Raw genomic sequence first — 144179 nt, forward strand, 5'->3', positions numbered from 1 at the left:
AGGTGAATCAAAGTATAATGGTATTCACTCTGTTCAGGTGCCTGTCCAAATCATCGTCTTTAAGATAGATGTCATCGACATTAGATAATGCCTCATCATCATACATTTGTAGTAACTCTGTTACTCTGGCTGAAAATAACCCTGAACTATTCTTGAATCCCTGGGGGAGACGACAGAAGTGACGCTGTGTCCCCATAATTGAGAAAGCGGTCAAGTTCCTGCTTTCAGGTGCAATGTTTTGACAGAAGAAACCGTTAGAAATATCTAATGGAGCTTTATCATTTTTGCGCACGATGTTATTCATCGGGGCTGTTCTGTGTGCATTTTGTACTGCAAAGGTTTTGTAACAAGAGTTTAAATGTCTGTAGTCTAAAACTATATGTATTGTCTGGATTGGAGACAGCAAACAAAGGATTGTTAATGGACGAGGTTCATGTTTCAATCACCCCTTGGTATTCAAGTTGATCTAAGATCTACCTGACCTGTTTTTTAGCTTCTTGCTTTACTGAATACTGCCTCTGTGCAGTTGGTTGCGTTTTTAACTGGATTTTATTTTATGGTGAGGGGAATCCTCATCCCATCCTACATGATTTTTATATAAAGCTGGAGCCTGGGTCACTGCCCATTTTCTGGCATAGGTGTATTTTTACTGAATCGGAATATGATTGGAGAAGGCTGGCATAATGATGTCTTCGCCATCCGGCACTCCCTGACAAATTTTGGTGGCCAGTCTTTTTCAGCTAGAAGAATGTCATATCCCTTAGAGAGCTTTTCTCAAAAATTGGTGCTCTTATTTTCCTAGTTATGTCCCCTTCCATTCGGAGTGTTACTTCATATAACTTATGGGGTACACTAACCCTGGTATCAGCTGTTTCAACTTGAATGTACTCATTCAAGTCCACTGTCTCCAGATGATCCTTCAAGATCTTGTGAGCGATGGTGACCTCTGCTGCGCTGTCCAGCATTGTTTTCGCCCACTCCCCGTTCTTGTGTTGTGTCCTCAAGATCCTCGGCATGTCTGATTTTTAGACCTGCTACCTTCTTTTTGGTGAATTGGATTTTCTTATTTTTTGGACCGTGTTGATCATCTTTGGACTTCACGCGTTCTTCATTGTGTTCTGACCATCCTCTTTTTTCCGATTTCTGTGAGGAAGTCTGAAAGGTGCGAGAGGAACATGTATCAGTATCTTGATATCTATCAGGTTTTCTCAAATTATCCCTATTCCTGAGGTTATACCTCTTTTCAGAGGGCTCCATTTGAGGAGACCTACCTCTGGATTGAGAACGCTTCTCATTAGAAGTTTGTTTAGTATTTTCCCACTTCTTTTTAGGAGTAGTTAGAGTATTTTTAATAAAGACCTTTTCAGGATTTTCTGTTAGTTGGGGCTAAACTGGTTTCCCACCAAACAATCTCCACCTAGTTCTTCATAGGATTTTTCTATTATTCTGGCCAGCTCATATAGTTGCTCAGTTACATCAAGTTCTTTTAATTTTTGGCGGATCGCCACAGATGCTGCTTCACCTTTAATATTAGCTAATATTATAGCTGAGACCTGTTTGAAATCTTTCAGTAATTTCATACCCAGATTTAAAGCAGGCTCTGCCCCGTATTCATTTTGAATCTGTTTCAGGACGACTGGTATCACCGCCATAGACGGGACACCATGTGTTTTTGTGTAGATTGCAGCAAAGACTGTACCCCAAGTGTCGCAGTCCTCAAGGTGCGGTGCGATCCCCATTGGTAAACAGATTGTTAAAATTCTGTGTATCTTATGAGGTGTACTGTCAGGATATACTGCCTCGATTTGAGTTACTTTTTTTAGCTGTCCAGACTGGAATTTGCTCCCTTTTTGCGGGTAATTTACCAATGACTGATTATATAGTCTGTGGTGTAATTTTATTTGTGTTCCCCTGGTGAGGGGTTTGTTGTGGAATCCTTATAGAAGGTTGGACTGTTAGAGTTCGTATGACATATTGAACTAATTGTCTATGTATTTTTATTAGTTGTTTTAGTTGAACTAATAGTTTTTCACTTGACATTTCTTCAATGTCAGGATGAAGTGTATAGCTGGCTAGTACCGGCCATGTTGCTCCTGTTCTACTTAGTGGACCGAGCCTGGTAATGTGAATTTGATGTTGTAGGGCACCTTTAAACTAGAGCTGATGCTCTTGGTAAGTTAGTGGGATTTCAATGTCCTCGAAAGGAACGTATTCCGTTGGATTATCCTCTACTTTGTAGAAGTGAAACACATGTGTTACTGGATTTGCTTCAGGGAAGACAATCCATGAATAGAATACCTCTGTCTGCTGATATTCGTGTGCCTCTATGACAAAAATTACCCTACCACCTCTTGATGATAGGCCATTCGTTCTAAGCTTTATAGTGATGGTTTTCCATAAGTTTTCCTGGATGATTATGGCATCGGGTCATTTTGTTGGAAACCTGTAACGTCTAAACCCAGTTGGGCTGCTGCAGCTCCACCGGTCTCGTTTTCAGTCATTTTGTTGACTGAAAGTTTGCAGAGCAAGTTTCATAGAAACAAAGATAAGGTGCACAATATTTTGGAACACTGTATTCTTCAACGTTGAACAAACCAAAAACTAATACATAGGAATTTTGTCCTACTCAGTAATGGCAGATCTTTTATGCTTTTACCCACTCCAGACGTCTATTGGAGTATTTTACCGGAAAAAGGGGTCTCTGTGAAAAGCACGACTGAGTTACTCTAGTATCTAGCGTTAAATTAGTGCCTTACCAAATGTTGGGCGCCATGTATTGTAGTTCCTATATTCCGAATAGGCTCTGCGCATTGAAATAATATATCCTATAGATTTGACATAGGACTTAGGTCGACTAGGTCTCTATCGAATATATTAGACTTAATTGTGAGTGCCAGCTAGCTCAGAGGTCACTAGAAACTTTCTCGAATAAATAAGAAGGGATTCGTTTCTGACAACCGCATCAACATGACAACTTTGTTTCCCCAAGAATAAAACTGATCTCCAGAGTCAAGGAAACTATAGATAGATATTTTACTCAGTCAATTGTGCATGCTTCGTTTCATCAGAGGTGCAGAGAAATAGAGAGACTGGCTTTTCTAATAAAAGGGTTTATTGAACAGTCTTCTTTCTCAGACAGGTAAAATAAACTGCTACAATCGTAATACTGGTTGCAAAGTATAATGCGTACAGTAAGAAGAGTATTCTATGGTTCCTAGACCATAGATAAATACATACATAAATAACAAAGTCTAAAAAGTACTTAACTGGTGCTTCTAAAATACGCCTACCCCAAATGTACCTAACCTAAGTCTAGTACGAGGGAAGAAGTAAGTGAGGTGTAGCATAGGTTTAGTCTGTTTTTTCCAAGAATTTAACCAAGAGTTCTCTTAGGGTCTAATCAGCTCCGTACCTTGGTTTTAGAATGAAGGAGGTCAGGTATCTCTGTCTCGGGACTCGATTTCCCAATACCCCGCGAGGGGAGCGTGGAAACACTAGAGCTGGATTCTCAGTGAGAGAAAGGACAGCTTCTCTGTCAGTGTGTCAGCTGGAGGGTCGGCTTCCTTCGGCACTTGCTGTAGCGAGCTGCGTCTGACAAGTAGATAGTCCAGCTGAGCTGAAACACTGTGTGCTTGCTAGGGCAAATGTAGGCTTATTTATACCTTGAAAGTGCCTAGTTTGACGTAAAGTCGGAAATAATAACGTCACCGAAGAACCCCAAGGAAATGGTAGTTATTTGAAAACGCCATGATTTCTAGGACAAATCAATATTCAAGTAAGGGGATGTCCCTGACTGCTGAAGCCGATATTTCCAAGAAATCGTTGTGGCTTTGTGGAACTAGTGGAAGAAGCCATGCCTATATTTGGACTGGATGGGTTATGTCTAAATATGGGTATGATAGAATCTGAGTGAGTATCTGAATGTATTTTTTTGTAATTGTATTTGGCGATGTTCATTGATTCATCGCGACTTTGAACTGGGCCATGCTGAGGGTTGTAATGCATTCACGAATATTGTACATAGGAAAAAAACATTTTTGGATGTGCTTTACACATAAGGGGTCCCACAAACACCATTATACGACACCCATAGGGTCAGGGTACCAATATCCTGACCTCTTATACGTCTTTTGATCTTTAGTTTCAACACCGGGGACTGTGTCCAATTACTTAAAATTAGCGAAGAGAAGGAGTCAGGTCCTAAGCGGGACTGAGGGGGGCTGGACCGTAATATAATGAGGAAAAAATAGAAAATGCCCACACCTCATAGAATGAACAGTGATTCAAAGAAGCCAACACGTGTAACTAAATGACACATGTGAAGGTACATTTATTTATACCTACTACTCGTAGTTTTTATATTTTTCAGCAAATTGTTTTTTGAAAAGCAGAAAAAAGGTAAACCCACACAATCAACACAGTGATTATACAAATACATACAATTATACACAATTATAAACAACAACAATTTATGAAAAACGTAAGTACACAGAACGAAAATATAGACACATTTAGTAATTCATGGTTAAACATCAATGCCTGTTTTAAAACCACCAAAGCGAAGTGAAAGGGCAAGAGCTTGCACAATGTTCATTAGCATAGGCACATTTAATGTATTTCTGCGCTCTTGCAAAGTGCCGACGCGTTTCAGGTTCGAGCAAAACGTGTTCGAACCCTCATCAGGGCTTTGTGAGTTGTCTGTGTAAAAAAGAAAAATGAAACAATATTGAAAGCCAACACTCACATGAATCGATTTAATTCATGAGGTTGTGAAAAAGGGGTACCTGTGGTTATCAGGCTCCTATGAACTGATCGGTGGACAGGGGGCGGCACCTCAAAGGTTTAATTCTAAAATGAATAGAGCATGTGTTGTTTTAAGCGTTTCATAAAATTACATTCTCATTTTACAACAAAAACGGGGGGGGGGGAATATTTTGGATGAAAGCCTACCTCTATGTGCACCGTCCGGCGCCTCTTAGAGGGTGGAGATCGAGGTTGTATGTCTTTGGGTCCTGTCAGAAACAGAGGCTAGTATTGTCAAATCAACCTCACTAGGACAAGTTTTACATTATTTTGAAGAAAGGGGGAGCCCCATACCTTGCGTTTTTTGTTCGATGGAGAAAAGGGGGTTTCTCTCTGGGATGATTATCGGTGTATTTCTCCTACCTGGAAAATTAAAGTGAACGTCACAACGGCTAAAAATTGCAAACATTCATGGGCAAAGTGGAATACGGGTGGACAGGAGCCTACCTGGGTTAGCTGCGTGAGCCGTGGCTGCCCACGAATCATAAACGGAGTGTTTCAATTTACCTCCGCGCGCTGTGAAGGGAGGCAGAGGCACAAGTAAATTCAGGATCCGAGGGCGGTCGGATTTGGAGTGCATACAAGCCCCGTGAGGGAGCGGATTCTTACCTGTCCTCGGACAGTGAGTGTTCAAAATGCGAGGCTTCCAAACGAATGCCTGGCGTTACGTGAGGCCATTTTAGATACACTAAATAAAGAGTGATCGGCGTGTCATTGAATTCTGGGATATGTAGTCCCAAATAGCAAGCTCAACGCGCCGAGTAAAGTAAATCCAATTTTACACTCGTGGGGGAAAGAAGTTATGAAGGACGGGGGTCACACCTAATGGGAAGGCGGGAAAAAGCCATTATTTTGGGGCTCATTGCGGCTGAAAAAAGAGGTCCACCTTATGTAGGCAAAAGAGAGAACGCAAGGCAGAGGGGGGCAGAAGGCTATTCAGAATTGAGCTATTGTCGGAAACGTCAGTTAAATTCTTGATAATTCAGACATGCTGTTAAGACCTGTAAGTGTGCTATTGAATTTGAGAATCAGGTATGCTTCCTTTTGAAGTAGTACCTTGTCGATGTCTGCCGGGCGCTGTGTTGTACCAATTGTAAATAGTACTGACCATTTGAATTCCAGTTCTGTGTGAGATTTATCAATAAAGTGTTCGACCATGGGGGCCGTGAGGACTTTTTTTCTAATCCTGGACCTGTGCTGGCTGATGCGGAGATTGACTGTTCATTCTATGAGGTGTGGGCATTTTCTATTTTTTCCTCACGGGGCTTGTATGCACTCCAAATCCGACCGCCCTCGGTTCCTGAATTCACTTGCGCCTCTGTCTCCCTTCACAGCGCGCCGCGCACACGGAGGTAAATTGAAACACTCCGTTTATGATTCCTGGGCGGCCACGACTCACACAGCTAACCCAGGTAGGCTCCTGTCCACCCGTATTCCACTTTGCCCATGAATGTTTGCAATTTTTAGCCGTTGTGACGTTCACTTTAATTTTCCAGGTAGGAGAAATACACCGATAATCATCCCAGAGAGAAACCCCCTTTTCTCCATCGAACAAAAAACGCAAGGTATGGGGCTCCCCCTTTCTTCAAAATAATGTAAAACTTGTCCTAGTGAGGTTGATTTGACAATACTAGCCTCTGTTTCTGACAGGACCCAAAGACATACAACCTCGATCTCCACCCTCTAAGAGGCGCCGGACGGTGCACATAGAGGTAGGCTTTCATCCAAAATATTCCCCCCCCCGTTTTTGTTGTAAAATGAGAATGTAATTTTATGAAACACTTAAAACAACACATGCTCTATTCATTTTAGAATTAAACCTTTGAGGTGCCGCCCCCTGTCCACCGATCAGTTCATAGGAGCCTGATAACCACAGGTACCCCTTTTTCACAACCTCATGAATTAAATCGATTCATGTGAGTGTTGGCTTTCAATATTGTTTCATTTTTCTTTTTTACACAGACAACTCACAAAGCCCTGATGAGGGTTCGAACACGTTTTGCTCGAACCTGAAACGCGTCGGCACTTTGCAAGAGCGCAGAAATACATTAAATGTGCCTATGCTAATGAACATTGTGCAAGCTCTTGCCCTTTCACTTCGCTTTGGTGGTTTTAAAACAGGCATTGATGTTTAACCATGAATTACTAAATGTGTCAATATTTTCGTTCTGTGTACTTACGTTTTTCATGAATTGTTGTTGTTTATAATTGTGTATAATTGTATGTATTTGTATAATCACTGTGTTGATTGTGTGGGTTTACCTTTTTTCTGCTTTTCAAAAAACAATTTGCTGACAAATATAAAAACTACGAGTAGTAGGTATAAATAAATGTACCTTCACATGTGTCATTTAGTTACACGTGTTGGCTTCTTTGAAACACTGTTCATTCTATGAGGTGTGGGCATTTTCTATTTTTCCCTCAATTACTTAAAATGGCAGCCGCAACTTTCTGATCAGGTTGCAGACCGCCGACCACAGCATTCCCGTTGGCACGCGCAAAATAGTTGCAAATTATCATGCCTGTCAAGTATCACGCATCAGGTGTGACGCTCACGCATTTCAGTGTGGTGTTCCGCAACACCGCACTGAAATGCATTGTCACGCATAATGCCACACTCTGAAACTCTGGCTATGCAGGGTGCCAGCATGCGCCACGGGCGGTTACACCTGTGCGCCGGCTCTCAGTACTGCTGCTCCGAGACGTGCTGCCACTGCCAGCAGCTGCTGGGGCTCTGTCATTTAATAGTTAATGCTCTCACCTCGAGGGGCTGAGAAGGACTGTTACAATGTTTCAATTGTTCTGCCCAAACGCCGCCGCACGGCTTTTACACTAATTAGACGTCAGGGGCGGGCCTGCGTTCAGTGGTTGCTACTACTTGCTGTGCACACCCTGGGGTCCCGGGATACCATAGTGCCGCCTCATGTCCGGAGGAAAAGGAACACGTTAAGGTAGGTCGGAAGCGGCGGGAGATTTGCACCCACCAGGATCGGGCCGCAGTAAGTGACTGGACTCACGGCAATGGCATGGCACGGACTCCTATGTGGTGAGGGGCTGATGTGGCACCTCCCCTGGCTGTCAGAGGCCTCCGGGTGCGTGGGTGGGCGGCTTACTTTGTTGCTTGATCACAGCGGAGCCCGACAGCTGCGAAAATACAAACACCCTCCCACTGTATCAGAACCACAATAAAAAATAGAGAGAAAAGCAATAACCCCTGCAAGTATCGGGAAAAGGCTATTCGTGGAGACATCGGATGAAAACTGCTCGGGATCGCCTTGAAAGACTGGGTCTGACCAATCAGGCCGATGATGGGGAGACAGGGCAGCAAGAGTGGGATGACAGCCAAGTCATACAGTGCTGGATCGGCGCTGGGCTCGGGTCACACTGTCCACACTGTCCGTGTCACCTGAATGCTCTTCTGTCGCGCCTGCTGCCTGCTCGCCGCTTCCTGCCTGCCCTCCTGCTGCCTTTTATGGACATGTTTTCCGCCTCCTCTGACCGGTATTGGGTGCATGAGGCCACGGCATCTGGGAGGCCGGGGCCGAAGGAGAGAGTTTAGAGGCACAACAGTGTAGGAGGAACAAGTAGCGATCCATTGGTCACCGCTCTGTTGCGCTGCTGCATAAGTTAGCCCCTGGCACACATTGCACATAATTGAAACATAATTTAAAAAAAATAATACTTGCCCTCCAACACACTGATCAAAATGAGGTTGGGACCTAGGCATCAAGCCTACGTCCGTGTCCTGTATGCTGGGCCGGGTTCATGTCGTACTGTCCCCCAGATTTCCTATCTACCGAAGCACCAGACACGGCTGCCTGGTGATCCAGTTTGTAAGCTTTCATTACCTAGGGATTTACATCACCTGAGAGCCAGACCTGGTTTCGACCCTCAACCTTAGCCTCCTTCCCCGGGTCATTCAAGCAGACCTAAACAGATGGACCAAATCACCGTTCGCCGCTTAATGTGCTTGGCAGAGTGGTTTTGTACAATGAGGGTCCTTCTGCGCCTCCTGTATGTCCTCCAGAATTTCCTTTTCCCTGTACACAGCCCGTTGTTTACTGCATTGACGTCCAGAGCGCAGAAATTCCTTTGGGACAATTAACCCCCAAGGATCTCCTTCAATAAATGTGTCCATTCTACATACGAGTGGGTTCTGACCATGGCCAACATCTGCCTCTACTATTGGTCAGCACATACCATTGTAGTGAAGGTCTGGGGCTGTTGTCTTGTCATCCTTCTTGGGTACCAGTACTAATCACTTGAGGGTATTCTCGTCAGACTACAGGGTGCCGGTGCGTATTTTGCCACTTGTGGTAAATTTAAATTACCTATACTTAATTTATGCGGTAAAGTTCAATAAGAATAACTCAGTCAAAAATAAGAGGCAGAGTCCGTGGCATCTGAGTTTATGAAGGTTTTATTCCTTAAAAAGGAATTGGTTCGAACCAGGTATCATGTTCCATCACCACAAGGGTTCAGGAAGGGAATGGACATGGACATGCACATTCCCTTCCTGAACCCTTGTGGTGATGGAACATGATACCTGGTTCGAACCACTTCCTTTTTAAGGAATAAAACCTTCATAAACTCAGATGCCACGGACTCTGCCTCTTATTTTTGACTGAGTTATTCTTATTGAACTTTACCGCATAAATTAAGTATAGGTAATTTAAATTTACCACATAATTGGCGCCCGAACAGGGACCCCTCCGCCACCTTATGCGCCGGCGGTGCGTTGCAGGCCTAGCCCCCTGCCACAGCCGGACGGACAACTACGCGTACCCGCAGGATTTCCTGTATCTCCCTCAGGCCAACGGAGGTGACTGAGGCTGCGATCGACACCCAGACGAGGCGGTGAGGAGTGCGGAGGATCCCGACCAGAGCCTAGCTGAGAGAGCAAAGTCCGAGGTATTCAGAGGCCCACCAGTTCCGAAGTTCCGAAATACCTACGTCACGAGTCGAGTCGAGTCCAGTCCGGTCCAGTCCAGTGTCGAGTTTCCGAGGCCTTCTGTTTCGTGCTTCCCGGTGAGTACCGTTGCTGGGGACGCATCTAGACGGGTGCATTAGTTTGTGCCCGGTCAAGACGGGTTTGGGTACACAGACCCGGTCTGCACTGTTTAGCGGTGTATCTGTACTGTTTAGCAGTATATCGAGTATGCAGGTAGCTAGTTTTATTCTAGTTATTATTGTTCGTTTTTCAAAATGTTTAAATGTGTTTTAATGTCGTGGTATGAGTGATTGTTCGATCTACATTATCGCGTTTATTGTGTTAGTTGTGTCCAAGTCCAAGTAAGTATCAAGTACCAAGTAGTACGGCTGAAACATGCCGCTATTTTCCAAACTGAAACAGATAGGAACTAGAAAACGGATACTCGAGGAAGCTGTTCCCATTCCACCCAGGGACACTCCAGGGTATTTTATGTACCACAAACACGGCTTAGATGCTGTATTATATCTCGACTTGTGGGTGGATTACACCAAAGATCTAGCAGAGAATCAGAGATGGCCTGCTACAGGGACATGGGATGCCGAGTGTATCATGAGAGTAGAAGAAGCATTATGGAAAAAGAAAGCCAGACAGTCACAGAAAGATGCCATTGAACTATTGCGTAAAGAATCACACAGACGGACAGAGAAAGCACTCAGAAAAACAGAAAAACATAGAGAGGATTCAGACAAAGCCCGAGAAAACGTATTAGTTGAAGAGGGGATACGAGTAAAAGCAGAACAAGTAGACTGACAACGAAACACTCTTGTGAATGGTATGTATCCTCTTCTGGCCGAGGGTTTACCTAAGGCCACTCCGGAAATACCGAAGGATCTGCCCCCTCCATTGGTTCCGACTAAATTACGTCACAAGACCTCAGCAGATATTTTCCTTTCTTCCTATCTAGACGATGTAGCTCCCTCCTATACTTCTGCACCTGCTCATGTACCCGTACCACCTGCTCCTGCTGACATCTCCCTACCCCTACAGCATCAGCTCCCAGGTCCGCAACTGCAGATTCCTCCAGGTCCGCTGCCCGCACCTGCTCCTGTTGTTCCCCCCGGTATTCAACAACTGCATCCATCAAATCCTTTTGGGACTAGCGTGGCCCAGGACCCAACCCAGCTACAGCAAGTACAGTCAGGTTATGCTCAAGCCTCCAGTTCAGGAGGTGCTACGGGAGGTTATCAAACACCCCCACAGATACACCGAATTACGATGAGAGATTTAGCAAAGGCACGGACACCGAAAGGCGTTCCGGCCGAACTACTTAGAAGAGAGCTTACAGACTGCAGATATGACCCAGTGCCTGGTACGTCAGGCCCCATGTTACTAGCGTCCCTACGTTTGAGACGCGTTACAGACTATTTAATGTTACTACCAGGAATGCCAGAACATCTAGACAAATTGTACGATTTTATTAGAACAGGAGAAGGTCCGGAGTCTGTTGCTGAAGTCATGTCACGTCAGAAAGTTGAGACTAAAGGTTTGATAATGCGATTTCTGGTTAATTGCTTAATAAGAGAACACGATCAGGCAGGTTTTCCGCAAAGTGAGATGGATAGACTGATTAGATGGAGCCAGAATATGTCGGAGGGTAAACATGATAAGGAAAACCAAGTACATCATATGGTTAGAAAGGTCCGTAAAGAAATAATAGAAATACATGCCCAGCGAGCACCTGACGAAGATCTTGAATTAGACGATCCAACTTCCTCGCAAGAGGAGGAGGAAACAGAGGATCTAGCAGAAACTTCGCGACAGTCAGACAAAGGGACAATAGCATATGTAGGTAAGGGAAAATACCTTAAGAAAAGAATACGTCCAGAAAGCAAAAGACTTTTTCTCTCTGCTATATCAAATCCGAAATCTCCTGAACATATGTTTCAGGCTACCGATAAAATACTTCAAGAACGAATGGGGTACCATGTACTCGATTCCATGGATGAACAAGAATTGGCCAGGTCAGCAGTACAATGGGCTGACAATTCTGATAAATGTAGTGATGACGCCTTAGCGCAGACCTTTTTGAACCTTTCCCCTGATGAACAGAAATTAGCTGGAATATACATGATTCAGCATCTCATTACGTTGTTCAAAGGCCAACATTCTGATCCAGGTCCCCTACCTGATATTTTAATAGAGCTACTCTCGAATAGATGGAGAGGTCTAGGTACCGACTTAATTAAAGTAATTCTAGAACATCGACACAGGTATAGTGCTTTTCTGAATACACAGTTTGTTCCAGCTCCACCCGTAGAAAGAAAAATGTATTACATAGACAGACAGAATCCCTTGCGAGAAGTGCATCCAGTCAGGAATGATGATAATACCTTTAGACGTGTGTTTGTGTACACGCCCATAACAAAAATGGAACTGTTAGAAATGAAGAAACTAGTGCCTAGCCATGACAAAGACCCTGCAGGTTTTCACCGTGAAATAAAAGACATGTTACTCATGGGTGATTACACCTATCCCGACATCATGAAAATATTAAAAGTATTATTGCCTCCCGGTATTTACGAGAAACTGAAAGAAAAAGAATGGGAGGTGGGAGAGCAAAAGATTGATTGGGCTGCATTAGAAAACGAAGAAAATACTCGAACCCCAGGCCTAGGGCTTGGGGACAAAACTAAAGCATTACCAGGATTGTTAGTACAAGTATTGCCACGTTTGTTAGCAACGAAAAAGGAAGACTGGGATGCAATCTCAGCCTGCAAACAGAAACCCGATGAAGACACTAGTGATTTTTATTCCCGATTTGAGAAATGTTTTGTTATTAATAGTGGCCTGAAAGCAAGTAGCGAGTCATATCCACACCTTTTTGTATCCAAATTGGTCGAAAATTCTCTGCCCCAAGTCAAGAATCGTGTACTGAAAGTTGAGAGCACCTGGCAAGCAAACACGCCTTCACAAATGTTACAAATGTTACAGTACCACCAGAACAGAATTAGAGAAGAACATGATCACGAACAAAGACGTATGAAAGACACGAAAATGAAAATGTTAGTTGCTCAGTCAGTTCCAGCTGACGGTCAGAAAAAGGGCATGACACAGTCCAACAATTCAGCAGCCCCTGTTAAAGGGACATGCAACTATTGTAAACAGTCAGGTCACTATATAAACGATTGTGCAGTTTTGAAACATAATATAGCTACAGGTAAAACTAAAGAAAGACCGCGTCCTCCTAGACAGGACCAGGCCCAACAACAAGTATCACAGAATATCCAGCCTATGCAAGCTTCACAACAGACAGTACAGACCGTAGCAGTACCACAGCCACAGCCCATTGCCGCAACACAACATGCAACGCAACAGATGTACCAGTATGCACAAACAGATTATCCCGATTATCAGCGATACACATGAAACAGCCTAGAGAGGGAAGTTGGCTTGCCTCTTATCGAGGTTCCTGTAGATCAAGAGGGTCCTTATGTACATAGCCAAGTGTTAGGAAAAGATAGAAAGTTTTTGATTGATACAGGGGCAAGCAGAACAACGATAAGTCATGACGAGGTTCCAGGGGCACCCCTCTCAGGCTCCCAGAATGTTTCCCTTGGATTTTCAGGCAAACCTATTGTAAATGAAGTATCGAAACCAGTACCTCTTTTAGTTGGTCCATTGTCTCGCACTACAGATTTGTTATTAACGAAATCATGTCCAGAAAACTTGTTAGGTATCAAGACACTGAAAGCTCTAGGAGCTGTTATTTGCTGTTCTCCGGAAGGAGTAAGATTGTTCTTACGTGACTTTAAGGGTCACTATGTGTTGAGAGATATTGATCCCAGATTACAGAATGTTCCTGCACATTTATGGGCACAAGGCCCCACTGATGTAGGTTGTATGCACATTACACCATATCGAGTCACACTCAGGCCAGGAGTAGTCTTACCACGAATCCGACAATACAAGTTACCTCCAGATGCTGTAGCGGCTTTACTGAAAATCATTGACGAGCTCATTGCACAAGGAGTGGTTGTAGAAACCGACTCGAATCTATGTAACTCCCCCATCATTCCAATTCTTAAACGTACTGATCCAAATGCACCCCCAGTTTATCGATTAGTTATCGATTTGCGCGAATTGAATAAATGCATTGTACCACAGTATCCCGTGGTCCCAGACATCTCGTCTTTATTGCCTGCCATTGATTCCGAAGCAACGTTCTTTACTGTAATTGATCTGAAGAACGCCTTCTTTAGTGTCCCAATTGATACAGAAAGCCAATATCTTTTCGGATTCTGTTTAAATGGTCGAAGCTTCAAATTTGCACGCGCACCTCAAGGATTCACAGAAAGCCCCAGCATCTATAGCCAAGCACTGAAAAGACAACTAGACAGTATACACATGCCTGACAACACTGCCCTGTTACAGTATGTCGATGATCTACTGATCACCGCCCGCAGCGAACCTGAATGTGAGCAAGCGTCACTGACGGTTTTGCATTTCCTGGCTGACAAGGGACACAAGGTGTCCCCTTCGAAGCTGCAATTCTGTGTTCAGCAAGTGGTTTACCTTGGGCACTTGCTGTCCAAAGGGGGGAGACAGCTAACACCTGATCGCATCCAGTTAATTGTAAACATGTCACAGCCCAAGACACAAAAGGAGGTACGAGCCTTTATAGGCCTCACTTCTTACTGTAGACAATGGATCCCTCAGTATGCATTTCTAGCGAAACCACTCATACAGTTGACAACCCAGGAGGCAGCGACATCGACTGCCCTCCCTTGGACTCAGGAACACACACAAGCTTTTGACGACTTAAAGAAAGCCTTATGTCAAGCACCAGTTTTAGCGACACCATGTTACAGCAAGCCTTTTACACTTTTTGTCACAGAACGTGAAGGTACCGCATTGTCAGTACTCACTCAGGATCAAGCCGGTTCACACAAACCGTGTGCTTATTTTTCTAGTACATTGGATCCAGTAGCCCAGGCGCTGCCTGCGTGCTTGAAATCAGTAGCAGCAACAGCTCTAGCAATCAGACAAAGTCATTCCATAGTGTTAGGACACCAATTGACAGTACAAGTTCCACACTCCGTGGAAGTTCTTTTAAACCGAACACAGACTCAACACTTGACTATAGCAAGACTGACAGGTTATGAATTGACATTGTTTCAGCCACACATAGAAATCAGACGTTGCAACACATTGAACCCTGCTACACTTTTGCCATTAAGTGAGACAGACCCATTGGCACATGATTGTATTGAAGTCATTACCATCACGACGAAACCCAGACAAGACTTGACAGACACCGCATTACCAGATCCAGACCTGACACTTTATGTGGATGGTTCATGCATGAGAACAAATACAGGGGAATTAGTGGCCGCCTACGCAGTCACGACAGAAACTGAAGTCATAGAAACAAATTGTATAGACACCCTGTCAGCTCAAGCAACAGAGCTCATCGCTCTGACTCAAGCCTGTATTCAAGCAAAGAATAAGAGAGTTAACATATACACAGATTCACGTTATGCATTCGGAGTCGTACACGACTTCGGTGTCCTCTGGCGAGAGAGAGGTTTCTTGACCTCTCACGGAGCCAAAATTCAGCACGGTCCCCTCATTCAAACTCTGTTAGATGCAATACATCTGCCTACAGCAATATCCATCATGAAGTGCAAGGCACATACAAAAGTCACAGATACAATTTCCCAGGGTAACGACCTGGCAGACCGAACAGCGAAGCATACAGCTCAGACTCAGACTCACGCAACTGATCTGACAAAGACAATAGTCCAGACACCGATACATTGTATGACAGTTAAGGATCCCGCCCTAGATGTAATTGATATACAGACACATGCTACACCAGACGAAATCAAGAAATGGATTGAACTAGGAGGGGTCCAGACAGAACAGGGATGGATGACGAAGGGAAAATTTACATGGTTTCTCCCTGACTCTATGGTTCAAGTTATCATTAATACAGTACACAGTCCTGCACATTTAGGAGAAAAAGCCATGTTAGACAGTATTCAAAATCTCTGGTTCAATAAACATTTACGAGCAGCAGCCAAACAGAAAGTGCGTACTTGCATGATCTGTTGTCAGTTCAACCCAGGTAAAAGCATTCCCGTAGAGCAAGGTGGATTTCATCCTCCCGATCACCCTTTTGAAGTCCTCCAGATGGATTATATCCAGATGGAACGTTGTCGAGGATTCAAATATGTCCTCGAAGTTGTATGTGCACTCTCCCGTTGGACAGAAGCATATCCAGTCCCAGATTACACTGCTCCGACCACTGCTAAGCAGCTGGTTCGTGAATTCTTCCCCAGATATGGTTTGCCCCGCATCGTATACTCAGATAACGGTCAGCCATTCTCGTCCGAGCTCATGAAGCAGGTATCTCTCCTGCTCGGCTATCAATGGAAATTCCACTGTGTCCGACACCCCGAGGCAGCAGGTCTCGTGGAACGTCATAATCAGACTCTGAAAATTCGTCTTGCCAAGATCTGTAGAGAGAAAGGTGTCGACTGGATAGTAGCTTTACCAGTTGCACTCTTTTACATGAGAATGGTTGCACACTCCAGAACAGGGCTATCCCCGTACGAGGTGGTCTTTGGTAGGCCACCAAATATGTGGGGGACGCCTCTGCCTCGCAAAATCACTGATGTTGACTGTAACATGCTGACAGATTACCTTGCTTCCTTGATGTCTGCACTACAATCATGTCGTTCACAGGTTGCTGCAGCCTTTCCCGACAACACCGAGGTGAAGCCGCATGAGGTTGTTCCGGGGGATCTCGTCTTCGTAAGGAACTTTGACAGGAGAAGTCCGCTGGAGCCCCGTTGGCAAGCACCGAAGCTAGTACTTTTGACCACAAGGACAGCGATTAAAGTCGAGGGCCGCAAGGGCTGGCTTCACTCGAGTCATATTAAGAAATACCATGGACTGCCGCCAGATCTAGACTCCCAGCCCTGCCCTTCTCCACAGACTGACTCAAAACTCCCCCTGGTCGAGAAAACTTCTTCTCAAGAATATAAATTAAAATTGAGGTCTAGCAAGTCAGACAGTTTAATTGTTTAAGTCCTCCCCTAGGTGAATCGGTTAGACGAGTTTCTGACATGTATCCCCTAGACCCCAACAGAGAGAGAGATAGACAGAAACAGCTCAAGAAACGTGAATATTGTAAATCTCTTCGCAGTCACTGTATTGTGACTCTATTGATTATGTTTTTTCTGAGTCTTTTGATTATTGCTGCAAGTGTACTGTTACATGTATATTACCCTATTTTCAAGCGTGCACATTCTTCCTTAAATGTCACTGCCGAGCACTCTTTCAGTGAACTGCCCCCGCATGAGTTATCTTACCGACTTGCGCTGCGCAACAACACATTCATTAGTATGTTACATCATTCCCATCAGACCAGCAATGCTACCAATTGTTGGATATGTGGCCGACTCCCTCCCTATCAGAAATATAAGGGAGTTCTGCCCCTCTTCCCGTACCCGTTTACACACAATGGTTCCTGTGGTGCATGGTTTAGTTTAATTAATTCCTTAGATTCTGATTCCATAGTTTACCAGGGCAATTGGGTATGGGGAAATCTGAACACAGTTCTGCATAAAGTATGTTTCCCTGACAAGGAGGGTCTTCCCAAAAGGACAGGAACTGATCTAGAAAATGAAGTATATGGATTAGGTAACTTTACACTTAACCTCATGATTCTGAATGTTGAATCCGAAACAGAACCAGTCTTGCCCGCTATGTCCGTACTACCAGTCAAAGGTGAATTATGTGTCAGAAAGAATGGTTCAGTACACCTGGGTCATAGTAAATGTACTACTGTGATCGAATTTAGTGATAAGGGCAAGTCTACATTTAAAGCTTCCCGTCATTCCTACTTCATTTGTGGTCATACCGCATATATACGCTTACCTCTAGATTGGGATGGCACCTGTTACATTGCATTCCTTCTGCCACCTGTTTTCCTAGCCCCTCCTGGTTACCATAGGGACACCCATCTAGTACACAATAGACCACAGAGAGATCTCCTGATTGTCGACTACACTGAAACGGAATGGGAACAATACACAGACTTCAATAAAGGTTTCTTTCCCTACTTAGGTGCTGTCTTTAATAGTAAACTGATACGAAAATTAACCAGAACCCTTGAAGCAGTAGTGAATGAAACTACTTCCGCCCTAGGCAACTTAACGGAGGAGCAGTCTGCTATGCGGATTGTTGTTCTTCAAAATCGTCTTGTCCTTGACGTCATCCTGGCCGATAGGGGCGGAGCTTGTAGAGTCATCGGATCGAGCTGCTGTGTTTTCATTCCAGAAAACGCGCCATCAGTATACAGAGCCATAACCCGTCTTCACAAAATTGCAAGTCAGATACACCAGAATCCAGGCACCTGGACTTGGTCCGGTTGGTTCTGGAGCGTGTTATCAGCCTGGGGATGGAAGGTCCTATCCTTCCTCGGAATAGCCCTTCTCATAGTGTTCAGTTGTTGCCTATGTCTACAATGTGGGCCAGCAATTTGCGGCTTGTGCGCCACATCCTGTATTCCTCATTCAAGTCCACATTCAAAACGCCGTAAGAAGAAAGAAGAGCAAATGATGTTACATGAACAGATTGATAGATTAATGAGGATTGATATCTCATGAAGGGTCCGTAGGGGACAAGGAGGGAATGAGGTAATATGAATTTTATGGTCAATTGTGTCCCCTATCGTAGACCCCAACGGCTCCATGTACGTGCTTCAAGTACATGTATGTTCCCTCCACAACCAGCTATGAAGACGCAAATACATTTGCGTCCAACGTTAACATGTCCTCTTTCAGATCCACCATGAATGGGTCGGATATTCGGTTCCTAAGTGTACCTTGCCAACGTCTTTACATGGTGCACTTTCATGTTTTACTAGCTCTGGTGAGTTAGGCCCTGATTCCTGCCATTGAGCCCTTTCTGCCTCCTGTTTCTGAAAACTACAGTCTGCTGCTTCCTGACCTCTGCCTTACTCCCTGTGTGGCGAGCGGTGCCTGGCTCGACCTGCTTGCCTGCCAAGACTGTATTCAGCCTTCAAGTTATCTGCTCCGCTCCTCGAAAATACATTCCTGTCTAGTAGTTTAGGAAAACATCCTTCCCAGCTGCAGAGCAAAGGGCCCGGCCTTTCTGTCTCCATGCAAGTAATTCATAGCTCCTGTTACCATGGTAGGCCCATGGCCCCCTTGCTTTACACATAGACACGTAGTCGCATATGCACGCACTAGCAGTCAGTATAGAATAGCCTCTGCCCGAGAGACCTTTCCTTCTAGATAATACAGTTCCTCAAACACAAGATATTAGATGTGATTTGGGATTAGGTTGTTCTGACACCCCAGACTTCTGTCTCCTCATGTAGGGCTAAATGTCAAGTCCCCTTCACCCTCCAGTTCCACGTCAATCGCACGTCATGCTGCTGCGCGCGCATCTCTGCCATGTATTTCTGCTGACACTGCAGGATTCATCTATGGATCCACCTACCTGTGATACGTTTCAAGTGACGTTGTCTAGCACACACCTCCGTGCACGCCCTCATGCACGCCTTCTGTTACGTACATGTGTTCTTATCTCGTTTCTCTCAGCTGTTACGCCTTCTGCATTCAACACTACTGTATGCATTGACTATATATATGATATCCTGTTAATAAAGCATTGTACATGTCCATGTCCATTCCCTTCCTGAACCCTTGTGATGATGGAACATGATACCTGGTTCGAACCAATTCCTTTTTAAGGAATAAAACCTTCATAAACTCAGATGCCACGGACTCTGCCTCTTATTTTTGACTGAGTTATTCTTATTGAACTTTACCGCATAAATTAAGTATAGGTAATTTAAATTTACCACACACTAGGGCTCTCTCTCTGCTCTATTTGTTGCTTCCAGGAAATATTTTTGTATTTAACTGTGCATGTGTCAGCATAACACAAGTCTAGAAGGTACATGCACCAAGTTTTATTCACTTTGGATGTAGGTTAAATGTTCATCTGTGAATATGCTTCAAATTTCTGTATGACACATCTTTGTTAAAGTCTATAGTGACCAAATGAAAAGTTCAGGTCCGTTAATATTTTGATAAATGTATCTTCGTGGAATCAATAATTCAAACAATTCAAAAATAATTCAACAAGACTGTGTATTATCTATAGTTTAAGTGCTTTGGCACTCAGGTGTGCTTAAGGTTTCCACCTTACACCGGTACGTTTTCTGGCTGGTATACTACTTTAGCACCTCGTGGACAGGAGGTGAACGCCCTGAGCACCCTCACACAGTATTACTGAACTACTTGAATCTACCATTTTCTACACCTGGAGTGCAGCGGACCTCCATTTGCTTAGCATAACACAGAACTCATAAGTACACAGAAATGTAATAAAATACTGCTACTGAAAAACCTGTTTAATATCATGGCAATACATTCGTTTACAGTACAGTCAGGTTACAGGAGGGAGCACTAGGTTAGTGTGCTTCCATTTCTGGTGCCCTGCAGCAGTTTCAGGAAGTTCATGGAGTTTATTGTTGCTCAAATGGCTGTCATTTCTGATATTTACAAGTTTCCCTCGTCTTCATTGCATGATTTTTGCTCGCGAGAAAGTGTCACTCATAGTCGATGAAATGTCACTCATAATTTCACTGAATTTATAAAAATGTCACACATTGCAATCTGAAACCTTGGCAGCTATGAATTATTCACGCACCTGGATATACAAATTTGATTTTCTTTTCATATCTCAAAAACTACCGAACGGATTTACACCAAAGAACAAAAAGGGCACTTTCTGGACCAAAATCCTCCTTTGAGCCACATTTGGTGTAATTCGTCCAGCAGTTTGGGTTGTAGCCGAGTTCAAAATCTCAATGGGAATCAATATGGGGAACACACTTTTTTTAACACACTTTTTTTCGGCTTGATTGACGGTTCACCTCAAAACTTTCCATGCACAACAAGATCCAACTTGGCACTTTTTTTTAGGAAAAGTTTGTGAAGATTTGTCAAATGGTACAAACGATATAGGCAAGTCAAAAAATATTTTCCCTATGGGAACTACGTCTTAACTGCAACTACCTACTGGCGACTGCCAGTAGGCAAAAATAAAAAATAAAAAAAATAAAAATATATATATATATATATATACATATATATATATATATATATATATATATATATATATATTTTTTCGAGCAATTCAAAGAAACACCGCACTCTTCTCAGATTTTGTCAAGCTTCTTTATTCCATCTTGGAAAGAACTTCCTCACCTACGCGTTTCGAACAGACTACTGTTCTTGATCACGGTAGTAACAAGTCCGTTTTTACTTTTCAGTGGGATGGGTAGTTTTAGGTTGAAAAACCAATGTCAGGTAACTTTTCCCAGGTTGCAAGCCATATGTTAGATGACAGTATAATGGTATCACTATTATACTGTCATCTAACTCATGGCTTGCAACTTGGGAAAAGTTACCTGACATTGGTTTTTCAACAGTAGTCTGTTCGAAACGCGTAGGTGAGGAAGTTCTTTCCAAGATGGAATAAAGAAGCTTGACAAAATCCGAGAAGAGTGCGGTGTTTCTTTGAATTGCTCGAAAAGTTACGAGTCTTGTCCTTGACTCGTCACTGGCACCAGCTGATCAGCCGATCCTCCTCCAGCAAGGGACATTTGTTTTGACAATATATATATATATATATATATATATATATATATATATATATATATATATATATATATATATATATATATATATATATATATATATATATACATATATTCACAGAAAAAAACATAGGTTTTACACACGTTATAGTTAGGAAGTAGCATTTGAAAAACCTATGAAATTCACTGAAAAAACCATAGGTTTGACACCAGTTATAGTTAGCTGGAAATTTTACTGACATAAAACCAATGAAATTCCACGTTATAGTTAGTTGGACTCACTATAACTTGCGCGTGCAATGCACTGCTGATGACGTCACATATTACATCACTCATGACATGGTCAGTGACATCACTCATGACATCACTGATGACACCATCCTTGTGACATAGTGACAGACCTCCTTTCACTGTAATGTAATCCTTGAAACACATTCAAAAATAGAAACTGAAATTTAAAAAAAAATGCAGATACCCATATCAGTTACAACAAGTAATTCCACCATCTATATACACATCCACTCATACATATACTCACTCATCATATGAAATGATACACCTATACATCCTGTTACACACCGACAATCATTGAAAAGTTACTCACAGACATACTCACATGTGCAAATAAACTATTGAACATCCATTTATTTGAATATAGAGTTATACACACACTTCCACCTTACTTCTATTGAAAATTACACATATTTATTCTCTTAAACAATCACTTATAGAAACACATACTTATTTAAACAGGAACTCTTTCAATCTCTTACTCTCACATATACTCACTTATATACATCAATATTCACATATACTAGATTAAAACATATGTCGTTACTGATAAAGACACTAGTGAGACAGTCATTCACTCACTAACAAACACATATACACACTCATCCACCCATACAGTCCTGCACATATGCTGTCTTCAAAACACATACAAACAGAGAGTCAGTCACTCATGCATCTATGTGCTAAGTAATACCCCCACCAAACCATATAGACACTCATACTGATACTAAGAGAAACATCTAATAACCCATATACATACGCATGTAGCTACTTACCAACACATGTAGCCACTTATACACAAAATGAAACACTAATATATATATTTAAATATTTAAACATTACTCACTAATATTTATTTTTCAGAAAGACACATATTCACTGGATGGTGTCATCAGTGATGTCATGAGTGATGTCACTGACCATGTCATGAGTGATGTAATATGTGACGTCATCAGCAGTGCATTGCACGCGCAAGTTATAGTGAGTCCAACTAACTATAACGTGGAATTTCATTGGTTTTATGTCAGTAAAATTTCCAGCTAACTATAACTGGTGTCAAACCTATGGTTTTTTCAGTGAATTTCATAGGTTTTTCAAATGCTACTTCCTAACTATAACGTGTGTAAAACCTATGGTTTTTTCTGTGAATTTCATTGGTTTTTAAAATGCTAATTCAGAAAAATGTCGCGTATGCAACCTATACTTTTGGCAATAAAGTTCTGGCAATATTTTTTTCGAAAACAAGCCGTTTTCTTCACTGTTCAAGTTCCATAGAGACTCCTTGTAAAGCAATACGGAATTCAAAAGTCTGTACCTTGCCTTTTTTTAAACACATTAAAATTTGTCTGTAAATAAAAATAGCCTTACTAAACTTTCGTGCGCGACCCGGTGTGCGCACTCTCGGCAACAGTTGTCAATAAAATGGATATCGCATTTCCAGGCTTTCGTGCGCGACCGAGTGCGCGCACAGGCCTATATATTTCGTAAAAACGTTGCGATTTGAACTTATTGAAATTCTTCATACACCCCTCAAAGAACTTATAGTACGTCAAAGAGACTGTACCTAGACTTCTTTTTTATTCTTATGAAACTTTTCAGTAAATGGAGCCGAATGTCTTTTTAAACTTTCGTGCGTTACCGGATGTACACACCTTGGTATTTTTTTTAGAAATATAAAACGTTTCATACTTTAACAATTGTGCGCTTAAATCCAGCTCAGAAGATATACAAAATCATGATGGTAGTTGGTTCAACCCGGACCGTTTATTAGAGGTAGATCGTCCGACTCCACCGGAAGACACCCCTAATAAAAAGGACATATATATAAAATGCGGACTAGCCGCTGTATCGTGCTAGCAAACTATAACATATAAATCGTTAGAAAAAACAAAAGGAATCGAGCAAAATCAGTAGGCCACTGATGAGATCTTTTTTTGACCTCGCTAAAATAGAAAAATTAGGAACAACACCTCATGAGAAATATGAAACTAGTGAGAGAAACCGAGCTCGACGCCATGATGGCTGCAAGACAGCTCGGCTCCGCCGTCCACCCCACCCAAAATAACGACAAATATTATAAAGATACACAACACACCAGCAAAGTAACAGGGTAAAACGTTTTATTAAATAACTATTTACATGGCAGCCTACTGCAACATGAAAACAACACTTTCAATTGGTTCTTAATAGTTTCAATTCTGGAATTTACACGCAGCACTCCACCCACTTCCCTCACTATCTTTTCTACTCTCAAGAGACAACAACGTCCTACATCTTTTGGAAGACTTTGGTGAAATGGCTACCGTATTTCATTCATCTTCCGAATCTGATCAAAATGATCGACTACCTTTAATAAAAAAAATAAATCTTTCATCTGGCAATTTTTCACTTATCCTGAAGATCAAAAGAAAGTGAATGCACCAAAAGTAACCTGCACGATATGTGACTTGGTTCTCTTAAGAAGAAATCCAGCAAAAAAATATTTATTTTCCATACATACTATGGTGCGGCATGTCAAACAAGTGCACCCTCTGCAATTTGCAGAGGCAACGACAAGAGCCCTGGCCACGCTATTACCATTAGAGGTGGCCAGCACATCTTCTGATCGACGACCTGTATCTCCATGCAGTGCAGAGATGGACTTCAGATATTTAACTATATATGGTCTATAACCTATGGTTTTTTCAGTGTTTTTCTTTGTTTTTTAATAGCAAATATCAAAAGCTTTTTTGGGGAAAATGACTACAATTAGGTATACATAAGCGGCGTTCATTTATGTTCACCACAGCCATTGTTAAAAGTAAAGTGAAAGTCGCGAAACAGTGGCCACGCCATCTAGTCCCTTTTAGGCCCCATCATGCATGTAAGTAACAGCCATTTTCTGTGTCATGGCCTCTCTGCCCACTGCCAATAGCCTATGATTCTTCAAAATTGGTTCTCTTTGGGTCATTCTCTGTTCACAAATAAGCATAAAGTCGCAATACTCTATTTAGTTTTTGCAGATAGTGAAGGATAGGTAGTGCACACTTTTGTCCCCTTTGTAACCCGTCATGCCTATCTCTGCCCCGTTTGTTGCTAGTTGGTTCAACCCGGACCGTTTATTAGAGGTAGATCGTCCGACTCCACCGGAGGACCCCCCTAATAAAAAGGACATATATATCAAATGTGGACTATCCGCTGTATCGTGCTAGCAAACTATAACATATAAATCGTTAGAAAAAACATGAATCTAGAGAGAGGAACCGAGCTCGACGCCATGATGGCTGCAAGACAGCTCGGCTCCGCCACCCACCCCGCCCAAAATAACGACAAACACGATGCAAATATTATAAATATATACAACACACCAGCAAAGTAACAGGATAAAACGTTGTATTAAATAACTATTTACATGGAACCTACTGCAACATGAAAACAACACTTCTAATTGCTTCTTAGTAGTTTCAATTCTGAAATTGAACACCCAGTACATCCAGAGGTCATGTCCGACAAGTTGTGTGGGGGGATACCTTGCTAATGCCGCCACCCCCACCACCTTCTGTAGGAAGGACTCTGGATATCCCTGCCTTGCACAAATGTCATAAGTTCTGGATGTTGAGAGCCATACTTCAGGGTCCGACAAGTTGTGTGGGGGGATGCCTTGCTAATGCCGCCACCCCCACCACCTTCTGTAGGAAGGACTCTGGATATACTTGGTCCCTGAGAGGCTTCGATGTCCCTGCCTTGCACAAATGTCATAAGTTCTGAATGTTGAGTCCCATACTTCAGGGTCTAAGAAACGCGGACTCGGAGGGGGCGCTTGGCTCCTGCCCCCTCCCCAAGTCTTGTTCCCCTGGTATGGCCTGAGATCGCCCACGACATAGGCGGCCGGCTCCCGGGGTCAGGCGGACCTTCTTGCCTTTTGATGCCTCTTCCATTCTGGACCTTGTCCCACAATCCGTTTGACCTGAAGACATGTCCTGCGGTGCCATGGTCCAACCATCACATTTACACCGTCTCACCCGCCATCCGGCTGAATTGCACCCACTCTTCCGATACAGCGACAGGCGGCTGCCACGGAGCTCAGGAAATGGCGGTCGGCTCCACAGACTTGGGCCTGGCCTGCAAGGATGGCTCTGGGCAACCCTGGAACTCGGACGCTTGACTGCTAGGGCATGAGCCCCATTCCCAAAAGCGTCCCGTCAGCCTTGAAGATTCTACAAGAGTCACCGAGGCCCCCGACTCCTGCAGACTTCCGGTGGGGAGCGACTGCCATGATTGCTCGCGGAATGGCCACGACGTAGCCACGGGGTGCTCTCATGCTGACGCCAGCTTCAGTCTGAAACATCCAGAAACACTGTAGACTACCAATTCGATCAGTTCCGGTGGAGCCCCAACGACGTATCGCGTTCTTGCGTAATCCGTCATATGACGCGCCGCGTTAGCGCACCCGGAAGTGCTCCGGTGCGCGAGGCGCGAAGCACAGCTTCCCGGAAGCAATGCGGAGCGCGTAACGTAAGCAATTACATTTCAGTTGGTTCTCCCTCACAATATTTTCAATGTCACATAAAACTCACCCATCACCCACTGCCATCTCTGGCTGTTTCCATGGTAACACCTCATTCTGCACCTGGCTGAAGGCACAGGTCAAAAGTTCATATCTCAACGTTCTACAGCAAAGTAACAACACTGTTTTCCCTCCAGAAACACCTGCCAATCCACAGCTCTGTTACATGTCTTTTTTTTTCACACCCAATAGTACTTTTCGTTTAACATAAACATTAACATGCAACGTACTGTTCAATCTCCACTTCTTACAATCAACCAATCATTTTTATTTTTTAAACCACACCCAGCCTCTTCCTTTTTCTTTATTTAGAATTTCAACTTCTAACTACCATTCCACTTCCAGAACCGATCGGAGGACGACTACAAATCCCTTGAAAATGAAGGTCTGGCTAATAGGACACAGTTATATTCACTGGAGTGAAAAATATGCAGTAAGCAGACGAATTTGCAACCTCAGCTTACCAAATGTACACATAACATGGATTTCCAAAAGAGGATTGAAATGTCACCAATTGATTCCATTGGTGAAAACTTTTATGCATCTCCCAGAACCAGACCTTATAATTGTGCACTGTGGTGGAAACGATCTAGGCACAATCACTGGGGTAGGTCTGGAAATGCTTCTAAAAGACACCTTTCGACAATTGATGACACTTTTTCCTCGATCTGCCTTGGTATATTCCAATATATGCCAAAGACAGAAATGGAATTGGTCCAATCAACATTGTGCACAATTTGAGAAAGCAAGGAGACATGTAAATAAATCTGTTTCTGCGTTCCTCAGAGATTCTAGCATGGGTTCTATTTACCACAACAACTTGCGATACCACATGCAAGACGTCTATAGGAGAGACGGTGTTCATTTCACGAATGAGGGAAACAGAATCTTCCTCTGCAACATCAGGCTCTGCATCGGTACTTACTTATAAATGCAGAAAACACTCAATTAACACAATGGCTCTTTTCAGAGCCACCTTATATCTAAGCACTCAAACTTCTGATTTATCTCCATTTTCACACTCTTGTAAAAAGGTGTGCGCAACCGAGTGCGCGCACCACGCAACTTTAAAAAAAAAATATATATATATATTTTCGCCTTTAAGGGCCTTACTGCACACCCTGAGAAAACCTACGCAGCAAAACAATCTCTACCTTCTCCCCTTTCCATATTCCAACGCTTTGAAATCAACAATATATTTACTCGCAATGACAAAATGGCGGTCAACACTTCCTGATTTCCTTCGAATCGAACGTTAACAGACGTCACGCAACAAAATTCCGCTCGCGCGCGCAGCCGTTTGGGTGCGCGCACGTGTGCGCGCGTATAGATATATAATTGACTTTAACTTTAATTTCCTCAGCAACTACTGAACGGATTTACACCATTCCAAAAAAAGCGTAATCTGCGAGCCGGACTGTACAGTTTTGCCTAATTTCTTATAAATCCATTCACCCGTTCGACCTGTAGCCGAGTCTAAAGGTCCTATGGAAAATAACATGGAGAAAACACGTTTTGGGACCCCCCTTTTATCTCAGCCCCCACTTGACCAATCCCCCCCAAACTTTTAGGGAAGGAGCGCAGCGGACCGAGCCATCTTCTTTGAGAAATTCGCTAAGATTCTTCAACCAGGGCCAAAGTTATTCCAAATAGAATGTTGAGGATTTCCTATGGAAACTAGGTCCTAACTATAACTACCTACTGGCGACCGCCAGTAGGTAATATATATATATATATATATATATATATATATATATATATATATATATATATATATATATATATATATATATATATATATATATAAATATATACATATATATATATATATATATATATATTCCAAATAATAAAAACACGTCCACCACCTTTCAGTAGCATGAGATCCAGCCCACCAGCTAGTCCATTAGTAACGATTTTTTAATACTGGCCCTGGCACAGCAAACAGCATGACACATTTCGTCATCATCATATGCTCACATGTGGGTGGTCACAATATAGAACCTCCAATCCTGGGAACAAACTCATTATATGCGAATTTTCCAACAACTTGATACACTGTTTAATCAGTTCAATTTCGATCTTGCTTGCATCCATATTATTTTAGTCACTGTTCATTAGTTCATCATTAAAGTGAACCACGTTACCTACAATGCACTGTTATTATTGTCAACCATGGCCTTACAACATCACTCGTAGTTTTCTTATACTGTTACCTTCGGTGCAAGCACTTAACTTAATACTTCCTTCATTATTGCAGTCTCCAAGGTCACACCACCACCACATTTGAAAGGCGTTGAATGTGTTTTTATTTGGAATATTTTGGGACTGACGCTCCCCACAGGCCCCCACCCAAGAGGATGGGCGTCCCAGTGCGGCATTTGCTTTTGCAATCAGTAACAGTATGGGATGCCCACCGGCTGGGGTTTGCATATGGATGGAATATTTCTTGGAAGGGCAAAACAACCCGCCTACCATGACAGAAAGTTGTTCGAACAGCCAGAGTTTCTGAGGGGAGCTTTTCCCTTACACGTCAGGACCTGTAATAACAAGGAATGACACAGCACGAAGGAACATCCCTACACATTTGTTCCCTTGTATTACCTCTCATTGTTTGGCAACATTCTACTATGTATGTCTCTGATTTTTGCTCCTGATTGCAAGAATTCCCTTTAGATCTTCTATTGGATGTCCTGTCTTGGCTCTTTCCCCCTGCTCTGATGTCAGGAAGAGTGTGGTTCCTTGCTGATCTACTTCTGCATTAATCTTAATAACCAAGAGCTTCAAGAAGACATGAAGACTTTTTATTTGCTTTTGTGTGTTCTTTTGGCACTTTTCTCCATACTGGGACTTTCTGAAGGAGTCACTTGACATATTTTTCATGTACAATTAAGTGCAGGAAGGCATTGTTGCTACTGGGAGGAGTTACCCTTTCCTCGGCCAATCAAGATTGAAACGTGATACACCTTCGTAGCATCCTGTACATTGGTATGATAGAGCGTGCAGGTCGCCCGACTCTTTATTTTATCAGATTTCACGCACTTGGGCCCATGACGTGTTTATGACATTATTTTTATGAATCGGGCGAGTTTACACACCACCATCAGTAATTCTATGTATTTTCTTACCACTATTACCAGAATACCTGACTTACCACAGGCACCTATTTTCCTGACGGATCAGGAGCTAGCCGTGGACAGGAGATAAAAATAACCAAAATACTTTATGCATTTAATAGCACTTTATACCTTTTATAATGACCACAGACACCTGAAGGGTTTTAAATATTTTATATAGTAAGTTTAAAATCAGAATGCCATGAGGATAAAACTAATACAGATTAGAATATCAATAATCAGGATTAAAACGATAATGTAACTATGAATAAGAGCAAGCACCATTGAGTGCGAGTGAAAAACTACAGGGTAAGGGTAACAGGGAACATGCTATTCAGTTTTCAGGCTTATACTAAGGTAGGTGAGTTTAAAACATATTAGTCAGTGAATTGCTAAAGTCCTACAAGTGATTCAAACTGATCTTAGTCTAAATGCTGATTTAAGCATAGATTCTAAACACAAGTAAAATTAGATCACACTAATTAAGTAAACAGTTTCAATAATGTTCTACAGGTAGGGGAAAAATGGAACATAGCTAACAAACAGTTTTGCATATAAGTCTTTTGGAGATGACAGAGAGAATACCATGGGCAAGGATGCTTTATTAAAAAGAGAAGAAGGAAGGAGAATAGATAGACGGACACCCACAATTATATTTACCTAGGACGGGAATGAGGACTAACCCTGGCCACAGGTCAGTTTGCGAAAGGCGAGGACAAGGACCCTCAAGGATTTGGGATGTCAGTAGGCGAGCAGGTACAGCTCATGGACAGTCGGGACAGGATACCTCTCAGGATTTGGATCAGGACTGGGCTCACCAAAGGGCACGACCTACACCTGCAGCTTCGGATGCAACGCCTGCGCTACTCCCTCTCTGCACGGAATCTGCCAATAACCCAGATTGGGTTCTCAAATCTCCCAGCAAAGTGCTTCGCCAGCACTTAAGACTATTCCACCCCTTGGAGTTTGTGGAATTTACGGACAGAGTGCTCCGCAGCTCTCTGTATCAATCACCTATAGAGTTCGTAGGGTCGGTGACAGGTCAGCTACTCGGACAAGTCGGACAATTTCTCTAGCTAAAACTAGGCTAGTTATACCATTTTCGGGTCCCTAGACCACCCACAAATGTTGCAAGTGACAGGATCCCCAACTTGGGATTGGTCAGGAGAGGTGGTTAGGTCATTGTCACCACCTAAAATTCTGGGTTCCCATAGTTAATATTCAAATTTTGTACCCACCCCTTACATTCCAGTTCCCATGGCCTGAGAAAGGTGTAAAACAATAGAACACACATAAACTATATACAATTGTATCAGTTTTAGGTCAGCCGAAATCTTCTCCCGGTACAAGTAAGTCTTTCCCAGGCGCATCTCAGCTTCAGAAGCCAGCTGGCTTGGTTTTGCTTCTGCGCGGTGCGGGTTTTCCCTCATCACGTGATTAGGGTGACATGGGTTTCAAAGATGGGGCGGCTCCCCACTCCCACGCCCACAGATACGCGGTACATGAAAAGTAAGCGAAAACAAATTAGAAACACAGAAAAAATTGAATACACTGTACACCATGATTAGCTACACTGCACCCCTTACTTTATAATATCTATAGCATTAGGGTTTTAGGCAGAAATAGACAGTTGAGCAAAAGCGGCAGTAGCAGGCGGAGAGCATGTTAAAGACAAAGCGGCCATTTTAGCAATACTGCGCATGAGCGAAAAATCCCTCCAGAACTACGAGTGCGTCACATCACATGGGTATGACCAGCGCATGCGCAGAAAGGATCTCTGCGAAGCAGCGATTCTGTAGTATGCAAGCCTCATTAGGATTAATAGACACATAGGCAAGCATCTCTGGGACACCCGCGTGCAGTGTGAAAGTGCAATTTTAATGACAAACAGGTTGATTAATGACATTATAGGTTAAATGAGGTTCTTGAGTGTGAGCAAGTCGCTTTACGTGCGAATCCTTGCTCCATCAATCCCCTCTTTGATGATATTTACTATCATTAGTATTAATGGAAACAGATGCCAACTTCAATTCTCATCCATCTCAATCTCCACAAATTTGTTGTTAATTCTTTTCCCTGCATCCTTATTAGGATGGAAATTCTTGGCCTTTTTGTATATTTGGTTTCTCAACTCTTCTAATTCCAGTTCATCAACATTCCGTTTCACTCCTCTCTTATTTACCGGATACTTCTTTCTGCATTTTTGACATTTGCAGCAAATTATTATAATCAGCACAATCAAACTTATTCCAGCTATTGGCATCAGTATTTTTCCAACAAGACTCCTACCTATGTTAGAAAACCAACTACCTACAGAAGAGAGACCATCAGTTAGTCTCTTCCAGGCACTATCAACCTCCAGTGGTTTGAGTTCTTTTTCCAAATTAGTTATGTTTTTCACATATTTCTTAATTTCTACGCTCTTATCAGGAATATAAGTGCAACAATGTTGCGCGTTCAGCATCCTGCAGACTCCGCCCTCTTTTGCCAATAAGGTATCACGAGCAAGTCGAATCTGTAAAACCATTGATCTGATCGCAACCATTTCAGTATTGACCAGCAGGAATCCAGCAGCAGTGTCAGTTGATAACCGATCCACTACTGTAGACAATTTGCAAATTCGGTGAGTATTCAGAACCACTCCCACTCAAGGTATCAGTGCACTAAATATATCACCTATAATTTCTCCTCTTTCTCGTCTACTACGTACTAAACCATTAGTATTTTCATTGCTTCCAGCGGCGTTGTTCACATGGTATATTTTCGGGAAAACAATGCCAAAATAGCAGCTTCCATACCAGTGATCTGGCAATTTGAAATAAGCCTTGTTTCCACATATATAATAAATTCCGGGAAACACAGGTTCTGACCCATTTTTGAAACCCCAACCTCCAATTACCTTGTAATTGTGTTCGCATTCACTGGAACCGATGAATACATTGTTATAATAGCTAGTCTTTTGTCTATGAAGACAGAGTTTCCCTTTTCGTTCGAAGTCCAGCAACAGTGCAGGATTAGCTTCACCATTTGAGGTGTTTTCCATGTTTTCAGCCCATTTAGGAGTTTTCTGTTTCTTATCGTTTTCCTTTCTCTGGAAACTCTCCCTTCTGCCATTTTTAAAAACATTTTCTCTTGTTCACGTAGTGAACAAGTCAAATTATCTCTATGTGCTTCATTTAAATCTATGTCACCTATAGTCAGAAAGTATTCTCCCATATAACGAGTCACGTCACTTTTGGTATGTACAATGTTCAGGTTCTCCGAATAGGAAGTTCAGAAAAGATTAGTCAGAGTTTGAATAGTAGTACTGTAAGGTGCTTCTATAAAATAAGCTTGCTAATATACTACAGGAAATTCCATAGGTCAGGGTTAGATGGTGATAGGTCACACCTTCAGCTATAGAAGTAGGTAGTTTCATGCAGACATAGCAATCTTCTATTTCCATGGCTTCTACATAGTGCACTAAAAGATTTGCAAATACATTTAAATGCGTTCTGTTTTTGATTCTGTGATAATGTAGTCCTCCCTCATATGATGCATCTAAGTCAGGTCTAGTTTGTGTCATGCTAACTGCATTCTCACGTCTTTACATTTCGTGGTGTTTCTTCGGTTTGTACAACTTCTGTGTCTGGCGTCACTTGTCTAGTAGGGTACAGGTTAGTATCTTTACTTATCATAAAAGGTATAAAGACTGTTAGTCCTATCCATACTATTAGTACTATTGCTATGCTACATAAGCATATTTTACAGCATGTTTAACAACAGTTCCCTCTAGGTCTTCCATTCACATATGAATCAGACATTTTGGCTCACAAGAAGCTTTCCAACCTCTCTTTGTAACTTTACACAAGAGGCTTACGCAGTTTCACTTTCAGGTTGGGTCTTCTTCTTCGGAACCCTGATCAGTAATTGATTCTTTGTCGCTTTTATCACTTATTTCGAGATCATCAATTTCTTCCAACACCAAGTAAGTCCATTCAGGACTCCGATAATTTTTGTTTTGTCTTTTTATTCTGGTACTGCGTCTGTTTGGCAGAGTTCCTGTTTTCTGTCTTTCACTGGCAGCCCTTTTTCGGTCTTCTAATTTCTCTTCTACTGTCTTTAATCTTAGTTTCAGTCTTTTTATGTATCTGGGTTCACTTTTCTTCTTGAGCCTTTTAGCTGTTATTGTAGTTTGGCTCTCCTCACGAGCCCTTTTATTTTAGTTCAGTTGTGGCACTATTATTCCGATGATATCTTTTTCCCTTCCTGTCTGACTAGTCCCAGGTCTTTCTTCAGTTTCATCTGCCTGGTTTCTAAGCTGGCCTTGTTCAGGTATATTTTGGATTTGTCTTTGATTTTCAACTGTTTCAGGTTCTGTCTCCTGAACACGTTCGTCTATTTCTATCTGTTCCTGTTCATGCACTTCGAACCCTTGATTTTCTTCCGCATGAACTTCAGCCCTAATTATTATCTGTCCCTTTTCAGTTTCTGGAGTCTTTGGAGGAGTGTCGATGTCTTGGTCTGTCCCTACTTGACCTATTTCCTGATCAGGTCTGATGTGATTCTCGATAACCTGATCGTATCCTTCTATTCCTGTCTCATCCTCACTATCCCACTCTCTATCTAAGTAGGAATACTTTCTGGTTCTTATTAGATCAAGAATCAGATCGTCTGCGGGGAACCATTCGTCTTGACTGGTGCTCGGTAGTATGACATCAGCTAGGTCCGGACCCTCATCTGGAGACTCCTCAGCTGCACCACCTTCAGCTTCAGTCGTTTCTTCTCCGGTTACCCGCTTAGTATGGCTGGCATGGATCCACTTGGGCACGCCTGCACACTTCACTGCAGTTGTAGTGACAAGGATCACCTGTCTCGGTTTTCCCCACTTTGGTCCGAGGCAACTCTTCCGGGTGTGTTTCTTCAACACAACCCAATCACCAGGTTTCAGTTTATGAGCTGGAGTTGTTGGCCAGGCGACGGCGTCCTCCCCAATCTAGTGAGAGATAGAACGCACTTGGTCACCCAGCTGCCTGCAGTATTCTAGTACCAAATCATCAGAAATACTTAGCAGTTTGTGTCCAGGTACCCATGCCTGTCGCATCACTCTTCCCATTAGTATCTCATGGGGACTCAGGCCTGTCTTTCGGTCTGGTATGCTTCTCAATCCCATCAGGACAAGGGGCAAGGCTTCTATCCAGTTCAATCTTGTAGAGTTACACATTTCTGCCAATCTTGATTTAATAGTGCCATTCACCTGTTCGACTACTCCAGAAGCCTCTGGATGATATGCACAGTGCAGTTTTGGGGTAATCTTGAATGCCTTATAGAGTTCTGATAAGATTTCGTTGGCAAAATGCCCACCTCTGTCTGTTTCAATTGTCTCTGGAAAACCATACATAGGTATTAGCTCCCTTAGTAACAATTTGGCTACAGTAATAGCATCATTTTTCTTTGCTGGGTAGGCCTCCACCCACCTTGAGAATAGGCAGACTATAACTAGGACATACCTATATCCTTTGCACATGGGCAACTGAATAAAGTCAGCCTATAGTCTGATAAAGGGACCTTCTGCCTTTCCAATCGTACTCTGGTCCACTACTGTACTTTTTCCTGGGTTAAACTGCTGACAAACCAAGCACCTCTGGCAAAGTGTCTCCGCAATGTTTCTGAACTTTGAATTGTACCACACTTCTTGGAAAACACGGCACATTGCATCCCTCCCTATGTGTGTGTCTCCATGTATTAATCTGGCCATTGGAGCAACCATACTGTCTGGTAATACAGGCATACCCTTCCCACAAACAATAACCCCATCCCTATCCCTAGGTTGACATCCTTCTGTCTCCCATCTTTCCTTTTCTTCCTCTTCTGCTGCTTGCTGCAACTCTTTCAGTTCCCTCCAGGTAGATACATTCTCAAACACCATAAGTTGGCAGCTGTTTCCGCCTCCCCATAATTTGACTTTTAGGGACATTTTGTATCGGGCACAATATTGGGCAATTTGGTCAGCATATCGATTTCCGGCTGTCACATCGTCATTGCCAGATTTGTGAGCAGCACACTTGACCACCGCCAATTCTTTGGGCAACTGGATTCCTTCCAGTAAGTTCTGTACCACTTTTCCATTTCTGATAGGGGTACCTGAGGAAGTCATGAATTCTCTTTGCAACCATAACTGGCCGAAGTCATGCACAACCCCGTAACCATATTGACTGTCAGTGTATATGGTTACCCTCTTATTTTTCCCTTGTTTACAAGCTCTTGCCAATGCAATTAATTCAGCTACTTGGGAAGATTTTATTTCACTTAAGTAGGATGCCTCTAGGGTCGTTTCCAGAGTGACTATGGCATAGGCAGCACTCAGACCTCCATCTTCATGTCTTAAACAGGAGCCATCCACAAACATCACAAGGTCTTCTACAGGTAAGGCTGTTTCTTTTATGTCAGGACGTGGTTTAGTGCTAAATTCAGTTAAGTCAATGCAGTTATGTTCCATATCACCCCAATTTCTGCACTTTGGGTGTTTGGTAACAAGGTTGCTGGGTTCAGAATATTACATCGGGAAATTATCACATTTTCAGCACCTATAAGAATTCTCTCATACTTAGTCAACCGACTGGGTGTGAGATATTGAGTCTTTGTTCGGGTCAGTAGAATCACAACTGAATGTGGAACATATACTGTTACAGGATGTCCCATAACAATGTTTTCACTTTGTTCTAGACTAATGCATGTTGCAGCTACTGCTTTCAGGCATCCAGGTAATCCAGCAGCCACCGGATCTAGAGTAGCCGAAAAGTAGGCCACTGGATGTCTAGTCAGACCATGTTCTTGTGTTAGAACTGAGAGTGCACAATTGTCTCGTGTATCACAAAACAATTCAAAGTTCTTGGAATAATCAGGCATTCCCAATGCAGGAGCCGAACACAGACAATTTCTTAATTTTATCCAGGCTGTCATGCTTTCGTCATCCCAGGTAACTGGATCTTGTACTCCTTTCTTGGTCATTTTTATCAATGGTTTGGCTAGGACAGCTAATCCCACAATCCACTATCTGCAGTACCCTACGACTCCCAGGAACATTCTGACTTCTTTCTGGGTTCTAGGTAACTCCATATCTCGAATTATTCTAATTCTTTCTGAAGTGACCCTTCGGATACCTTTCTCTATCTGGTGCCCCAGATATTTCACTGAGTTCTTACAGAACTGCAATTTGTCAGGTGATACTTTATGTCCTCCCTTGCCTAGATGATTCAATAAGGCAATGGTATCAGTAACACAGTCGTTTCGACTTTTAGACGCCACCAGAAGGTCGTCTATGTACTGGACCAATACTGATTCTTTTGGCAGAATTAGGGATTCAAGACATCTTTTTAAAATCTGATTGAAAATCGAAGGACTTTCTGCGTACCCTTGAGGGACACGATTCCAGACATAAACATGACTGTCGAATTCAAATGAGAAAAGAAATTTGCTGTCTGGATGTAATGGGATGGAAAAGAATGCGTGACATAAGTCAATAACGGTAAACCATTCCGCTTTCCATGGGATCTGGTACAAAATTACTGCAGGGTTCGGCACAATAGGACAGCAAGGTACAACAATCTGGTTTACCTTTCGCAGGTCCTGCACTACCCTGTACTTTCCGCTAGGCTTTTTAATTCCAACTGCTCATTACTTCCTGTATTATGTTTGCCTCTAGCAACCTTTTTACTTCAACTGCAACTCCGGCTTTCACTTCTGCACTCATTTTATACTGTCTGGTTTTCGGGTAAACAGCATTTGCTTTAATGGCTATTTTAACTGGGTCCACATTTGCCATTAATCCCACATCTCTCCCGGTGAAATCCCACACATCTGGTATCACTTTTTGTTGGAGCTCTTCAGGCAAGTCCTGTATTGTCAGTGTCTTAATTTCTGTGTCGGGCCTCAGTAACATCAATTTGTACAGGCCATCTTCATCTGGGGTCTGAATTTCGACGCCCTTTGGTGTGCAAAAGATGGTACAGTTCATTTTGCACAACAAATCACGTCCCAGTAGATTCACTGGACTAGAGTCACAGACAACAAATATGTGCATTTCTTTGAAGTTCCCTATAGAAATCTCCATTGGTTCAGTTACTGGAGTACTTATTATCTGATTTGACACGCCCACTACTTGGATGGCTTCTCCCGAGAGGGGTAGGTTTGGAACGTCTACTGTTCTCACAGTAGAATGGGTAGCACCAGTGTCCATAGAAAGGTGACATCATTTCCTTCAACCTTTCCTTCAATGTATGGCCCTGTATGGTCTACTGGTAAGGAGGCGCCAAGCACGCACTCCTCGTCCTCCCCCCTCAGGCCCGGTCAGTATGGTTCATCACAGAGGAATGTATCATTTAACAGGAATTGCGAAGTTGCTGCATTTCTCTCATCTCCTCCTTCCCATACCTCGATCCCCTAATTTTGCTGAGCCTGATTCTTGTAATTAGGTCTAGGAGCTCGAGGCAACGGATGCTGTTTTACCTGTTGCTGGTTCTTTCGTGGCCCCTCTTTCTGCACCTGTGGATTTAAACCATTTATGGGGGCATTACCAGCCTGCAAATGTGGACACTCGTCTCTCCAGTGCCCTATCTGACCGCACCCGTGGCAGGGAAACTTTTTCTTAGCCTCTTCTTTACTCATTTTTACCCGAGGTTTTCCCCCTCCCCCAGAGGTAGTATTTTGAGTATTATTATTCATTTTATTTAACTGTTTCTCTTGTTGTTCAGCCAATTTTACTTGTGCCCACATAACCTGTTCCTTCAGGGCTTTTCTTTTGTTTTCCAACTCATCCTCACAGTACTTGGCGTACTTAAGGACCTCATCTATGGGTTTGCCCTGCCAACATATATTATTGTCCCTGATCCACTGGGATATTTCAGGCCTCAAACCCAACACGAATCGATAAATGAAATGGTTCATATCCTTCATTTCAATATTATCGATTCCACTGTAAGTTTTGAATACATGTAGCAGTCGTTCATAGTAGGAATGCACTGTTTCATCACGATTTTGGGTAGTTTTATCTATTCGGGTCCAATCAGTTTCTTTTGCTGGTACTTTCTCTTTTAGGTATTGTATGACTTTATCATACTTTCTCATTACATCTGGCGAGGGTGCTCCGGTTCTGGAGTCTCTCTCATATTCCTCACTGGGCCAATCAACTACAATCTTGCATTCTGTCCATAAGTCTACAGGAACTACAATGTCAAAGAACCCATCCAGGTCCTTCAGGAGACATTTTTGAACCTTCACAAATCGCTCAACCTGCCTATACCACTCTACAGGTTTCTCTCTCAATTTTGGGAAGTCATTGGTAAAAGACACAATATCCTGTCGGGACCATGGGACATGTACATATTTCCCACCCGGTACTTCTCTCATGGGATACAGATTTTCTGCCTGGCCCACTTCTTTTAGAACATATTCAGAAGTCTTTGGTTTGGCCTTACTGTCTTCCTTTTTCTTGGCCCACCTGGCTTTCCACTTGTCTAGGTCTCCCCATTTCTGTGTTATGTTCAGCAATTCCCTTATCTGTATTTTCTTTCCTGACACATTCATATTCTCTAAATCCTTGTCGGAAAATTCTGTTCTGTAGGGTTTCTGTAGTACCTTGGATCGACTAACATCTATTCCCATACTTGCGGCTGTGTCCATTAATTTTTCATGGAACACTCTAGTGTTCCGGGTAAGGCTTTTGCATAGGAACAGCAACTATTCTTCATCAAAGGTATTCAACCTGTCTAAACCTACATTCCCAGCCGTCAGTTCCTCCAGCTCTATCCTTAGCTTGTATATATCTAATGGTTTCGGCTGAGGGGTTTCTTTTTCTAATTCTCGGGACCATCGTTCTATTTCTTCCAGAGTCACTACGGTGGCACTCCGGGTACCTGAAGCTGTTTCTATCAAGACCTCCTTTGCCTTAGTCTGGTTTCCTGACCGTGGCACACTGTTTCCAGGTTCCCTTATGGGCAGATCCATCAGGGAGATCACAGACTCACATTCGCTTGTCTGATCATCAACTATGAGCGGCTCTTTTCTAGGCGGTGCTACAATAGGCGTAATAACTGGAGTTCTTGGACTAGCCTGTCTATTCCCATAAAGGGGAACAACTGGACCAATAGTGACTGGAATTGTCAATGCTTCAGGACTGGGGTTTATCTGAGCTATGGTCTGAATTAGTTCATTTCGCTGTTTGATCAATGCTTACTTTTCTCGTTCGTGCAAAACCCTTTCCATAGAGTTGTCATGCATTACTTGGGGTACTAATGGAGGGTATATACTCGGGGCAGTTGGGATCGCCAGACTCGGTCTGTCATCACCAAAGGGTCGGTAATTTGGGACCGCTGTGCCAGGTCTACAAAATACATCGCTATCACTGATTTTGCTACCGGTACAAGCTACATCATTCTCACTGGCCCTTCTATTTTTTTTTCTGATTTTTCGAGCTTAGGGGCCCAGACTCTTCAGCATAAGGAGGTGGATTTTTCATTAATAAATCTTCCAGGTATTCATCCTCTGAATCCCCCATGGCCATTAAATGTCGGAGTTTCTCTGTCCTCTTTCCTCCCTCTTTTTCAGTTACCCCAAACATTGGAAACAGTCCCTCAACCATCATATTCTGTCTCCACTGTTTCATCTTTTTCTCCTTTGTTTCCCACTGCAACTTTGGATATCACTTACTTACTCCCTTATCCATTCGGGGTCTGTCTCTCTCTAGAGCCTCAATCTCCCATTCCTCTAAAGCTTCATATTGCGTTAATCTGGGTCGGCGGTGTAGTTCATTCATTCGGGTCCTCAAGTTAAACAGGATTCTACCATTGAAGGTACCATCGAGGGGAAATGCTAAGACTCCGTCATCTTCGGTATACTTTACCCAATTTTCCAACCATACACAGGTATGATACCCTTTGTCAAACATCATAAATGATGCGGGAGTATTAGGTGGTGGAATGATTACACCTCCTCTAGTTCTAATGGGTTTGTCTTTCTTGAAATAGTTCTTAATCTTTTCGGCAAATGACATTTTTCTCTTGCTCCGTACATATTGTGAGGTCTACCTCTTAGCATCTGCTCCTTATGAAAACCTAGATTTTTCGGATCAGGTAAAAATTCAGGATACCACATACTCCTCTCCAAACTGTCTTCAAGCTCGGATTGATTAATTTTGTTTACTAAGGTGCTTCCAATGCTAGCGCGTCTTTCAATTCACAGCAACAAATCAGCACAGAGGTTGCAAATACTCTTGACCAATGGGTGCGCGCCCCCTTCGCGAGACACGGTCTCACGCTTTGGCACTCACCCCTCCCTTACAATTCTAGCTTCGCTACACACCCGCTGGCTCAACCAATACCAGCGCGGCACGGAGTGACGTCAGTGCAGCCTTGCGACCGACTCCCTCCTTCACAAGGTAACGGAAACTTTGAATTTTTCTTGAAGTGCAAGTGCTCAGTTTAGTTAACAACGTATAACAGCCACTGTGCTTGAGGGTTTTAAACAGGAAAAGGGTTTTTCTCTTACTGCAAGTAAACCACTTCTGTCTACTTTTCATTCACTACGGATAGATCTCTCTTGCCTATCCTATCACACAAGCATTAGAGAACCTGCTACTTCTTAGACTCATCCACTTTTTCCGGGATATATACTAAGTCATAAGTTTCACCAGCGGACTCCTCTGCTGTCACTCAAGCTCCGAAGAACCTATTACTCCTTCCGCATGTGACCCTTACTAGGTGATATCACAACGGGAGTTTCAACAGTGGACTCGTAGCTATCATTCATTCAATAATTCATTCAGGAAAATCCTAATTAGCGCTTCCAGTTCTGCCTAACCATGCACTAATCTCCCTCCCAGCCAGTGACCGCACAGCCAAGTGGATTCTACTCACCACTTGCTATTTTATTTCCCCAGGGATTCCATACACCATATAACACTTACTCACAATTTTTGTTAGTCACATGTAATAATATAGCAGCAATTCATAAATCTTATTTCAAACCTTTATAACATTTAAATGCAATAAAAACTTTTTTTAGCAGCAATAAAATTTTAGCAGCACATTTTATTTTTCACCGTTCATCAGAAACTATCTTATCTACCTATCTTAACTAGTCCTAACCATCCTCTGCTACCGGAAAATTACTGATAGAGCGCACAGGTCGCCCGACTCTTTATTTTATCAGATTTCACGCACTTGGGCCCATGACGTGTTTATGACATTATTTTTATGAATCGGGCGAGTTTACACACCACCATCAGTAATTCTATGTATTTTCTTACCACTATTACCAGAATACCTGACTTACCACAGGCACCTATTTTCCTGACGGATCAGAAGCGAGCAGCGGACAGGAGATAAAAATAACCAAAATACTTTATGCATTAAATAGCACTTTATACCTTTTATAATGACCACAGACACCTGAAGGGTTTTAAAGTTTTTATATAGTAAGTTTAAAATCAGAATGCCATGAGGATAAAACTAATACAGATTAGAATATCAATAATCAGGATTATAACGATAATGTAACTATGAATAAGAGCAAGCACCATTGAGTGCGAGTGAAAAAACTACAGGGTAAGGGTAACAGGGAACATGCTATTCAGTTTTCAGGCTTATACTAAGGTAGGTGAGTTTTAAACATATTAGTCAGTGAATTGCTAAAGTCCTACAAGTGATTCAAACTGATCTTAGATAAGCATGGGCGAATTTTGCGAATCTGGCGTTCGCGAATTTTGTGAATTTACGAACTCGCAATCCGCAAAATCCGCGAATTCTCGCGAATTTGCGGATTTTTTTTTGTGTTCGCAGGGATTTCTGCCAGTTCGCGAGGGTTTTGTACTAGTTCGCAATTGCGAACTTACATGTCGGCTCGCAACGGTCGCGATTATGCTGTTTCTACGTCTGGTTCATCATCACAGGTTCCCAGCACCCTCTGTTTCACCCCTGCCACCCTCTGTTTCACCCATGCCACCCTCTGGTACATCAATGCCACCCTCTGGTTCATCATCACTGTAGATTATGGGGGGAAAAAGCAGGCACACCTGCCCTGCTTCAACTGACATGAATTAATTTGGGGTTGATTTATTAATGTATCACTGCTTTAACATTCCAGTCTGACACCTGCTTCCTTATCTGTAATTTGCTTTCTGTTGCAGTGCAATTTTTTTTCCCAGCACCTTTGTGGCCTACTTGTAGCTATTCTATGAGTCTGTGAGGGTCAGAGCAGGGTCATACAATTGTTGCAACTAGCAACTGAACTCTGGAGGGGCCCCAGTCAGGAAGCACTACAGGGAATGGTTACTAATGATGAGTTGAACTTTTGCACCTGCTGAATGCTTTCACTTTTGCAAAACTCGTTTTTCTGCAGAACAGCATTACAGCAACTGTAATGCCCCAAACAAGCTTACTTGTGAAAGTTGATTTCTAATCCAAAAGTGATCCAAAGAAAGTCAAAAGGCCTCAAATCCAAAAAAGTGCAGGCAAATGTCAACCTGAGGAGTTATTCTGATAAAAATCATCATTTTCAGAAGGTCTATGCTGCTTTCTAGTGGATTTCTTGTGCAGAATTGCAATTTTTGTAATTTCGCGAGTGCGAGATTGTTGCTGCCCGCCGTACCTACATGTTCGCAATTGCGAACTTACACCGCACGCCGCAAAACTGTATCACCAAGAAAAAAAAATCCGCTGCGTGCGAATTTGAGGATTTTCGGTAAATTCGCGAGCGTTCGCGGATTGCGAATTTACCGAAAATCCGCAAAATCCGCGAGCGGAACGGATTTTCCGCCCATGCTTAATCTAAGTCTAAATGCTGATTTAAGCATAGATTCTAAACACAAGTAAAATTAGATCACACTAATTAAGTAAACAGTTTCAATAATGTCCTACAGGTAGGGGAAAAATGGAACATAGCTAACAAACAGTTTTGCATATGAGTCTTTTGGAGATGACAGAGAGAATACCATAGGCAAGGATGCTTTATTAAAAAGAGAAGAAGAAAGGAGAATAGATAGACGGACACCCACAATTATATTTACCTAGGACGGGAATGAGGACTAACCCTGGCCACAGGTCAGTTTGGGAAAGGCGAGGACAAGGATCCTCAAGGATTTGCGATGTCAGTAGGCGAGCAGGTACAGCTCATGGACAGTCGGGACAGGATACCCCTCAGGATTTGGATCAGGACTGGGCTCACCAAAGGGCACGACCAACACCTGCAGCTTCGGATGCAACGCCTGCGCTACTCCCTCTCTGCACGGAATCTGCCAATAACCCCGATTGGGTTCTCGAATCTCCCAGCAAAGTGCTTCGCCAGCACTTAAGACTATTCCACCCCTAGAGTTTGTGGAATTTACGGACAGAGTGCTCCGCAGCTCTCTGTATCAATCACCTATAGAGATCAGGGGGTCGGTGACAGGTCAGCTGCTCGGACAAGTCGGACAATTTCTCTAGCTAAAACTAGGCTAGTTATACCATTTTCGGGTCCCTAGACCACCCACAAATGTTGCAAGTGACAGGATCCTCAACTTGGGATTGGTCAGGAGAGGTGGTTAGGTCATTGTCACCACCTAAAATTCTGGGTTCCCATAGTTAATATTCAAATTTCGTACCCACCCCTTACATTCCAGTTCCCATGGCCTGAGAAAGGTGTAAAACAATAGAACACACATAAACTATATACAATTGTATCAGTTTTAGGTCAGCCGAAATCTTCACCCGGTACAAGTAAGACTTTCCCAGGCGCATCTCAGCTTCAGAAGCCATCTGGCTTGGTTTTGCTTCTGCGCGGTGCGGGTTTTCCCTCATCACGTGATTAGGGTGACGTGGGTTTCAAAGATGGAGCGACTCCCCACTCCCAGGCCCACAGATACGCGGTACATGAAAAGTAAGCGAAAACAAATTAGAAACACAGAAAAAATGAATACACTGTACACCATGATTAGCTACACGGCACCCCTTACTTTATAATATCTATAGCATTAGGGTTTTAGGCAGAAATAGACAGTTGAGCAAAAGCGGCAGTAGCAGGCGGAGAGCATGTTAAAGACAAAGCGGCCATTTTAGCAATACTGCGCATGAGCGAAAAATCCCTCCAGAACTACGAGTGCGTCACATCACATGGGTATGGCCAACGCATGCGCAGACTGGATCTCTGCGAAGCAGCGATTCTGTAGTATGCAAGCCTCATTAGGATTAATAGACACATAGGCAAGCATCTCTGGGACACCCGCGTGTGGTGTGAAAGTGCAATATTAATGACAAACAGGTTGATTAATGACATTATAGGTTAAACGAGGTTCTTGAATGTGAGCAAGTCGCTTTACGTGCGAATCCTTGCTCCATCAGGTACATGTTAGTTTTATTTTCATAGTTCCTCAGTTTTGGAATATATGTCTTTCTTCCAACCTGAAAAGTGGTAGATAGGTTTGGAGGGAAGCTTCTTAAGCTGGAGTACAATTCCCTTGCATATTGCATCTCAGGCATGTCACAGGGAGATTACCGAACTTCAGGTTTCTGTGTTATAATCAGAGCCACTGAAATTATGCATTTGAGTGGCTGTGTCATTTTTCGCAAAATTACAGATTTGCCGTTTGACACATAATCAATATTCTGCCGCATAATCTGCAGATTTTAACAAACAAAAAATGTCTACCTCAAGTGGTTCAAAGTTACTAATACCGCAGTTTCACTTGTTGCTGCACAGTGATAGGCCCTTCGCAAAGGTTCACTGGTCACCTTTCTTTTACATAATGCTATGTTCGCGTGCTAAGTTAATTATATTTATAAAGAGTGCATTCACAATAGGTTTCCTGGCACTATGAAGGGCGCAGAAGAATGTAGGTGTCAGTCCAAAGAGTTTGGAATGCTTGTATGAACAGCCAAGTTGTAAGATTTGTCAAAATGTCTAGAAATCAGTTTCATGGAACATATAGTCAGACATGCAATTCCAAGCTGATGTAGCTTTGACCATGACACCGCATCCTCCAGATTGTCTCTTCCGGAACCTAGAAACAACAAGGAAACTGGAATGGACGAATCTTAGATTTTTTCTTTCTGATTATAAATTGAGGGGCAGTTCCATGTAAGGTTATGAATAAAGATGATGCATTGTTTAAAAGGGAGTCACTGAAGCTTTTCCAGCAAGGCGGTGGCATGCGTGTTTCTTGGAAGCTGGTATATTAACATTTCTGCCTCATTTTGAATGACTTGAAGCCTCTGTAGTATTGTGTTGGGCAACCCTAATTTGGTCGAGTTTGTGTAGTCTAATCCATTGATGATAACAGCCATCTCAATCATTCATCGTGCTTCCAAGGGTAACATTTCAGCTATTTTTCAGAGAATTTCCAGAGTGAATGTACATATGGATATCACTGATGCTATCTGTTGTTTCATTGTCAGATTAGTGCTTATTAGAACTTCCCAATTTTAGCCAAGGATTTTGCCTACAAATATTAGTCCCATTCTGTAGGTCAATATGACTGATTCCAGAAGTTAGTTTTATTATTAAGAATATCTATGTCTGTCTTGTCCATATTCAACTTTAAATGACTATAAAGCATCCGTTCTGCAATGTTGCGCATGGTACCTTGGAATTTCACTTGGGATGCCAATGTTCCATCCAAGCAAAGTAGCAACTGTGTATCATATGCATAGCTGTAGAGTCTAAAACGTCCAGATGCCAATTCCGGATTAATAGCTTGGCATAAATATTAAAGAATTGAGGTCGAATTTAATGATGATCATTGAGGGACTCTACAATCTATGAATTTTGCCTCTGCCATGAAATTTGCAAGATGTACCACATCAGTGTGGTGCATCATAAACAATTGAACCCAGTTCAGTGCGGAGCCTCAAATTCCTGCCTCCTCCACATGGTCAATTGGAGTCTTGTGGTCGATCGTGTTGAAGGCAGCAGACAAATCCAATAGTACAGCTATGGAGATTGGTCCCTGGTCATCATCTACGCACCGGATGACTGTCTTTGTACTATGTGTAGGTCAGAAACCTGCCTGAAAAGGTTTACATATTGAACGTTTGAAGTTGTTTGCAAATCTCTTGTACCACATGTACCTCCAGAATTTTTGCAGGATAAGGATGCAAAGAGTAATTCTTCAACACAATAGGATCTTCTCCTTGTTGCTTCATTAAAGGAATCACCACAAAATACTTGAATGTTTTTGGCACAATGCCTTGATCGAGGGACTTATTAAGAAGGCTGTGCAGAGATATATTAGCAGCTGCATTTAAAGAATGTACAATGGGTGGGGAGGGGAGGGATTTGTCTAGTTTTGAGTCAAATATAAACTTTATCAAAAGTTCACAAAGTCGATCTTCATTGATCTCGTATAAGGAGGACAAAGCTACAGGATTTCTCTCTTTTTTGTCTCCTTGATTGTCTGTGGTGTTATTTTTAATTTTGTGCAATGAAGAAATTGTTAAGATCATAGCAAAGTTCCTGAGAAGAGGTAGGCTAACTGTAATTCTTTTTGGGGGATTTACGTTCTATTAAGATGTTAAATATTTCAGTTTTGTTGTTGGTATCGTTGATTTTATCTGAATAATATGTAAATTTGTCTGAGTTAGTTTATTTTTGTGTTGTCTGCTAGGCCATTTTTAAATTGGGTTTTACTTTCCTCATTATAGTTTCTATGCCGTTGTTGCTCAGGTCACCTTAACACCAGTCATGCTTCCTTAAGCCTCCATGAAAACCAGGGAGCGAGATTAATTCAGTTCATCACCCAATGTTTCCTCCATGGGGTGTGTAGGTCACATACCTGTGTTAAACATTGAGTGAATTCCTGCTCTAAAGGGATTACTGCTTCTCTCATGTCAGCGGCGGTGTACTGGGGTGTAAACATAATTTCCACAATGTTAGTTTACATATTAATTTCACTTCGCTTTTATATGCTGCCTTTTTACGGAACTCAATCAGATAATGATCTGTCCAGACGCATGAGATTATGTTTGTTTCAATTATTCTTAGAGATTTAGGAATAAGCCAAGAGTAAACCAAGAGAAATGTACACCTAGCTCAGGAGAGAGGCACAAAGATTCACAGGAAAAACTTTGTGAAGCAGATTCTCAAGAGCTACAGTCCTAATAGTTTATACAATTAAATTATGAGAGGAATTGGACAGGTGTTAATGCAAGCTGGACCACAATCAACTCTTATGATTGTCCTTGGTTGAATTTATATTAAAAGATCAATTATATCAAAAGCTTTTTTTCTTCTTTCTGCTTGTTCCATCTTATTCAATTCGCACCGGTGGCCATTTTTAATTTAACGTTCCTAAATGGCCAATAGTCACATTAAAACAGTTAATTACAATAAAATAATACAGATGATTAAGAGTGTAAATACAAACAAGCATTAGCAAAGCCATTAGGCCTGACTTTATTATGGTGCATTCACATGTAGCAACATACATAAAGCGTTGCACACATAACACTACAAGCACCATGTGGTCACAAACAACATACATGTAGGCATGAATACACAACAAATTCAAGTACATAACACATACAAGTAACTAAATGGTACTCATTTTATCAACCTTGAAATGATGAAAGGCTGAGTGGACTGGCCGTGTTTTGGTTCTGTGACCACTGGGGCAAAAAACACAGGTCCTTGCAGTGGATGCACAGAACCCAGTGAGCCACCAGACTCGGCTCAAAAAACCGTATATTTGTGTATATAGGTTAGTGAGTAGACAGGGAGAGGGAGAGGAAAGTGAAGCGCTAAAGTAGATTAACAAGTATTTGCATTGCAAACTGGTCTTTCATTTGTGAGATTTAGAGTATTGGCGTTCTACATGACAGTCTTTTACCTAATAAAGGAATGAAAGCGGAAAGAATATGGAAACAGAAAGGATGCCAGAGAAAGGAGGAAAATGAAATGGAGTAGGAATCACGGAGACATACATTTTTTTTAGAACAGCGTGTAAAAGCCCATTTATAGATAGAGAACCAGCAACAAGTTGCAGCTGCTGAGCCCGTCTGAGAGTAAAAAAAAAAGAAATACAAAAAACTGTAGGAAGAGGGGGCAATGGAGAAGATGGGGGGTTGATGGAGCACGTATACACGGCTTCCAAGCAACGGCTTTGAGCACGGTAGCTATAACGGATGGACTAAATGTTTTTAACGCAATATGTGGGCGCTGTGTATGAATCATAAATATGAAAGCCTTAGTCGATTCAGCAGGAAATCACTTTCTTTATAAATTTGGTCATCCCAAATACTTCAGGAAATTAAACTAAAGACCTTGAGAGCAGCTGCAAAAACCTGGTATGGTGTAAGAACAACCTTAAAAATCCCTTATTACAGCAAGTTTGCACCAATCTGGGACTCCCCAGGAACACGTGAATGTCTAAAGGACAGATTAGTGACCCCTTTGAGAGAAGGAAACATCAATAACTGAGGACAGCTAATAGAAAATAACAGAATCATAGACTGGGAGATCCTTAATGAAAAGCGTGACCCAGGGTGTGCTAGCAAGATTCAAATATTACCAACTCAATAGTTGGTTAAGAGACAAAAATAAGATGTACAAGGGGATGATAACATTGAGCAAAAGCTGTTAAGCATAAATTCTTTTAAAAAGGAAATATCATTTTGGTACTGGGCCCTTATACAAGCTGATGAAACCGAATACAAAGCTCTGAATGAAATCTGGGGGAAATCCTTGCCAGAACTAGATATCCTTCATTATTGGCAAATATCAATGTCTACTTGTTTGCACATGGTAAACCCGCTCCCTTGAGGAAAAAAACACTTGTTCACTGCACATAGATCATACTTGACACCTAAAAGGCTGACTAAGATCAACAGTAATAAGGTAAAATGTTGCCCCAAATGCGGCGATGAAAGAGCAGATGATCTGCACATGTTCCGGTATTGTACACAGTTGGAGGAATTCTGGGGACAAACGGGTAAGACTCTATCCGAGATGTTGGAACAGCCTGTAGAGGTAAGTGTGGAAGCAGTTAATTTTGGGATTAATCAACACAACTCAAATTACCCTAAAATGAATAAAGACCAGGAAAATATTCTCTTCATATTAATATTGCTAACCAGAAGAGAGATATGTATCAAATGGGTGAAAGATGTACCACCAACCCAAATGAATGGTTGACTTCCATACAAAGGGTGTACAAGTTAGACAAAAAAGGGAAAAAGAGCAATAGGTTTAAATTCTGCAATATTTGTGAACGTTATAATCAAATGAATGACAATATGTCCAACGATTAAGGCAATGGCAACAAAGATTTCAAGCTGGGCCTTGAACTGAGTAGTCATAATGACTAGCTCCCCCAAACCACCAATCTTGTGCCTGGAAGCGGACAAAAAGGGACCCTGACGGACAAGGTTAGGTAGAGTCTCCATGCATAAATAAATGGATTCGCCTTATTGGGAACAGATGGGTTGAGGGGCCTCGGCTCCTCCAACTCCTAAAACTTTGCTGGATGAGGCAAAAAAAAAAAAAGATTTTTAGGAGAAACTACCTTCGAGCACATTCCCTCACCTTCCCCCTACAGCACGATCCACACGTTTTGCTTCATGGCTCCGGTTTGCTCCCCAATCCCAGCACACCAGGAGCTGAACTCCTACTTTGCCGCAATCCCGAGAGAGGCAGGAGGAGTCATATCTGGCATGGGTGGCTGGCAACCGGCAACACCGTCTAAGCTCCACCAAAGCAATACAGGACAACAAGTGGTGACATAAAAGGAGGGCTATGCTGAATGCCTACATGCCATTTCCGTAGCAACAGGATTCACAGCGGCCATACTAGAAAGATATATATTTTTTTATTACAACAATGTGTGGTCGAACAGAAAGCAAAACTCTTGGACACATTTTGGTGAAACTTGCCTATTTTATAATGTATTTGTTGCTTCCAATTTACAGCTTGACAGTAGTAAGAATTGTTCTAGCAATTAAATAATACTCAGGAAACATAGAATTTGTAATATATTGTTAGCACATATTGATTCTAGCTGATTAGATTTCCCTTTGTGAATGTTTCTGACTCCTATCGAAATATCAACATTCTGAGTCTTCTAAAACATTACAAATTGAAATAAGGAGAGCTGAGGTATTACTCGCCAGGCTTGGTGTTTATCATACAAGTGTGTCCTGAGTTTTTATTGCATAATCTGCTCGGGTTTAGGCGTTACGTGCGCAGCTGCATATTCAATGTGTGCCCTCGTGACAGTATTGATTGACAAAGTGAATCCTGCTGAAGGACGCAACTCTGAACATGTGACAGCTAGCGGGTCCTCTGGTGCCATCCCTTTCTTTGAGGCTGACCAAAGGAAACCATTAGTGAAATCGCCATAGGGTGGAACGGACACAGAAAGAAGGGACCAACACTGACAAACATCAATAGTAAGCCAGCCTTTAGGATTGCCACAGATAATAACCAATGGCAACAGGTGGGTGTGCGAAAAGCCCACAATAGAGAATACAACAGGTCAAAACTCGACATAAAATGCAGTCTCCTCATGTCTGCAGTGGAAGGATACAAATCCTCTAATCAGAATTAGGGGGTCATTAGGATCGCGGACGGACTTGAGTCCGTCCGCGACCCCAGAGCATGAGGGAACGTCCGCATGGGCTGCGGCGTTCCCTCTGTGCAGATTAGGATGTGACCGCCAGGGTGGCGGTCACATCCTCTATTTTTAACATTGCTGCGGGTGGAGCTTCAAGCTGCACCCACAGCAATGTTAAAAATGCATGCACAGCATTTGCGTGCACAAAGCGGCAGGCACCGCGCGGTGCCTGCTGCATTGTGCACGCAAATGCAGGGGGGTACCATAGGTATCCCCCCATGTGCACCCCCCACCCCCCACTACACCTAGGGGGCCCGCAACGGGCCCCTGCAGTGCAGTTACACATGCTTTTCCACGGCGGAAAAGCCGCCGCGGAAAAGCATGTTCCCAAGCACATCCTAATCTGGCTGACGGTGTCTAAGAGACACCTTCACCATTTTAGTGCTTTTCCGCCGCGGTTGTAAGCCAGCCGCGGCGGAAAAGCTGCGGACCTAAACCATGACCCACCAGCCATCCTAATGTGGCGGTGGGTCCTGGTGGGTCCGCAGAGGATTTTCCGCATCCTCCGGGCCGGCGGTGGCTTCCGCCGGCCCGGAGGATGCGGAAAATCCTCCATCCTAATGACCCCCTTAATGTGAAGAAGTTAATCTCAATGGGCATAATAAACACTTGAGGGAAAAGACATTTAACATAGGTCAAGGAACTGAGATGGACAAGAAAGCCATCCATGTGAGTTTGTGATATTTATACATATCTCATTTTCTCCCCTTCAACTCTTGTCGTCCGGTGGCAAGAACCACACGTTAAGGTGCAAATTGTTCAGAGTGGCTACGACCATGACTGGCTCACATCGCTGACAACATTCCCAGGTCCATTTGTGATGTGCTGCTCCAGCTCAATTTGTTTCCTTTCAATTCTGGTACTTGTACATCTGTTTCATAATGGAATAAACAAAACGACAATGCCCAGAATTCAAAGAGAAAACTGGACTGGAGCATCACATCACACATGGACCTGGGAAACTTGGCAGGACTGGGTTCGGGTTAACGTATTCTTAAGATTACTTTGAACAAAATCCATAAAGCCCTTCCAGAAGAAAAAAAATGATTTCAAGGAAAACTGCAAATCAATCAATAGTGAATATAAAAGAATATGCTGAAGTAGAAATCTGTAAATAACAAACAGGAAGGCATGGCGCAGCTCTGTGGGGTGTTTGTTTGCTCCGTAGCCTCAGTATGCAACATTGCAAAGTTTACACAGATCCAAGTTAAATGGTCATTGTCCAGAGTGTGGGTGATATGCTGTTTCCAAATAATGTATCAGTACCAAATGTACATTGTTATCACCTGTAGGATAATTCGTTTTGGTTGCTAAGAATTAAAATATAAGTTAAGCAATAAAGTGCAGACGGCTGAAGAGAATGTGGCTGTACTTTATGTTACGCTACATTGATTTTGCAATTGTTTTTTAATAATCTACCTGTTACAGAGGTGACCATCAAATGACTAAACTACCTTGCTGTGCTTGAGGTACTAATCCCGTAGTGCAGTGGAACCCGGGGATCCTCCCCACTAAATCATTATTGTAATGCGGAGACACCCAGTGTATCATTACTGGTATTTTTTTATAATTTAAACTGCAAACATTACAAAAAAAATACAGAAAGAAGTATTCATTAACTAATACTCAAATAATGACGTTTTTGGTTTAATTTACAAACAAATATAAAATAGCTCAACATTTTAATTTTACTGGGAAGGTTGGAGCTTTTCTAAACTCATTGATGCGGCTCATCATCCATACAATATGCTGTTTGATGCACTTGCACTGCTCCCACGAATCAATCTGCGGATACTAACTTATTTTTTGAGCCTCCGATTTCAAATTCCGTCTCATTTACAGAATGTTTTATATTTTTCTTCTTTATTTATACACAGTTTATTAATCTGTTAATATTATTTCATTTTCTAATCAGTCACTGACCCCCTGAGTATGCTTCGGGGACCCGCAGGGGTCCCCTGAACGCAGGTTAAGAACCTTAGTAGTTAGAATGCTTGTTTTTTCTGTACTAATATTTTTGTAATTATAAGTGCCTTGGGGATTATGCAATACTTTAATATGCTCATAAATAAGCAGACTAAAGTAAATATTTGTGTCTGTGTTTTTAGTTTCTGTTGTAATTCTCAGTCACAGGTGTCACAGACTTTATGCACCCTGCTCTCCTAAATCTTTCTTGCCCGTTGCAATTTCACATTCTTATTTTTATTTCTGCAGCACTCAGAGCAAGCTAATCAGTGGTAAGCTGCAGTACTTTTCAAACGTCAAATCAATAAATAGGGTACTCCAACGTTTCAAGGAGGAGCCATTCAAGCAAGACGTAGAAAGGTGATCTACTACCATAACCACTGGTTGAGGCTGGGTAGGGAGGGATGGCAGTCCTACAGGAGTAAACATAATGGCCACTGGTCATCTGTAAAATCTGTAAAAATAAACTTTAACAGAGGGTCCAAAGGGAATTGAGATTACAGACCCTCTAGTATCCTATCCCCCAATCCAACTGTACTAAGAATCTGTAAAGTCTGTATAGTATTTACATATTGCATTTATCTCTGCTTATTGTGTGTAATACATCTGGAATCCTATGTTTCTAATGTTCCAAGTGGGAGAGTCTTTGTGTTTGTATGTTCTAAGAAAGACAGTTGATCAGGACCTGGCATAAGACGCACTTGTTTATGACAGTCTGCCAAATGGCAGACATGAGAGCAAAGACTCTTGGCATCAGAACCCTGTGATCTTCACAAGTTCACCCAATGTCCTCCACAATGAAAAATAAGGAGATGCCAAAACCTGCTAGTCCCCGGTGTGGAATTAAGTAATTTAGATTTATGGTGAAAGTAGTAGGGTCAGACATATTCCTGCTTCATGCTAACCCAATGCTACCAACATGTTAATCCTCAATCTCATGACAAGCATTACAGAGAACTATTGAAAAGATTGCTCAGCTCTGAAAAGTTCACATTTTTGTATCAGGTTGAATGTGTACTAGCCTATGATTTCAATGTGTGCATATGCATAGATCTTTTCTTTCGGCTTTGTCGCATGAGCTCCATTGGAGCCCTACATATGAAAACATATACATTTATGTTGTGTATCTCTCTGCCTTAGCTTTTATGCTCACAGGGTGCTTGGGGGGCTCTTGTAACCCGGTCATGTTATTCACAGATATTTTTATTTTTATTAGTAAACATTTGGCATGCAAGCCGATTTCTTTCACAACCGGATGCGTTTTTGGTGGGAAGTACTTGCGTTTGACCAGAGTCAGAGCAGAGAGGACAGAAAGGGTATCACACAAGAACCCCAGGTACCAAAGTAAGTTGAAGAATTCTTTGGAAAAGGGGGAACTGGATCAAAAGCAGCTAAGCATTTGAATCACTGATCAGATCAGAGCTAAAACACTTCAAAATGATGATATGCAGAGTCTGATTGTGTTTATTGACTGTTAGGGCCTCATTTATAAGGTTTTGGCGTAGGGCAGCACTGCAAGGAATCTTGCTGCACTGCCCCACACCAAAACAAAAGGCCAGGAATTTGCTTTATCTATGTGATATTGTGTATTCCTGCCCTTTTACCCAGCACTGACGCACAATGGGCTGCCATGCGCCAATGCAGTCACCCTTGCACTATGGTGCAAGGGTGCCTGCGTTGTGGGCTGATTGATTTTGTGAAGGACGGGACACCTTCCTGCACAAAGCCAATCAGTTTAGGTGAAATACACTTTCGAAAAAGGAAAAACTGAGGAGAAATGAGAACATTTCTCCTCATTGCACCTCTCTAATGCCACCCATGCGTTATGATTACTCGTCAATCTGGGAATGCTTCAGATTTCATGAGTGTTGGTGGGAACACCCACAGCAACACACATGGAACGCCCCTTTCACAGAGTGTTCTGCATGAAAGGGACACATATTTACAAGGCCATGAAAAGCCACATAAAGTGGCTTTACGTGGCCTTTTAAATATGCCGGGGAACACATTGCGCCACTGGAACATAAAAAAGTGACGTTTCAGTGCTGTGGAAACTGTAAAGAAACTTGGAAGGTGGCATCCTTGCAGATGATGATGAGGCACATCAGGGAAGCCCCCGGATTAGGAGATTAGAGGTGTGAATGAAATCCATAGTACAGAGCAGAAGGATCTAGAAAAGGGCAAGAAGTTAGGAAGGTACAAATAAGTGTCTAGAGCCCCAACACACATTCTAGCAAATTAATGCGCAAATGAAAGAGGGTCTCTGACACATCCACACAGGGAAGCACAACATTTGAAACCAAGATGGCTAACGTCAAGGTTACAAGATACTTTCTTACCTCTAGTCACATTAATACATGGGAAAAAACAGTTTCTTCCACCTCACGATTTTACCCTTCCACCCTCGACCTCCTGGGGATGTGCTATGGAACAAGGCTCGCAGACATGCTAAAGACTTCCTGGTAGTAAATTAGGGTGTAATCAGAGAAATATGGGCTAATAAATCTACACAGGAGCAAGCCCTGGCTAAAGGGACTCCCACTTATGTGATCGTATACCACCAACATGGCAAAAGCACGTGCTGGTATTTAAAATAGTGGGATGGACTCATTCGCGATGATGAGAAGTACTCGTTCCCAATGGATGTTACCTTTGATCCAGAGAGCTTGTTAAATCTCAGAAAAGATTAGGAGCACCCAAAAGTAAAGCAGATGCTGACCAATGGGCAGTCAACCTAAACTGACACAAAAAAGTCAAGAAAGACAAACTAGAGTCTCAGATGTAGGGCATGAAAGAAAGCAGCGAGAGACTCAAAAACAAATGACCCATTTGAAATATGTGTAGGGCTAGTAACCCTGCTATTCCACCTCCTTCCTACTTTTTTCTCTGATCTTGTCTGAAAGGTCAGAGCCATTAGAAGATGAGGGGAAGGACTTGTTAGATGTCTTGAGCTTCCTCAGGCTGGTGGCTGATTCTGGGAGTGAACCCATAGTGTCAAATTGAAAGAAAGCTGCACTGGTGGGTCAACATGCTGTAGGAGTACCAGCAAATGATGCACAGATGGGCGCCATGAACCAAGCAAACCGCATAGTGTTGGGTGGCGAAACACTAGAGTGTGGTGGAATGTGCGCAAGGTGAAAAGCAAACTCTATGACTTCACATAGAGTTGAGGAAGTCCTGACGGTTTTTGAGTGCTATCAATTTAATTGGGCAGTTAGTTAGAAATCGTTTGGCATAAAGGAACTGGCCTCAACAGGCACCTGATGATGCAACTGCTTTTGTTGCTGTGAGGGTGGCGTTCACGAATACCATTATGGAGGTATGCTCAATCAAAACTGGGTAGAGAAAGATTTCTAATTTTAAACTAAATAAATGTTAATCTACTGTTGATTAGCTTGATCACTAGAAAGATGTGTTTGAATATTACTCTGGTATTACTGGGGTTTCTGAGAATGCTCAGGAAACTGCTGATCCTTCTTTTGTTCAAGGTCAGCTCCCCAAAGTACAGGAACAGCTCCACGCCATTTGTACTGCATGGCATGCCAAAGATCTAGCTGAGCTAGTATGTAGTGGTAATCAACCTGACATTATAACAAAGGAGAAGGAATTACATATATCTAGGTTGATGTGGTAATAAATGCAATAATTTCAACAAAACATTGAAAAAGAAGGAGTAAAAAGACATGGGGGGGATCAAGTGAGAGGTGTAGGCAAGAGAGAGGAAGAGTGGATGAAACCAGGGAAGGAGCCAAGGAAATTCTGCCCCACCCGATTGGTGTTTATGTTTCAGTTGTGGCAATATAGTCACTGAAGATGGGATTGTTTCAATATAACTCACCTCTTAAACTGACCTTTCAGAGTTTACGCTAGTCTTTTAAAATTCATAACATACCTTTTAGCATGGCCGAGAGATAGACCAAAATGGTTGATATGAACCATTAATTGGAATGCCTCATTGATACCAGCGCTATCCAATCTGCCATAAACCGCTGAATTCCCCTTATTACCGCTCTTGGGTTTGTCTCCAGAACCCTAGGTCCTATCACAGATCAACTTGCCTTTCTGTAGAGTCCCACCTCTCCTTTGAACCTATTGGGAAGAGACTTCTTGTGCAAATTGAACTGTGCGTCTACTCTACCAGTGATGGTGAATTTTTGAATGCTACAAAAATATAATGAAAATAAAGTTCTAGCTGTCTAGTATGAAAGTGAGGATGTTGAATGTAAAAATGAGGTACTGAAATCTATCTCTGACATGCATGATACAGTGTCTTCTACTTAATGGCCTGAACATGAAAAATAATGCTGGCTGTGTACTGTCTGCAGAGCCTGTAAAGATGAATGTAAATATTCTCCAGGAACTGTTTCACCTCAAAAGCAGAAGCAGAATTCAGACCTGTTATTAACACCTTCCCTAAACAAGAAGTGCAAGTGCCTACTGTAAGTGTGTGTATTGCCCACCTTTCACTGATCAAAAAGCCTTGTAAATATGTACAGATTTGTGCAAGTCCTACAAGCTATTAATGTTGTGTTGAGAACTAGTTTTCTTGTTGTTCCTAATCCTGCAACCACATTGTCCTGTATTCCACGCACTGCCAAATCGTTTGCACTATTAGATCTTGTTCATGTTTCCTCTCTATTCCTATACTTCCTAAGGGTCAGTACCTTTTCGAATTCTCATTCTTGGGTGGCCAGCTAATCAGGTGTAGACTGTCTCAAGAGTTTCCTGAATCACAATCTACCTTCTGTCAAGCTCTCAAGAAAGCTCGGGACACCTTCATCTTCCCAAGATGTTCTACTTTTCTTTAAAATGTAAATTGTTTGTTGGTGACCTCTGACTCCTTGGACCAATACAAAACTTATTTCCTGCATCTCTTTAACAGGTGAGCTAAGAAAAGGCACCAAGGTTCCTAAAGAAAAATTACGAATCTGTCTTCCCATGTCATGTTACCCATTTACATCTCAGTCGGGAAGAGGCATCTCTCTGCAGACCACATTGAAGCTATTTGTAGTTTACACCGATCAGTCTCCATCTTTCAGTTGCATACTTTGTTGAGAATAGTAGGTTACCACAGGCAGCGGGCATTGGTATATGCTACTACTGTTACATCTTCCCATGGTTATGCATAGAATGATACTCCAGCGCTTTTCCATTGGACCAAGGAGGCAGAGCAGGTTTAGGTGTCTTTGAAATCAACTATCATCTGCCCCTGCATTGGGGCTACTTGATTATAACAAACCCCTCACTGTTTACTGTCACAATAAATATGGGTTTGCTACAGAGGTGCTGGTGCAAAATCAAGGCAAAATCAAGGAGATTACAAGAAACAAGTTGCTCACCACTCTGCTACCCTTGATACGGTCGTGACAAGCTTTGTGCCTTGTTCATAATCTGTGGTTACCGACGCCTATCTCGTAGTAGCCTCTGAAAACGTTGCCCTTGTCTTTTCCTCAAGCTGTAGTTGCCCTTTTGCTCACCACTCAAACCCAGAATGTGTCCATAGCAAGACTATCACAGTAGAACAGCGTTTGTTGTCGCCTTCTCACATTGCCCTGGTTTGAGGTCCTTTCTTAAACTGCACCTCATTTCTTTCCATTACCATGGACAGTGAGCCCTAGGACTCCAGCTCATTGATGGCCACGTATATCAAATGTGCATTGTATGAAGTTACTGAACATGTTGCTCTTGCTGAGTTTGCATTATTGCTACTCAAATGATCAGTACCCTATTTATTGATTCATTGTCATATGTTTGCCAGATGCGCTTAAGCTTTATGAAGTTGCAATTGTAAAGTGTGTCACACTTCAGTCCTCTCAAGGGGAAGCATTTTTAGAAAACGCTTTTGCTGATGTTGTTGTCAGAAAGACTGCCTGGGTGGACTCCAAATTCTGTAGGCACTTTATATATGTCTCAGGCTGTCGACGTCTTACTGTAAAAAATTGTCAGAATTGCGCTTCTGAGCTGGAGGAACAAGCTTAAATAAAACAGATCCCAATGGAGTGTGTCGCGACAGCACTAGGAATGTGATTGACACAAAATTCCTCCTCCCCAACCTCGCCCTCAGAGCCGGTCCTAGGCCTTCTGAGGCCCCGGGCGAAAGGGAAGATGTGAGGCCCCTCTAAGTGCCTTACTGCCTGCGCGAGTGCGCGCAGCACTTTTTCTGCATTTCATATCGGGCCCCCTGCTCTGCGGTCTACTCTGCGGGGCCGGCGGCGGGGCCCCCTGAGCGCGAGGCCCTGGGTATCTGGCCATACCGCCCATGCCTAGGACCGGCCATGCTCGCCCTACTATGCCACAGCGCTGTTAACAACAGCAGGGATTGTATGATCCATTCAATGAGTGCCTATTTCTTGGCACCCTTCTGGCATCCAACAATGGTCCCACTCCTGTGCCATCTGCCAAGCCCTCAAAGCTGGGCAAAGCTGGGCAAAGCTTTTATGTGTCGGTTTTGTCGCATGAACTCCAGTGGAGCCTTTTGTACGAAGTGAGACATTTGTGTTCTGTGTTTGTGTGCTTAAGATTTAAGGCTCAGGGGGTGCATGATGATCCCATTGTCTTTCAGTTCTGTGATTCACAGATTATTTTCTTTTTGCTATTAACAACATTACGACTTTTAATCCTCACATTTCTAGGGGTGCAATTATTTGCCTGCACTGACTTTAGTCAATTAGAAAATAGCAATTAACTATAACAGCCTCTACAGATGAAGCTCTCTGCAAGGAGAAGTAATAGAGGCACCACTTAGGTTGTCGAGTGAGAAGAGAGTCAGAACTTGCTTAATTTAAATGCAAATATCAATTTTGTATTGATAATACTGGTTATTAGGTGCTGCACCATCTACAAGGCATTATGTACTAACACATCACTCAACCACCCACCTAAATTACCATATTAGGTATCCATGACAACATCCACACAGTGCTACATTTCTGCTATATTTTCTAAGTATTATTTTCAGTTTCTTTGAAAGAATATTCACCAAATAATGGGGTCTATCAGAACATTCAATTCCTACATTATACTCTCCTTCCCTCTGTCTCTAAAGATTTCCCACACAAGGTATGTGAATGAATTTCATAATTGTATAGATTTCGCATTCCTCTTCACCCTGGAAAATGATAGTAGCTCACCGTGTGGTGCATGCTGAAGAGTACATTTCAATATATATTAGCATAAAAACAAGAATAGAAAAAAAAAGGGTAGAAGTAAATCTAGCATCAACGACAATTCTCTTTACAAAGCTGTGCAAAAGATACTCTGTGCAGGCTTGCAGCGCTTTTATAGAAAATCTGGATTAAGCAAATGTCAGAGTGAGACAATTTATTTAAGAATTCAGACCCACAAATTAGAATTATACCAATGGTAGTTTGGAACATTTGCAGTGATATCAAATAGGACAGAATGTGAGGGCGTGGGGATAAGCAAAGGCTCTAACAAAATATATTACCTAGAAGGAGCAGACACAGTTTTTTCATGTGTTTCACGTTATTGAATGCATCCTATGTCAAATTTGGCACCACAAATAACTATGTAGTAACATGTCTATTAAATTACTCAAGAAGTCCATGTTTATGTGGTCTTCAAAACATATCACATGTTATTTTACAATTACAATCACTAATATATCAGAAGCTGCAATTTAGTTTGGATATTGATTTTTGTCCATTTAATCCTCTTTCTGATTAGCTGAGTGATATTTGTAAGTGAGGGCTAAATCACAATCTGCAAAAAGCAATATATAGCAAAGCAGTCTTACAGTGAGACAGACGTCTCTCACAATTTAGAAGCTGTAGATTGTGTTGTTTGAGATAGTGCAATTTTAGTATAATCTACACTCTACATGCAATATATTTACTGTTGAAAGTGTTTTATGGCTTCTAATAAATCAGCAAAAGGAATAACTTAAATCACAGGTGGAAAGCAAGACATCGGTTGAGTAGCACCTGTGTCAAGTTGTTTGTTAAACCCCTTCTATTCCTGAATTGAATACATCGTTTTTGTAACAAATGTTATTACATCAGTTGGAAGTGAATGTTTTAGAGTAGTAATGTTTGCGATGCCATTTGTCATTAAATGTTATATCAGTTTGTTTCATTCAAGTAAAATTGAGTTTTTCCTCGTTAGATGAATGACTAGAACTGTGACCCTATCACAGCATAAATTACTCAATCGAATGGAAATTTTGGCATTTGTACATGGAAATGGCATTTACAAAGTATTGCATATAGTTTTGTCATAAACAAATCATCAATATGGATCTTACAAGCAAAGCATCCATATTCATCACATTTGGAAAGCACAGATAGTCATTGGTAGGGAGAATGCAAATATATCCAAACATGTCTGCCAACACATCACTAATAACAAACCTTAATATGGCAAGACAAGGCAGACTAGTATAACACAATATTCAGATAAGTCAAACTGGTTTTGAAGATGGTCTTCCATGTGTTTTCTTACATACCTAAACAGGATGGCAAAACTACAGGCAGATCCAGTTTCACATGTTAAAATGTAGTTTTCACCTGTTTCAGAAAGACCAGCAGCAAGGAAAAAGGATGATATTTTTTAATGCCAATCTTAACCTGCATTCTATAATCTATACAGGTTCTCAACTTTACGTTAACCTTATATTAAATAAAAGTGAGACTGTGGGAAATCTGGAATGGCATGTAAAGCTTTTAGCCACATTTTTTTTTTGTAGATAAAAGCTGCAACATGTAATAGAACATCAAGTATTTAATAAACTGATTGGGAGGGTCAATGGAAGAGTATCAGCCTCCTTTTATTCAAAGATGTTTACACTCTTTGGCAATTATCTGGTAACTTGATAGTGAATGTTAATCACATCAACACTTGTGCCTCCCATTTGTTTATTCTGTTTAAGAATATTTCTTGGAAAAAGGTGAGCCTATTAGTACTGGGTTCCGAACCAGTAGTGCATGGCATAGGCAGTCACAAAATTACAACACATTTCCAGGAAAATGAAGTGTAATTATATCTTGAGCTAGTTGACCATTTCAACAAACCTTAAGGATTTGACGTAGCCAGTGCTGGAATAGAGGTGCATTCTTCTGGATTGCAGATCCGGCATTTATTCTTGGTCTGGAACTGAGATCTTGGGCTGATGGCAGCAAATTGGCCCGCCATTTTCCTTCTGTAATGTGTCAACAAATGAACGTGTGCCACAAATGCACAATGACTGTGCCTTACTGTGAGAACAACTGCCTGATGGCGGATGGAGAGTGATAATCTAATTGTATTTGTTGAAGGGATAATCTGGCTGGAAAGAAGTATAGATCAAAAACAGCACAACTGAAACATAAAACATGGGTATCACAAACAGCCAGCCATCTAGAGAGACAAAGACACTGTTCACAAGTTTCTTAGCTTTGAAAGGGATTTTAACTTGTTAAATTTGTAGATCTATATAAGCTATGGAGCACTATGCATGATGTGCAAAAACACCAAGAATGTCTTTCTGAGTGTCTAAACTACATTAAAAAGAATGTAGCACACACTGCAAACTGAATTCCTTGGCACTTAGAATTAAATGTTTATTGCTACATATTAGAACCCATTTTATCACCCTTATAATAATGAAAGATTGAGTTAAATCATGCATAAGGTGGTGACCAAACATGATCTCAGGCAATATGCTGCAACATAACGGGTGTGATATTGTTCAGAACATATAAGTCCAGATTTACTAAGATTTCACACAATGCAGCTTGGCACAAAACTTTTCAGAGTTTTATTTTGTGAAAGGAAAATACAATGTAGTACCATTTAAATAAAGATTGACTCCAGCTCTGGCACACAGTCTCCCCTGCACGATGCACAGCTTTGCACTATGGCACAGAGTTGAGTGTGTGCTGTCTTGCCTAGTATTTGTATTGGAGGCATGCCCTTCCAGTAAAAACCCCTTTGTGTAGACAAACTCCAGATGCTTCAACCGATGTCTACTGCTCCATGTTGTTTGCATCAGCTTCCAGTTGGTGTTAGTTTTTGATGCAAAGACAAGCCTGCCTCAACTTGCATCACCAGGTAGGCAAGACAGCATTAAGTATGCAATAGCAGTAGTGACAATCACCTCAAAATCTAGAACACACATAGTTGATCGGGGTGGGAATGCAGGTGCTTGTTTCAGTGACAAATATGTAGTAGGCTATTTCACTACCAGAGTGCATTTCTTCTCAGTTCCCAGTGACCAGAGGGCTTAACACCAACGGGGAGGCACCTATGTGGGACCTCGCTCTACATGAACCGCATTCTGTCCTGGGGTCTCACATACTCGCTGCAGTGCCAAGTAATGTACCACCGGGCCCCAAACGTCCTTAGGGCATGATTTACTAAAGATGAGTTCCCAGTAGCAGTAGCGGCTGATGTTGTGGAAGGGTGGCGGGTGGACCGGAAGGGATGGGGGTGACAAAATAATAAATATTTTTTTTAACTTACCTGCAGCCATCTGCATCACACTCTTCTGCTCCATTCCTCCGCAGGTACAGGCTCCCAGACTCCACTGCGGCAATCCTGAGTGAGACTGGGAACCTGTGACTGCTGTCTTCAACTCTGCAATGCAACTCTGGTTGGAGACAGCCTCAGTGTGCATGACGGTTTGGCCGGACTGTATCAGTCGACCATACCTTCATGCAACCGCGGCCTGTGCAGGTAAGAGCGGTGGGGCCCGATGGGGGAGGGGGGGGGGGATTTCGACAGACGATGATGAGGATAAATGTATTAAATGAATAATTTTCCCTAGTCATCGTCTGTCGAAATCTTCCCCCACTGTGCCCCACCCCTCTTACCTGCTGTGGCTGCCATCATGCACACTGACAACAGTGGCCACCACTCCTCCTGCACCCTGTCATCTCCCATGGCCCGACCCAAAGTCTCATCAGAAAAGGAAATGTAAAACAATATTAAAATGTGTTTATTATCATTTTATTTTTTCTGTCTTGCCATTTTGAGGCCTCATGCTGGGAGGGGGCGACTCTCCTCCGTCATAGTGGAGGAGCCGCCACTGCCCAGTAATGTTCAAGCTCGTAGATGGCAATATGCAATGTCCCTGAGTCAGTCTTGCATTTGAAGTGGCGTCCCCCATTCCCAATGCATCACCATCTTGCATATCGTTAGTAAAATATATCCTTCTTAAACTCAGAATTTGTTTTTCATTCCCAACTCAGCAGCATTGGAGGAGTTATTAGTAAAGTTTTAATGTTCAAAAACAAATAAGTCTCAATGAGATTTGGTGGCATAGGTGAAGTACTTTTTGTGCTCTCGTTTTTTTGGCACCAGAGTGACTAGAGCCCTCTTGAGTGAGTTCATGAAGGACACACCACCCACCACCAGGTGGCTCCTTTCTGCCTTTGCCTAGGAATGGCTTGGTTACGAGTTATACTTTTTTTTTATCAACTAGCATATGATTTATTTATTTATTTATTTAGTGTACTTGTAGAGCGCGGTCCTGTCACCCAGAGGGCATCCTGGCGCTTTGATCTTCAGGCGGTTGCACCTTTCACTGCTCAAGCAATTTTAGGAAAGAGATGCGTTTTTAACGCTTTCCTGAACGGCAAGTAATCCCTGTGGTTTCTCAAAGAGAGAGGCAGGGAGTTCCAGAGTTTGGCCGCTGCAACACTGAATGAGCGGCCACCCATCCTAACTCTCCGAAACCTCGGGACTACAAGTAACTGTGCTGAAGAGGAGCGAAGGGGCCGCGATGCAGAGTACCAAGCAAACATATTCTGCAAAGGTACTGGGCCCTGTTGGTGTACTGCCTTAAACACCAGGCACGCGGCTCTGTACAGCACTCGCAGATGTACCGGGAGCCAATGTAGGTCTCTTAGAGCTAGAGTGGAAGAGCTAGACCTAGGGCGGGAAAGAGCCAACTTGGCGGCCATATTCTGCACCCGTTGTAACTTCCCCAGCAGATTTTTTGGGGCCTCCAGAAGTAGCGCATTGCAATAGTCTAGACGACTTAGTATGGTACCGCGAACTACTTCTGGCCTGGCCTGGGGGGGGAGATGGGGCAGAACTTTACGCAACATGCGTAACAGCATCATGCACGTAGAAGTGGTTTTATTGATGTACATGTCAAGCTGTAAGTTTGGGCCGAAGATCACCCCCAAGTTACGAGCTGATTCCGCCGCCGACACTGGCTCAGAAAAAGTATAAGGCCAAAAGTTATCTGGGAGTGCCCTCGGGATCCGATCTATGGAACAATAGAGCACCTCCGTCTTTGAGCTGTTGAACTGTGAAGAGTTGGCCCGTAGCCAGTCCGCTGTGGCTGCCATACAGCTGTGGAATGTCTCCAGCGGGACAGCATTTTTTCCTTCCAAGGAAAAGACCAGCTGGGTGTCGTCGGCGTAGTTAAAAACCGAGACACCAAAAGATTTTATGAGCTGGACCAAGGGGCGAAGGTACAAATTAAAAAGTATAGGGCTGATGGCCGAGCCCTGTGGGACCCCCTGACCTACTTTCCTTGGTTCAGAAGAAAATGGAGGAAGCAAGACCAATTGTTGCCGGCTGCCAAGATAGGATATCAGCCAGTCTCTTGCGCCCTCTGTGACCCCACACTCCTCTAGTCTCCTGATAAGGGTCCGATGGCAAACCGTATCGAACGCGGCCGACATGCCGAGCAGCACTAAAAAGGCTGCCCGACCACTGTCGACACGCGAACGAAGATTGTCCAATACCGTTACCAGTGCGGACTCCGTCCCGTGCCCGGGGCGGAAGCCAAACTGTGCCTCATCGAATGACCCGATGTTCTCCAGGAAGCCTGAGAGTGAACGGGTCACCCATTTTTCCATGATCTTAATAGGAAACGGGAGCAGAGAGATTGGCCTGTAGTTGGAAAGGCAGGCAGGGTCCAACGTTGGTTTCTTGAGCAGAGGTGATACTACTGCTAGCTTCCAGCACTCGGGGATAGATGCCAGCTCCAAGGACTGGAGACAGATGGAGTACAGAGGCTAAAAAAGTTCCGCGTGGAAGACCTTCCAGAATTTAGGAGGCAGTGGGTCGAGCGGAGAGCCCGACGACACCGTATGTGCCAGGCTGCAGAATTCCTCAAAGGAGGGGCAGCGAAAAAGTCTCAGTTGGGGTCGACTGGAAAAAGTATACGGAGCTCCCAAACCAAGGACTGGGTCGATCTGCTGGGGTCGACTGGGTGGCCCGACCGGAGCTCCCAGACTGGGGCCAGAGGCATCCGTCTGGGGTCGACTGGGCGGGTCAGCCGGAGCTCCCAGGTCGAGAGTTACCGATGTGAGGACTGCAACCGTCGGCTGGGGTCGATTGGATGACCCGTTCGGAGCTCCCAAGCCAGGGCTAAGGCCAGCTGGCCGGGGTCGACTGAGCGGGCTAGCCAGAGCTCCCAGGCCGCGAGCAGGGGGCAAAGGATTTTTTAAACCCTCTAAGATCTTTGCAGTCTTCTCCTCAAAAGCACTCGCCAGGGAATCGCACAAGGCCTGCGATGCAACGACCGTGTTGGCCACACACACTGGGTGGGACAAGTCCCTGACAATTTTGAACAGGGCTTGAGATTTATTAGGCGCCTGAATCAAGGTGGATTCCAAAAAAGCCGCCTTAGCCAGCTTGATCTGCGCTTTGTAGCCATGCAGTGCGATGCTACTTTGATGTAGAAACTCACAGAGTGGTGTGTTCTACAGCCATGTCCGCCAAAACCTAAGGAGATTAACTGTTTTTTGTGGTTCGAAAATCAGCCAGCGTATGGCTCTGCACTGTGGCTGATAGTCAGAAACAAGCATTTGCAAAGCTAATAGGGCTCGCCTATGGAAGACCTATTGGCTTTGCTAATGTGTTTTAGCGATGTTGAACACCAGCGTGTCTGCTGTTCAGAATGGCTGATAGTTAGTGGCATCGAGGAGAGTGGTGTGAAGTGTCGTGGTGTAGAATGGCATAAAGTGGAGTAGAATGTTGCAGAGTGGAGCAGCATAGAGTGTTGTGTAATGGAGTGGCACAGAATGGAGTTGCATACAGTGGCATACAGTTGAGTGGTGTGGAGTAGAGTGGACTGGTGTTGAGTGCAATCACGTAGAGTGTTGCAGAGTAAAGTGGCGTAGAGTGCAGCAGCATAGAATTCAGCGGTGTACAATGAGTCGTCTTAAAATGCAGTAGTGTAGATCAGTGTGTTGCATAGAAGAATGCAGTGGCTTTGAGTGCGGTGGCTTGGAGTGGAGTAGAGTAAAGTAGAGTGGTGTAGAGTGAAGTGATGTAGAGTTCAGCAATGCAGAATAGAGTGGCATAGAGTGCAGTGGTGTAGAGTGATGCAGAGTAGAGTGCTGTAGAGTGCTGTGGCATAGAGTGGAGTGATGCAAAGTAGAGTGATGCTGGGTACAGTGCAGTTGCATAGAGTAATGGCATAAAGTGGTGTAAAGCACAGTGGCATAGAGTGCAGTGGTGCAGAGTAGATTAGAGTGGGGTACATTGGATTAACGTAGAATGCAGGGGTATAAATTGAAGTGGTACAGAGTAGAGTGCAGTGGTGTAGAGTTCAGGCTTGCAGAGTGGCATAGAGTGGAGTGGTGTAAAGTGAAATTGTGCAGAGTAGAGTGGAGTGGTGTAGAGTAGAGTGGCATAGAACATATAGCCATAGAGTATAGTGGTCATATTAGAGTAGAGAGGCATATAGTGAAGTGGCATGTATAGCAGTGGCATATAGGGGAGTGGTGTAGTGTGCAGTGGCATAGAGTGGAGTGCTGTAGAGTGCATCTGTGTTGAGTGCAGTAGTGCAGATGGGAGTGGCATAGAGTTCAGTGACGGAGAGTGCAGTGTTGGAGAGTGGAGTGTAATAGAGTGCAGTTGAGTAGAGTGACATAGAGTGCGTGGCGTATAGAGCAGTGACGTAGACTACACTGGTGCAGAGTAGAGTGCATTGGCATAGTGGACTACATTGGCATAGAGTGCAGTGGTTTAGAGTAGAGTGGTTTATAGTTCAATGGCACAGAGTGTAGCAGCGTAGAGTGCAGTGGAGTAGAGTAGATTGTTTTTGAGTAGAGGAAGTTCTATAAAGTGGAGTGGTGCAGTGTACAGTGCAGTGGCATATAGTAAAGGTGTAAAGAGGTGTAGAGTGGAGTGGCATAGAGTGCAGTTGGTAGAGTGGAGTGTGCATGGTGAGATAGCACATCTTCATTACACACAGCACATTTTCAATTGAAATAATCATTGCATTTGCACAGACATACAGTTTTACTAATACACCTATACAGAGCACAAACAATGACGTGTGGATAGAGCATCACCAAGGGTATTGATTTTTGATCATATTAAAGTACTTATTTACAGTACACTTCAGACTTGGCAAAAAATGTGCACCCTTTGTGCTTTGCTAAATCTGAGATATTCAGAAATACTTTTACAGTTCATGTAAAAGTTGTTGTGTGCTAGAAAAAAACCCTTTCCTCTACCCCCAGTATTCAGCTACATTGTCACATAAATACTCTCACTTTGAAGTTGAGAAAGAAAAGTAAACATCAAGATACCTCCAAAGACAGAGCCTGAAATGTGATGTCTGTCTTTAAATGCACAGCAAATGTGACAAGATAAGAACAAGATTTACAGGCCTGTTTACAGAAAGGAGCACTCCTGGAAAAATACAAGGTGAGGTAGAGTGAAAAAGGCTCTGCTCCTTGGGAGGGACAAACTGAACCTGGACAGCCTAAAACAATTAAAGCCAGAAAATAGAAAGCAAGAAAATGTGAGTTACAAACCACAAAGCCAATGGTAAGTAACTGGTGGAATGCATTCTCAGGGAAGGTTTCTGAATGTCCCTGAGATGTCTTTAGTAAACCAGAAAGATGTACTCTGATAGGATTCGACCTAAAAATCTGATGTTTTTAGTGTGTCCGGCACTTTGTAGTCATGAAGCAATGCTTCCATAGAGCAAATATGGCGTTGCAGTGTTGCTTAATAGTTAAAAAACGACTTTTCCATCAACTAACATTTGGTGCTGCTGCTCTGTATATAGTCTTGAAGTGGCCATTTTTGAAGTGAAAGTATGGTTCTGCTGTGCTGTTCAACAGCTTTTGTGCTTTTGTTTTTTAGAAGAATGCACATGGCGGATTTGATTTGGCCGTAGACTAAAACTACGAACAAGTATGGTGTGGATGATTTAAATAAATAAAAGCGCTATTGTGTGATCTGCATAGGATCAGGGGCATACACTCCCTTCTTTCTCTGGGGCTCACAGTCATGGTTACTGAGCCTAATCCGTTGTTTGGGACTCTCTTGACTTGAAAAGGTTCTATATGTTTCCACTGTTTATGTAGTCTGTGATAAACTGTGAACACAGGATAGATTGAGAATGACAAGCCTAGAGTTTAGTATCGATGTTGGTCATATTTCAAGCTATAAAGCTACAAGGCCAACAGTCAAATGGTTTGTGAATGTTATCAGAACTCCAATCTGTCTCTTTCTCTCATCCACTACACTCTGTTCCATGCAGTCTTTAATGTACTGCCTTCACCCACACATTCATTCACTGCATTCTATCCAATCACAAACTTCTTTCAACCTTTCTTTATTCACACAGCATCCATTTGCAAATGTCAAATCATTCTTCCATCTTTTTAATGCATTCATTCATTATCATATAATCTGTTTTTTGGTGTATTCAGTGGGTGTTCAGTTACTTAGTAGTTAACTAAGTTCATCCTCTCGTCTTCTCTTTGCAAATTTTGAAGTGAACAATGGCTTGAACTACATTGGAGTGGCATAGCCAATGTGTCCTGGGCCCTAGTGTAAAAAAGCAAAAAGGCCCCCAGGCCGCTGTTTGCACTGTGAGATACATAAGTAATCCTGGTTCAGGCAGCCCCTCAAGCATCTGAGCCCTTTTGCCACTACTCCTGCTGCACCAATGGAACCTACGCCCCTGACATATCAGTGGACTTAAGGCGAATGATGCTGCCAGTCTCCCAGAAGCTTTTGAGTCAAACCCCGAAAATTACAACATAGCTCTCGTCAGCACTTCCTGCAACTACAGGTCCTGAGAATGGTCAGTGTACAAGTAGGTCAGTGCTTCTTGTGGCAGCATTGCGTAGACATATTTAGGTCTTGCTTTAGATAGCATGTGGGCTGTTTCGAAAGAGGCATGTTGTGTATACTTTGTGGGCTTGAGCCTGACCATAGGCTCCCTATTTGCTGACTCCATCGTCACTCTCCTAATCTTTCACCCCATTTGTTCATAGCATGCATGAGCATTGCTTCTTCCAGTGTTTAGCCCTCCCTGGACCAGCATTCCCCTCCATGGTCTCCATAGATTGCAAGGTCACTTGAACACTTCGTTTCAGCGGCCCTTCACTCATTCATTCTCACCCCTCTTCCCACCCCTGTGATAGTTACAAAAAACAGGAACACATCATAAAAGGCTGACTTGTTATTCATAAAAAAAGGCTGCCGGAAGGGCTTGTTTCAATTCAATGGATGGTCATTGTACAGCGCCATATGCCACCAACTGCAGTTCTAGGCGCTGTAGTGTATCTGTGTGGAAAACGTGTTGTGGTTTAGAATATAGCGCACAGTATATCAGCAATCCCCTCCATGTTCTCTTTTGCCCTGCAAGGTCATGTGATCGCTTTGTTTAAGCTGCCCTTCACTCACTCATTCTCTCCTCCCTCCCCACCCCTGAGATAGTTAGAAAAACAGGAACACGTCATAACGGGCTCGCTGGTTACTAATAAAGCAGGCTATGGGAAGGTCTTGTTTCAATGCACTAGATGTTAATAGTAAAGCGCCACATGCCACCAACTGCACTCCTATGTGCTGTAGTGCATCTGTTACTATGCTATGTTTAACCCCTTGCCCGCGGCCGGAATTCCGCTCCTGTGCGGCACATTCCGATCGCGGGCGTGGTCATGACGGCTGGGAGCCTTCATCAGCACACGAGTACTGTGTGATATGACAGCTCCCAGCCGTCATCAGCATCGAAGGGGTTAAGTCAAACCAGATAGACACTACTGTGACCCACAACACACTATGCAATAGGAAGAGGGAATAGATTTGAAAAAGGATACCTGAATTTGAATCTATGCCTGCAATGATCTCAACAATTTTATGATTGTTGGACGAGATACTTCTAGCCAGTCGGATAGCTCAGTGGGTTGAGTACCTGCAGCGGGATGTTTGTTTAGCATGCAAGTCACAAGTATGTATTGTACTAAGGCAGACAATCTAAACTGTTCTTGAGAGGTGAACAAAATAAGTATCATGGTTTTATTTGTTAACTTTGGCAGCACTCGTTAAAGGGAATTGACACATTTCATATTGTGTTTTGCTCTCTATCAAATCGTAAATCTAATTTGGGATGCCTATGTTGATGTATGCCTGTGCTTACACAAAGGAGTAACGGCATTTCAGCTGCGGGCGCTTGGGTGGTGAATCTGCCTAGGAAACACTTACCATCTGGCCATGCAATACTGAAACACATTGACACTTGAAAAGCCAATAGCTCTTCCATTGAAGAGACAGATTGGCTTTGCCAATGCTTGCTTTGTCTAACTGTGAACATTCGCACTTTTTGTAGATAGTAACAGGGAACATGCACATCTGTTTGCACAGCTGTATATTAGTCCGAGATTAGGAGGGTTATTTTCTTCCAGTACTGATTTTCCGTGTACGGTAATTAGCACAGAGGGGCATATCGTTGTGACCTTTTAATTACAGTTATCGAACTACAAGTCCCACTACGCCACCAGCAAACAGATTGATGATGACTGTATTTTCGGCCTTGATATTTCGATATAGTGCTCAGCACTGGGAAGCTAACCTGCTTCCAGGCGCTCTCAGCTAGGCTAGGTGAGGTAACTCAGGTACAGGACAATGAAACAACGAACCCAGGACCGCACCATTTGATCGATGTATGTGAAACTGGCCATTTTGAGCCTATTACCAGAAATACACTAGCATGACATGTCTAGAACTCAGTTTCATTATGTGACACTGCACGTGATGTGCAGAGAGAGGAGCGCTTGGGAACGCCCAGAGGCACCGGGTCTGTGGCTGACATCCTTCACTCCCCATCTCCTCACATAGGGTTTGGATGGCTGTTTCCAGTACAACTTCAAGAGCAGACCCGGCTGCTCTCTGCCAAACGTGAGATTACTGCGGGGGAGTACAGCATAAACAAGAAACGGTGGTGAGGAAAGAGGTCGGAGGAAGGGACGGCGGAGAGAGGGGCTTTGGAGAGGGCACAAATCACTGGAGATAGATCAGGAGATAAACTCAAGAAGAAAAGGAAGATACCCTGGCGAATGAGAGAGAAGGAATCCGGATGGAAGAAACTAAATAGAGAAAAAGAAGAAAAGCTGGATGCAAGGAAAGTTGAAGTGGCGCAGAATGAATAGTGCTCGCACTTGTGCAAATGTGATGAGATGTATTACAAGCAGCTCAGGCCTCTCTTCCACCACAAAGGCAACGGACTCTCCTTCTTGGGTTAATAATAGGACATAGCACATTTACTTCACATCAAGCAAGGTTTCGTAACAACCACTACAAAAATTAACACTGCACAATGCACAATATAGCAAAATGCACAGCAAACCTGAACACAACAAATCTAATTAGCAAAATATCCTGCTTCCACCCCGTTTGGTGGCAGCTTTGAACAGAAAGACCAGATGACATAACGTTACACGTCAAAACTCCCTGACACCTCCAGAGACCACATAGAGCATTAGTCCATACTGAGGCTTCCTGTCACTCTGGTCATGCTCCACATACTCTCCAGGGTACCCAAGATAGAGCTAGAAGTGAAGGGTCTCCATCAGGTCAGCCTCCCTTCCAACCAGCCTCACCCTTGAAAGGCTTGTCCCGAAGGATGCGACCAACTTGGCAACCTAGGGGCAGATTTATGAAGGCCTTGCGCCGCCGATGCGTCATTTTTAACATGGGAAAAAGTGACGCACCGGCGGCGCAAGTCCTTCATAAATCTGCCCCCTAGTGCGCTCAAGAATCACAGTGCCGTTATTTGGCTAATGTAGCAATGTGGGGTTGGGTGAGTGGTTTGATACATTTCTGTCAGCGACATCCATGTTGCAGCACTGCTGGGTGCACAGATGGGGCAAGTAGGTGCCAGACCACTTTTAAAGCTCCTTGACCCTCTCTCCTCCCTTATGTTGCATGCCCCATGACTGCTTCAGGACATGTCGTACCACCAGCAGCCCGAACCCCTCCACGGTGGAGCGACTAATGATGTCCACCTGCAAATGGCAATGGGCTCTTTGCCAAGATGGATGTAGGATGGACAGAACAATAGGGAGCACAGAGGCGATGGAAAAATGCACGGGAAAGAAACGTGGAGCACAAGGGGCATTTGTAGAACACACTAGAGGCAGGGAGAGAGCTAAAACACATGTACCGTCTCATGGATGACTTAATCCAAAAAGCAAAAAGTAGTTTCCTAAAAGTGAGAAGTGGAAGGACACAAAGCGAGGAAATTAGAGTAACAATAAAGCCAACCAAACGGGCTATTGTTTAAGCCCAAAAGCAATGCTGTCTGGTAGGCTTGACCTAAAATTGCGGCTGAGAGAATGCTGAACACTAAGTAGTGGTGACAAAAAATTAGGCCTGGGCGGTGAACTCTGCTCCGTTCATGGAGTTTGCAGAGTTTCTGCACTCTGCGTAGTACACAGAGTCTTTTCCCAGCTTGCACTCACCAACGTCAAGTTAGTGTGCACGAGCGGGGAAAATCCACCTCCTGTCGAGATTTCTCAATGCGGGCGGTCAGATGGTTGTGACCGCTCGCATGGAGAAACCTTCCGTTCGCGTTGAGAAAGCTGCAGCTCGGGTAGAAAATCTAAATGTGTGGCAAGAAAAGAAGCAGCGCCCTCTTGAGCTGTGCATGGTGCCATTCTCACTGATGTTACAGCGTGGGACTAACACTTAGCACTGAAAATCAACAAGAACAGCATGAGCAATTTCACTCTGTCGCTAGAGAAACTCCACATAGAGTGGCGGACATTTTTGTTCACTTCGTGGCGCTGAGCTGCAAACACTGCCCAGGCCAACAAAAGATAACTTTTTTAAAAAAAAGTAGTGAAATGTAATGAATACAGGATTGATATCATGTAAATGCCATCAACCTCCACTGACTTGCTTACTCCTTAGATCTCTGATGCATTGTGAACATGTTTTAGAGTCACAGTAAAGCTTTCAACAAGACAAGAAGGGCAACAGTGGGGTGGCACCAGACAGAGATTCATGCATGAAAACCGACCACATATTCCGATATACTTGTGGCCCATCCTCAAGGGTGGAGGGGCCACGCCCGCACCTTTTAAACATAAAGAGTGTCTGTTAGGCTGGTTTACGATCAGCCTGACAGACAGTCTTTATTTTCAGATCAAGCAGCCAAGAGTTAGACATTTGCTAAATGCGCAGGCTCCTGGCTGCCTGAACTGAACTTTGCTGGGCTGAGGATGTCACAGCTTCTGTTGGCGTGACCTCCTCAGCTTGGCAAAGGTTTTGGAGGCCCTCCCCCTCATGATGAGGGGGATGGAGCATCAGTGATAGCATTGGTGGCTCGCCGAGGGAGTGCTGCGGGTGGTGGGGCGGGAGGGGTAGGCCTGGCCGAGTTGGCAATGCAGCGCACGCAAGGTAATTTTTTATTTATTTCATTACTTACCTTTCTCCTTTCTGTCGTATGTCGGACCCCACTACCCCCCCCACCCTGCAGCCCCGCAGCACTCCCTCGGCGAGTCGCTACCGATTGATAGCCTCTTATCAGGGCGCTTCAGTTTTATGCCCTGAAGTGCCCAGGGCAGAGTGTCTAACACGGATACCTCATCACAGAGTGGGTGGGGTCTGCACTCTCTCTGACACCATCCTACTCAGTGTCGAGGTAGAGCCTGCTGTACCCCCACTGACTGACATAAGGCCAGCCAGTGAGGGGAGGTAGCACTCCCAACTCACCTGGCACCTTCAAGGCTTTCCTCTCTGAGAGCTGCAGCAGGTAAGTGTAGTGTTTTTACTGATTGTTTGGTGTGTGTGTGAATGTATGATTGTACATGTATTTATGAGCGAGTGTTGTGAATCAATCAAGCAAGTGGATTTATGTAGCGCCGCTAATCACCCGAGAAGGTATCCAGGCACTTGAGGGTCATGATGATTCAGGTGACTCAGTCTAGGAGCCATGTCTTAAGTGCTCTCCGGAATTCCAGTAGACAGGTGGAAGTCCATAGCTGCAGAAGGAGGTCATTCTAGGTTTTCACTGTGAGGTAGTGGAAAGAGTGTCCTCTGCTGTTGTTTCAGTAGTTGCGGGGGGGGGGCGAATGAGAGTGAGGTGGAACATAGTTATCTGTTAGGGAGGTGAAAATTCCGGCAATAGGTGATGGAGGCTTGTTCCTGGTTGTGCCGGGCTTTGTAGGTGTGGATCATCAGCTTGAATTGGCATCTCTTCTGTATGAGGAGCCAGTAGGACTTTCTGAGGTGGGGGTGATGTGCGTCTGTCTGGGGAGGTCGAAGATGAGTCTGGAAGCTGAGTTCTATGTGGTGTGGAGTCTCTGCAGAAGGTGTGTGGTGATATCAGCATAGAGTGTGTTGCTGTAGTCTCATTGGCTAGTGATTAGGGCTTCAGGCAGTTGTCCTTCATCCGACTGCTGACACATTTCATGCACCTATGGAAGTCGGTTCTTGTGTTGGCAGGATCTTCTGAGAGCGAGAGGATGAGCTGGTTGTCATCTGCATAAGATGTGATGTTTAGTCTGTGGGATCTGACAGTGTTGGCCAAGGGGGTCATGTAGGTGTTGAAGAGGGTGGGGCTGAGGTAGGATCCTTGAGGGACACCGCAAATTATTTACTTGGGTACAGAGTAAATGGGTGTATGTGCGCATGACCACATTTGAATTTATTGTAGTAAGTGAGTGTGCATCAGTGCGTGGGTCTATGTGTGTGTGTGTGGGCTCCCCTCTCCCTCTAAGGTGCAAGTTCAAAACAACTTTATTTCGATTAATAACAAATCATAAAAAGCACATAGACACAAATACATAATCAGGGGAATACAATTACATTGAATTGATGACACTATTAAAATTGAACAGTTAAAATATTTACAGATTTTTAAAAAGTAAGGGCGGATTTTCAGTGATTTCATAAGTTATCGCCAATGGTGTTATGTTGTCTGTTCCTGATGCGTTTTTTAAGGCGAAAAGCAGCCACCAGAAAATTTGCAACACTAAACATTATTAGTGGGGAGTCTAGCTGTTTTAGGTAAAGGAGAGCTGGTTTGGCTTGGACAAACCCCTTGTTTTTGAGCAGCGGGATAATATATTTTTTCCTAGGCAAGGCATAAAAACTACAGAAAAACATAAAATGTAAAGTATCCTGCAAAGAATAACTATCGCAATTACAGACGGGCAAATCCTCGGGCTTAGCCCACACCTTAAAATCATTTAACAAAAGATGAATCTGGTTAAATCTTAATTTAGTTAGTAACCAGCGGTGTAACGGGATTGACACAACCGTTAAATATGGTTCGATAGCTATGGTTGTCTTGGAAATATAGTGCTCCCTCACTGTGGGTTTCACAAGCTCACCGCTCTCCCGCTCTAATTCTCTATATTTAATAAAAGTTGTTTTGAACCATTCCAGGTCAGCTCTGACAATACATTCAGGTTTGCAAAATAAATCAGGGCGGCCCAAGGAGCTACGGGTATTTTTAATGTATGCTAACCACGGGATATTTTTCATGTTGTCCATACGTAGGCAATCCCTTAAGATTGTATGATTCAAGGTTAGGTTAGGGTTCAACCAAGTTCTTAGCCACATCAAGATTGGGGACTGTTTAATAATGCCGCTTATGTACCCCTGGCCTAATTCCGTATGGACAGAAAAGGTAGCCGTGGATTGTGGCAAACCTAAAAGCATACGTAGAATTTTATTTTCCTCTACCTGAATCGCTACAGCGTTGTTGGTGTAGCCCCATATAGAAGCCCCATACCTTGCTATTGCAATTGATTTAGCTCTATAAATTGCTAGCATTGCTTTTGTAGGTTTGCCGCCCAGTCGTTTTGCAAAGCCAGCGATAGCAGCTGCAGATCTTTTCATGGCATTAACTTTTACCGATATTTGGGGTACCCAGGTGCCATTTTCGTCGTAAACCACCCCTAAATAGGTAAAAGTTTTTACACTGGAAATTGGTGTGTTGGCACAAAAAAAGGACTTCAAGTTTTTGTTCTTTCTCCCGCCCACTGACATGACGTGTGACTTGTCTGTGTTTATTTTTAGGTCAAGGGAGGTCATAAAGGCGTCAAAGGCCGCCAATAGTCTCTGTAGTCCAAGAGGTGTACATGCCACGAGCACGGCGTCATCCGCGTAAAGGAGGACCGGGGTGGACAGCCCTCCAAAACGCGGGACGTCTAGTGTCGCCAGACCCAGGGTGGATTCGAGGTGGTTTATGTATAGTGTAAATAACACTGGGGCGAGGATGCAACCCTGTCACACCCCTCTGGTGGACTTGAAACCAGCGGTGCAAGCTCCCCCCTGTGTCATCCTGATAGAGGCTTCTAGGTCCCGGTGCGCTTCAGCCAGAAAATGTACCAAGGAATGGTCCATCCCCAGGTCCAAAAGAATTTCCCACAGCCTGGACCTGTTGACCAGGTCGAAGGCTGTGGACAAATCCATGAACCCTAAGTAGTTGATCCACTAGATGCCACTGTATACTTTCCTAGGATCAGGTGTAGGTTAAGGCCCTGATCCTCAGTCCCCCTTCCCCTTCTGAACCCATATTGGGCATTTGATAGAATATTGTTGCTAGCAGCCCACTCATCGATTCGTGCCAATATCACTTTCCCCAAAATTTTAAAGGAAGAATCAATGAGTGAGATGGGGCGATAACACCTCGGGTCTCCCCGTTGGCCTTTCTTAAAAATAGGTATAATGGTTGCGTGTGACCATGAAGCAGGCAAACTATGGTTGGTGGCAGCGTTAAAAACATTGGTCAAGATTTTGGCCCAAAAGGGGGTGTTGGCCTTGTACATGTCGGCTGGGACACCATCCGGGCTTGGGGCTTTTTTCCCTTCGGTGTTAATTATGGCCTTTTCAACTTCTTCCACGGAGAAGGAAAGTGCCGACTTGGGAGAATTAGTTGTAAAGAGAGTGGGAATTTCGCATACGTGATCTCTCCTGTAGATGATTTTAAAATGTGCTAGCCAATCTTCCTCACTGAGATTGGCCTCCAAATTGTCATTAACCTCACCGGAAAAGAGGGGATTATTTATTATGGCCCAGAAGCTAGCACTATCTCTTAGTGTTGCCTTTTCCATTAGTGCAGACCAAGCATCCTTTTTAAGTGCGTCTTTGCGTGCACAAATAGTATTTTTATATTCTTTTCTTAATCTGGACACTTCCCCCTTATCCCTTGGTGATTTTTTAAGTTCTGCCAAGAGGCAACTGTGTGCTTTTGAACAGGCTCTGTCAAACCAACCCTTATGTGGCTGTGCGTTCTTTCTGGATTTGACAGTTAGTTCTTCAGAAACTAGTGCACACATGATAGTATAAGCGGGGATCACTTTCTCCCCCTGTTTTGAGCTATCTAGACATATATCAATTTCTTTGCAGGCTTTACATGTTATATTGTTAAAAAAGTCTACAGGAACTACTTTAGACCACTTCACCCTTCTACCTTGGTCTGTGGACCGCACAGCCGGCACTAACGTTTTGTTAATTCCTTCCTTAAGCAAACCAACAGAGTTAGCGAGCTCGAGGATAACTGGGTTGTGGTCACTAGACGCAGCCACAGCTGCGTTATAAAAGAAAACCAGACTTAATAAACCAGGGGAAACAAAAATATAATCTATTATTGATTCAGAGTTTCTAGCGCTATATGTCATGACGCGATCGCTAGTGTCATTAAACCCAGGTTCATACAGATCAACAACAGATAAGAGATTTTCAAGAGCATAACCTTTTGGGCTGTGTTCAAAATGTTGGTAGTGGGCTGAAGTGGGGCAATCAACATCTTCTATATGACAAGAGAGCCCACAGAGATGAGTGTTGAAATCACCCATGACTATGGTGTGCGTAAAAGTAGTTTGATGTTCTGTATGGTTAATCATAAAATGCTCTATGGAGCGAAGATGCTCAGTTGGGTCTCCGTCTAATACGGAGTTATAAAAATTAATAAGAATTAATTTGAGACCGTTAGCTAAACTGATCTCTAAACATAAGAAGTTGGGGGAGCAGGTGGTTATTTGTTTAGCGGTTCCCGCCAGATTAACGGTGATCAGGATATAAGGCCCCCTTTATCCCTACCAATGGGGGATGTAATAGCTGGGACAAAATAGGATGTGTACCCAGGGACCCAAAAATTGCTATTGCAGTCCCAGGTTTCTTGCAAGGCTATAATGTCATATTGGTTTAAGAAATTCAGCCATGCACTGTCCTCCCTTTTTGAGCGAAGCCCGGCTATGTTCCAGCTTACAATTTTAAGCCTTCTACTAAAATTTCCTGGCTGGGGATTGTCCGCTAAGGGTAGAATGGGCAAAGGATCATTAATAGCTGGGGGTCAGTTGTGCTCAGCTGCCCAAGCCAGGGGCGTAAATCTATTGTGCAAGGGTATGGGTCTGTTTAAGGTCAATGGTGTATATATACCAGAATTAAAGTTGTTCGGCCTATTACTCATGGTCCAGCTGCAGTCAGGTTCCTGGGGAGTGTAGGCAGGTTGAATAGGCAGGGGAGCTATCCTGTCGTGTTCCTTTCCTTGGGCGTAACCCTTGTTCAATGTTAAGTGAGGTATAGTAGTAGGGTAAAAGAAGCCCAAAGGTACAGCTTGGGGCCCGGCATCTAATCCCTCCAGAGGCGAGGCGTCCCATAATAATCTGCGAGCCTCCCCAGGATTATTGAAGTTTATTATCACACAATCGCCCTCTACTGATTTGGTTGTGCGCCCTATCCAGCCCACCCGCCGGGCTGAAAGAATAGCACTGGAAATATCGTTGTCTCCTGAACAAGTCGTGTTTGACCATGACTTTGCCCTGGCTAACAATTGGGGCGATTGTTCATACTCTCCTGGTTTAAGTGGAGGAACATTAACCAGAATGGCTACAAAAGGCGCAGCCTCAGGGGGCAAATTAATTATAGGTTGACGTGCCGGGTTAGGCAAGTTAGATGACTTCTGTTGTACCAGAGTCTCATATTTAGAAGACAGAATGTTCCCTCCTGCTATTTTGGGAGCGTCTACCCGGGTGGTGGCTGGGCCACTAGAAGAAGTGGCTGCCGCACTCTTGGCTACTGGGGATTCTTCCCTAGGTCTTTTGCAAGCACTAGTTAGCTGAGTGCATGAGGGTCCTGATTCCATCGGCGTGTTCCCTTTAAAGACAAACGTAGCAGGTTCAGCAGTTTTTAAGCATACATTCAAGCGCTCACATTTCCTTAAGATACCATCAACACACTGTTGTAAAACGTCAATAATGTCTGAGGCGATTTTTGTTAGTGTGGACTCTACCTTTTCAGTAATAGCTTTTTCCACCATGTCTCTAATTGCATTTTCCAGTGAACCCACAGTGCCCTTTCCTCCCTTAGGTTTATTCGTGTTCTTTTTCTTGTACTGTCTTTTGACTTGCTTTGGGCGTGCAGCTGTGCTTACCCCGGCAGCACCAGAAAGGTTAGGGGTCACCCCAATAGTTTCAATGGTAGCAATGGTAGGAGGTATAACTCTGTCCTTTGGCGGGGCAATAACAATCCTTGGTTCAAGGGGGATAGTTGTAAAAACAGTTTGCGATTGGGTAATACCCCCCTTGTTAATCGGCGATGGTTCTAATCCCAGTTTGCGTTCAGTTCTAGCAATTTCTGTGGTCAATTTCCCAACCTCCGTAGTCAGAAAGGAGAGAATACTATTTGAGTTCCTGGGTACTTTCACCTTTGGGGTCCCACCAAGAGCAGGGGAGGGTAACTTTATCTTACCCATTTTGTTCCTGTGTCCTGGTTCCTGGGCGTAAGGGAGATGGCCCGTCCCGTCCCTCGTCGGCCCCGGACGGCCCGCCCTCTGCCCGGGCTCCGCCCGACGTCGCCCGCGCGCGTCCCGTGACGCGGAGGGAGCGTCCGGTCTTTGTAGCGCCTCCGGGCGCGAAGAGTGCGCGAGGCAGGAAGTGCCCGCAAAGCTCACTGGGAGCTGTAGTCTCCAGCCGCGAGGATGGAGCAGCGGCGGCGAGACTTACAGCGTTCCCCACCCAGGAGCAGCTTTCCGTTGTGGTGGCAGGTAAGGCTTTCTGCTGCTTGTCCCCCCGCTCCACCGAGGGAGCGTCCGGTCTTTGTAGCACCTCCGGGCGCGAAGAGTGCGCGAGGCAGGAAGTGCCCGCAAAGCTCACTGGGAGCTGTAGTCTCCAACCGCGAGGATGGAGCAGCGGCGGCGAGACTTACAGTGTTCCCCACCCAGGAGCAGCTTTCCGTCGTGGTGGCAGGTAAGGCTCTCTGCTGCTTGTCCCCCTCTAAGGTGCACTTACCAGCTGCCGCTGGTATATCTAGCCACACGAAAATTGGACGAAGAAGTGTAAATGCATTTGCTTTTTCTCCAGGGGCAAATATTATTCCGTGTGAAGAAACCCCTTGCACTACACTCCAAACAGTTCTAGGGGGATTTCAATGTATTTCCCATCCATCCCAGAAAAAGATTTATCCCTGCCCTTGCCAGGAATAAGATTATGACTGTTACAAAATGGGGAAGAAGTAGGGGAGGAGTTAGTGAATACCCAAAAGCATGTAGATTGTGGGCACTGCAGCCCATGAATGTTGATCCCTTAAACTTTTGAGTAGATATACACATACTAAAATCTTCATGTGAGTTAAAGTTTTTACAAGTACAAAGTGAACTTTTGTGAATTGAAATAGGAGTTACACACAAATGGTGATGGGGCTTGGACCACTTACATAGAAGTAAATGATCAAATCTTTTGAAGTTTTTTTTGTAATGATTTTTATCAGTCCTCATATATAACAAAGGCTTGAAACCAACTGAGGGAGGGGAAACTGGTATCTAGTATCTGGGCGCCGCATACCTCCATATTCCCATCGTTCATTAAATGCCTTCTTCAACTGATGGTTGAGGATGATTTAAGTGGTTACCATCACCAATCTCCTCTCCTAGTCTAAATTAGTCCTAATTCTTGGACTTAGTTGTAACAAGCCCTAGAAGTTGTGTTAGCTCAACCCTTATATAATGGATTAAATCAATAGATTAGTAGGGGGAAAGACCTTAAGGAAAATATCCCATATTTTTCTCTCTTAGTCAAGCCAGATTGGCAATCCAACCTTGCAACATGTCTAGTAAAACTTAGCCAACCCGAACATGTAGGTGGGAGTTCAGAGACCCATTCTATACAAATTTCCCTGCGTGCAATAGCTATTAGTTTAAAGAGTAGAAAATACCTAATGTTCCCCAAACCAGCTTTATCTGCATCCAGTACCCGAAAAATGATAAGGGCTAGGCTTACCTCGATGTTGGCCCCCGAAATTCTATTCAATACTTCACCCACATCTTGCCAGATAACCTGGATGCCTGGGCATTGCCAGAAGAGATGTATGTCATCTGTGCCTCTAAAATCTTTGGAAGTTTTTATGCTTATGGGTCAAAATGAAAAAATGCTTTGCCCAAGATTGTAGTCCAGCTCTCACCTAGTCCTATATTTTGCAAAGTTTTTCTGAAAGTTACAGTGGCTACTTTTGATAATGAGTATTCAAAATCGGATTAATCACAGTTCCCATAGTACTAAAGTTCCATTAGAAGACATCGGATCCATGCAGTGATACAATCCTTTTGGCTCATATGTGGAAAATTGCAGCAGTAAGAACACTGCCTTAGCGATTATGACTTCTTCATGTGTTTCTTCACCATTGTCATAAATTAGTGTATGAACAGTGTATTTTGCTTCATATTTCAAACACTTTTCATTGTAAGAAGTATACTCTTTCTGAAATTGTTGATTTTCAGAGCTGTGCTATGCTTATTTTGGCAGGATAAGACTATTTTAACCAGGGTAAAATATGAATTTCACACTTTCATACTTCCTTAATTGACCACCTTCCTTACCTCGTCTCCAGTTAGCTGCCTGCATAACATTTCCACAAGCCAGACTGCCTTTTTCATCTCAAATCCCCACTGCAAATTATAAGACTTACAACTAGGTACATCAATTATGCAACTCTTCAAGAATTCTATTGGAGGGGTCTGCAACCCTTTTGGGCCATGGTCAAGATTTGTTGTCTCATTTTGTCATTTACAACTGGCAACATTTCTAGGTTTGGAAACATCGTGCCAAGTTTTACTGGGCGCAAAAAGAACAATTGATGGACAGAATGCAGAACACTGTCATACATTCACCCCAGTACAGAGATCTGGGCCTAAATCCATCGGTATTTTGCTCACCATGCCATTCCTGTTTGGACCCAGCCATATGCAAATCAGTCTTGACCCTACGCCCAATGGGAACAGTGCAGCCCAAACTGCCAGGCCCGGTCCTCCCTGGACTGCAAATAAGCATCCTAGGACCGGTTTCGGGCTTTCAGCTCTCATCAGCCAGGATAGCTTGACGCCAGTGGCATGGAGAGCATGGGACCCACGTCTGGGAATACCTCTCCCACGGCTCGAGTGGGAAAGGAACATAGGTCAGAGGCACAGCCCCCTCACCCACCCCCACCAGGACCACAGGACCAGCATGTAAAGGAGTTAGCAATCCAGTAGTTGGGGTGGGCGGAGCTAGGTGGGCAGAGGGGAAGAGGTGGGGACAGGACAGGAAAGAGTTAGTTAGAGTAGGGACGGGGAACTGAATAGAAGTGCAAATAAAAGGTTGAGCATACCTAAGCCAGTGTCCGTGTATGATTGTAGTAGGACACTACAACTGGCGACGGTGGGTGGGATCCAGCAGCAAACCCACCAGAACGAGCCCCGTCCCGCAGCGTGGAGCATCCAGAGCTCCGCTGCGACCGTGATCCTGCGGCGCCAAAAGAGAGGCCCCCCAGGAGTGACCTAGCGACCCTCGAAAGCAGAGAAAAGCTGAGGAAAGAAGAAAGAGCGCCGAGTGAAAGCGCCAGAGGAAAAGGAGCCGGTCGCGCTGGACGCGCGAGACCCATGGGCGCGAAGACCCGACAAAACCGTGAGTGAAAGTCGGGAGCCCACTCCGACATTGCCCCATCACTTCCTAAGGCACCGCATAGGCGAGAGAAGCGCCCCACAAGCAAGCGGCAAAGCGCCCCAGTCAGCGCCGACACCGTCGGAAAGTGAAGTCTTGCCGCCTGATGCGTGAGACTTGGCATCAGGTCGGCGCGCGTGATTAGAAGGCCGCGCCGAGCGGCGGAAGACTCCCTCAAACCGTACCTGAGAAGCAGAAGTCTGCAACTACCTGCATCCGTGAGTCCAGCAGCCCTGGGTGTGTGTGTCTGGAGCGAGGGAGAGAACCTCGTGCACTGCAGAGGGGGCGGCCATCTTAAGGTCAGGCAACTTGGAAGACAAACCCCATATGAGTGGGCGGCGACCATCTTTGAGTCAGGCAAGAACCAAAGACGAGCACTAGTAGTGAAAATTTTCCGGCTGTGGCGGAGAACCCAGCGAATCTAAAGAAACAAACAAGCATTGGTAGCTACAATAGAACAATTCTTAGAAACGCACACCAGTCACTGAAACAAGAGTCGGATACAAGCACCAAAGACTCACCGCCAGGATGTCTAACCCTCCCGCGCAAAACCTTCCCGCGCAAAAGGAAGTCAAGGGAGGCACACACCTGCGAGCACCTGAGCCACTGACAGTCACAACAGGAAGCAGCATGGGCCTAAAATGGCAAGAATGGCTAGAGGACTTTGAGGACTATATTGAAGGGTCCAAAATAGAACCGGACAAAGACAAGATAATAGCCCTTCGCAATCTAGGGGGGCGTGAGATAGGCAAGATTGTGCGAGAGATCCCAACCACAGATGGTGACACCTATGCCAAAGTGAGAGACGTGCTAAACAACCGTTTTCTGCACAAGAGAAACGTCGACTACGAGCGGCACAAGTTCCACCAACAGCGTCAGGGAAAAGAGGAACCCCTGAGCTCCTTCATACATCGACTGCGACGACAGTCCCAATACTGTGATTTTACAAATTTCTCGCCTGATGCAGCCATCAAATCCCAAATAATCACTGGATGTCATTCGGAGTCGCTGAGACGACGACTACTACGAAAACCGCAAGAACTCGCAGAAATCGAGGAGAATTCCCGGTTGTACGACCAGGCTGAAGAAAATGCAGCGGACATCGAAACCGGCCCCAGTACTAGTAATGAACATGCCAACCGTGTCTCTGACCGACGACCTGGAAGACAAGATCATCGTGACGACAGCAGACGTAACCCACGCGACAGGTCACGTCGCTCCAAATTTTCGCCCCGGCGTCGCCCGGACTACAGGAGGAAAGAACCTGAGAGGAGGGATCGGCGACCCGATCGCACGAGGCGGTGCTTCAGGTGCGGTTACGACTACCCTCACATCGACTCCTGCCCTGCCATGGGCCAACGTTGTAGAAAATGTGGTCGATCTAACCACTTTGAGGCCATGTGTGGTGAATACCACAGAGAACGACGCAGTGACACTGACAGACGTGATAGCCGGCAGAGGCCTTTGAGATCTGAGACCAAACGTCACCACATCAGAGCGGTTCAGGGTGAACCCACTCGATCTCCCGCGTCTTCCCACTCCAGCCACGAGTCTCGACGCTCCAGATGGGACCGTCGCTACCTGTCAAAGGAATCAAGATCGTCTTCGTCCCGGCGGTCTTCGTACACCACTGAGTACATCAACATCGCTGACAATGATCAGCTCAAACGGTACCCACGTCTCAACATCATGGTGGGCAACCACGCGGCCAGGTTTGTGATGGACAGTGGCGCGTCGCTCAACTACATCTCGGTTGCTGAACATGAACGCATGGACCCAAAACCCCACCTGCGTTTTGCGCCTGTCCGTGTGTACACATGGATGTCGAGGAAACCACTCCCGTGTCTCGGCAAGTTTGACACCACCCTCACACACGGCAGCATCTCCATCCCGGCAGTCATCCACGTCATTAAAGGGCCCGATGCCGACTGTCTGCTGAGCCTACCCACCGCTGAGCGCCTTCGTTTGGTGCATGTCCTCTTCAACGTAAATGACAGCTCAGACTATGTTGTGAAATTCCCATCGCTGTTCCAGGGCCTGGGTAAATTGAATACGTTGTCGTCATCATGGACGAGTACTCCAGATTCCCAGTGGCCCAGTTCATATCATCCACCAGTGCCGCCTGCACCCTCAAGGTCCTTGAAGAAACCTTCGCGACATGGGGTGTCCCCAAGGTCATCAAGATGGACAACGGGCCCCCGTTCAACAGTCACAAATTCAGTGACTTTGCGAAGCACATGGACTTTCAACACCGCAAAGTCACACCACTCTGGCCCCAAGCCAACGGCACTGTAGAGAGATTCATGTCCACCATCAAAAGAACTTTCCAGCAAGCCACCGCCGAGAGGAAAGATCTGAGGTCAGCCCTGAATGAAGTCCTTTGTGCCTATAGAACCACTCCACACTCCACGACGGGCCAGTGCCCTGCCACTCTCATGCTTGGAAGGACAATGAGAAATAGGATCCCAACATGGGATGGAGCACTGAGGAAGCCCCTCTCGGATCAGCAACACAGAGACATGATCGCAACAGATCAGCGCCGCAAAGAGAAAATGAAGGAATATGCTGACCACAAGCGAAGGGCCCGGTCACCCTCCCTCAAAGAAGGCGACAAAGTCCTTGTCAAGCAAGAACAGCGCCAGAAGACTGACTGTCGCTTCAAGGATGAGCCTCTCACAATTGTGCAACAAAAAGGCACCATGGTGACAGCGGAATCGGAAAATCGGCGAGTTACCCGCAATGCTTCTCACTTCAAGAAATGTCCTCCTGAAGATCACGAAAGCATAACCACTATTCCCACACCTGAGAGCCAAGACAATCCTGGGTCTGTCGCATCCGACCTTGGACATTCCTCGACAAAGGAACCATCCGCTGAGAACATTGTGTCCACACCAGCGAGACCCCGACGTCACGTGCAGCCCCTAAGAGACTGATTGTGGAGATGGACTAATCTTTATTTCATTTGTTACGTTATTAAGAAAGGGGGAGATGTAAAGGAGTTAGCAGTCCAGTAGTTGGGGTGGGCGGAGCTAGGTGGGCAGAGGGGAAGAGGTGGGGACAGGACAGGAAAGAGTTAGTTAGAGTAGGGACGGGGAACTGAATAGACGTGCAAATAAAAGGTTGAGCATACCTAAGCCAGTGTCCGTGTATGATTGTAGTAGGACACTACACAGCAGACAACACTCTCACTAGCAAGGTAACTTCCATGCCTGGCTGTAAACACCCTCTCTCAACTTCATGACGTCCACCTGCGACTGGGCACCCAGCTGATATTTACCACCAGCACAGAGCAAGTAGTAAATATTTGCTGTTTTATCCCTGCAGTCTGGAACACACAGTGGGAATCTCCCCAGTAATTACAGGCCTGTTGGGTAATTCCCCATTCCAGGGACAAAAACTCAGACAGGCCGGATTTAGATGTGAGGGTACTGACAGGAATAATTCCTGCACCTAAATTTGGTCAACACTTACTTAAGGCCATACCTTTTTATCTACTGTACCTTTGTTGATCTCCAATTACTCAGATTACATTTTAACTCAATGTTATCTTAATTTGTGTAAAACCAAATGTGCATGGCCCCAACATATTTCTTTCAAACCTCTGGCCATGATGTAAAATGCTGCGGTTACAGAATACCTAGGCTGCCTAGTCTGACTTGATTCCAAGTCATGCCTCTTTCTTCCACCTCCCTACACTCTCTGTTTCTGTATCTCACTCTGGCATGTCGTTTTTTCATATCTTGTTCTTTCTTCTTTCTTTTTTGCGTGTCTCATTCTTGCATTAGCTGAAAGCCTTATGATGAAAAATAACTAATGAGCGCTGGTGCCAACTACTACTAAAACCAAGAGATATGTCTTGTATTGTATTGTAATTGCATTTATATAGCGCTTACTACCCCTGACGAGGCGTCAAAGCACTTTTTTGTAGAGTAACCCGCTACACCGGGACCCATAAAGGTTTAGTTTGTAATTAGTATAGTGAAATAAGAAAGTAATTTAAGTGGTGGATAGGTTAGTCAGTTATTTGGATTCGGAAGGATAGAAGAGGAAAAAAGGTTTGTATTTATATAGCGCTTGTTACCCCTGATGGGGTGTTGAAGCTCCTTTTTCAGCAAGTAGCACGCTACTCTGGAAACCCATGAAGGATTAGTAATGAATAAGTATGGTGAAATATGAAAGTAATTTGATTGGTGGATATTAGTCAGTTATTTGTAGTGAGAGGGATAGCGGAGGGATAGAAAGGGGAAGAAAGGTTTGCATTCATATAGCACCTCTTACCCCTGATGGGTGTTGAAGCGTAAGTGACTCTATAGATATGTTTTTACCTAGTCGCAAAAACAATTTAGAGAAGGAATCATTCGATGTGGAATGGAACAGAGCAGTAATTACTGGGAAATGTCACCCTAACCCATAGCTTGTATATTACATTACAGTAATCCTCTCCTGGGTTCTGATAAACAAGTGCATGGTTTATTGACGTCTTTCCCGTAAGCTCCTGCACAAGAGGGTGATCTGTGTTTGCTCTCTCTTATGTAAGGTGACGATTTCCAGACAATGCCTCCGAGATATTAGCTCTGTGCTCTGTTGGCAGGATCTAAGGTGCTGCTTTTCGCGGAAGAGCCGCGGAGCCGGCCCACGCGCGCCTTGCGATTACAGTGCGTGATAAAACATTCTGAGCAGCAGGTACGTGTGTCCCACAGCTTCTGGGAACTGAACAGTGCTTGAATTGGGAATCCAGTAAAAGGCAACCCAACAGGATTGCTACAAGCAGATAGGTTTAAACAGGTCTGCTAATTTATTATGAAGATTATAGTTAAGGTTCCTAGGGTCTTATTTATGTGCCCCTTGCGACACTTTTGCGCTGCGGTTGCGTCACTTTTGATGACGCAGCGGCGGCATAAACAATGCGCCACATTGCGGCATATTTACAAAGTGACGCATCTTGGTAGATCTGTCACTTTGTAATGCCCAGCGCTACATTACACCTGCGTCAGGTATAATGTATGCAGGTTGGGCGTTCCGAAGCAAGAAAGCCTCGTAAAAGTGTCGCAGTGAAATTTATCAGATTTCATTGCGCCACTTCTAGGACACCACTGTGTCAAATCTTTACGCCTGCTTCCTGGCAGGCGTAAGGGTGACACAGTGCTATAATCATAGCCGTCGACCCTGCATTTCTGGAGTTGCGTCACGCTTCCGACATGACTCCGGCAATGCGTAATTTTCGGGCTGACTTATAAGTCAGTAATACTGACGTATCTGTCATTCCTTGCGACATGATGCGTCATACAGTAAATATGACGCATCCATCATGTCGTAAGGAGGGCGCAGTAACTGTCACATCGCCATTTTCAGGCAGCGATTCAACATTTTTCATAAATAAGGCCCCTAGTTTTCCATTTTTACTGATTTTTATAGCTGAATAAGAACAGAAACCCATCTGTTCTCTGTATTTATTTTCAAATATGGAAAAAACTGAAAATGTGTAATTTTTTGAGTTATTTTCTGCTTGTTGGAGGTTGACGGGCAAGGAAGTTAATAATAAGCTATGGCTAAGCCAATAGGTATCGCCTTTGGGACCTAATGGCCCTGGCAATGGTTTTTAGCCATTCCTTGTAGTATTCCCAATGCTGTGCAACATGGCTAATGTAAATAAACTTAAGAAAAGGTGCTATGATATGGTAGCTGTGCAACTTTGTGGGCAGTCGCACCGCATAAGCGAGCGCTTACAAAATGGCGTAATATAGCAACAATGGGGCGACCTTGTGTCATTCCGAACCTGGGTATGTATATAATGGGCTGCAATGGTTCTGTTGGGGAGAACCCAATTGCTTTGAGGAAAGTAAAATTAAAAACAAACAGAAAGAATAGCTTAATACCTATTAAATAAGTATGTCAAATGTAGTATTTACATTGGGTAAATCATAAAAACACATATCAAATAAAGTTGGAAAGCATATCAAATGACATTGAAAAATAGACTAAAGCAAAACACCTACTAGTGTATGCTTGCAAAATAATCCTCCTCTATGTCAATTAAAGTTTAAATCAATATATACAAGTAATTAGAAGGCTGTCATCAATACAAAGATCACTGACAAAAGTGACATGTGGTACGGTGGCATTAAGTCCTCAGTGATAGTGGAGCAGTGCATATATACAAGGTGAGATTATGTACAGTTTATTTACACAGGGAACTAGAATGTGGTCAGAACGAAGGTAAGCAATAACTCTGGTGAACAACAGGTTTACTTATTGATTTGACACTCAGAGATTCGATTGATCTGACCATATATATTCCTCGACGTTTCGACCCTGACAAAGCATTATTGGAATGTCATGGTAGGTCTTCTTCAGGACAAATGGGAGTGTTGACAGCCCAAAAAGTAGGAAGACTCGCTGAGGCATCCCTTGCTGGGTGGAAGCTGTCAGAGGATCTGCACGTGTCAGATAGTCGCAGGGAGTGAAGCAATAATAACTTATTAAGTTGTTTAGCTCCTAGGTACTTGAGAGGTGACAGGTCTTTATTTCCTGGATGGTATTTGCATTAAGGTTTTAAGCTTTTTTTTTTTTTTTTTTTAGATGGATGTGGCACACACTTAATTGAAATTTATCTGCTTATTTTCTGTTTCAATAATTTTTATTAAGGGACAACAGCCATAAAGGTAGACATTCCAACTTGAGGCCTTACACATGCATAGTTCAGCACGTCACTGCTTTAACATCCTCAGTAGTCACCCATCAACTGCACCGTAACACATATTTAAAATTTGCCAGTAATTACTTTTTTTTTTTAACATGAAGACACCTTCCCATGATACCAGAAGCCAACAAGCATTTACAATGCAACGGTTTCGCCTTTGCAAAAGTTAGAGCTATTGGCACTGTAAATGACAAACGTTTTATTTATGTGTTGTTTTTGAAAACAGAAAAATAAATGGCATTGTCATTTACAATGCCAATAGCTTAATCTCTCGCAAATGCGTGACCTATTGCATTTGCACCCACACACACACAGAGCCACACACACCCACACACACACAGACACAGAGCAACACGCACCCACCCACCACACAGACCCCCTGCTTTTAAATGATATCGACCCCCACTAACATGCTGGACTTGCACCTCAGTCACTGCTGTGACCCGAGGGTTTGCCCATAGAGTGCATTGTCCAAGTAAACAGAACTTAAGCTCTCCTTTTGTTAGCGCCACGAGGGCCCTGGCCTGCTTAGCAGAGAGTATGTTTGCTGCAGACAAATAAAACACCTGCTTCCTCTCCAATCAGTGACAAAGAGTCAAGACTCGTGCTTCTGTTCATTGAAACCTTGAAGGCTCGCATTACCGGCCATGCTCCTGCTAACAGTGAAGAGAGGCGCTTTGTGTGAATGTGATCAGGGTTTGATTAAAGTCCCTCGGTTCACTTGCAAACTGCGGCATACGTGAACTGTGGCTGATTTAAACCTTTGTTTACTCATTTTAATTTGGTTCGTGCCTTGAAAATAACATGTCTATAATGAAGCCACTGGCAGCTCTGTCTGAAACCCGTGAATGCCAGCCTGGTAGACGTGAACTATTGTATACGGATTATTAGATGGTGAAACCTACAGCTGATCCCATGCCAGGTACTGGTGCGTGTGTGTGCAGTCGCGGCTCCTGGAGGGAGTGCTGCGGGGCAGTGGGGCGGGCCGAGGGAGGGGCACGGTGGGGGATAGTAAACTCCGGACCGACCGGGGTCATGACTGAAACATGACACCTTCGGGTAATGTTCGCGCTATATAAAAGCACATGAAATATATAAATATATGGAGGCGGGGAGGCAAATGAGGGGGGGAGGCAAATTCAAGCCCAGTTGGAACAAACGCTTCACAGTTCCCTTTGTGATCATAAAGGCCCCCAAATTCAAAGAGCTTTGCGGATAGGAAATGAATTCCAGAGCGCCCTCCCCTCTCCCCATGTTGCTTGCCAAGCATGGTGGCTGCTTGGAATTCAGCAAATGCCTGGAAGGGCTCTGAGATTGCTGCTGGGAACTCTTCGCAGCAGAAATATGTGTTTCACGGGAAGGGGGACTGGTACGCCCTCCACAGACATGGGTCACATGGCTTAATAAACGTTAGTTTGATCTTTGACATCCTGGAAACAAATAGCCCTGATGATCGCAAAGGGGCGGTTCATTCATGCCCGCCCCACCCCTCCTTGGATATCTCACGGGGGGGTCTGTCAGCCTGTGCTTGGGGAGACCGCAGTAATGAAGGATGTATGCAGTCACACCGCGGCTAGAGGGCATTGCTACTGAGATTGCAGTACCACAAGACCTACAGGCACTTAAGAATGAGCTCCTCGCTGCGCTGCCTGTAACACGAGGCACACAATTGAACTTACATACACAGGGGTCAAAGGGCGATTCTGATTCGCAGCTCACAGTAATGCCACAAGACAGACACACAAACAAAGGGTTGTAGGGGGAGCCTCTTGCAGATCTTACAGCAACGGAAACAACAAACACAGGAAGATTCTGCCGGAGATTTATAATACGGCACACAGACGAGATCTTCCTGCAGAGTTTACAGCAACTTATGCACACAGAAACAGGGGGACAGGAGGGACAGCGGAAACAGGCACACGGACAGCGCGAGGGGGGCGGGATAGACATACAAAGTGCAAATGCTGCTTACCTGCTAGCAAAGCTAGGAAACTGAAATCGCGCAACCCACCCCTGCAAACGACACTTTTGAAATGGCCAAAACAAACCTTTAAAAAAAAAAAAACACCGCCCACCGCCGCAATGACAATCGCAAAGGGGCGGAGAGCGAAAAAAACTGCGGACGCCCACGAATCTGCTCCCGCGAAGATTGACACATCTCTCTTCCAATGGCTAGCCTCCATCTATGGAGCTAGCCAATGGAAGAGAGAGGTGGGACAAAGCCCCGTACTGTCTAACATAAGATTTCACCTCCGCGAACACTGCTGCGCAGTGGACCCCAGGCGAAACCTAAAAAGGCAATTAGGATGTTAAGTGGGGACAGCAAAGAGACCAGGGGCAGCTAACAAGGAACCATCCTGTCACACTATACTCAGCTAACTCCAGTCCGTCTACCAAAAAGACACCACCTCAAGTACGTGCTACAACATTAAGGTGTTAAGCATTAGCTAGTTCCAAGCCACATGAGACTCCAACTAAATGTGTAGTTATGGTCCATTATGTGAGGCATTTGTGTTGGAACTGAAAAGAAGAGCACACCCTGCTCTGAATGAAAACACACAAAGATCCTACTTCTCATTATCAGTGGCACGAAAACTCTGATGGGCCCCGTAAGGCTAGTTACAAGGACCAGCAAAGTTATGAGTGGTGTTAAGAGCAGCTGCAATCTCTCTGTGAAATACCGGGGGGAAACATATTGGAATTGGTACAGAAACACAGATTCCAGCATGTTACACACAAAAACTTGCAATGCCTATTATTTCAACAACCCCTAGCATGATCAGGACCCTAAGTAATGGTAATTCTGGGGCAAGGAATTAACATGAATCATCCCGGGCAACTGAAAATGAGGGTCAAGGCGCAGGCACTGCTGAACGTGTTCTTAGTTTGGGCACATTTGTGGGAAAGTCATAATATTTCACTTGGGCTGTCTCGGATCTGATTCAATAATAGTTATCACATCCAGGATCCGGCTGGATCCCCCTTATTTGCAGCACTTGATGTGTATCTGCTCATTGTAAAAACTGTGCTTGCATACTATTATTCCTCACTTCAAAGTATGTGAATCAGATGAACGGCTATAGAAAGAAACATTTTAAAGGGAAAGCAATAGGGACTGAATCAAAAGCTCACACGTTCTTCCATTACACAACAAGTTGTAGAGTAAAGATCCAACAAATACAATTAGTGTAATAGAAATGGGCTAGCTAGAAGTTAGTCACTGACTGGCACATTTCAATTGTACACCTAGGCAAACAATTTTGTTTCTAAAATAACAACAGCGGTTTCATGTACACATTCGGGGAATCTTGGATACTCCATATGGTCTGGCTGGAATCTAAAGAAACCAGATAGAGTCTCCAAATGCAAACAATAATCGACAAGCAAATCCTTTTTGTTGTTTTTATGTCGAGCCTGGGCAGTGAATGCTCTGCTCTGCGAGGCATGCTGCGTTGAGGTAGGGACTTGAAGCTCCACCCACTCTCTGCCTACATTTTCCATTGGCTTGTGTCGTTGTCCACTATAAACTGTGGCAGTTCATTGGTCAAAAGGCTTAGTAGTCCCTCCTTAGTACCGCTTTGTTTCATTTTGTGACCTCCCATAGGGACACCACATTAGTGTAGGGTTTAATTACAGCCTCCGAGCACTATTTTCTCAAATACCTTTGTCCTTTGCTGCTGTTGCAGGCAGGACACGGTCTCTCCTAAAGCTTTTTAAAAAACATTATGGCACACATTTGCAATGCAACAGTTATCCCATTAACACCTTCGCTGCTAAGGCAATTCCCCTCCTGTGCTGGCGATTTTATTTTTCATTGTTTTATGACGAGCTGGGCTCGTCATCAGCACACGACCACTGTGCACCATGACGAGCCCAGCTCGTCATCAGCATCGAAAGGGTTAAGCTATTGGCATTGTAAATGACAATGCCTTCTATTGATCGATTTTAAAAACAATACATAAATAAAGGGCCTTGTTATTTACAATGCTAATAGCTCAAAATCTTGTAAATGCGAGACCTATTGCATTGCAAATGCTAGTTTAGTATGCCGGCTAGTCATGGTTTCTTATTTGCCTATCCCGTATATTTGAAAGCCCCAAAATGTAGGCATGCCCCAAATGGTCTACAAAACTCCCTTCAATCAGGGGCCATATTACAATAAGTGCACTGGGGGCGCAATGGATGTTTGTGCCCGTTTTGCATGCCCACGGGGCACTTTGACATTATAGAATGGGGCGCAGATGCTTGTGCGTCCCCTTCAGCAATACAAATAGCCTCGCATAGGGCATTTGCATGCCCTATGCAAATGAGGGAATTCCTTAACCTCTAATCCCACGCTATATTACAGACGTGGGCACAAAGGCAAAGAATCTTTCAGGGGCACATTCACAGTGCGTCACCTTCTAGGTGGCGCACTGTGAGTGTGCTCCGTGAGAGCAGCCCTCTAGAAGGGGGAAAGGGGTCTTATGAACCCTCTATACATCCCCTTGCAGGCGGGTGTAGTCACTGACTTCACCCGCCTGCAAGAGGATCTTTAATCCCCTATAAAAGTGCAGGTGGGTTGCCACCTGCACTGTGAAAACCACTCTGTGTTTTCACATGAGCAGCGCCAGTTCGCATCTGCCCAGGGGGCAGCGCATTCGCCATATTGGGGTGCATTGTTATTGTTTCCACCGGTCGCACCTTTTAAAAGGTGCACCATATGCAAACAATGTCAATGCCTAATACGGCCCCAGATAGCTAAAGCCACAACTGATATACTGAAGTCAAGGCAATACAGGCGAACAATGTACATTTGTAAGAGTGAAATGAACGGCTATGAAATCAAGTAGCCATTTACCCCGATGATGTAAAAAAAGAATGGGAATTTCCCCTAGATTCATTTTGGGGTTTTAAAACCCAGTGTCACATACATTCATTACACTATTCATAAATAGAATGTGTTCGCTATTTAGTAGATTAGAAGCTCAATAGTCATCAATATTCTAAGAGAAGAGAGTTTGGTCTAGGCCCCATTCAGTCTAGCCAATGATAACAGGATTATTAGAACATTCTGCTGCAACTCCATATAAGGCTGGTGTGCTAGTATTTGTTACACAAGGATAGTGGGGCCTGCACTCATATGTGGCACTTTATGTTACATGGGAGCAGATCTCCATAGTTGAGAAGGAGCACATGCTTTGCAGGGAATGTTAAAAATCTCATCTACTTTATCGCCTCAAAAGTAACTGAAATTATTAATTTAACCTTACAACTGGGATCATTTTTATCATGTAATAGAAATTATCAGGAAGGAGCAGGGAGACATTAGATAGTAATACAAGGATCAGTCACACCTACTTTTGGGGAAATTGATGCAGATTATTTTTGTCGCATACATATATGGGGTTTATAATTTGCTAAGCAGAAAAGGAGAATCCAGCAGGAAGATTTGTGGTTCACCTGCGCAAAATGGAAAAGGTTGTGAGGAGAAACCTAAGTTAAGAAACAGTTAATTGGTAAATAGAGGATAGAAGAAATGCCATGTTTTGATGTAGGCACTCAGCACTTTATTCGGAATTCAAAGCCAAAACAGAATGGGGATTTAAAGAGTCACTGCTATTGACTCATTAAAAATTGGGTTTCTGGTTGGCTATGGTATGCACATAAGCCTGGCAGACCCCCAAAACACTCTAGTCAGAGTAAGGAGTTACACATCTACGATAACCCCTGCTCACCCTCTTACTAGCTTGGCAGAGCAGTCAGTCTTATCCCAGAGGCAATGTGTAAAACATTTGCGCAACACACACCAGTGACACACTAGGTACACCACAAAAAGAGACCCACATAAGGGTATATAAATATATCCTTGTATTTTTTATTTTATTTTACAGAGTTTTATATAGTGTGAACTTGACCCGAATTGGGTATCACAGCGCCTTATAGAGCACCAGTTGCATTACATGAGGACACATTAATTTTTGTTAGGCACGGGGAGATTAAGTGATTTGCCCAGAATCACAGGATGTTCTGCGACATTGCCGAGACTTGAATCAAGTTCCCAAGATTCGTGGTCGACCGCCATAGACGTTAGGCTAACTCCTCTCCTTTACATTGTTCCTAAAACACTTTAAACCATAATCAGATAAATTACTGTGCCACTAGACACTTGTCATGTCATCACATAGGCCATACATCACTTTGCCAACCGGCCATTGTCATAACATCACATTTAGTACTATCACGTAAATGCTTGTAGATTGCACACATTCTAGAAAGAACACCATCACTGACACATAAATGCACCTTCCTGAGGTAATAACCATTATCAGGACGCTGCAAGGCAAAACTATATATATATATCACAATTTCAGGGCATGAGCGGCAACAAATTACATTGTCAACAACACAGGGATCCTCAATGCAGTGCCACCATATGCGAATCCTGAAAAGTGCATGCCTCATAATGGCATAAGCGATTACCTCAGTAAGTGAACGGTAGTTAATGAGGTCCTTGTGCTCCTAACCAGTCCTGTTGGTCAGCAAGGCTCCTCACAGGCAGCAACTTCCAAATCAGGAGCCCCCACCGGGATCGCCACACAATGCCACTTCAGAGTAAGGCAATGCACCCACAATAGTAGGTGTCCAGACGTGGGTGTGGGGCACACCTGCGACCAAATAAGATGGCCAGCAATGGGGTAAAAAAAAGCCAACTGCCCGCTTTGGCGCAGGGCAGATGCCAACCATGCAGCTTCCCCGCGTGCTGTGCAAGCGGAAGCGCGTGTCAAATTTCAAACCCCCCAGGACCGACTCACACTCGAGGAAGATAGGTTCAATTTGCTGCAGTTGGGCTAGCAGCCAGGTGACCGAGGCCCATGGTGTCCCCTCCTCAAGGCAGGCATCCATTACCATCTTTATATGGATGACACTCAAATCTACCTCAAGGTGTCTTCCGCACACGATCTCTCACTACTCAACTCTACTCTCAACTCTATTCACAACTGGATGTTAGCTCACCAACTTATTCTAAATTCCGCCAAAACTGAATTCCTCCTCCTTTCTACCGCTCTCTCACCTCCTCCTGTTCAGTCTTGGATGGATCAGCTGAACTTACTCAACAACAAACCCATCATTGTCGACGGCGCTAAATCCTTAGGTGTCCTCCCTGACAAAAGACTCAACCTAATCTCCCACATCAACTCTATTGCTAAGAACGCACGTTACCAGTTGTGCCTTCTGTAGGGGATCCATCGGTTCTTCCCAGAGAAAGACTTAACAACCTTGGTACAATCACTGGTTCTCTCAAGAATGGATTATTGCAATTCTCCTCTGACGGGCCTACCCAAATCCCACCTCTCCCCTCTCAAATTCATCCTCCATTCAGCAGCTCACTTCATTTCAGGGTCTAAACGAAGGGACCACGTCACTCCCATCCTGTCCTCTCTTCGATGGCTTCCGATCGAGGCAAGATCTATTTACAAAACTACCTGCGTCACACTCAAAGCCTTACACATGTCCTCCCCTCGTTACCTGGCAAATAAATTAAAATTGTACGGAGGCTCTCAACCTTCTCGCAATGCAGAAAAGCTTCTGTTTGAGCCCCACGATCTTCAAAAGGGCAAGATCGATGGCGCAATCCTTCTCAGGCAATGCGGTGAGAATCTGGAACTCGCTTCTCCCATTGCTCTGTGTCACCTCCTGTACCCAGATCTCCAAAGCTGACCTCAAATCTTTTCTCTTCCAAAGACACTTTCAGAACTAATACTTTCATTCTCAGGCCCCTCTAGGAAGTTTGCTCTTCATTGTAAATTTGTATTATTTCCTGTACATTCCTCACCACTGCATGCTGTATTGGATTGCATTTTGTGTTTGTGTACCCTTGATTTTAAGTCTCCTGTTTATCTTTGTAATGTTCTATTATGTAACCCTTTTCTCTTGTAACGTAACTGGCTCTATTGTACAGTGCTCTGACACCTTCGGGTAATGGCGGGACTTAATAAAAATGCACTAAATATATAAATAAATAAAATAAACATTTATGAGGGGGGGGCGGACAGTCGTGTCCCGAGTATACGGCTGATTTGGGTTGCCAGGCAACATATCTGACTAAAGCCACGCTACGAGGTTCCCTCGGCGTGCTTCGGGCATCTCTAAGAGGGTTCTCACAAGCAATGGCAATGCGGGAAATGCGGGCAAAGCCACAGCACGGTCCGCTTCCCAGCGCGGTCGGCATGTCATGTATTAGAATCCCCAGAGAAGGCAAATCGGAGCGGAATGCTCAATATGGCAGTCGTGATGGTCTTAGTAGTGCCAAAGAGCTTTCCTCATACTAGGCCCATATGAAGGCAGAGAGCAGCCCTCCATGCACTCCCCTGTCAGAGAGCAGGTCAGAGCACTCACCACGCGCTTCCTGGCACTAACATGGAAAGACGGTAGAGCGCTCACCATGCGCTTGAGTTCACTAGGACAAGGGAGCATAATAGCACTCTCTGGAGAACACTGGGGGCACATCAGTTGAGTGCAGGCAGGCAAGCCAGCATGAGGGTCCTCAGGGCAAAGTGTCAGTGTTGTTTCAGCCCAACAGGCAACATGTCAGCACCCCAGAGGAATCAACTCCAAGGCAATTCCTCCTGGTTGCATGCAGAGCCAGCAGCACCTGGTTATAAGTCCATGCAGTGTCTAAAATTATGGGGTCACAGCTCCTGTACTTATACTGTAAACGTCTTTGTTCTGGGGGCATTTCAAAACTTTTTAGAAGTTCACAGCACCCCTTTTAACATCCCAAGTTTTGGCCCCTGACACACTACAGAGGTCCGGAGACAGCATTGTAATAGGCAGGCATAGCCCTATTCAGGTGCAGGTGCAACTCCTCCCACCACTCTATATGCAGACCAGGCCTATTCAGGTGCAAGTGAAACTCCTTCCACCACTCTAAATGCAGCCCAGGTCTATTAAGCCTATGCTGCATCACCCAGGAAAGGCAGGACACACCTCAAAGCCCCTTGTGACGGTCTAGAGTTAAAGCACATCCCCTTTCTCCTGTCAGTCTAAACCAGATTGTGAATACACATCCAGGCAGGGTACAAATACTCATAAGTACACAGAAACACCCACTTCTACAAGTGGCATTTCTAAAATAGTAATAACACATCCTCTTATACCAATAAGCAGGATTTATCGCTACTATTCCAAGCATACCAAACATGGCCACGCTACCCCCCTCATATCAGAAATTACCACTGAAGCACATATCAGGGAATCCCCAATGTAGCCCTATGAGAGGGCTGCCTCACAGAAGTGAGAAACCAAATAGGCTGTTTGTCACCACCAGGACATTCCATCCAGTTAAGGCATATGTCTTACCTTTTACCTCACAACTCCCTGTCCATAGGGCTAGCTAGAGCCTACCTTAGAGGTGACTTATATGTAGAAAAAGGGGTGTTTCAGACGTGGTAACACTTTATATGCCACGTCACTGTGGCAGTAAACTGCGAATCCAGGCCCTGCAGTGGCAGAGGCCAGAGATAGGTTTGAAAGGCTACTTCTGCGGGTGACGCAAGCAGAGAGGCAGGCCCAATAGTAGCATTTAATTTGCAGGCCCCATGCATAAGGGATACCACTGTACAAGGGACTTATAGGTAAATTAAATATACCGGACAGGTGTAGACCAATAGTACAAAGTTTACAAGAGATAGCACATGCACTTTAGCACCGCACAACAGCGGTAAAGTGCCCAGGGTCATACAACCAACAAAATCAGGTCAGAAAAAATAAAGCAGGAAGGCAAAAGGTTTGTGGATGACCCTGCAAAAAAGGGCTAGGTCTAACAAATCACCAGTGAATCACTGTATCCTGGGCAATGGGTGGTTAATCTTGCGTAATCTACGCAGTCATTGAAAAAGTGGTAGTTTCAAAGGTGTTTTATAAGTGAATGGATGTGCAGAGATTAGTGCTGCCAGGAAGGGTTCAAAGAAGCACTGGGCCCTGAACTTACCTATCTGCAGGTTTCAATACAGTGCCAAAAGCAATTTGTGGTATGTTTAGATCACTTGAATTGGCGATTGTGCACCTGCAGCATTTTTCACATAATTACAGATTTGCCACATAATCTGTAATCTGCTGCATTAACAAAAAAATGTTTCCATATCAAACACTTCAAAACTTACAAAAACCCCAGCAAAACATTTTGTAATGCAGTGGAAGGCACTTTGCAAAGGTTGACTATCCACCTTTCTTTTACCTATTTCTATATTTGGGTGTTAAACTGCCACTTATGAGGTGCAACCAATACACAGATAGTGTTAAAAAATGTAAAAAGGACAAAATAATAAAGTAACACTATCACCAAATATGCTGCATTACGCCACATAATTTGGCTTTTTTGGCTTTTTTGCCACCTAATTTACTCAACACTGCTGCATAATTTGGCCCTCCCCTGCCTCATAATTCCAGTACCCTGGTTAGATCAGCTGAGAGTTTCTGTTACTTTTAGACAAATTACATGGTTTTTAGATTAAGCTAAAATATGCAGAGGCGATTTCTCATGGTAAGGTTTGTGGTCTGTCTAATAAAGTGCACGACACATGGAATCAGCACCCATTTTATCTCGTATTTCTTTATCCTGCAGCTGTCACTGGTCCATTATTGTCCTGCTGTTGCCTAGTTCGAAGACAACTTCAAGCAATTTGTTAAGCTTCAGACTGAGATGTTGTCTTCCTCGTCTCACCCACGTCAGCGGAGAAAACAAGCATTAGCAAAGCTAATAGGTCTTGGCAATGTGAGAGTTACTGGCATTATCAATGTATTTTAGCCATGTTGTTTAGCAGCACAGCGGCTGTTCAGCATGGTTGAAAGCCATTGAAAAAAAGCGCTATGACGTGATTGGAGAATTCAGCGGTATATGGATTTAGTGCCGTGAGGGCAAAGCATATTATGTACTGCAGTGGTCTAGCAACGTTTTAGGTCCCATCTGGAAGGAAAAGTAGACTAAAATGTTGGTAAGCATCCTGGGTGAAATCAACGGGGCATATTAGCAAGGAGTAGCGATATTTATCGCAAAATGTGCTTAGCGTGTTTATTTTTATCGCTGCCTATCGCTGGATATGTTAGCTGAGAAAACATGCTATTAGCAACGTTTTTCTCCATTGTGCTAAAATATTCTGTGATAGCGGCGAAATGCGTGAATATCGCTGGAATTCCAGCGATATTCACGCATTAACGCCAATGGGGACTTAACCTGACAATCCACCTTCCATTGGCTAAACAGGTAAGTCATGTTTTTAGCAGGCGTTAGATTCTAGCGATTAGTGCAGCTTTTTTTCATCGCTAACCCTTCTTGCTAATAGGCGATAGCTGTGTTAGCGACTGCTTTCAGTCGCAAACAGTCTGGGTACGCCCACTTTGCATGTCATTAGCGATAAATATCGCTGACATGCAAAGCAGCCGCCAAACCGGTTGCTATCACCTAAAAGCTGTCGCTAACTGCTGTTAGCAACAACTTGCTGATAGGGCAATAAAAATATCACTGGTTTAGCAGCAAAAAGTGCTGCTGAAGCGGCAATATTGCCCTTGCTAATATGCCCCTATGTTTTCTAGACGTGAACTGATAAGGCAAGATATGTAACAAAGCAGAGGCACTATCCAAAGAATGTGAAAAGGTCAGAGAGAGAAAAATAGGGTGAGTGGGAGATAGGTAAGAGGGTAAAAGCAAGGAAGGAAGAGAGAAAAAGATAGGAGGAAGATGAGGGAAAAGGTAATGGAATGGAGGGTAAAAGAAAAGAAGGGTAAAAGGAAGGAAGAGCTGTTGAAAGAAATTATAGATAAAGTAAAAAGGAAAAATGGAAAGTCCGGGGTTGGAAGGACAAAGCATAAATAGATGGAAGAGTGAAAGGATGGACGAGTAAAAGGAAGGATGGAAGGAACTCTTCTAGGAAGGGTTCATCTTCACTTTCATGGTGATATTAGCGGTATTATACAAAGTACGGGTGTTTTAGCTTCACCCTTGCAGAGAGTTACAGAGTTGTGTCCTACACAAAACAGTCTCCCTCCTGTGTTTCGTGTGAGGAGTGTTCATAAATTCAATAGATTAGTAAGTGTGTACTTACTACTGGCAAACATTAAGTTATAGGCATAGAATCTTAAACGTAAGGTTTTCTGTAATGCTCATTTAATAAATAATTTTCGGTGTGTTTAAAACATGATCTGTCCATTTCAGACCATATAGCAAGCAGGGTGCTGCCTTTTTGTTCTTTCTGTAGCAATGATTGCACCGGCCTGGCACAAACTAACTTTGCATCGTCAAAACTGGAGTTTATCAATGCGTCTACAGCAAAGGTGTGGAACATGACTAGAATACATTTTGAAAATGGGCTCTAATGTGGATTGGACACTTCAGATGCTGTTGAAAGTGGGCAGCCTCCACTACTGCTTTTAATTGTGAAGAACTTTTTAACTGTGGATCAAAGATGCCTCTTAAGTTGCTTAATGGAGTAAGAACAGGGTAACGACGACAAATAAAGGCAGAGGAGGAGTAATTCTTTAATTTCCTTTGCCCACCAATAAATGCTGGATTATTAAAACGAGATCTGGTAAGGACCGTAGTCATAGAGACAATGATTAATGGTTATCCGCTTTCTATGCTACTTGGATCACAGACATAATATCGAATACACAAATATAGAATTACCAAAATATCAAAGAAAAAATATAGAATGCAAAAATATCGAACTCCTATCTACAGACAGGTAAGTACAAAAATACCGAAGCAAAAATATAGTTTTAAAAAATATAGTTAGTCAAAATATCGATTTTTTTTAAATGTCTTAAAAGTAATTTAAAATAACGAAATAATAAATATAACATTTACTATTACCACTCCAGGGAGTGCAACAGTAGGGAAAGCGTTGGATAGCGTAGGGGTAAAAATTACTATTCCCACTCCAGAGAGTGTAACAGGAGGGAAAGCGTTGGATAGCGTAGGGGTAAAAATTACTATTCGATATTAAATTACTTACCTTCAATTCGATATTTTTCACCACTATATTCTGTCCATTCGATACTTTGCCCATTCTATATTTTGAGTTCGATATTTTGGTAATTCTATTTTTTTAATTCGATATTTTGTCTTGTTACAATGCTACTTATCCTTAACAGGGAGCGCTTACGTTATCATAAAACTTTGACAGGCTGTTGAATAGGATTTGGGCCTGAAGACAATAAGAGCCTGAATTCGGGTTGGTAAGATTCTGGAGGATAGAGAAACTCATCGAGAATGTTGCTTCCTACAAAATATCTTTTTGTTGGCAAATAGAATTGTAGGCAAGTAAAAGAGCAGTTTTGCTAGAATTTCTGAAACCTAAGTTGCGAATATTTTTCCATTTTTTCTTTTTTTCCCAGGTTTATTTTTAAGGTTTCTAACCTCGAAGATGGACTAGGGTGAGAGTCTCTTTTTACATTTGCCCAGCTTGAGTGGGAACAATGTGAATTACATCCTTTACAGTCTTTTATCAGAGGAGAGATGGTAGGGTTATGTTCTCCCGGATTAAGTTTTAGAGGGACCTAAAAGGAGAAAGTCCTGGGACTATTTGGTGGGTGTTTTTCACCTGATGTTGTAGGAAGGCACGTGAGAAAGTTATGGCTTTTCTTCGCATGCACTGTTAATAACATTGCGAAATATAACATCTAGTTTGCACCCACCCAAATATGTGGTAAGTGTGGAAAGCAGAATTACTGCTAGAAAACAACACTGGGGATTTTAGAAAATCAATTTTCTAGCCTAAATGACTGTTGAGATCTCTCATTATATTATAGGATTGGTTAAGAAGTGCTACCACAAGCTCTGTAAGGTCGTTCACTAATTTTCAAGCATAATTTGTTGTGTGATAGCAGAAGACTACTGTGCGTTGGGAGGTGTCGCTTTTTACTGCAAGTGGTGTTCGAGCGCTGAGTGTCAAGGAAGGTCCAGAGAGTTGATCGGCATGGTCTATTGGTGTTCCCTGATATTACTGTACCTGAAAGGTGGATGGTCCGTTTCAATATTGGACTCCTCTGTTATAAAACAATCATGATCTTGCTTTGTGAAAGTGTCCTTTCATTCCCAATTTAGGAAAGAAAAGAAAATACTCTTGTTTAAGAGTCATCATTTTAGGTATCCTGGACTAACATTGCCAAGGAATATTTCTATTGGCTAAGTTAGATAGAAAGATAAAGGATTGTCATACGGATATTGTTATTCAGGAACACGAAGGGCCAGATTTACCAATATATCACAGAACACAGCTCAGCAGAAAATGATGCGCTGCACTGAGTGACAGGGAGTGAGCAGGAGAACACCCTCTCCCAAGTGCAGAATTAGCCCTAGTGCAAGGTTGTGTGCGTGAGCCTAGCCTAGGTTTTGTCCAGGAAGGGATCCCTTCCAGTACAAAATAATTTGCCTAGACAAGTTTTAAAACTTCCCACCTTCTGTGAGCGCTATACAGTGCAGCACACATGTAAAGTTGGAAAAGAGAGGAGCAATGAAAACATTTCTCCTTTTAATGGCTGCTTTCAAATAGCATTATTTTTTACGCAAAACCCTATCTCAGATTCTTAGTAGATAGGGTTTTGCATTAAAAGACATCAGATCAGGGACGTGGCTTAGTTCTAGCCAAGATGGACATTTTGCCTGGGAGCTCCGCTGCGGCACTCCCATCCTCGGTGAAATCCGGCATGTCCAGCTGACCTTTCACGGGGGACAGGAGCCCCAGTGCACGTGCTGAGAAAGGGGTTTGAGCTCTTTTCGAGGCTCTGAGGGACCGGCCGGCACTAGGCCTGGAGGATCGAGGTGAGGCCCAGAGGGAGGAGCCCCGGCTGGAGCTGGAGGCTCCGGGCAGTCACATCGAGGAAGGGGCTCTAGGATGGTGCACACTGGCAGCCGGCTGAAAACTGCTGCGTCCGCCGACCCTAATGCATTAATAAACAACATGCTATTGGGCCCCGAGCGGACTGAGACAGCTCAACTGACCGGGGAGGCCTGAGGCGGGCACCAGGCTTGAACTGCGGCAGGGTTCTGATGTGGCAGCAGAGGCCGCAGGATATGAACACGGCACGGCAGCCTCACTCTGGAGGTAGATTCTTCCATGCAGGCGCTTGATCTCCCTGGCGCTCCCCCCCCATGGACCTACCAAACAGGGAGCATCTGCAAGATAGGAGAAACCTGGGCTGCACTGGAAATTAAATCACAGGCTGCCAGCATAAGATAGAGTCCACCACAGGACCCGACCAACTAGAAGTCGCAGAACTGACTGGTAAGGCCTTCCATGGAGTCCAGGGCTGGGCTGCAACCTGAGGCCTGGTCCTGGTGTTGAGGTGGCCATGACAGGGCATTCTTTTGTTGCAACGGACCCCCGGAATGGGGTACCTTCAGCATTGGCATTTACAGTTGCTGGCCCGCCCCTTCCTTGCCCCCCCCCCCCCACAGACAGGAGATAAAATGATGTAGCTGCAGGGACAACAGAGATTCAGAGGCGAGCGATGGTGGTATATCTGCAATCTGATAGACTCGACTCATCACTCACCATGAACCGACAGATCAATGCCGTCACCTCCAGCTGCTTCAACACACTCCGCATTCTCCATAAGACCTTCAAATGGATTCCCCCAGAGTCAAGAAAGTCAGTCACCCACGCACCCCTCACCAGCAGACTGGACTATGGAAACGCACTCTATGCCGGCATCAACAAGTCCCTACTCCGCAATCTCCAGGCAATACAGAACACCGCCGGCAGACACGTCCTAGACATCCTCCAGCACGAACACATCAGCCAACACCTACAAAGACTCCACTAGCTCCCCGTGGAGAAAAGAGTCACCTTCAAGATACTCACTCTCGCCTACAAATGCCTACACAACAACGGACCAAAATACCTCAACGACAGAATCAACTTCCACGTACCCAAAAGAAACCTCCGATCTACCAACCTCGCCCTGACCGAAACCCCGCGCATCAACAGAGCCAGAGCAGGCGGAAGACCCTTCTTTCACATCGCAGCCAAGACCTGGAATGAGCTACTGGCAGACACCAGACGCGCCCCCTCACTGAACATCTTCAGGAAGACCATCAAGACTTGCTCTTCGGCTAAGCAGATCTGCGGACCTCCCACCCTTGCGCCTTGAGACCTTCACGGGTAAGTAGCGTGCTTACAATCCCCTGATTGATTGATTGAGAGTGGGTCATCAGCCATTTGTGTAACTACAAACTACAGAGGCCAACGCCTACACCACATAGTGCCTCAGAAACCCATACAAAGACCACCTCTGGTCGGGCCCACAGCAGTGGCAAGGGCCCAGGTGACTGGGAGGAAAAAGTGCCTTGAAAATCACCTGCGGAACCAGGAAGCGCCGTGCCAGAAAGACACTGAAATATTCCCCTCACTCACTCCTGAGGAAGGGCACAAAATGTGTCCTCAGAGCGCCCCACCGTACCAAGCTAATAAACTTGACAAATACACAGTGCCAAAGGTGACCTTGGCGGAGGGGGCACCGGAGCACGGAACTCAAGACAAGGCGGCAATCCAGAGTCCAAACTGGATAAGGTCACAATTGAAGTAAACCTCCTGAGGGCAGACTTAAATAAGACCTCCGGGAAAATAGCGATTGCAGAGACGAATATCACCAAATTGCAAGTCACCACCAAAAAAATGGAAGACCAGATACAGCCACCACAAAGTAATGGCGGCAAAGCTTGGGTACTAGGAGGGACAGGCCTGACGGAATAACATCAGAGTGGTGGGGATGCCAGAGGGGACACAGGCCCACAACGCAGGTCTATTCCTGGAAGACCTCATACTTAATCATCTACAACCTAAACGCCTGTCAAACTTTTTCCCGGTGGAGAGGGCGCACAGAGCACCAATACCGCTGTGGAAACCGGGGGCCCCACCGCAGACCATAATCGCACGCATCCTTAATTTCCGGGACCGCAACATAATCGTGCAAACTGCCAGAATGAAGGGTGATCTACCCAATAAAAATGCATCAATTTGATTCTTCCCACACTTCACCCTCGTGCTCCAGCGACAACGGTGCACCTTTGGCGAAGTCAAGAGAACTCTGCGAACAAAAACCTTAAATACATGATGCTGTTCCCTGCCAAGCTTAGTGTCCAAGACAAGGACCAATCCTGGTATTTCACAACACCAGAATGGCTTGATGGAGGGTGAAAAACTACCAGAAAACGGCAGCAGCAACAGAGCCGAGGACGTGAAGATCGGGGGTGCACTCCCTCTGGGGGAATCCGCAGTGATGAAACGGAAACCACCGCTTTCTCCGTAGCTTGCGCCCAGGTGCTGACCAGCTGAGGAGGGAGGGGGTACTTGTAGGAGCCCTGAACAGTGGAAGACAATAGGATGATAATGTCCATGTTGAAAGGTGAGAGGGACACCATAGGACCTAACAGGTAATTGAGACTCTCTCGATGACCATAGTAAGATATTGAAAGAGAGTCTGAGAGTTGGACAACAATCAATATGTCTGTTTACTTAACTGATGCAAGAGGATGGGAGGGCGGCCATATACACGAGTGACGAATCCAGCCAACACCAAGTTGTCAACACGGTTCTAAAGGGGCGACAGGCACTCTGCAAATTGGGGAAGTGGTTAGTTTGAAAACTACAGTGCAGGGTAACAGGGAGGGGGTAGTTACAATAGGAATAAGTTCACTAACTACAAGGTTTTGTTTATTAAAGGTTGATTATGATTTACACAATGACCCATCACTGCAGACGAGATGCATCGGGCGGCAACCATAGGGCGGGGTTGGGATGGGTGGAGGGGACGGGAATCCAGGCACTAAAAACCTGGCAATAGCTAAAACATCGCAACACGTAACCACACTCAAAGTTTTGACATGGAAAGTAAACAGCCTGGGGGACAAAATTAAGTGGACTGTGATCCTACAATATCTCCACAGGCATTCCGATGATCTGGTGCTTCTACAGGAGACACACTTGTGTGGTAATCAATACCTAGCACTTACAGATATGGTTACACTCTCGAGGCCATGCGGGCTTCACATCAGGGTCTCGGGTGGGGGTGGCGATCTTGATTAAAAACTCTGTGCCACTAATACAGGGCTGCAGCTGGCAGGACCCAATGGGTAGATTTGTGGCTCTGACCGGGACATGGGAAGAGCAAACCCTCAACTTATATTCAATATACATCCTGCCAACATTGCAGGCAGAAACCTTTACCAAATTAAGCATAACATTGATGGATATGCCCCCTGGAGTGCTCATAATGGACGGGGATATGAACGGGGTGATGTCACACGGCCTAGACAGTATGACAGCAGTGGCACGGATAGGAGGGACGGAACCCCTACGGGTATTTGCGAAGGCAATGGTCATATCGGACCTATGGAGGTTGCACAACCCGACAAGTAGACAGTACACGCATATTTCAGCCACACATGACAGTGGGTCACGTCTGGACTATCTCTTTACACAATGCATGCATGTGGGGTACTTTCGAGGAGCGCAACACAAAGCCAGAGGCATTTCCGACCACTCACCGGGGGAGGTTCTGTTTCAGGGCCCGACCAGAGAATACACCACGCTGCCACGTATTTGCACGTTGGCACTTGCACAATAGAGAGTTTCAAGACAAATTTAGACAGCAAACACATCAATACTTTGATGAAAACGCGGGATCGGTTGATCCACATTGCACCTTATGGTAGGCTTACAAGGTGGTGGCCAGGGGATACATACAAGCAACGATTGGGGGACTTAAGAAGGAGGGATGCCCCAGGCACGTCAAGCTAGAACTCGAGATCGAGACACTAGAACAAATTATGCTAGGCAATGAATCAAAAACCTACAGGCTGCGACATACTATTTATTAGGGACATAGAAGAAGAAGCTGCACGACATCAGGCAGTGGCCACTCAGAGGCGGTTATATGTTCTAGGGGTCAAAGCCAATAAGCTCATCACATTGCTAGAAAAGAGGGATAGAGAGCGCAACTGGGTCGCTGAAATCCGTTTAGCGGATGGCACTAAGCGGGGAACAGGGGAAGAAAAAGCAGAGGCATTTGCATCCTATTATGAGACACTCTACCAGTCATTAACAACTAGAACCGAAGATGAGAGTAGGGAACTGCTCAGAGACATTGCCCTGCCGACTCTTTCAAAAGAGGATAGAGATGCCCTAGAAACAGACTTGGCAAAAGAGGAAGTAGAGGGAGCAATTCGGGACCTACAGACAGGGAAGGTGGCCAGCTCAAATGGGCTACCCGAAGATCTTTTTAAATGCGTAGCAGGAGGAGTGGCACAACTGATGTTTGACATGTTCCAAGCTGCATTGCAGGAGGGGTGTCTACCCGAGGACCTCAGACTCGCTATGATAGTAGTCATCCCAACAAAGGATAAGCCCAAGGACCAGTGCGACTCCTATAGGCCTATCTCCCTCCTCAACTTTTAAACTAAAGTTTTGGCAAAGGTGCTGGTTAATCCGCTTATTCCTATATTTTCTACTAGAATACATCCTGATCAGTCAGGTTTTATACCCCACAGAAGCACCAGACTTAACCTTAGATGACTGTATGGGGTAATGCACGCCACGGAGGGGCGTCCACATATACCTGCCGCTCTACTGTCCTTGGACGCCTGAATGGCATTCGATAGCATTGAATGATCATATCTTAATGCGGTTTTACTCAGGTTGGGAGTGGACCACACTTCTGTGCATGGATCGGCCTCCTTTACCAGAACCCGAAAGCCAGCGTACTGGTAAACGGGTCAACCTCACGGGAGTTTGCACTTCACCGGGGTACGCGACAGGGGCGCCCATTGTCCCCAATATTATTCGCACTGGCGTTGGAACCATTGGCAGCATGCCCGACCCTTTGGTTTGCTACTCTGTTGCAACATTCTTATGGGCATGCATGAGAAAAAGAAAGGAGATGACATGTAGTCCACTGAGTTTGATTAGTAATCACAATGTAACCAGATTCGCAATTTGAAATATCTTATCTTTTATACTTTTATGCATTCTCATCTTATTCCAGGATGTGAGTAACTATTTGGAATTTTAAAGATAATATTTTGTAATAATATCTTCTTATTGATGTATTTATATGTGCTTTTATGGTTATTTTTAATATGATCGAATAAAGATGATGATGATCCACTAATCTGGGGTATAGACATTGGCGGGGGGTTTGGAGGATCGTATCTTCGGTACCTACTCTGATTACCAGACAAACTGGTACAAATCTCAAATTTTCTCCCTTGCGGGAGAACTCCCACCACTCACATATGACTGTGCGGCCTTGACGAAGCAAGAAAAATTCAAATACATAGGCATATGGATCACAAGGACTGCTGAAGAATTTTTAAACTTAAATGTATATTCCCAGATTGTGAGACTACGGGAGGATATAACGCACTGGGGATGCCTACCGATCTCCCTCATGGCCAGAGCAGTGTTATTTAAGATGCTGGCCTTACCGAGCCTACTCTATGCTCTGCAGAACACCCTAAATAGGATCCTGGACACCTTTTTCAGATCCATCGAATGGGAGCAATGCGACCTCCTGTGGGAGGGCGGTAAACCACGCATAGCGTTGTGCAAACTACAGCATGGGGTATACGAGGGTGGATTGGCTATCCCAGATACCCGAAGTTACTACCTGGCGGCCCAGCTGGTAAACGTCAATGGCTGGGTCTTTGCGCCCCAGACTGAACCGGCATATAGGGTTGACGGACATGCAATGGGGGACAGAGGACACCTGATGACCCTATACCCTAGGCAGCAGGGGAGGCCACTGCCGGACCCACACACAGGAGGTCGCGCGAGCATGGCAAGTAACTACTAAGCTGCTGGGGTGGGACTCAAGACTGACTCAGCAAACACCACTCTGGGAGAGTGATGTGCTGGGGGATGTGGGATGCCTATAGAGATTTCGCAGATCGAGCCTAATTGGCATAGACACCCGTGGAGATATATGGCAGGGTGGAACAATGCTTACTTTCGAAGAATTCCAGACTGAATACCAAATGGCCGACACAGAATGATTCTGTTACCTACAATTGAGGCACGCCTTCACGCCGCTACATACCAGGAGGGGAGACCCTACCGGACTACTCCCCCCTAGAGGACCGGTTGCTGCTTGACCCCATGGTAGACAAAGTGATATCCCTAACCTACCGGAAGATAATGAACAATCTTCCTGACCCCCTAGACCCATTGAAACAGCTTGGGAATCTGACCTGGGGCTCTTGGAGGACGATGACTGGCAGGGACAATCAAAAGCCCTAGAGAAGTCGCCATCCAGGCAAGATTTAGACTGATCCAGCTTAGAATCCTACACAGATCATACACTCCTCGAACGCTCCATCACAAATTTGGCTAGTCAGACACAAATCACTGTGTCAGGGGGTATGGAGTGACAGGTACCTTCTTTCACATTATTTGGGAATGCCCTGAAATCCAACATTATTGGATCCGGGCGAACAGAGTGATGTCGGAGGTACTAGATATACATATACCTCCGGACGCCCGCTGGCACTTACTGAATGTCCCGTGCGAGATAAGAGGATGGTCCACACACCCGAAAAAATGGCTAATGCTGGCCTCAGTGGTGGCAAAGTGCAACATAGCAAGGCTGTGGAGGGCACAGGAACCAGCAAAGCTCTCCAACTGGAAACAAGATATAGACTGGTGCTGTCAAGCAGAAAAATCTAAATACCAAAACAGAGGATGCACCAAGAAGTGGGATAAAGTCTGGGCACCGTGGGTAAAGTGCAGATCTTAGATGGCTAGGAATGCAAACCCAGGGGAGATGAAATGTAACTGCCCTACAATAATGCACCTGTTGGGCTGACATCCCCGAATCGTCGCAAGCCATATTGTACCCTTGCTCTAAGTACGATCAACTGTATTGAAGTTTAATTGTTGACCGTAATGATGGGCTGTTTATCTGTTTAATAAAAAAGAATTTAAAAAAAACATGGGAGCAAGACCTCTGACCTCCTGGTCAGAGTCACTGATCTCCCCCGTGCAGCTCCACCAATGTGGGACTGCCTTAGCGCCGCTCGAGCTCCTTGCCAGGCAGGTGTTTGAGACCCTCTTCCACCTGCAGGCTCATGCCTGCACCTCATCCCTGGTGGTCAAGTGGAAGAGCTTGCTCTTCTGCTAGTATGTCTGTATGTGTCATCATTGCCTTTTTCCTGTCTGCTTTCTTTCTGTGTTTTTGCCTATTTCCTGTGGTTTTCCTTTTTTCTTTTTCCCTTCTCTCTGACTCTTTTCCCTCACCCTCCCTACCACAGCTGCCCATGCGGCCCCTCCCCCCCAGCATCTCACTCCTGCCTCTTGCTGATTGCCCTCCCCCTGACCCCTACTTAATGGTGGCGCTGCGCGGCTAGAAGACCTCCGACCTCCTGGTCAGAGTCACTGCTCTCTCCCACGCAGCTCCACTGCTGTGGAACTGCCCTTAGCGCCGCTCAAGCTCCTTGCCAGGTATTGGTCTGCAATGACGTTGGTGAAGGGGGTGCGGGGTCCAAGAGGTCTGTAGGCAAGTGTTTTGAGGAACATCATACTGTGGATGGGCTGCGGCGAGGCGTAATTCGAGTTGGTGATTGTGAGCCGGAGGGAGCTCTTGTAGATGATGGTGAAGCCTCTTATGGGTTGGTGGGGGTTTTTCCTCAGGATCTTGTATACATCGGAGATGGCGGTTGTGATGTCGGGTGCAGAGGTCCTGGATTTCTACGGCGTGCCTGTGCAGGGAGTGTAAGTTGAGGAGGATGCTGCACAGACACTCCGTAGAAATCTAGGACCTCCTCAACAATCACATTCCCGACGTCACCTTCCTCACAGAGACCTGGACCAATGCCAGCTCTGACAACCACCAACTTGGTTGATGCCTTGCCCGCCCTCCCATGGAACACATCCAATTCCAGCCCAACCCCAGCACGACGCTCCGCGGAACACTCGCCTGCAGACCACCTAGACCCTGCATCCACTTCACAAATGTCATTGCAGACCAGATCGCACACCACGTCCTCGCCTCTACGGACTATGGACTTCTCGTAGACTTGAACTTCCAACTAGACAACCACAGCGATCTCAACACCTCCGCCCTCCTGGAGAACCTCACCAACACAGGACTGAAGCAACTTGTCTCCACCCCTCCTCACACAGCAGGACACACACTCGACCTCATCTTCGCTGGAGGAAACAACATTTGCTTCAGCCACACCACAGAACTGCTCTGGACAGACCACCACTGCATCCATTTCTCCTTCACGAAACCCACCGCACACAAGCGCACACTCCGCCCCCATGCAGAAGCTGGAACAAAGTCTCCAAAGAACACCTTACCTCGGCCCTCATCTACAATCCTCTCCCAACTACGACAGACGCCAACACAGAGGCAAGCAACCCTACTAACGAATCCCCAACTGCGCCACCACCCTATCCCCCCCCCCCAGAATACCATGAGACACCACAACAATAAAAAACGAACGGGTTCACCATGGATCTCCTCAAATCCAAACACTCCTGACGACGACTTGAGAAGAAGTGGAGAAACAGCAAAACCCCAGAAGCACACCCCACCTACAAAGCAGCCATCACAGCACATCACCAACTCATCAAATCAACAAACGAAAAATTTCATCCAAGACAGAATCCTCTCCAACGCCCACGACTCCTAGGAACTCTTCGCCATTATACAGGAATTCATCAAACCCAACAGCGAAACTACCGACATCCATCTCTCCCTCCCAAGACCTCTGCAACAAACTCAGCTCCTTCTTTCACCTCAAGATCAAGATGCTCTACGACAACTTCGACCAAGACCACAACACTGCCTCAACCCACACCCCTAACAACGCTGCTCACCTGTAGCCCTCTCACCACAGAAGACACCTTAAAGACAATGAAGAGCATCCACCCTGGAGCACCTACTGACCCCTGCCTGCCACACATTTTCCACAGGGCCGCCACTGCCATCGCACCGGTGCCACGCCAAACTATCAACTGCTCCTGCGAGACCGCCACATTCCCCAATGACTGGAAACATGCCGAAGTCAACCCCCTCTTAAATAAGCCCTCCGCAGACCCAAAGGACCTCAAGAACGTTAGGCCCATCTCTCTGCTCCCTTTTACCACCAAAGTCATCGAAAAGGCTGTCATCACCCAGCTAGCACACTTCATAGAAACCAACAACATCCTAGACACCTCTCAATCCAGATTCCACAGCAACCACAGCACCGAGACCGCCCTCATTACCGCCACCGATGACATCCACGTCCTCCTTGACCAAGGCCACCCACCAGCCCTCAACCTCCTGGACCTATCAGCAGCTTTCGACACTGTATCCCACCGCACACTAGCCACCAGGTTCCACGACGCAGGTATCCAAGAAATAGCCCTAGATTGGATACCATCTTTCCTCTCAGATGGAACACAGAGAATAAGACTCCTGCCCTTCCTTACAGAACTGACAGAGATTAGATGCGGATTACCCCAAGGATCCTTCCTCAGCCCCGCACTCTTCAACGTCTACATGGCCCCCTTGCAACCATCGTCAGAAACCACGGACTCAACATCGTCTCCTACGCCGATGACACTCAGCTCATCCTCTCCCTCACAAAGGAACCTAACATCACCAGGCGCAATTTCCATGAAGCGATTAAAGCTGTTGCGACTCTGGATAAGCAACAGCTGCCTGAAGTGGAGAAAACAGAAGTCCTCATCCTCTGCTCCACCCCCCCCCGCATGGGACAACACCTGTTGGCCCCCTGCCCTCTGAAACCCACCCACCCCAATGGACCACGCATGCACCCTCAGCATCAACTCAACTCTTCAATCACCATGAATCACCAGTTCAACACCCTATACCCCGCATACTTCAATAGCCTCCACATACTTCGCAAGACATTCAAGTGGACCCCCCTCCCACTTCAGGAAAACCATCACCCATGCACTCATCACCAGCAGACTGGATTACGGAAACACCCTCTATGCTGGAATCAACAAAAAACTCCTCTGCAAACTCCAGACCGACCAGAACGCTGCAGCCAGGCTTATTCTCGCCATCCCATGACATGACCACATCATCCAACACCTCTGCAACCTCAACTGGCTCTCCTTCAAAAGAAGAATAACCTACAAACTGTTCACACACGCCTACAAAGTCCTCCACAACACCGGACCCCAATACCTCAATGACCGAATCTCCTTCTACGCCTCGAAGAGAAACCTCCGCTCAGCCGACCTCACCTTAGCCACGTCCCTCGTTTCTACAGGACCAGAGCAGGTGGAAGATCCTTCTCCTACCTTGCAGCCAAGACCTGGAACGAACTCCTCCTTCACCTCAGACGAAGCCTGACACTGCACCAATTCAGAAAGGATCTCAAGACCTGGCTCTTCGAATCACCTCGATGGAGCTGCTCGCACCCCCCTTCTTCAGCACTTTGAGAACTTCACAGGTGAGTAGTGCGCTCTACAAAACCCTGATTGATTGATTGGTTGCATAGAAATGTCCTTGTAATTCCCCCTTGACGCTAGGTAAACCAAAGCAGCGATTTGTGCTACTTTGCGTTACTTTTAGGCAATTTCCAGCACAAAAGAAGTTTTGCGCTGGAAAGAAAATAAAAAGCAAAAATGGTGCTGGTTTGCGTCACTTTTGTGGCACAAAAACAGTGCAAAATGTTGGTAAGTCTGCCCCGAAATGCCCCTTACTCATTTTCTTCTGTGCATATTTTGCTTTAAATTACTCCGTGTGAGTAGAGACATTTTAAGGCGTGGACAAAGCGGACTCAGGTCCAGGGCCCCAGCCTTTCAGGGGGCCCCTGATAGATCGGTGCTGTTCTCCACACAGTCTTGCACTGATGACCTTGAATTATTCTTAAACATAGATTGTTGTAAATACCATTTTGCTTTAATTATTTTGAATATGACTAATGTGTGGGAGTCAATTACAGAGATTTTGCAGACAGATGTTTGCTTTTCAGCATCATGCAACCTCCATAAAAAGATCCTTTTAGATCTAAACGAGACCTCCCATATGAGAAATGGCAGTGGGTGGCACAGGCTATTTGCAATAATAGTAGTGAGCTGCTGCTGTATTACAATATGGAAAACTCACATCTCAATTCCAGAATATTAGATAGAAACACATTAGGAATGTGGATCCGTATGCTTGGTGACCTGGCAAAAGAGGGCATGAAAAAGCTGAAATTGGATCATAACTTCAAAGCTGTCACGAACAAGAGCCCCCAAAATACGTTTGGCCAAGGGCCCCCAAATCCTTAAGACATTCCTGCCTGTGAGGGCAGCCTTTTCTCCTTCCCTCCGCGTCTCTCTCAATCTCCCCGCCCCAAAGCACCTGCCCCCACCCCTTATACTTACACCTGCTCAGAGCAAGAACGGGAAACGGTGTAATTCTGCCTTATCTCCACAGTTATTCCCCATGCGGGGGGGTTTAACTCTTAATTACATAATACTGGTGCAGTGTTGCCTCGCTGTAACCCTGAAGTCGTGCGAACATTGCACCTCAGCAGTGCCGTGCGACTGCTCCTGAGAGCCTAAGAGAGAAAAGGCAGACAACACCCTCCAGGTATTAGCACTTGATCCTGTGGCATGAACCAGTACACACGTCTTATGCCAATTTCTGAGGAAAGGGGTAGTGCCCAGTGCAGCGTGCCAAGAATGCAGACAATAACAAGAGAACCTCGTGACCAGGCAGCAGGTACCGAAGAAACGTCTCCACCTCCAGCCACAGACAGTTTCTTGAGACTGCCAGCATTTAATTACAATCTCGTTCTACTGCAAATGTCTGTACCGGCAAACCAGTTCGATGCCGTGCAAGCAAAATAAACAGCTCGTTGTCTAATCCCTAACAAAGCCACCTTCACCCCCTGAGACATCTGCCAACAGTCATAACCTCGGTGTGAGGACAGACGCTCACCTGATCAGCGCTAATCCTTAACTGTTAACATGTCGTCTTGAAGTCGAAATGCTGAATCGCTTCCAGCTCGCTGCTGGGCGATGGGTACATGGGCTAAAAACCCACCCTATCTCTATTCAAGTGATTCAAGTATGGCTGCAGTGGGGAGGTATGGCATCTCTCCACTGGAAGAGGGAGGCTGGAGGGCTGTTGATGATGGACACTGTACAACATGGGTACTCGAAACAATTTGCCCAGGGGCCACAAAATATGGTCTGTGGTGTCACCGAAGGTGGGTCTTGGATTGTGCAAGGAGGTCTAAAAAAAAAAGTAAAATAAACGGGCACGCATTTAACTAAAGTTAACTATTGCAGGATACCACAGTAGTTACTTCATTTAACCTGCAAAAAAATGCTTGCCCGTTTAGTTACCTTTTTTTTTCTTCGAATGTTAGTAGTCCGCAACTAAACAGCAGCTTGTGCTACTGTTCATCAGGGGGGCCACATGTAAAGGGCAAGAGGGCCGCAAGCGACCCCGGGCCATACTTTGAGTATCCCTGATGTAGAAGGACTGCTGAGGATGAGGTCTATTGAGCGTGCTCTCTATGGGAGACTCTGGAGCTTTCACACAAAGGTCCCCAAAGGGGGAAACACACGCCAACTGTCCCTATTTGCAAGAGAGAATGCAGATTTTTTTTTTTTTTTAGCAAAAAACGATTTGCTTTTACCGTTCTTTTGTGTCTCATCCTATAATAATAGTCAAATGCTGATCAATGAGAAAGTACAATTCTCCCTCCATCTGCTGCATACTCTCCAATTTCCCTATTTTGAGTGAGCCAACACGTTTGCTAACGTCTATGGCAAAATTACCGCCGTAAACACAATTGACTCCTAAAAATATAATTTTGTAAATATCTTGTAAGTTGGTGTAGTTTGACCGTTTCTACATTTCGGTCAGTAATAACAGTAATAATTGGTAATATCAAAAGATAATATATACTAAAGTATTTGAGAAATTATCTTCCTGCACTTAGACGCTAGCGTAAATATTCTTTTATGCAGTTATCGTTATTCGTATGCTCATTTTCCAGGTGACACCTTTATTCTTTACATCGCCACCAATGCACGTGTGCGGACTTGGGCATGCGATTCCTCTTTCTAACACTCAAATCTGATGTCTCTATTGGTGAGCCAAGCAGTAAAGCCAATTTACCATATCAAAGAAGCCAAGGCATCTCCATTCCTTTAGCATATTCACAAAAGTTAGGTCAGATTTCTGTCATGAGATGGACAGATAGATTGACAAGGGTGTTTTGCACATTGTTACATGGACAGTGTCAGTAGGGTAAAGTTGTCCATAAGCCCCAATTCTATACTCATCTCAAGTATTTGATGAATTTCCTGGCACAAAGGAGGACCGTCTTAGATAAAGAGCAGTTTGAAAGCCTCCTGGCACCAACAGAGATAGCATATTTCCTTAGCATTTGCTTTTAGCTTTGCAAGGGATAGGATATGCACGGTGCAAAGTCTGCCAGCCATGCGAAATGTACTTTAGAGGTTGTGTTGATTTGCCGATAGCTTTGTTGGTCATAAGGGAGACCATTCATTTTGTACAGACTGATGCATGCAGGGCAGCTTGCAGTGGGCCCGGTTGTGCCCAGGAGCGGATGTGCAGGGTGCTGTCTCAGTAATTGGGAGACAATCCAAGGGCCTTGGCAATTTAGCCAAAAATATTGATGGATCAGAATGGTTTAATGTGTGGGTTAGGAAATGTAAGTACCATAGAAAATAAAGGAGAACGTCTAGAATTCACGAAGAAGCTGAACAATTTTATACAAAGTGTATGTCAGTGGTAGTAGCCACTGAAGTTCATGCGTGACAGACCTACTTGGATCCGGGGCTGAAGAATGCCAGTTTGGATGAACATGAACTTTGTTTTGACCTCATACAAATAGTTTGTGACTCCTTCTGTAATACCTAAATGCCCTGGGTACAAAAGCCAGGGACAATGGCACATTCAATGATATAGCTCCAGGTGAAGAGCTGGGAATAAATGGGCAAAACCTGTTTTTATTTTTTTTAAAGATTTTATTAAACTTGGATATAAATGCAAAGAAAAAGAACCCCCTCACCCCCATCACGGGAAACAACTCCCCTGCTATACACAGTATTATTCTTCCCATCGATACATATTCACATCATTATATATTAGCATTCCCCAGCATGCAGTACAAATCCTCTATATCTGTCCAGGTATGATTTACATGAACACATTGTCCACACAGGGTATACAACTGTTACCACGCATTTTTTACCACGCACTACACTTACAACGCAGGCATTACCACGCATACCATTACAACGCATTGCGCTGGGGGGCACTCTAGGATAGGGAATAAGTTTAATTTTATATCCAACACCTTCCCTAGTATCCACGGGGACTGGAGTTGGAATATAAAATTATACTTACCACTATCCAGCAACTCAAAGCGCTATGCGTTGTAACGGTATGCGTTGTAAATACCGCGTTGTAATGGTATGCGTGGTAATGGTATGCGTGGTAACGTCATACATCCTCTACACAGACCATATGGCGGTTAAATATTTACATGTATGACTGTTGATCACTTAGCACCTATCATATTATCCATGTACCTTTACTTACTGTAGTAAGAGGGGCTCATCTATCTTTTAGCCTGCATTAAGAACCACTTACACCGTGCTGCCATTGCACCATTACTTTGCAGCATTCTCCGGGCCATCGGGAGTCGCTACTGCATCTTCTGATGAAGACAATAAATATGTCTTCCGACGATCCCATATATCCCTCGTCCTGGAAGCAGGTGCTAGCTATTCTGCATAGTTGAACGACTGCTCTTGCCATGTTGTGAGTTCATGCAGCCATTCCTTAAATTTAGGTTCACGGCCCGTCCCCACCTGCAAGCCACTTTGCGTTTAGCAATCATGAACAATAGCACCAGATATTTCTTATATACGGTATCAACTTCGTCTGTGTACCCCAGTAATGCTGTGTTGGAGGATATCTGAAGTGTTGTGCCTATCATCTGTGCCAATCTTTCAAATATCTGTACCAGTATTCAAAAATCGTGGGGCACTCCAAGGCTAAGTGGAGAAAGCCTGCTCCCTCTCTGCCACACATAGCACATTTGTCATCATCTCTAGGCTTAAATTTATGGAATTTGACTGGGGTGTAGTAGAGTCTATGTAGACATTTATAATGGATCAGTCGCAGTCTGCTATTAGCTTTAAAGGCCTCTGTTTGCTTGCGGCAGAACTCCCACTATTTGTCTGTCAGCTGTACCCCCAGGTCGGCCTCCTACTCTAAGCGAGATGTCAGTGCACATGGCTTAGTTGCTTTCTGCATTTGGTGATAGATGAGCAATGTGACATGTTGAGGTGGTTCAGTTTGTAGAAGCTCGTGAAGAGGTGGAAGAGTTGGGGGTTCATGTGGAAATGCCAGTGTGGCCGCTTTGACGCTTTGTCTGAGCCTAACAAACATAAATAGTTCTATGGTTGTGGATGTGGTTGTGCCAAAGAATTGCTTCTTGGATCAAAATTGTTCATCTATGTAGAGGTCTCCCTCTGGAATTTTCCATCTGGAATTTTTCTAGCATTGATCTGCATTGTCGTTCATTGGTGACCTGGAGATCTGGATGACAAATCAATGACAATTTGGGAGAGTACAGCATTGGCCTGTCCAGTTTAGTGGCAATCTTTCTCCAAGCGGCGTTGGTGCATGCAACTGTAGTGGGATCCTGATCATGCTTCTTAGAGGGGTTGGATATGAGGCCCGAGAGGGGGGTGGGAGCCATGTAACCCATGTCCACTGACAAGTGTGGCATAAAGGGGGGTGCGTGGAACCAATATGTGGCATAGTGTGCTTGCGCACAGAAATAATATAGTTAAAAATCTGGTACCTCGAAACCTCCTTGTGAGAACGGGTGTGTCAGTATGTCCTATTGAAGTCTGGCCTGTTTGCATCCCCACAGCAATCACATTGTTTGTGTTTTCAATGTTTTAAAAAAGGGTTTCCCCGGATTATAGGAAATATTAGTGAAGAGATAGAAGAATTTGGCAGTAATTTAATTTTTACCTGGGAAATCCACCCTGCCATAGATAGTGGCATAGCTATCCACCAAGTGATTGATTCTGTAATCGATTCCAGAGTTTTACAGTAATTAGAGCGCATTCATTTGTCTTTATCCCTGGTGATTTAAATCCCTACGCATCTAACCTCCTCACTGCACCATGTCAGGGGATAGTCCAGTGCATATGGTGTGGTCATGTCGGTCAGCGGGAAAATGGCTGATTTGGTCCAATTGATATTTATACCTGAGTACTCGCCAAATTTTGTAATTTCCTACAATAGCGGATTAAGGTTATCATATGGGTCTTTAAGGTAGAGTGGAATGTCAACCGCATATAGTGAGATTAGAAGTTGTCTGGACGGGTACACCAGTGCGCGTTCCTTATTTGTTGTCTTATTTTTGCAGCTAGTAGTTCTATAGCCAGTATAGTATGGGGGATAAGGGACAGACCTGAAGTGCCTCTATTGATGGTAAATGGAGGGTAGCATACCCCATTAAGAATAATGGTGGCAGGTGGCTGACAACACAGTAATTCTACCCAACTAAGTAATTCTGGGGGCATCCCCATGTAGCTCAATGTTCCCAGGAGATAATCTCATTCCACAGAGTCGAATGCTTTAGTGGCATCAAGAAACACTTCCACTGCGGCACTGTTTGGGTCAATATCTTGCATGACAGTGAAGAGAGTACTAAGATTATGGGATGTCGCTTGCCCTAGGATAAATCCGGACTGATCCAGCAATACCAATCTATTCATTAATAGATTCAATCTGTTTGACAGGACCTTAGAAAGTATTTTAGTATCACAATTTATCAGTGAAAGTTGTCTGTAGGATTCACCTTGGTTTGAAGGCTTGCCAGGTTTGAGTAGGTAGGTCATCATAGCCTCTCTCATCGTGGTCGGGAGCTGTCCCTCCTCTTTTGCCTTGTAAAAAACTGCTTTTAAAATTGGGACAAGTTGAGCCAAATATGTTTTATAAAATTCGATTGGCAGCCCATCAGATCCCGGTGTGCGGCCTGATTTAATTTGCATCATTGCTGCAGTAATCTCATCTTCTTCTAGTTCTGCCCCCAAGAACTCCCTCTGGGAATGTAAAAAAGGGTTCCAAAGACAACCAGTAACCAAAGACCCTTTTATGTTGCCCGGCGGTATCGCCTCTATGACCCACCAATATTAATCAATGAAGAAGCAGGCGCTGGAGACTGGAAGGCAGGAAACGAGGATTTTATTCTCTCCGGAGGAGAACACATCAATTCAGACAGCAAGTATCGTCACGAGGTGCTCTAACCACATCTCTGAGGCCTGGCCTCTTATACTGGGGTTTATGACCTTTATTGCACATAACACATTCTCGCAACACGTTGATAGTTAAAAGAACATCCTCGGAATCTCCCCTTCAGGCCCGTTCCCACATACATTTACAGTTGGATTCCCCACCCCGGTCACAACAGGTGATGGTTGTCGCACAGCAGGGCATTCCGCCGATTCACGGAATGCATGGGGTTGATCGGATCTCATAGGGTGGGGGCTTTGATCGGTTCGTGGGTCTTTTGATGGGGAGGGGAAGCTTCCTACTGTACGGGGTAATAAACAGTATCCGCAGGGCCAGGTGGCGGCCTGGGAACAAGGAAGACAAACGGGGACACAGGAAAAAGGGGGTTTGCATCAAAAGGATCTGAAGCCATGAAAGGAATGAGGGGAGGTGTCGTGCTGGGATTGGGAACAGGATGGGATTCCGTGGAAGCTGCGCTGAAGGGGGGTTTATGACCCAAGGCATGAGAGAGCGGGGGTTGCCAATGTGCGGGGGGAATGCTTGCGAGGTTAAGAGAGAGAGAGACGCGCTGGCTATCAGCGAGGGGCAGGGAGGCCATGGTGTTCAAAATGGCTGCCGCTTACGCACACGAATGGGCTTGGAAAGGGGCAAGATGGCGCCGATAATGTTGACGTTTTGCAGTCTAATCTTTAACAGTCCTCCCTTTTCAACATATCTTAGCCAACTTGCTTACTCAATGTCAATCTTCATCAAATTCCTAACCTCGGCATCATATATTGCTCTCATATGTTCGTTTCCAAAGTCCACAGTCTTAGGGCAAATACAATTTACACATAATGTACACAGGGGTGGCAGACATTGAATTCCTAAACATAAACCGCATATTACAACCACAGGAATCAGGATAATGGTGAATAGTCTCCAGCCCCAGTTCTTAACGGTGCTCCAGAACCACCCACCCAGCGACCATTCTTCTTGTTCTTGGTGGACTTCTGAAGAGAGTCTATGAAGATGTTCGATGGCCTTGTACACTGAGGGTGAGTTGTCCGGTATGTACGTACAGCAGCTGGACCCAATAATGCGGCATGCCCCACCACGATCCGCAAGAACCACATCCAGGACAAGGCGGTTCTGGAGGGCCACCAAGCGGACCGCTTGAAGTTCAGCGGTGTTGTTAGCAAGGATACCAGCCGTGATGTTCATTGTTGTCTCAACTGCTTGAGTCAGATGTCGGATGGCACGGCTGTTTGCCATCGGGCCCCAGAGGGGGACAAGTCCTTTCATAGCATCGATGAATTGCGCTCCTGTTGAGTCGGCTTGTTCGATGTCCTTGGCTCGTTTTTGTCTGTGATGATTTGCTGGTGCCACATAAGTCGGAGGAAGGATGAAGGAAATGAAACAAGTGCCCCCCCAGCCTTTGGGGAGCCAGGTGTAAGCCTTCGTGCCGCAGACGAAATACGTGTTTGGAGATGCCACAAAGGAAGGCGGGTCGGCGGAGTCCAGAGTTCTGGAAAACCGGCAGGCACTGTGGCCTACCAGCTGAGTCCCAAGCCCTTCCATGCACATGTGGCCGGTGACGTTGATGACTGACAGGGCCACAGTCAGAGTGGCAGCCGTTCGTTTTCGCAGGTAGGAGAAGGTGGTTCTGGTTGGATTATTGAACACTTGCATTTCAACTTGTTCTTTAGCAGGGATGTCCAAGTGGATTGTGTTGTTGTTGGTCTGCGGGCAGAAGTGTGTCTTTGTTCCGTTCCGCCAGACCCCGTGGTAGAAATCCGTTACCGTTTTGCTGGAGGTGGCATTGTCCTTAAAGCTTTCTTGCAGAAGCATCAGCCAGGCGAGACAGGAACCGTGAACTGAGAAAGGTGAAGGGATGAATGGTATCGAGTGTCCAGTGGCGTGGGGTAGCAACCCACAGATCCAACAGTTGGTGGCATTGGTGGCAAGGTTGTGCTGGTGAAGTAGTTGTACGAAGGAGTTATTCCAAAATTCCTTTCGCCTCTCTCTGAGTTGGGGAGAGAGCGAGATCAGATAATGTTCCTTCATGGTGGTAGGCTGGACAGTGGTCAGGAATGTTTCGTGAGCAGGTGCATTTTCTTCCACAATCCAGAGTGTGGTCATGAGGAGAAAGCAGAAGAGGATTGTGATGAAGAGCGCAATAGTCTTTGGGCTATGGAGTCTGTCTGCTTTTGGGTTTCTGCGGGGGGTATTTCCTGTTGCCTTCATCATCTTCTTATTTGGCGCTTCCATCATCTTCTTATCTGGCGCTTCCATCATCTTCAAGGGGCTCGGTAGCGGGCAGAACCACAGACTTTGTTTTGCTTCTCTCCGGGTAACCCTTGGTAGTGTTTAGGTCACCGTTCTGAGATTTAACTCAGTCCGTGGTCTACTTAGCCGAGACTCCCTCCTTTCGACGCAGGAAATACCCTTCTTTTGATGGCACTGTGGGATCAGAGAAGTTTGAAAGTTCAAGTGTGTCGGTATCAGGATAGCAGGTTAGTGACGGTCGGTCCTTGTTCAGGAGTTCTTCTTGGTTGTCGATGTTTTCGGTCGAGGTCAGGGTCGAGGAGATCTTCTTACAGTGGTGTGCATGCAGCCAGTTGCGTTTTCCCTCCACCCGTAGTGCTGTTCGGGTGGTGATGAGGACTTGCCAGGGGCCCGTCCACCGGGGTTCCAGACTCTTGGCACGCTGGAAGTTCCGGATCAGGATGAAATCCCCAGGCTGAATGGTGTGTCCGGGACCCCTGGAAGTGTCAGGGATGGCATGCAGCACCTTTTTGTGTGCCTGGCATTTGATGACTGCAAGCTTTTTGGGGAGAAGGACGGCTTCGATCAAGGCGGAGACTAGATCCCCGTGCAAAATGGGGGTGCCGTGTGAGGTCAAGAATCCCCTCTCCCTCCACAGGAGCCCAAAATGGTGAACCACCCCGAAGGCATACTGGCTGTCGGTGTAAATGTTTGCTGTGGTTCCTGCTGCTAGAATACAGGCTCGTGTCAGGGCAATCAGTTCCGCTGCCTGGGCAGATCGTTGCGTTATGCGGGCTGTCTCGACTACAGTTCGAGCCGTGGTGACTGCATAGGCAGCTGAAGTGGTGCCATCGGGGAGTTTGATGCAAGAACCGTCCACCCACAGCTCTCCGTCGGGGTTGGGGAAGGCCGTGTCTCTGAGGTCAACCCTACTTCTGGTCTGTTCGTCTGTGAGGGTCACACAGTCGTGTACAGGGTGCACATTGGGATCGTTTTCTGGTAAGGGCAGCAGGGTTGCTGGGTTCAGTGTGGTGCATCTCTTCAGAGTGATGTGGGGTGCGAGCAGAGTCAGTTCGTATCCTGTCAGTCGTGCACTCGTCAGGTGTTGCGTTTTGGTTTGGTTTAGGAGGGTGTCAACTGCATGGGGTACCAGTACTGTGAGGGAATTCGAGAGCACGATCCCCTCACTCTGTCGGATAGAGATCGCAGCAGCAGCTACGGCTCGAAGGCAAGCAGGCAGGGCTCTGGCTACAGGGTCAAGAGTGGCTGAGAAGTAAGCGCATGGTCGTTGCTTTGAGCCGATGGACTGGGTCAGGACAGATAAAGCGCACCCCTCCCTTTCATGGGTGTAAAGGGAGAAGGGCTTTGTGTAATCGGGGGTGCCCAACACAGGGGCCGAGCAGAGGGCATCTCGTAGTTGCATGAAAGAAGCCTGACACTCAGGGGTCCAAGGGAGTGGGAGAGGGATGTCCTTTGCTAACAATGAAAGCAGTGGTTTTACTACAAGGCTAAAGTTGGGTAACCACTGTCGGCAGAAGGAGGTGAGGCCTAGTAGGGAGCGGACCTGTTTCTGGGACTTAGGGACGGGGGTGTCGAGAATGGTTTGGATCCGGTCAGGAGTCAATTTCCTTCCGTCTTTGGACAAGAGGTGGCCTAGGTAAGTGACCTGGGGTTGGCAGAATTGCAACTTCTTCTTAGAGACCTTGTGGCCATTCTCTGCAAGGAAATGCAGGAGTTGAATGGTGGCTGTGACAGCTAGTGGAGTGGTGTCGGCTGCCAAGAGGATGTCATCGACATATTGTACTAACACCACTCCATCGGGTAACTGGACTTGATCCAGTTGTCTCTTGAGGGCCTGGCTGTAGATGCTAGGGCTTTCTGTGTAGCCCTGGGGTGCTCGGCAGAACCTATATGAGCGGGCTTTTAGGGTGAAACCGAAGAGATATCGGCTGTCTGGGTGGATGGGGATGGAAAAGAATGCGTTTTTGAGGTCAATGACAGTGAAGGTGGTGGCAGTGGAGGGAATCAAAGTCAGGATGGTGGTAATGTCCGAGACCACAGGGTACTGGGGTACCACCACTTTGTTGATCTCTCGAAGGTCAATGATGAAGCGGTATGCTTTCTCATCTCCTTCTCCCTGTTTCTTAATGATGGGCAAGATTGGGCTGTTGCAAACGTTGCTAACTACTTCCTCTACCACTCCTGCGTCTATCAGTGATTGGATGATTTCTACCAATGCCTTCTCGCCCTCGGGCGATATCCGATATTGTGGAAGTTTTGGGAGTGTTGCATCTGGTCGAACAGTGATGTGCACTGGGTCAATCATCATGCGCCCTACATCCGAATCCGTTTTGGCCCACAGATACGGAGGCAGAGTGTCAAGCAGGGAAGTGTCAGCGTCGGTGATGGAAAACATGTGTCTGGGGGGGCAATGTCTAAGCAGAACAGGATTGTCGTAAAGGAAAACTCGGACTCCATCTTGAGAACATCTAATCGTTGCTCGGAAGTGTTTCAATAAGTCGAGTCCCATGATTGCGTCAGGGCTATTGGAGGAAAGCAAAAACGTAGTGTCAGTGGTGTTGTTTTCTAAGTCAAAGAGGATTGGGGCGGACAAAGGGTTAGTGGAGGGCGTCCCATCGAAACCTGTCGATGTTATTAGTGAGCCAGACAAGGGTGCCCTTGGAATCAGTCGTTTAGATAATGCACTACGTGTTGCGCCAGTGTCTACCAGGAATGGTGACTTTGTACCCAAGACCTTAGCAGTGACATAAGGGCCTTGCTGGTCAACATGGAGCTCGACTGGATCCCTCCCTTGCCCTAGGCAGTCCTATGCAAAGTCATGAACATCATCGTAGTCAGATTGCTGGCATTGGTTCTGTCGGGGTCGGTCAAATGTGTTTGGCCTACTTGATCTATCATTAGTTGCGTTGTTTGGGGGCCCTCGCTGTGGTCCCCTATTTCTTGGTTCGTTTGCTGAATCTCTAGGATCTCTATTTCTGGTGAGTTCCAAAAGAACCGGGCACTGAGATTTCCAGTGGCCCGATCCTTTACAGAAGGCACACTGGTCCTCTCTAATGTCTGTACGTCCAATGTGGGGAGTTGAAGCACGGTCTTTGGGAGGTGCCGTTTTAGGGACGCTCATCTGATGGTTTCCCCGGTATTGGTCTCGTCCCAGAGTCACCCCTTGCAGTTAAGCCATCATCACCCTCTCCTTTAATTCTTTCTTCTTTCTCTCTGTTGTTCTATCGTTTTCGTTTTTCTGATGTTCGTAATATTGGGCCATCTGGAGGATAGCCGTAGGTTTGGAGGCTGCCCAACTACTTTCGCTGGCCTGCAGTTTCTGCGAGACCTCCGGTGATAAGCCCTTAACGTAATTCTGGACAAACAGATGGTGTCCGGTTGCAGTGGTCAGGTCCTGGCCGCTGTAATCGGAGAACACCGTTTCAAACCGGGAGAAGTATTCCGATACATCCTCCTGAGGTTTCTGGCGACAAGCCGTTACTATCGACCAGTCCACTTTCTTTTCTGGGATCAGGGTTTTTAATTTCTGCACGATTTTATCCGGGAGGTCTAAAATGGCTTTCAAAGGCTTTTGTCCGGGTTCTCGTTGTCTGTCTATGCCATCAAGTTGTGACCAGTTATGTCCAAACAGCTCAGAGTGGTCGACTTTCCGGATTTGCTTCCACACATCAGCTGGTAGACATAACCCGAAAAACAAGTCGATGTCAGCTAGAGTCATAATCGTCGATCCTAGGGCCGTACCTAACTCAGTATAGAAGGCAGTGGGGTTTTTACGTAGGTCAGGCAGAGATTTCCGGAAGGTCAGAATCTCTTGCCGGTCCCATGGTTGGTAGACCCAATTGTACACTACCCTTCCCTTTGCATCTTTGTTGTTTGCGTCATCGTGAGTCCCTTCACCTCGTGGAGGAACCCAGTAAGGGGCAGCCTCTCGTATCGGCATCATAGTGTTTGGTCGTTCAGTTTGTGGGTTGGTTGCTACGGAGGTAGTGGATTCGATTTTCGGCTTTTGTTCAGTGAGGTGGCGGAAAACCTCAAGCGTACGCGTAAGGAGGTCCGTCACATCACTCTCACTCTCATCCCCGATATCAACCTTCCGGTACAGAGTCGTTAGGCTCTGTGGACCTTTTTCTTGATATCGGTCCTCGTATGCATTTAAGACATGGTAACACAGTTGTACAGTAAAGTGTCGTCTGTGACTCCCAGTATAAGAATTAAACACATCCGTGACGGACTCTTCATCCTCCCTCTTCTCTACCAGTATCTTTGCTATCTTGTCGACCCCTGCTCGTTCATGTTTGCTTAGTCTATATGCTCTAGCAGGACCACCCCTTCGGGCTTCTGGGTCGCCCAGCGTTGTCGTTTGCGTAGTATCTAATACAAGGAGTTCAGCCGGCACGGAGGCCATGGGGGCTGAAGCCGTGGTGCTACTCTCGCTGGTACCTGGGGATAGTGGGTGCTGGGCTAAGGGTTGGGAAGGGGCATATGGAGGGGGCATGTGGATGATCGGAGGACCTAGCAGCAGATCATCGTTGGTTCGCTGTTTTGAGTGTAATTCAGGGTAGAGCGTGGAGGGAGTTCTAACCAGACACTGGCTTGATGTTTCTATTTCTAGCTTCTGTTTGGTATCCTCTCTTTCTTTTATCTCTTTCTCTAGTTTCTGGGCCGCTAGGTGGGCTGCTTTCCGCAGCTCTTTTCCCAACCTACTCTCAGTTCTCTTTTTGCGTTGTTCGGCTTCTTTTCGCCACATGCCGAAGCTGTCAAGCATAGTGGACGTCGTCTTGTTTTTACCAAGGGCTGTTTCTAGTGCGATTATTCTATCATTTTCGAAGGATCCTATCAGTGGCCACTGACTTTCTCGATCCTTTTTCGTATATTTATGCCACAGCTGGCTATAGGCTATAGCGACTAATCCATGCTTCGTGAACATGTCCTTATTAGGGGTGCCTTCCAGCGGAGCCGGATGGTTCATCTCTAATAAGCGGTCCGGGCTAAACAGGCTACTAACCAGTGGGGAGAAGACAGGCATGACGGATCACAATGGGATAATAGTCAGCACTACCTATCTTATCACTGCGTGCAAAGACTAGACAGAATATTTCTATTCTACGTTGTTTGCACGTAGTGAATACCTCATGAACCAATTTTGAGCAATCAATGTTAGGTCAAAAATAAAAAATCAATATGGTCAATGGGGAGAATAAGTAGGCTCGCAAAGGTTCGCGTCACCTACCCTTTCACTATCTGTAAAGAGGGGACCTATTTTTCCCTGTTTGCAGACAGAGAATCTCCAGAAAACAATCTATAACAGTTAATCAATGGGGGGAAGGGGCAATTGTTCAGTGGGGGAGAAAGATAGGTCCGACGGGTGCGTACCTATCCTTCGCTGTTTATAAAGGGAGAGCCTGTTGTTTCTCCATTTGTAGACAGTGAATCTCCAATAAATTAACAAAAAGTAATACTAGTATTTTCTCAACAATTATCAATCACTTTCAATTATCTATCACTTTCGCAATTCGTCGTGTTTACACGACCTTACCCGGACCGCATGGACAGTTTCTTGTCTTCCGAATCCAGCGCCCGATCGTCCTCTTTTCTTCGTACTTCTCGTGGCACTCCTGATGGTTCCCAGTCAGGACCGCAGATCACTCGAGAGAGGTCTGTTCGGAACCAGTGAAGTGCGGATGATCGGCTGTCAGACGAGGGTCTATCGGACAGGGTACCTTCCGATCGTTGCAGTCGTTCACTCTGTCGTCAGGACCTCTCCCACTGGATCCACGAGTCGCTGATGGGCCCCACGTTTGGGACGCCAATTGTAAAAAAGGGTTCCAAAGACAACCAGTAACCAAAGACCCTTTTATGTTGCCTGGCGGTATCGCCTCTATGACCCACCAATATTAATCAATGAAGAAGCAGGCGCTGGAGACTGGAAGGCAGGAAACGAGGATTTTATTCTCTCCGGAGGAGAACACATCAATTCAGACAGCAAGTATCGTCACGAGGTGCTCTAACCACATCTCTGAGGCCTGGCCTCTTATACTGGGGTTTATGACCTTTATTGCACATAACACATTCTCGCAACACGTTGATAGTTAAAAGAACATCCTCGGAATCTCCCCTTCAGGCCCGTTCCCACATACATTTACAGTTGAATTCCCCACCCCGGTCACAACAGGTGATGGTTGTCGCACAGCAGGGCATTCCGCCGATTCACGGAATGCATGGGGTTGATCGGATCTCATAGGGTGGGGGCTTTGATCGGTTCGTGGGTCTTTTGATGGGGAGGGGAAGCTTCCTACTGTACGGGGTAATAAACAGTATCCGCAGGGCCAGGTGGCGGCCTGGGAACAAGGAAGACAAACGGGGACACAGGAAAAAGGGGGTTTGCATCAAAAGGATCTGAAGCCATGAAAGGAATGAGGGGAGGTGTCGTGCTGGGAACAGGATGGGATTCCGTGGTGAAGCTGCGCTGAAGGGGGGTTTATGACCCAAGGCATGAGAGAGCGGGGGTTGCCAATGTGCGGGGGGAATGCTTGCGAGGTTAAGAGAGAGAGAGACGCGCTGGCTATCAGCGAGGGGCAGGGAGGCCATGGTGTTCAAAATGGCTGCCGCTTACGCGCACGAATGGGCTTGGAAAGGGGCAAGATGGCGCCGATAATGTTGACGTTTTGCAGTCTAATCTTTAACAGGAATCTCCCAACCAGGCCAAGGCAGTGTCTTCAAAGTATCCTGGGAGACAGAGTGGTTGTTTCCTATGTGTTGTATATAGGGTTTTATAATATGCTGTGAAAGTGTGTAACTGGCTGGAGAGGTTTCTGTCTGTCACACCCTCCGAGTCCTGGATTTCTGTGATGTAATTGGAGAATTTAGGTTGTCGGACAAAGTCAGCGGTTGCTTTCTCCAGTCGATCTCCTTCTCCGTATTGACGTGCTACATGATATTTACTTCTGAATTTACATTTGTGGTCAGCCGTTTCATTGTATTCCGTCAGTTTATCTCGCAACATGACTCTAATGGAGTCTTCATCTGATTTACTGCACAGCTCTTATTCCAGTGTTTTAATATCTGCCTCAAGTCGGCTGAGATAGTTACGGATATCTTTTGAGATGCCCCCTCCTTTAGCTATGCAAGACCCCCTAATGGTAACTTTGAATTCTTCCCATACGGTAGTAATATTAGGAACAGAGTCTGTGTTACATTAAAAACATTCTTGGATCTCTTGCCCAATTTCAGCTTTGAAGACAGTGTCTAATAAATGCATTTGGTTTAACCTCCACTTTAAGTAGGGAACCCGACTAGTGGGAAGCGACATTAACATCTTTACCGGAGAGTGGTCTGAATATGTCCTTGCTAGATGCGCCACGGTGTCTACCCAGTTTCTCATGCCTTTCGGGACAAACCAATAATCTAGCCTAGACCAAGTAGAGTGTACATCAGAGTGATGTGTGCCTTCTCTGGCCAGGGGATGAAAGTATCGCTATGCATCTAGGAGATAATTGTCTGCGATGATCCCTACTAGTTGTCTTTGCATGGTGGTATAGTGTTGCATGGTTGGGTGGGACCTATCTATTGTCGGGGACATTGTTGTGTTAAAGTCTTCTCCCCAGAGTAGATACATTGATCCCACTGAAAGTATTTTGCCACATAGAATTGGAAAGAAAAGGGGGTTGTCTACATTGGGGCCATAAAAGTTCACAATGGTAACTTCCTAAGAAGCCAGGCGTCCCACATTAGACAATATCGGCCCTGGGGGTCTAGAAGAGTGCCGCCTAGTACAAGTGGTGTGTTCCTTTTAACAAGAATTGCAACTCCCCTGGAGTATGTGGAGTAGGTGAAAAGCAATGATGTGATGCCCATCGGGAAGCGAAGGTAGGGGTAAAGGCTGGGTCTAAGTAAGTTTCTTGTATGCTGTGTTAATTAATTGGTAGGTCTGCTGAGATGTAGGACCTAGAGGAGAGCTCTTTGCCACCTTCTCTTGATGTCGCCCAGATCAGACTACCTACTATTCAATAGGTCGTCACTTCTGTACGAGAGGCTTAAAGGACGTTGGACGAGAGTATTAGCGTGCATGGTAGATTGTGGCCTTCTCTCCTTTTTGTACCTTTTTCGTTCTGGTGCTGTGGGGGGTTACGGCGGGAGCACGTTGCTGGGCTTTTTTAGTGCACTCCACATCAAATCAAAGGTATTCTTTGCTTTTGGGCTGGGGAGGCAGCTACCGACGACAAGCGCTCAGCGTGGTCATCTACAGCTCTGGAATTAGTTTGCAGGGTGATGAGGCCTCTGGGTGAGACCAATATCTCGGCTTTCTCATTGCACTGTAGTGGATGGTGATGTTAGGTCTGGGCCTGTTGCTTATCCTTACACCCTGTCAGCGGGGCCAGTGCCAGCAGTCTCAGTGTCTGGGGGCAATAATCCAGATGGTGCTGCCGTGCAAATGCGGGGACTCAGGCGTCTCGACCTCCTCCCGTGGCACAGTAAATGGTATAATTGGGCCTGCACTGTCTCTTGGCCTAGCGGGTCAGTGGGCGAGATTCAGGCCCTCTCCCCGCTCCATTGATCTACGTCTTGTGGCGCCCAGCTACCTCTCCTGTTGTGCTCAGTATTCAGGCTTTACTATGAGCAGGCAAGGTGGGAGGCCTCATTTCATGGCTCCCACTCACTCCTCAGAAAGCACGATGGCCCCAGGATGAGGCCCGACCCTCCACCTCCTGCTCCACCGAGGCCCCCAGACAGTCTCCTCTCCTCAGCAGTCGTTGCCGCGATGTTGTCTCTCCGCACCCGGGACACCCACCTCTCTCCTCATGATGTAGGGGATGCGATGTCGGTGTTCTTTGTGGTGAGGGCCTTCTCGCCAGGCAAGGCCGCGGATTTCGGTACAGCAGCTCCTCCTCCCGTGGCGGCTGAACACTCACCGGCGTGATCCCTACATTTCTCTGGGCGTTTTTTTTTGGGGTCAGGACAGCATGCAATCTGCTGTATCTGTGGCCCTCAGTTCTTGAAGTTGGTGCCCTGGATTCGTGGCATATTATTGGGCCCGGACAACACAAGCCTCACTGATGTGCGGCCATCTTGGTCGCTTGCCTCCTAGCGCCCCCTAAATGGGCAAACCTCAATCTACAGGAATATAGGCCAGCCAAGATGACCTTATTACCACACTGCTGCCAAGCTCATACCTGCCTTCCCTTTACAACCTACCCATTCAGATCTATGCAGACCCCATCTCTGACTCACAAACTGTTTTGGCTTCCTATTCCTTATGATGCTAACAGGCACTTCATTTCAGATTCAACAGGGCAGCAATTACAGTGTCTTGACTTCCACTCCTGGGAGGAAGCCCTTCTATGTCACTTTGTCTCTAGGCACATTCTAATCTTAAGATTGGAAGAGCCTCAGAGGCTAAATACAGGTCCATTGAACTCAGTTAATGGACAACCTCCACTGACACTATGTAAGTTGTGTGATTGTGTGTGGTATTAGCCCTCGACAGAGGCTGGCAGCTTGCAGTTTCTGTTCTTTTTTCCTCACAAAAGCCATGCTGTGAAAGGGGCAGAGTTCTCTGCCCTACTTCATCAAACACTCGATAATAGGCCTCCAATATGGGCTTTCTCTCATCTCCCCCCTTCCATTGGAATAGATTACCAGAGGAAATCCGAGTGTGCACGACGTTGGGGCAGTTTAAGAAACGGTTGAAGACATGGATGTTTTAATGGCTTTAGTGGCTTGAGTGCCAGGGACTGTGCAGCTAAGGCGCCGAGAGAGTACCCTGGGGATGATTCATTGTGCTGGACAAGTTTTAATAATAATACATAATAATAAATAATATAGCCCACATCCCTCACCTATCTTTGATAACTGAGGCATCACCGCAGCAACCACTAAAAGCCTATGGTAAGGGCTAGTGTATTGTCAGCCTAAGCCAAGCCATTGACTGCTGGTACATGTTTCTCGGCACGCTGTGGCTCGGGCGGGCTTGTGTCATGATCCCTGATGTCTCTGTTCTCTCACAAGTCTGAAGGTCTTAGGGAAGGTTGTGGAACCAGTGTTTCTCCAGCACTCCATCTTTCCGAGTTTATCCCCAACTATGCACTTCACAGATAAATGAATTATTCTGGGAGAAGAACTGGGTGGAGCCTCTTTGTGTAATGTTATTGAACCAAGTTTAGGGTGAACAAGGACCACCACCCACTGACGGATTCAACAGGGGAGGCTCAATGAGAACAGATACAGTTTTGCAGTACATCCCTAAGGACATTAGATTTCTTGATAAATATGAGGACCGAATCCTACATTATGTCCAAAAGAATAATGTATAATCTTAGTCTTTTTCAAAAACAGCACGTTGTAGTATGTTTAGTCATACCACAAAAATGCTATTCACAAACCTATGTTCAGAAGCCACCATTTCTCCTATCTTTTCTGTGTGGAATTCTCTGTCTCGGTGAGGAGGCCTCTGCACACGTAGGTATATGTTTGGTATTAAATGTGGGCAGAAGCTGGGGGATGGCTGAAAAAAGGGGAATACCTACTATTAAATGGGATAGGATTAGGAAGGGGTAAGAAGGGGTATGTAGGGGTTTAAGGAGGGAAATGCAAATACAAACACCCACCTGCAAAAGGGTAAAACCAATACTATGAACAAACTGCACTTCTAAAGCGAATACAGTGAAAAAGGACACAAAACAGTCATAAATGTACTCCAGACCAGATTTGGAGTATCACCAGTACCCCACATCGCCACTTGCAAGTACTACAACATACTCCTGTAGAAAGTAATAGAGGCAGGGACTTAAAATAATGTTGAATACAATTAATTATTTCAAAGTTTAAATTACATTGACATATAAATATATATTTTAAAATATTAAAAGTTACATTCAATCTAATTTGTTATAAACATATTTTATTAAATTTTTCTATTACAAATTATAAACTAAAACTTAAAAAATGTTAATTAAAAATTAAATTAAAGAAATAAGTTTTAATAAAATGTTCTAAATGCTAATGCAATATAAAAATGGTAGTGAGGGTCGGATTTGTACAAATTATTTTTAAATAATATTTATAAATGTATTTAATACAATTGAGTTATTTTATTGGTTTATTAAAGATTTAATTTGATGAGATATTGTGCTATAGCATTTTTTTAGTTCTTGGTTAGTAATATAATAAATAATTTTGCATTTTTATTTCATTAAAAAAAGAAAATATTTTTTTAAAGTAATTATTACACTTTATTTTCCCCTCTACTTTACCATAGGAAGATCTCTGCAGCTCAGACCACTCCTTTGTGTGAAGGGTTACTGGTAATAACTTTAAACACATAAATCTTATTTTAGCAGGCTCCACCCTGTGTTGCGAATGGTGGAGACTTGTAAGTCTTCAACAACTAGTAAATATACACTCGGAAATGGTGAACAGCAAAAAAGTGTAAAGGTACTACTAGGTGCTGTGGTAAGTTAACGCATGAGTACATTTACATGTGCAAATTCATCTTTGAGAGTAGGACACCATGAATACCAATTTGTGATGGCTATTTCTACAATTTAATGACACAGGGGGATTAATAATACCTGCGCCAACCTGCTCAGCTAACATTTTACTGTCGCAGAATTTTTTTGTGTTGATTCTGATATTTTTGTCTTGTAATATACCTGCATTTGCGCATGCAGATAGCAAATTACCATTTAACGTTGGTGTTTCGATGCTAGGAAAATTCATGGTGTCAGATGTTTTGTTGCCTCTCCCACAGCAACAGGTTGCCATCTGAGGGAGAACAACAAGAAGTGCAATTTTCGATCTAAATTAACATAACTGAAAGATTGTGCAAGGTTTTCTTAATCCCTGGTCAGTAGCATACTTTCAGGATCCCATCAATAGATTACCACGGAATGCAGGAAAGGAAATATATAGTTTTATGTTTCCCAATTCTTCTGGGGTTGCTCCTAGTTCAATAATCACACTACTCCAAACAGAATTGTGGCTAGACTTCAGGTAGAATTTTCTGCTGCACTATGTCTGACTCGACCATCTGATGAAAATACAAACCCATTGAAAACCTTCAGTTGCCTGCTATCCCCATACGTGGCAGGTGTGTATGGTCAAATATTTGGTGCCTCCCCATCTTTCATATGTTCAAGTGCAAGGGTACTTGACAGTAAAGTAATTTTATATCAGACTTCTCACAACTGCTATGTTGTGCAACATCTACTAGACCAGGAACAGACTCAGGAATAATGACAGAGGCTACCCACCAGTAAATCGAGGATATTACTACTACTCTCCAGGTGTATTTAGTAGACCGAGAGCAGGCTACTAAAAAGCAAACGATTGATTAGAGTTCAATCTTTAATTCCTTTCATGGCCTACAGCTGTCCTTAACCTATGTGGATGTCAAAACAGTGGAGCACCCACACATGTCTGGGACCTTGTAGTGACCGGGTTTTTAGTTCTATTTCTGAGTGATGGTGACTTTAGCTTGCTACCATCCTAGATCCCTATTCTTAGCTTGTTGTGGTCCTTTTCAGGCCTCTTTTTAGACCTAGAAGCATAAACTAGAGGATAGCCGCTTTATATGATGATAGATCCCTTATTTCTGACTCTAATCCATCTATTGCCTATTGGCTTTGACATAATTATGTGTCCTTTCATCATTTTCAGGCCTGAAGACCTATAGTAGAGGGTGGATCCTGTAGTTCTGACTTCATATTACCTATTGGTAGGGTTTGTGTATTTATTTTGATAGAGCTATGTGTCTATTTCATCCTTTTCGGGCCTACAAGGCCCAGAACCAGAGAGACTCCATTTTGCTTTCTGCCTCTGCAGACTGAGATGTTTGTAGGTCAAGTGTGATGTTTTAGTTATGAGGTGTTGTTCGCTCTTTGCAAACTAGAGAGAACCGACTGGAGCTGAATCTTATCAAGAAATGTCCCTGGGCTCAAGTCTCTAGACGAAACAAGCAGTTGGTCACTGTGAGGGCGTCTGGAGCAGGGAGCCTGGTACATGGATTTGGTGGGAGGAGGCTACTGGCTGGAACTTTCCACTAGGGGAGAGCATTCCATATTAGCGAAGTGCAGAGAGGCAGAGTAATTAGATGGTTTTTGGAGCTGAAGAAAGCAGTCAGAAGCAGTTACTTGTCAGAAGGAGTTGTGATCAGAGGGACCTGGTCAGGATGAGATGCAGTCTGGAGAAGATGCAGCCAGAATAAGTTGCTTTGCAGTTGGAGTAAGATGCTTTGGAGACAGAATGAAGTTACATCATGAGAGATCAGTTGGAGCAGGCAGTTAACAGCTGGAGTTTGGAGTGATACCTTTTGGAAGAGACTGAAGTTATATCGTGGATTAGTCTGTGGGAGCAGCTGGAGTGAGTTGGACATTGGAGCTGGAACAATCAGACAGAGTGAAGAAGCTAGTGGAGCAGATGGTTATCAGAGCGGCAGAAACTATATAATTAGACTGAAGTTGGAAGGTGAAGACAGTTCGTGGGAGAGAGGAATCCAGTGCAAAGTGATCGGCGCAGATGTGTGTCCAAGAGTGCAGGGGAGAATCTAAGATGAGCCAAGGCACAGACGAGAGAGGGACCCAGATGACAGCTAGAACAAGACTTCATAATAATCAGGTGATATCTGTCCTGTTATATTAGTGCCCATATATATATATATATATATATACATTAATCCTTTCCTTTATTTCCTAGGCTATATTCCCCACTGTATTGTTGCACTGATTAATCCCTTTTCTTTTAGCGGTGTGCAGTCCTGTTATAATTCATTATTTCCCTTTTCAGCTATCTACAGTTCCTTTCAGTTATATGTGAATGTGTTAGTAATCTGATTATATTCCTTAGATGTGTCTATTTCCCTTTACTTTTCAGTCTATGTCTAGATTGCTAGTTATTGTGATGTTATAATTTGCTATTGTGTAATAAAGGGACCCCAGTTCTTAGTAAACCACTGTCCAAATGTTGTTTTTACGTTGAGACTAACCTTTCTTCTAGTCAGATGCTGTTATGTGGACGGATGTGTTCCCCGTCCGGGTAAGTGGTAACTGAACAAGGGAGCAGGGAGCGCCTAAATCAGAGAATAACCTTTGCATATCGTGATTTGGCCATTCTTGTGTGAGAGGATTGAACTGTCTATCTACCACATATAATATAATATTACATCCCCAGTAGATATTAGACATATAGAGATCACACGATTGTGGCGGCAGCGTGAGCACCGGGAGGATACCGTGTGTATACCCACAGGATTGTGGCTTGAGTGAGCACCGGAGGGATACGGTGTGTATACCCGCAGGATTGCGGCTTGCGTGAGCACTGATTGAGGTCAGTGTGTAATGGTAGATGCATTAGAACTGCTCTCCACCATGAGGAAGAGAGTACCATAGTCTGAGCCAGATTGCCGTGAGACTATAAGGTGAGATCATAGGATGTGACATGGAATTCCTTAGTAATCAGTGAGTATTCCTAGTAATCCTATAGATTTAGTGGTGTTTATGATGATATGAGCTTGTATATTGCTAATTCCCCATCCCAAGGAAGGTACCTAGTTACTGTGGTAAGTAGGCTCTGGGGAGGGAGATGGGTACGTTTCGGCTGGATTGGTGGTGTCTTGGTGAGCTGGTGATATCTGGTCTGAAAATCCGGTCGTTACAGACCTCCATGCTCTGAGACTCCAGAAACCAGGGAAAACACATATCTGGGACCCTCTCCCCTTGTAAATCATCCAGGTGATCGGGAGCCATACAAAACGTCTGGAAGCCAACACATGCAAAACCTGCTTGTCTGTTTTCTCTGTATTCTGGAAATGTTGTACAATTGATATCGGTATGCATCTAACCACTGACAAGTTCCTAAGTGTGGGAGCAAAGGGTACTCTGAAATTTAATTACCGCCACATTGAACTAAATTAGAGTTCACACATTTTAATGGATCAGAGACAGTGTTAAACCACTATTTCATGGAGCAATGTTCCTCTGCATTAAGGCACCTCTCAAAGCATACAAAAATCTGAAAACAAATTCATTAAGTAAATAGGCCCACTCAATGAGTTCTTAGATCAAATGAAAGTTAAAGGGTTTTATTGCAGAAGTAAAAAATAAAAGTGTATACATGTTAAATGAAGTCTGACAATTTATTCTGCACGTTGCTAATAATGCACAAACTTATGAACACATGCAATCTCTGACCTAAGCAAGGGAGCCAATTATTTTTCATCAACACTCTGCTAGCAATCATTTTGCGAGATCTTCTGGCAGGGCCAATGAAGGGCAAATAAATCTGTCACTCACTGGTATCTTTGTTCCTTGTGTTCCAGGAGTTGCTGTTGCCCCTAAGCAGAATAGCCTAAAGCAGAATCAAACAGGACTTCATTCTGAAATGTATCACTCACGGAAAATCAGCTGGTCTGTGTTTTTTGCAGCAATCGCGAGATTCATGGACATCAAATTTTAGAGCCATTTCTCCAGTCCAGCTGATGTACATCTCTGCTTTTCAACTGGACTAAAAATACCACATTTTTACACCTTCCCGGAACAAGGCATGAAACGGAAAACTATCCATCATCTGTGTGATCTTTTGGTGCAATTTCCATGATCATACCTGTCATAAATGCAGAATTCCGAAGTTTTTTTCTTAAAGAATTTAAGCTTCATCATTTGTATAAATACTCAAAAGTAGAAAAATGCATGACCCTCATCCATCTATATTGTCCTTAATCAACAAAATCTGATATCGGTCCCCCTCACACTACTGCATCAGCCCTCCAGATCATTCGTGGTATTGATGATCAACTCTCAACCCTACAAAGAAAGAATCAAGCAAAATGTGGCAACTTACTCATTCGACCCTCGGGCATAGTCATTCAGGACAGAAGAGGGTGTTTACAGCCTGAAAATGTATAGGTTCTGTGAATTCTTTATATTTAGGAGCTGGAAGTCTTTCTTGAAATCAATAATACACCCTTTCCATTGTGAGGAAGATGGCCACGTCCTACCAGGCCAGATTTCATCTTGTTGACCATACCATACTCGCTTGTTGCTGCACGAGTGGTTCCTCAGTGGCAAACGATCCTGCTAACACTTGTGGATTATACCGCCATTTCTCATGCACCAACTCAGTGCTTTAACAGTACATGAAGGTGTTGCTGTCATTGTTTATGTTACAAAGAAGAACTACAGTTCAGGAAGTGACGTCATCATGTGAAGTCACGCTACGTGACCTTGCACGGCAGCCATATTGTTAATGTTAATGTTAAGCCGTACTTTTTGAGCGCACGGCTACCCCAAGAGGGTGTCCCGGCGCTTTAGCAAAGAGGCCTGAAGAAACCATGAAACCAAAGGCAGACACGCTATAGTCACGATGATTACTTAGTGAAGAGCAAAGTCTTCAACTAATATTGGTGCTACAAACATCTGTATTGGAGCGGATTCTTCATAAAAGGAAAATTCAATGAAACATGCTTTGTTAAGAATCAGAGTGTTCCTTTTGGATTATTTTTGGCAGGTCTGTTGCAAATGGTTTGCGCACACTATTTGTTTTTTTCTTTCTTCTATTTCGCTTGCCTTCCTTCTAATTGCCAGCTTTGTTGTTTACATTGGCTGCATCTTTTCCTGTTTTGCACTCATTGTGGTAGTAAAGGACATGACAGTGATCTAGTCCCAAGGTGAAGTAAGCACACTGGACAATTACACTCACCATTAGCACACAGAATAATAATATCAGCCCACCCCAGGCATTTTAGGCTTTAGGGTCTGAGCATTCCCTTAAGTGGTTGGAGTGGAAGTCTTATTTCACTAATTATATTGAAGCAGTGGATGACGCACGCAAGATGGCACCAACGTAGATGAAAAGACTACTTTTACATTCTTTGGGGCCAACTGGGTTGAATGTATGCTATCAAATGACTAAAGCTATTGTTGCTGGTGATATTAATGTGTATGATTTAGCATTATTACACCTAGATAACTACTTTGCACCTAAAGTATGTATGGGAATAACAAGATATAAGTTTTTCCACAGGAAACACAGTTAGTCAGATTCTGTTGATGAGTACGTAGCTGATCTTAAAAAGTTGGCATTGAATTGCAAGTTAGGGGCTATACACGATGAGCTAATTAGGTCATGAATGACTGTAATTCGACCATCCAGCAGAGGCTTTGGGTAAATTGCGATGCATCATTTGAGAAAATTCTTGTCATCGTCCGCAAAGCTGAAATTTCAGGTAGATTTGCTATTGTGCTGAAACAGAAATCACAAGTGAAAGAGTTTGTGGGGAAAGTTAACAATGCTGCAGAGAAGAAGGGATCTTTTACATTTAATAGAGACAGAATGAAAGGGAAGCTTCAAGCAAGATGTTATAGATGTGATAGTAAGGATCATTTGGCCCATAGCCGGAATTGTCCGGCAGCCAAACAAAAATGTGGAAATTGTGGCATCTTAGGCCACTTTGCAAAAGTATGTAGAAGAAGGAACTCTAAAGTCAAATTTTTGAATGATTGGGAGGATGATAACACAACATTTGAAATGGATGAGGAGGAAAGTGATGATAATACATCCACAAGTAATTTAGTGATGAATGTACAGAATAATCTTGTGCTTAACTTTAGTGATGCAGGTTGTAGGAATAAACCAGAATGTTGGATGGAAATTGATGGGGTGGACATAAAAATGTTTGTGGACTCAGAATCCCTATATACGATCATAAATGAGGACTATGGAAGTTGTCCTTCATACAAAAAGTAGGAGAACAGTGTTAGAACCGGATGTACAGCCAGAGGGTTATTGTGGTGAAGCCATTGATTTACTAGGTTACCGTTGGTTTATATTCAAATTTAAAGGCAGGGAGGACAGAGGAAAAATGAATGTGGCTAACACAGGTCCACCAGTTCTTGGATGGTTTGATCAGAAACTATTAATATCATCCTAGACCCGAATAGTAAGGAACAGGTGTTGGTGGTGGATGATGGTACTACTGTGGGTGACAAGATGCTGAAACTATTTCCTAAAGTATCCAGTAAAGAGTTGGGCAGCCTGGACTATAATATCTTTGCCAAAATCCTGACTCTTCGCATTGATCCTATTTTAACTAATCTTATTGGCTCGGAACAATCAGGATTTGTAAAAAGTCGTCTATCATCTGACAATTCCAGAGTATTTTTTAAAATCCTCAGTAAGGCTTCCATTCTTGATTACCCCATTACTGCTATAGCATTAGACGCAGGAAAGGTGCTTGAATCAGTTGTGATTTCATGTTTCAGGCACTAAAATGGATAGGATTTCCTCCTAAACTAATATCTCTTATTTCCATGCTATGTTCAGGTCCCAAAGCTTCTATTTTTGTTAATGGTAAAACTTCAGATTATTTTCCACTTTTTAGAGGAGTGCGTCAAGGATGCCCTCTCTCTTCTCTTTTATTCATAATAGCTTTAGAACCCTTTTTAACAAAAATTAGGTTAGATGATAAGATTACTGGTTTCCAACTCGATTTCTCTGATGTCAAACTGTTCGCTTATGCTGATGACATTCTTTTATATTGCTCTAAGCCATCTACCTCCATCCCTTCTTTTTTATCTCAAGTTGACATTTTTCCCAATTATCTGGTTATCGTCTCAATTCAGATAAATGTGAGGTGCTTCCTCTAAATATACTTTGTCTTAAACAAGACTTTGCATAAACAGGTTTTTCCTGGCAAACCTCAAAGATAAAATATCTAGGCTTGTGGTTTTCTTCAAACATCCCGGAAACATTAAAGATAAATTTTGATAGTATTATTAAAACTCTATCTGAATCTATTGATGGCTGGCACCCACTCTTTCTCTCTTGGT

Source organism: Lissotriton vulgaris, chromosome 10 (genome assembly GCF_964263255.1).
Source record: "Lissotriton vulgaris chromosome 10, aLisVul1.2, whole genome shotgun sequence".
Taxonomy (NCBI): Eukaryota; Metazoa; Chordata; class Amphibia; order Caudata; family Salamandridae; genus Lissotriton; species Lissotriton vulgaris.